Below are 143,311 nucleotides of genomic sequence, written 5' to 3'. Positions count from 1 at the left end.
TGTTTTTTTTAAAATATAAATATTTTTGTAATAACAATATACACTACTGGTCAGTAATTTGGGGTCAGTAATTTTTTTTTCTTTCTTTTTTTAAATAAAATCAATACTTTATTCAGCAAGGATGTGTTAAATTGATAAAAAGTGATAGTAAAGAAAATATATTATTAGAATATATATTATTAGAAATTTGTTTTATTTTGAATAAATGCAGTTCTTTTTAACCTTTTATTCATCAAATATATTAGACAGCAGAACTGTTTCCAACACTCATAATAAATCAGAATATTAGAATGATTTCTAAATGATCATGTGATAGACTGGATGTTACATGTGACACTGAAGGCTGGAGTAATGATGCTGAAAATTCAGCTTTGATCACAGAAATAAATTATATTTTAAAGCATATTAAAACAGAAAACTCTTATTTTAAGTTGCAATAATATGTCACAGTATTACTGTTTTTTTTCTGTATTTCTGATCAAGTAAATGCATACTTAATGAGCAGAAGAGACTTCTTTCAAAAACATTAAAAATAGTTAATGTTTCCAAACTTTTGGTCTGTACTATATATATATATATATATATATATATATATATATATATATATATATATATATATATATATATATATATATATATATATATATATATAAACAGTCTTTTGATTAACAGAGTAGAATAATCATGGCTGATAGTAAGACATGCAAACAAAAAAGAAAACAAAACTGGATGCAGAAACAGCTGTTTCTTGCCCAATTGGTAAATGAAAACAAGCAGATAATAAAAGGAAATTTTGCAGTTGGGATAAACTCTAAAACCAAGGCAATACCTTTTTAAAAGCACATTATCATCAAATGTTTCTAAAATGTTTACGTTCCGAGGCAGATTGCCAGTAACAGCCTGTCAAATTATATATTTCAGTTTTTATCTTTTGTCCTTGCATGGGCCCATGGAAAGAATTATGAACATGAAACCAATTGTCTGTTCACATACTTCTTCAAAGTATATTATTACATCCTAACATTATATAGTCACATCGTAAGCAGTGGTGCAGTGATTTATCCAGTGAGATATGGATAACATATGTGTGGTACATAAGCCAAGAAATATACGTTATATAAAATGGAAGTATGGCCAGGAAGTTCTGGACATATTAGGCGTACACTTGGCCAAGGGATACCTTTTCTCAACTGAACTGTACAGTTCGGTCAGTCTAAACTCAATAACCTTCAGGCCTATAGCCCCCGTCCTCCTCTGAACATCTGAACTCCAGAGGAAATATACATGTGCGCGCATGTGTAAAGACATTAAGATTGAGAGAGGTAAGACTACCGAGAGTAGAGAGAGAGAACACAGAAGGGAGGAGGGAGCTAGACAGAAGAAAAGGAGTGAGAAGAGAGAAGGGATTGCAGAGAGCATGAAACATAGAGAGCATGGTATAATAACACAGCCTTTTTAAGATAGTTTGTGGTTTGGTCTTAGTGACTTAGGAGTCCTCTTCACTACGTCTATCCTTTCACAGATTTAAGAGCTAGTTTTAGTGCTAAAACACTTTGTGAAATACTCTTAGAGCAAAAATGTAGGGGTCCTAAATTTAGGACTGAAACACTCATTATTTTAAAGATTTTATCCTAAATTGGTGAGTTATGAGCTGCTTTTAGCCTTTTAGATGTTTTGTGAATACGGGCCCTGATCTGTAAATAATGAAACTATTGTAATGTGCTTTAGATGAGATTTGTCAGTGGTAGAAGCAGTTACATCCACAGCACCAAACATACAGATCACGTTCACACAGCAGCTGTATTTCAATTGGATTCTTCTGCTGCTTCTGCTTTCAGCCCAAAGAGCCTGTGTTTATATCGCCGTCTACTGTGTTGTTGTGCAGTAATTTTTACAAGACCATTTTCATTCCCCCATTTCTTGCTGTGAACATACAAATCATGAATTAACAATTATAGAAAATTGACATAATGTGTCAGTATGAAACAATAACAGCATTATCAAAAAGTCAAGAATATTGTTTTTTTTTTTTTTTCAAATCAGTTTTCTCTCATAAAAGCCAATACAAGTATTCATTAGCTGACTGTTGTTTCTTTTATATAATTTTTATTTTTTCTTTCTTCCTTTGATTTGATTTGCTCTTTTGCAGAGTTGTTATAAGCATGTAAAGATGAATAGGAAGAGGTTTTCATGCACTTTGCAAATGCAAATAATGTGAAAAACAATAAAGGGTCAAACCATTTTATAGTTTTATTCAGATGACTGAATGATCACATTTGCGCAGCTCTGGCGCGGATCGATGCGCTCCAACACAATCTGAGCGCTCGCAATGATGAACGAGCAGCGCTCCGTTATGAGCAGCAGAGTCGCTCAAGAAAGAGAGGGAACTGCAGTATGTGGGGCTGCTCGGACAGTTATTATAGTCATATTGTGTGCGTCAATGCCAAATAGTAAGTTTTTCTATCTTCATTTGCTATTTAATGGTCGCGTTTGTGTGCTATTTTGTCTATCGCTAATGGTCTGCTAGATTCGTTTCACAACTTCCCCTCATTAATTGTCTGTGCACGCAGTGTATATTCATGTTTTGCTTATCTAGCGTAGATGTTGTGGATTGGATAGTTGGTTACTTTGGATTGTTTAATCAGTAATATTCTCTGTCTGTGATGTGCGTTATATTCAGTCACGTTTCTGTACACGTGTAAGCGATGGTTAACTGCATCTGTTACTGTTTGTTTATCTACTGTTCAGTAATTGGAATGAATGTGGTTACTCATTTCACACATAGCCTGTTTGTTTCGTTTAAGAACCACACACATATAAACATTTAGGCTACTCTTGTGCTGATCAAGCAACGAAAGACTGGATGCCCTTGCTTGCAAACTTTTGATTAAACAACCTCAATTCAGCTATTGGTCTGGATCCTGTGTCCTGAGAGAAACCTGGGAATGATTACCACACAACAGTAGATCCAGCAATAGACTTCATATACATGCCTTATAAAGTCTCCCCAACATTGCTTTATTGTTTCACTTTAAGCAAATGTGTGATTAAAAGTTCAACAAGTCGTACTTGAAGCAGAAGGTCTTCATAGTAAAAATCTACACAGAAAAGTTTAAGTTTGCTGCCACAGCAGTGAAGACACGATGGCACTGATGACAGATGATATAATATCACTCTTTTTTATGAATTGGTGTCTCCTAAAAGAGCTGTTTTTATGAAACAGAAGGAAAAAAAGTCTCTGTTTATTACTTTTTGGCTGCTGTCTTTTGCTTTAGTTTCTGCCTTTTTTTGGGGTTTGGCTGCTTTGGCCTTTTTGGGGCTCTTGGCTGCTTCTTACATTGTGAAACTTTGCTGTGAAAAAAAAGACAAACTCTAAAATTAACACATTGTTTTCCACTGAAACTTTAATTTACCATTCAAAATGCATTCTGGGTAATATTTGTTGTTTTCAAGAAAGTTACCTACTGCAATATATTGTAAATTATCAGTGTTCAGAGTCGATACTCTGCACTACTAATACTAGCCTTAATCGTGTTATCATCATGTTAACAACATGGTAATTGTGTCAACATTATGCTAGCAACATGTTAGCACAAGTAACATGTTGATAACATGAAATTAGCATGTTTAGCATGTTGCAAGCATGATACTAAAATGTTTTAAAAGTGAATTCAGACACAGATGAACACCTTCTGTTAACATGCAGAATTACTGAAGGAAAGAGAGAGAGAGAAAACCCCTGCTCTGCTGGCTGTTGAGAGATTTACTTGTCTACACGACTTTCTCTTTTACTTTCACTTTCACTTTCACTGGGGCTGTGGTTGGAGTCAATTGTAGCTGTAATTGTGTTTCTCTCTCTCTCTCTCTCTCTCTCTCTCTCTCTCTCTCTCTCTCTCTCTCTCTCTCTGTTTCTCTTCCCTTCAGTGATTCTGCTTGTTAACAGCAGCTGTTCATCACTAATGTTCAATCAGCACTTAATCAATTAATGTTGTAATTAACTGCAACACGTTTACTCTTTGTAGTGTGGATCCTTCAGGATTTTGCAGTATAGAGTTTAAAAATGCTGGGTTATTTCATCCCAACTTTGGGTCAAATTTGGACTAACCCAATTTTTGGTTTGCAAAACAAACAATAGAACAGTAATATACAGGCATTATACTGTAAAATTACTGTGACATCACAGTAGGTACACGTAATAGAATAAAAAAAAAATAAATAAATAAAAGTTTTGTTAACTGAATTAAAGGAGAGTAAATACTGAAATAAAATGATGTTTTATTAATAAGATTCGGGAGGAGCTCGTCAGATACTTAGCCTAATAATCAATACCGGTGGAGCACAATCAAGTTAATCAACACCATAGTATAAATACAGCTGACTTACCCCTATCCACTGACGATTTATCAGCATTCGGTTTGCACCTTCTGCCATTATATGTCAGACTCAGCTTCTCCCATTTAGACGACGAGGTCTATACTGGGAATTTTTCATTTCTCCTGCCAATCTGCCGGTCCCAGGATCGCTCCTTCTCTGCCAGACACCGTCGCCATGTGCCACTCTCCAGCACGGCTGCTGCTTTGCTCGACTAGCCACACACTCTCCCTGACTCCGAGGCTTAACCTTGCCTCTACCAGCGTCACTTCCAATTTTTCCCCAGCATCCTCTTATCCTACGGCTGTGCCTACAATTCCACCAATCAGAAAGTTGACCGTATTTAAGCCAGAGGCAAACTCTGATTAATTCCGACGCTCCGTCCTCGCGAAGGGTAAACAAAGCTTTTATTAGTTATTCGTCTCCCAGTAATCAGCCAAACCTCACTCCTAAATCCACAACAGCTGGGTGACCAATATTTCGAACAAAGTTCGCAAGGCCCCAAACTCGCCTCACTCGACACCACCATTGCCCCGCGGCGCACAAGACCCAGCTCTCCTTAAGCACTGGGTCACAGCGGCAGGCTTCCAACGAGCCTGGACCATGCCCCTGATCTCACCGCAGCAAAGCCTCACTCTCTTCCCGCTTCGACTCAACCTTTTACCGCGTCTCTTCCGGCCGCAGCGTCGTATGCAACCAGCCCTCAAGCTCTTGTTGCAAATGAATTTTTAGGTAAAGTCGCTAAAAAGTAGATCATTTGTTGCTGAAAGTTGTTAAATGACGTTGTGACACAAAGGATGTTGATGTACATTTTTAGCCACGCCGCAAATGGCGTAGAATACAAAGAAATTAATCAGATTTTCTTAATTTTTGCTGACATTTTTTCCCTGTATTTTAAATTACACTGCACTCAGACAAACGGATGAAAAAGATTGATTTGCGAGAAAATGATTTCTACTATGTACCTAAATGATTAACGATTATAGGCACAAACTAACTACTAAGGTTTATGATAAAGGAAACTATTATTGATCAAGTGCAACTAGCAACCTAATTCACATGTGACGTGAGTGTTTCTAGGCATCTCTCTCCAAGTCTCTAGCCAATGTGCGGCATTGGCTAGCTTTTCAATACTTTCTTGTTTGTGTGGTTAAGAGGAAAATGCATGTCTTTTTAACATCTAATAACAACTAAAAGTAATACACACACGCACACACACACACCACACACACACACACACACACACACACACACACACACACACACACACACACATATATATATATATATATATATATATATATATATATATATATATATATATATATATATATATAGGTACATTTGTTGCTATGTGCTTTGGGAAAACAAGTCGCTTGGGTAGTCTAAGAAATTGACTTGAACAACAAATGGCTAAATTGGCAACACTGCAGGCTCTCTCAGTTTCCCACCCCAAGCCACAGAGGTCGATATTAAGCACATGGCTGCCTCCCCTGACAATCGCGGCCCCTGCTCCTCTCCCTCACAGCTCTCTATTTCATTTAAAATCACAATATTCTCTTTTTATAGCAATATCACTGCACATTCCACCAAATGCTGTTGCCTCAGAGCCACCTCCAATGGTTCACAACATCCGGGCACAAATCCTGGCAAGTGCGGACCTCATCTAAGGCCATCACTAATAATTAATTGGGTAACAGAGTTTTCTGTGGATTATGCTGTTGATTAATCGGATAATTATAATTTATATCGATGGTAGGGGAACAAAAATAAAAATAGACCTAATCAAACAATAGCCTTTAAAATTACCTAAAATACATATATAATAGCAATGAGGCCGTGGTGATTGGTTTAATTGAAGTATGAAAAGCAATTAACGATGCTGTTCTATTGAACAAAACTTAACATAATGTGTTGTAAACAATATAATGTACATGCACACTATATCAAAAGCCTTCAAAGGGCACCAACGTCCCGACAATTGTTTCTACATGTCACTGTGCAATCTAATCCTCGTTTGGCTAAACATTTAATTCAAATGTACACAATCTTTAATATTTGGACAATTCTTTATGACAGAAATGCTACAGCAATCATAAATCCTCGAACGTGGACATCAAAAGTTGCCATTTTTCATTACGTTCAGCCATTTCACTGAAACAATCTGTTTAGCCCCCCCCCCCCCCCCATAGGTGGCATGAATTAAACAAGGGTTCATGATCATCCCTTTCGAAGCCCCGCCTTCTCAGTTTTGCATTAGTTCATTGGAGTGGCCGAACGCTGTCCAAGCCCTCTCAGCTATCCTCATGTCTTTTCCCCCCGCCTGGCGAGGCTTACCCGTCTGATGCGTGTGCTCCCGTCTGACGTCGGGTGAGAGTTCTCCCTGTTGGGCTTCTATACTCGCCGCCCGCAAGCGAGACTCATCCATCCGATGCCGTGAGTCTTGATCTCACGTCGGATGTCACAAGAGTCCTCCTTGTCGGTCAGCCCAAAGCCTTTTTATCTGCCAAACCGAGAGGACCCACACGTCCTTTGTCCTGAGTCTTGATCTCCAGTTGGAGGCTTCATGGGGCCCTCTCAGTCAGCCATTTGCTCTTTGCCCTCTGATTAGCAGGGGCCTGTCAGCCAGTAGGGCCCGTACACCGACACCGTGACCTATTCCAGTCGAGGCAACTCGGGCCCTCCCGGTCGGGCCATATAATCATCGGCTGGTAGGGCTCACCCGTTCCAATGCTGTGAGCTCCCGTTGAGCATCAGCTTGAGCCCTCCCGACCGGGCGCCCTAAACCACATAGTCCAGTACCAGCAGCTGGTGGGGCCTCTAGGTTCAGGCTACTCCCGAGCTTGGAACCCTTCCCCGGACAGCACGTCAAATACGCATTATCATACTTCTGCTAATTATATGTAAGCGTGAACTCGTGAAGTGTTATTTCATGTGTTTCTGCACATAATTATATAGGGGGTGATTCATGTTTTATTGTTCTGTTGGGATTTAAAGGGTTACTGTTTATTTGAGATTCGTGGGTTATGTTAAGTCAATTGGATGAACAGAGAAGCATTGATGCTCTGCTGCATGTTGCTTTATTTAAAGAAAGTAAAGGGTGAGTTATACTTCTGTGTCGAAACTACGCTGTAGTGACATGCACATCTCCAGAAGTGTAACATTACGTCAATTCTACACAGATCACAATCGCTGTAATTGGTCTGCTAGAACCCCTGCCTCTGTATGTATTGAGTTTTGTGTGTTTTTTGCACTTTAATATACTTTAATGTAACACCTTCTTATTTAAAATAAACAAAGCAAAGAACAAGTGTATTATCATTTATTATACAACATAGCATTATACATCACAACAAACAATGTTGTTTTGCCTAAAAGTCCTTGTGGAGATTGTAAAAGTGCCATCTTCTCCAGTTCCATTTGTGGTCTTCTTTTTTGTAGTTGTAAATAAATTATATATCCTTGGATATTTATTTGCCGCTGTCACGACTGCTTCTCCCAACAAGCTGCTTCTTCTTCAGCTTTTGCCTTTATGGTGGGTTACACCAGCAACATGCCCGTGGACACTGCGGACTAGTGGTCTGCATGTGTAATTGCACATCGACACAGAAGTATAAATGAAAACCGACGCATAGCCTACAGTGTAGGTGCACCGCAGAAGTATAAATCAGCCTTAACTGTGTAGTTTCTGATGCCAGTGATAATCTCTTCACTAATTCCAGTCACATGTGCATCTATGCTGTTATTAGCTAACTGTTCTCTGCAACAGATGAGTTAAAATTATGCTTCTAATTTTTAATGATTTTGCTTAATACAGTAAATTTTTAGAGATGGAGTTTTTTAGTTTTTTAGTACTAATATGTTCACATTATAAATATTAGTTTATAATTATAATTATATAGTTTATAAATAAATTGCAGTTGGCAAATTTAAGGCAGTCAGTTTCTACAAATTATACGAAAAAAAAATAAATATGGTTTTAAAATTGCGCTTGTAAGAATTACAGAACCTCAAACATTTTGATCTTCTGAGACATACAATAGACACACAGTGCATTAACATACAGACATCTGTTCCCACATCTCACTGAGAGAAAATGCACCAAACGCCTCTCTCACATATGCAACAGTTCCTTGATCTCCTGAGAAACAGACAATACAAACATACACGGGCATCTTTGAGACACCCCACAGAGCGGAGGTGCAGGAAATGCCTCTCTCACATATGCAACAGTTACTTCTCAACCCCTTCCTTCCCCTCACTCATCCTCCCTCCACTTGGTTCACTCAGAATGGTCAATTGTATTATGTTCTACGCTAATGCAAGTAATATTTACAGTCATGTTTGGTGTCATTTGAAATCTCTCAGGGTGACTGGTACAATGGTCTCAATCTTACAAAAGTAGACTAAAAGATAATACAGATCCTAAGAGTTAAGAGATATTTTGCTTACTGTAATGGGAGTGCCCTTTCCCAGGGTTCCATGTAAATTACCTTCTGTTTCTATTGAGCAACCCAGGTCTGGGACCTGGCTTAATGCAAATTCCAATTGTTTGTCTTGGTCTGAGGTACTTAAGGAAGTGTTGCAAGAGGATCAGGGCGATTCTGTAGCCAGAAAGACTACAAAAAATACTACCTCTTCACTCCATATTATGTATTTTCCCAAAGTCAAGTATGCATATTTTACTCTTAGATTCATCTTTGAGAATTTGATGTCTTGTATTGATTTGATATCTCTGAATTGGCTATGTAATTGGCATAATACTTACCTGACTGATAATAAATTGTTACATTTGATTTATTTTGATTTACTCTGAAATTATTTTCTCAAGTACATTAAGTGAAGGCATATGTTACCGCAAATCTGCGTCCAGGGTTAGTACATACTAGATCTCAGGTTAGATGAAGCATGGGGCAAATCAGGGGAGATTATAGATTTCTGACTAACTGCCTTCACTTTAGTTAAGTTGTTATGCAGTTGCATTAACTATGGGGGGCTAGACAAACTACTATTGGAGTACTAGCATGGATTGGGCATATTTTATAGTCCTAGCCATAACCTCTGGTTATTGTCTTACTTTATTTAAGTTGTTATTTAATTAGATTAATTATAGGGGGCTAGGTAAAACATGATTGGAATAGCATATTTCACAGTGCTAGCCATAACCTCTGATTATTGTTTTGAGCTTTAAAGTGACGTGACATTCAGCCAAGTATGGTGACCCATACTCAGAATTTGTGCTCTGCATTTAACCCATCCGAAGTGCACACACACAGAGCAGTGAACACACACACACACTGTGAACACACACACCAGGAGCAGTGGGCAGCCATTTAATGCTGCGGCGCCCGGGGAGCAGTTGGGGGTTCAGTGCCTTGCTCAAGGGCACCTCAGTCATGGTATTGAGGGTGGAGAGAGCGCTGTACATTACTCCCCCCACCCACAATTCCTGCCAGCCCGAGACTCGAACTCACAACCCTTCGATTGGGAGTCCGACTCTCTAACCATTAGGCCACGACTTCCCCTTTAACTAAGTTGTTACATAGGTGACTGTAGGGGGCTAAACAGAACCACTATTTAAAGAATGACAAGCATGAGGCGGTCTGTTAAATAGTTAGTCATAACCTTTGACTAATGATCAGACTGGAGAGTTTGTGATTGTGGGGTACATTGGCCGGCGTGATACACCCTGAGCGACATAGATTCCTAATGAACGAGTAAATATAAAGTAAAGACTCAACTAGAATAATCAAATGTTAGAATAATAACAGTAATAATTAGAGACAGACAATCAACCAATTTGCCTTTCAACCTAAATTCGAGGACATAATAAAATGGAGTCAGATTAGATAATAAAAAATATAAAAACTTGAGTTTAACCTAAACTGAATAACTGCACGCGCTGAAAAGACCGAAAACACAAGAAACCTTCAGCCAGCACTGGATACCTTCCTTGGGCTATGTGCGCGGACCTTATAAGCTTTACAGTACTGTACTGTAAAGCAGGTAAACTAAGAACTGTAAATTAACAGTAAACTACAGACAAATCTGCTGCCAGTATTTTACCATTAATTTTTGGTCAATAAATTTATAGACAATTTTTACTATAATGTAATTCTAAATACTGTAAAATAACTAAAAATGAACAGTACTTTGAAGGTGAAGCTGATGTCAGTCAGTTACTGCAAATTAACAGCGGGTTTCTTGGCCTTCTTCTGGGATTTCTTAGTGGTGGGCTTCCTTGCTGCTGCGGTTTTGGGCTTCTTAGCGGCAGCAGGTTTCTGGGCTGCAGGCTTCTTGGCTTTAGGGGTGGCTTTCTTGGCGGGTTTTGTCTTGGTCTTGGCTTTTTTCTTGAATGAGCTGAAGGCACTGGTTCCTTTGGTCTGGACCTTAGATGCGGACACAGTCTTGACGATGAGCTTGCTTGGGCCCATTGTCTTGTGTTTAGCTGCTGATATCTTGGCTGCTTTGGTCGCAGCAGCTGCTGGATCAGTTTTTGCCATGACCTCTATGAATGAATAACATGGTTTATTTTTTATACCTTTTTTTTTATTATTGAAAAGCCTCCCGGGGACTGGTGTTGAAAATTAGCATGTGTGCTTAAACACTTAAGTAAGTGAATATGGTTCATCCAGTGTAGCTGTGATGTCCATGTCAAAAAATTAAAAAATAAAATAAAAATAAATAAATAATACTAATCTGACCTCAAACTGACTGTGATCAACAAAGATCTGCTGCTGGGCAGCGCTGCACATTTAACCACAGCATGACAACCATGTAGACTCAATCAGCTTTGCTCAGTGCAGGGGTGTCCAGTTCTGCTCCTGGAGGGCAACTGAGAGAAAAACGAAATGAGGAAATTTTCAGACAACAGCTGAGATGTGAGACTTCCTTCCCCAAGCATCGCAGACTTGTAAGTGTCCTTTAACAAGCTTAAAGTTAACCCTATAGTGCTCTTTATGGTGTACTGTGGCACCGAACTTACTGCTAAAATGTTATGTCAGAATAAAAATACAAGTAAATCATGAACATTAATTAATAAAGACTTGATAGTTTTATTTTAAAATATTTAATAGTTTACATGAACTCTACTAATGTAATTGTAGATTATGTCACCTGGATTTCTCCTGCAATGTTCGCTGGTCCTGGACATGCAGCCGCACTTATTCCCCACTGAGCAATCCAAAGTGGCCTTCATCAAATCACAGCTGAAAGGTAAAGCACTTCAATGGGCCGATTCCATTTGGACCCAGAATAATCCTGTCATCCAGTCATATACCAGCTTTGTTGACCACTTCAGGGAAGTTTTCGGTAAACCTACCTGGGATTCATCCATTGGTGAAACTATACAATTTAAAACAAGGCAAGATGTCTGTGAATGATTATGCTCTCCAGTTTAGAACTCTCGCGGCCACAAGTGGGTGGAATGAACAAGCTCTGCTAACGACTTATCGGCAAGGATTGGATCCCCGAGTGCGGTTGCATCTCGCTGCATATGAGGATACCATCGGGCTAGAACGTTTCATCCAACTCTCCATACGCTTCGCCACTTGTATGCAGTCATGTCTCGAAGAGCACCAGGGCCAGCCTCAACACAACATCTCCCTCTGCCGACCAGAACCTGTCAGCCCTCCAGAACCAGCCCATGAACCCATGCAAATGGACTCTACCCGCCTGACCGGGGCTGAACGGCAGAGAAGGCTGACCCAGAATCTATGTTTATACTGCGGATCTCCCGGGCATATCCTCTCCAAATGCCCCATATGCCCTCCTCATTCTCTGGTGAGTGCCATCTTCCCTACCACAAATCAGATGAAACCACTCACCACTATTGTGACACTTACTGCTGCTGATATTTCTATTCCAGTCAATGCACTCCTCAATTCTGGGTCAGCCAGCAACTTCATCTCTGGCTCCCTCTGCTGTCAAGCTCCACCTCCCCGACCACGGCCACGCAATCCTCCTACCAGATCCACTCAATAACGGAAGGCCGCTGAGCAGGAGACGGGTTCGCCGTAGTTTCAGGCCACTTCAACTGCAAATTGGCATTCTTCACAAAGAAAAGATCCGTCTGCTGGTTCTGGAGGAATCCACCGCTGACGTGGTCCTAGGGCGCCTGTGGTTGGAGCAGCATAACCCAGTTCTATCCTGGAGGACTGGCGAAATCCTGAAGTGGGGCGAAACCTGTTTCATGGACTGGTTTTCCCGAGGTTCTGGTTCCATCCTCTCAGCTCCATAAACCACTCTCTGTCTGTGTGACCTCCATAGAGAGTCAGATGGAAAAACAATCTGTGGACATACCGTTGTGTTACGCCCCCTTCAGTGATGTTTTCTGCCCAAAAAGAGCCTCAAAGCTGCCCCCACATCGGCCATGGGACTGTGCCATTGATCTGCTTCTGGGTGAGTCAGTCCCAAGGGGAAGGATCTATCCCCTTTCCATCCCAGAAGAGAAGGCCATGGAGGACTGCATCGAAGAGGTGCTGGCGCAAGGTTACATCCGTCCATCTACCTCCCCTGCTGCTTCAAGCTTTTTCTTAGTGGAAAAGAAGGATGGAGGCTTGCGGCCCTGCATTGATTACCGTGCCCTCAACAATATCACAACCAAATTCCGCTATCCTCTTCCTCTCGTCCGAGCTGCCCTGGAACATCTCCGTGGTGCCACTGTCTTCACCAAGTTGGACCTCCGCAGTGCTTACAACCTCATCCGGATACGTGAGGGGGACGAGTGGAAGACAGCTTTTATCACCCCTACTGGCCACTATGAATACCTGGTGATGCCGTATGGACTAGTCAACGCCCTCTTCGTATTCCAGGATTTCATCCATGATGTGCTCCGGGAGTTCCTCCACAAGCTCGTTCTCGTCTACATTGATGACATCCTCATATACTCCCGGAGCTTAGCAGAACATCGTCGCCATGTTGTGGAGGTCCTGCAACACCTGAGGGCCTTCCACCTATACCTCAAGGCAGAGAAATGCTCCTTCCATCAGCCCTCAGTGCAGTTCCTTGGAAATAACATCAACAGCAGTGGAATCCGGATGGACGAGGGGAAGGTGGACGCTGTCAGGAACTGGCCCACTCCTACCACCATCAAAGAACTCCAACGATTCCTCGGCTTTGCTAATTTCTACCATCGATACATCCAAAACTACAGCTCCATCACCAACCCACTTACCAGTCTCCTCTGTAATAAGCCCAAGTCTCTGTCCTGGACCCCTGCCGCCACGCTTTTCAACTCTCTCAAAGAGGCTTTCACTATCTCTCTCAAAGAGGCTTTCACTATCGCTCCACTCCTGGTACATCCTGACCCAAATCGGCCCTTCATTGTCGAAGTCGACGCTTCCACCACCGGAGTAGGATCAGTCCTGTCCCAGCAGCAGGGGAATCCCAGCCGCCTCCATCCACCTTCTTTTCTCGTAAGCTCAACCTGGCGGAGGTCAACTACGACATCGGTAACTGAGAGCTACTGGCCATCAAATTGGCACTGGAGGAGTGGAGGCATTGGCTGGGGGGAGCCAAACACCCTTTCCTAGTTTCTCAAGGCCATAAAAAATCTTGAGTATCTATGCATGGCTAAGAGGCTAAATCCAAGACAGGCCTGCTGGGCGCTATTCTTCACCCGCTTCAACTTCTCCATCTCGTATCGACCAGGGGCCAAAAACATCAAGGCCGACACTCTGTCCTGTTGTCACACCCCTGAGGAAAGCCTTGAAGAAACCGAAACAATACTTCCCAATAAGGTAATCGTCAGTCCTATCACCTGGTCAACCGCGGCCCTGCCCTCCTTCAATGCCTCCACCAACACTCCGCCGGGTTGCCCCCTAGGACGGCAATACATCCCCAGGACACGGTGCACTCCACTCATCCACTCTGCACATACTTCTCTTGGCACTGGCCACCCGGGGGTAAATGAAACCCTCTCGCTGCTGAGGGAATGCTTCTGGTGGCCCAATATGTCATCGGACATCAGAAGGTACGTGCATGGATGTAAAGACTGCACCATCTCAAAGAGTCCACACCACCTACCATCAGACAAGCTCCTCCCTCTGCCCGTCCCGAACCGCCTGTGGTCACACCTAGGGGTGGACTTCATTATGGATCTGCCTCCCTCTGATAACAACACATGTATCCTTGTTATAGTTGACCGGTTCTCTAAATCATGTCGTCTTCTCCCCCTGAAAGGTCTACCCACGGCCATGGAAACGGCCAAGTTAATGTTCAACCACGTCTTCAGATACTTTGGCATTCCCGAAGACATTGTCTCCGATAGAGGCCCCCAGTTCATCTCCCGGGTCTGGAGGGCCTTCCACTCACTCCTAGGTGTGGCTGTCAGCCTGTCCTCTGGTTACCAACCCCAATCCAACGGGCAGACGGAGAGGAAGATACAGGAGATCGGCCGCTTCCTGCATACCTTCTGCCATGGCCACCAGGACTCTTGGAACCAGTTCCTAGGGTGGGCTGAGTACACACAGAACTCTCTACGACAGCCTTCCACAGGACTCACTCCATTCCAGTGCGTGCTCGGCTACCAACCACCACTCTTCCCATGGTCAGGAGAACCCTTGGACATTTCATCAGTCGACTACTGGTTCCGAGAGAGCGAGAGGGTCTGGGACGCGGCCCACCATCAACTGCAACGGGGCCCTACGTAGGCGCAGGATGACAGCCGACCTTCTCCGTTCAGATGCTCCGGCATACCAACCTGGACAGAAGGTCTGGCTGTCAACCCGTGACATCCGCCTGAGCCTACCATGCCGCAAGTTGAGTCCCAGGTTCATTGGTCCGTTCACCATCACCGAGCAGATCAATCCAGTCACCTTCAAACTCCACCTGCCACCTGAGTACCGGATCCACCCCACTTTCCATGTCTCACTCCTCAAACCTTACCATCCTTCTGTTTCTCCCTCCACAGAGCCTGGCGTAGCCGAAGCCCCCCTACCTCTCCTCCTTGACGATGGAGCTGCCTACAAGGTTCATGACATCCTGGACTCCCAGCGGCGTGGTGGACAACTTGAGTATCTAGTGGACTGGGAAGGATACTGTCCAGAGGAACACTCATGTGTCCCACGCAACAACATCCTGGATCCGAACCTATTAGTCACCTTCCATTCCAATCACCCCGAAAGACCGGCTCCACGAGGAAGAGGACGTCCACCACGTCGTCGGGGTCCTCGGCCCTCAGGAGCGGGCCGTGGGGAGGGGGATGCTGTAACAGACACGCCAGGTTCCATCACCAACCAATCACAGCGCACTCCCTCACCTGAGTACTAATCACTCCCACCTGCTCTTCATCCACCAGCAATCATCACTCCCCATAAAAACCACACACACGCATCTGGTCTCATTTGCAACAAGGTCTAACCTGCATGCTTACTCTAAGGACTAACCTATCTCTCTGCTTACCTTTCTCCAGCGTTCGCCAGTATCTCCAAGTCTCCATCGTGTGCGTGTGTGTGTCCACTACCTCCAGCGTCTTGTGTTCTCCACCAACGGATCCAATCATCACCACTACCTCCAGCACCATTACCTCACTGTGCACTACCTGCTCCTCTGCTTGTGCCTCAATAAACCGTGTTCTCCTGTTATTACAGCCTCCTGTCCTTGCTTACCGTAACAGTGTGATCACGGGAACCTAAAGAACCAAAAGGTCTTATGTTTTTACAACTGATTTGAAGATTTCTTTGTTGTCTGAGCATTTAAGGGAAGTGACAAAACACTACTGGGCGATTTTGTAGCCATAAAGCCCGTAGTGTGAAGTGTATTTCAAATGCTCCATACTATGTATCTTCCTGAAGTCAGGTATACTATTATTTATTCAAAAATGTAATTGTTAAACACATTTTGCCTACAGAGCACACTGTATAGTTGTTTGTGCTACTACATGTACACATTGGCTAGTTAAGTTTATTCTCTAAAACACCTGAGTGCTTTGCTATGCATTTTAGGCCATGTGTCTTAAATTAGGATGACTGTTAAATTTGTGTGCTTCCTGCGTGGATCACTTGGCCGTTCCCCATATGGCTACAGTGTCTTTGTGCAGAAGCAAAGTTGCAACACAACTACAATGTGATTTACAATTACAGTATCCTTTCTAAATTGGCTTCTAATTGTTTTATGTAACTGACGATACAATTTTACCTGACTGATAATAAATTGTTATATTCGATTTATTCTGCATTATTCTTAATTCATTAACTAGTAGATTAAAGCGAAGGTATTACCTCAAATCTGTGTTCAGGATTGTTCATACGAAAGGTTTAATAGATGGAGCATAGGGCACATCAATTCCATTTCGATTTCTGACTATCGCTGTCTTAAGTTGCAGTTTTCATAAATATATAAAAACTATGCTTTTTGTTACGAGTAAGCAGAACGCGACCGACTTAAAGGTAGATATTTACCCTGCATCCAATGTTTAAGATCAGAACTGACGAGTTTGTGTCCGGGAAGAGCATTCAATCGGCCGAAATGATTCATCTTAAGCGATACCAGGACTGCAGTGAACGAATAATTGAAAGTATGGGATTTCCATAATACTCAAATATCTAAATTAATAAACAATCAATATCTGTGATCAGCTTTTGATAGAAATATTGCCCAAATTTAATGATCAGGTGAAATTGTAGTCAGATTGAACATGGAGCTAGACTAAAATTCAAAATAAATCTTGATAAATTCAGAAGCGCAAATAAAAGACCGAATACGCATTAAACCTTTGACCAGGCCACTGGATTCCGCTTTTTGGGCCGGCGGGTGGATCCTTACACATCCTAGGAACTATTGGTTTTCCTTTCCACTTGCCACACTCCAGACACTTTCTTTGATATTTCTTCACAGCTTGTCTACCTTTTAAAATCCAGTAGTAGAGCCTAAGATGAGCATAAACTCTATCTATTCCAGGATGACCCAACTTGGCATCTACAGCTGCAATCAAAAGTTGAACTATATAATTTCTTGAAATAATAATTGGATGAATGGTGTCAAAAGCCAGTTCTTGACTGTGTCGACTTCAGCAATGGGATCGAACTTATGTGCAAGATTGTACAATCGACTACTAGATGGAACACTTGCAAAGTCCTTCCTTTCCTTTAAGCCTATTGCAACAGGAGAAGTTCAATCTGAGCCTTGTCCAGCAAAGAGAGTTATCAGGGTTAACTGCCACAGCTTCAACAAGCTCATTCCACGACTTGTATTGCTGAACATCAAGACTCAGAAGATTATCTTCAACATCAGTAAGGCCACAAAACAGAGTCTTCCTTAACTCTGTAGCATCAACAGAGTTCTCAGTCATACCAGGGAATTCTTGCCGCTGATCAGGGTCAGAACGAAGGAAAGCAGTGCCTCGAGTCTAATGATTAGGTTTGGCTAGATCAGTCAGATTCTTGCCTCTAGTGATATCATCGGCTGGATTGCTAGTGGTTGCGGTTTGCAAAAATAATACTTTATAGCGGCAAGTCTCTGGAAGAATCCAGTTGAGTACTGTCATCGAATCAGACCACAGTATTGTTTGTTGAATGAGCAGATCAAGTTCCCTCTGCAACAGATTTGCCAATTGAACCCCGGTGAGGGCAGCACACAATTCTAGATGAGGTATAGAAATTGACTTACGAGGTGCAACTCTGGATCAGGCCATCACAAACAAGACTAGAACTTCATCCTCCTGATTGACAATCCTTAAGTAGGCCACTGACCCATAAGCCAATTCTAAGGCATCACAAAATATGTGCAACTCCCTCCTAATGGAATTTCCATCAAGATCAACAGGACCATATATTCTTGGTAGTTCAATGGAAGTGATAGCAGGAAGTTCACTCTCCCATGCTACCCAGGCCTTCTTAATACCTTCAGGTAGAGCTGGATCATCCCATTGTCTTCCTTTACTCCACATTTGTTGCAGCAGGACTTTGGCTTTAGTGGTAAAAGGTAGAAGGAACCCTATAGGGGCATATTGACTTGCAAGGACCCTATAAACATTGCACAAGGTAAGAGAATCATAAGCAAAAGGACAATGTTTGTTACAGAGGGTATCTCTGGCACAGTGACAAATTAAACCCAGCATGCCTTCACTAGGATCTGAACAGATCCTCCACCACCTCTGAAACATTACATGCCCACTGTCGAATTTCAAAGCCTCCATCTCTCAAATGGGTCTGTAACTTCCCAACCAGCTCCTTTGATGTCGGGATGTCCATAACACCTTGTAGATAGTTATCAACATAAAAGGCCTTGGTGATAGACTCCTTAACATCTTCACAATCCACATACTTTTGCAAAACATAAATTGCACAGCAAGGGCTACAGGTACTTCCAAATGGCAAAACTTGCCATTCATAGACATCAGCTGGCTTATCCAGTCTCATGCTTCGCCACAGAAAACGCAGGAGGGGTTTATCAGAAGGCAGCAGACAAACTTGATGAAACATGGACTTAATATCACCACTAATGGCCACAGGACGTTTCCTAAAATGAAGGAGTACACCTAATAAGGATGACCCTATGGTTTGACCAGGCAGTAGGTGAGCATTCAGTGATTCTCCTTTGAACATATAGGAACAGTTAAACACTAATCGATTTGTTCCATTATGCTTTATGGAGATGGTGAGGTACAAACCAGGACTCACTACTTTGAAAGGCTTCTTCATGACTCAACTTTCTCACATAACCAGACTTAACCAGTTTCTGAATCTCTCCTTCATAGATAAGGGCCTGCTCAGTATTTCATGTCAGTTGGCGCTCGGTCCATCGGAGGGATGAGATAACTGCCACTTTAGGAGCATTGAACAGGGGTGCATGCTTCGAACAAAGTAGAGAAGTGGCATATCTAGAGACACCATTCATAGTCTCTCTTGTTTTCAACCGGTTAAGACAATCTAGGGCATACTGGTCTTGTTTGGACCATATAATGGTCTTTTCATTCTTATAGGGAAACACGTCCACTTGCCATAACCGCTGTACATCATGTTGGAGCTGAGAGGTAATGGAAACTCCAGAAAGAAACAGACATTGGGTTTCAGTCTCATTTGATTGAGCTGACGATACTGGACCTTGAAGAGCCCATCCCAAACTGGTATGAACTGCGGCTGGTCCCTCATGAGGGCTAAGACGAAACTTCTCTACTGAAGCTAGAAGATAGGGATGATCAGCAACAATCAAAAGCATAGGCTGGACTTTATTAATTAACCCTCTGGGTTCTAAGGGGTTTTGGGGGCCTGGAGAAGTTTTGACATTCCCTTGACTTTTGTGCTTTTTTCAGTTGTTTATAAACATATACATGGCTAAAGTCTAATAACACTGTCTAATAAAGTCTAATAACATCAGTACAAACTGGGCTACAATAATATGTAAATAGCATGTATGTACATGACAGTGTTTTTGAGAAAACGTTTATGCGTGGTTAGTGAAAAACAACAGTTTTGAAGTCACTGAAATAAGGTCATAAAACACCTAGAGAAAATTTGTTCAAAGACTGTCAAACTTGGAGCTTGTAGCCTAGAATTTTTGCTTCAAAATGATGTAAAAATCATCTTGTTTACTCGCTCAGAGAAAACAATAGATTGATTTAAATTTTCTAACACACTTTTTGTTTTGAAAGGGCATATGCGAGTAGGCGTGATTGACCATCAATATTAGTGTGATTCACACCTGAGAAGACAAAGGCCCGCATAATGAGCTGCATAATGAGCCTTTCAGCCAGGTGTGTGACCAAGAGGGAAGAGTTACAATAAAGAATGTAAGGAGAAAATAAATGTATATATTTTTAGGTTTGTAGTTTATTTAGAATATATTTAATTATCTCACAAAATAACTTGAGATTCACTTGCGAGTGCAGTTAAACAGTTTATTAGGAACAATCAAAGCTGACTTTTAAGCTGAATTTTTAGCATCATTACTCTAGTCACACAATCCTTCAGAAATCATTCTAATATTCTGATTTGCTACTCAAAAAAAAAAAAAACCTTTTGTTATCAATAATATAAAAAAAATATAACTAAACTAAACAAAAGAACAGCATCTAACAATAACAATATAATTTAACATCACCATCACTTGCGTGCTAAATAAAATTTTTAATTTCTATATATATTGACTCCCAGCTTTTGAATGTTATAGTGTATATTGTTACACTTGGAGTAAGACTGGAGTAATGATGCTGAATTTAGCTTTGATCACAGGAATAAATTAAATTTTAAAATATATTAAAATAGAAAGCAGTTATTTAAAATAGTAAAAATATTTCACAATATTACTGCTTTAGCAAATGCAACTTTCTGTATTTTGGATCAAATAAATGGAGGCTTGGTCAACAGAAGAGAATTCTTTACAAAAACATTAAAAATCTTACTGTTCAAAAGTTTTGACTGGTATTGTGTTATGATGAAATATATTCAATTCAATTCAATTCAATTCAAGTTTATTTGTATAGCGCTTTTTACGATACAAATCATTACAAAGCAACTTGTACAGAAAAATTAAGTTTCTACAATATATTAGTAGTAGCTTTATCAGTGATGACTGTCAGTTTATGTGCATACGGCAGAAATGTTCAGAAAAATCAATAAAAGACGTAAAAAACAGACGATTAACAATATTAACAGCAAATTATGCAATCAAACTTATAGCAAAAATGTGGTAGTTCTGTATGTTGTCTCTGGGTTAGCATCATCTGAGGTCCTCTGAGGGGTTGGCATCATCTCTTCTCAGGTGTTCTGGATCCAGACTGGAGCTTGTGTAAATCCTAGTTACCACGGGATGTAAATCCCGTGGCAAAGCAGAGAAACAAATAGAGACATAATTAGCGAAATATATAAATGAACATCACATACCTGGCACATACCTCATATTACTTTTATATAATATTGCTGTCTGTTGTATGTTAGAACAATAAAAACCATGGCATCGTGAAACATTGAGGTGATGTAAATGAAACTTCAAATTTTTCACTTGATTATACATTTAGTCAGGAATTATATTTTGGAAAAAGTCTAACTAGTAAAATGTGTACAAGTTACATGAAAACTAATACAAGTGGATTATTAATAAAAAAGACATTTACATTAAGTCATTTAGCAGACACTTTTATCCAAAGCGACTTACAAATGAGGACAATGGAAGCAATCAAAATCAGAAAAAGAGCAATGATATCCAAGTGCTATAACAAGTCTCAGTTAGCTTAAATGCAGTACATGTAGCAAGGGCTTTTAAATAATATAATAAATAAAGGAAAACAGAATAAAAAGAAGAGTAGAGTAAGCTAGTATTACTGCTTACTCTACTGCTGTGACTGTTGATGTACGACGCAGCAGTGTCGTACATCAGCGGCGTCACTGCAATGTTGTGAACGCGCTCACAACAGACCCGGAAGAGAAGAAAAAGCTTAATAAAGTCGTAATTTTTTATTATTTTTGGACCAAAATGTATTTTCGATGCTTCAATAAATTCCAACGGACCCTCTGATGTCACATGGACTACTTTGATGATGTTTTTATTACCTTTCTGGACATGGACAGTATACCATACATACATTTTCAATAGAGGGACTGAAAGCTCTCAGACTAAATCTAAAATATCTTAAACTGTGTTCCGAATGATGAACGGAGGTCTTACGGGTTTGGAACGACATGAAGGTGAGTCATTAATGACATAATTTTCATTTTTTGCTGAACTAACCCTTTAAGATGGTTGAATCATTTTAGAAGGCAAGGAATGGGATCCCTGTGCAGTGAAAGCCTCTTGGATCTGGTATTTCTGATGATAATTTGCTGGATAAATTGTAAAGTTCAAACTGGCTCCTCTCAGGACCTCTGTGTCTTGACGCACAGTTCTTAGGACAAGTTTCAGCTTTACCCTTCAATCCAAGTTGCTGTGCTGCTAGAGGTAAAAGCATCGCCCCCTCACAGACACAACATATAATATCACAAAACTCCACACACATACAACAATATCTCATCAGCACTACAACAACAACCTTTCAGTACAACTCTTGGGGAACAGCTTGGGCGACTAAGCAAGAAAACACCAGAGTCTGGCTTCTTCTGGTTCTCCTTATGTAAAATTCCCAGGAGCTTACCTTTACATTTAGGACAGCCTTTCTTTAAGTCACACCAAGAGGCCTGATGAGCCCTGCCACATCTCCAACAGCAGTGATGCTCTTTAATCCATTTTCTCATATTCTCCAGATCAAGCAGGCTAAAAGCTTGGCATCTACTGAGGTGATGATCATCACTTTTACAAAATGGACATGGGAACCTCAGCAACTCCTTACCCTCAAAACTGGAATTTTGGACAGGACTAAAAGAATCACTGATCTTTTCCACTGGAACACTACTTACTCCATGAAGAATAGTTGTAGTTGGTTGATACTGCCTTTGTTTCCTCTCCATCTGGTAATGGTCATTAGGTTTCCGGCAAACAACACCAACTTGTCCTAATATTGCTTGACAGTCTGCTTCCTCTGGCAGCCATGAAGAGAAATTTACCAAGTTATAGGGATCTCCTGGTCGAGTGGCTCTACTATGCCAGATGTAATTAGCAACTTGTTCAGTGGGGAGTTTACTCAATAGTTTCTGTACATAAGAAGCACAGGCCAACTCTGCTGCTCCTTCACCTTCATCCCAAGACTGTAACATTCCCACCAAGGCACGAATATGAACTGCTTAGTTACTGAAAGGTTGTGAATCACCAGTTTTAATGGTTGGGAGTCTCATAGTCTCAGCAATTTATCTCAAAACCAATTGATGTGGCTGACCATATTTCTGCTGGAGGGCTACTCATGCTGCACTGAATGTCAGAGGATGGTTAGAATAAGCCAAGAGTAAGTTGCGTGCTGAATCCAATTTTAAATGGTCTAGGAGAATATGGAATTTGTACTGCTCAGTCTCATCCGGGGGTAGTAAATTCTCCAGAGCCATCTTTAACATTATGAATTGTTTAGGATCCTCTTTATGAAGATATGGAAATTAAGGGACTTCAATTTGAGAAGATCTTGGAGGATAACTTACTTGGGCTCTTGGCTCATATCCTGTTTGAAAACTTTAAACAGGCTGTTGAACTGAAGACTGAGAAACACAAGGTATAGGATTATTCTGTTGTATCTGGTTACTTTGTTGTTGCAAAATAGGTCTCACAAGAGCTGTAATGGGTACAGATGATTGAATAATGGTGCCAGATGCCAAAGATATGGATGGAACAGGTAATTAACTAATAAGAGGTTCAGTTCTAACCACTGAATTATATAAAGCCTGCTGTGAGAATGGTAGATACTGAGACGATGCCATAAAATCCTGGTGATCTTGTGCTTATTGATAAACTGCATTCATAGGAACTGACAAATTGCTTAGATACCAAGGACCTGGTACTGCTGGCCAAAATCCAGGATATACTGGGCCAAACAATGATGGATTCATAGCCCAAGGAGGGATTGGTGGTTGCACTGCAGGTCTAGATGCATGAGACTGTCCTGATAACTGATGATGTGTATCAACCCAAAGGTTTAGAGCATACAAACTAGGGGCCATGAACTGACTTGCCGGATGCTGTGAACTTCCCATCAAAGTAGACAAATGAGGAGCATGAGGGCTTTGAACTACAGGTAGTTGCCTTGACACTGGATGGCTAACAACATTCACATCAGTAGGGACTTGATTTACTTGTGAAACATTCAGATCAGGAGCTAAATGGGATTGAGGAGTCAGTACCATTGAAGGAGGTGGAGGAAGAGAGGATGCTCTACTCACACATGGCGCTAACTTTATCTTGGGACTAGCTTTCCCATGATGTTGTTCCTGTAGATGAACTCGGAGCTCTTGAGCTAATGCTTCAGCTGAATCAGTTACCGTAGAAGGGACACGAGAATAGAAAATGATTATACATAAAATACAGTACAATCAGTTCAGACGTAGCACAGTGCTCATTCAATAAATGCACAGCTAAACTGATGAGTTTTGAGTCTGCATTTAAATGTGACCAATGTTTTAGCACATCTGATCTCTTCTGGAAGCTGATTCCAACTGCGGCATAATAACTAAAAGCAGACTCCCCTTGTTTTGTGTGAACCCTTGGTATTTCTAACTGACTCGATCCTAATGATCTGAGTAGACGTGCCGGTATTCGGCAATATGCATGATATTGTTATCGTGGCCACTTCAAAATACTGTGAATAATTATTCAGAATTTGGAATGCATTTTAAGAATACTTTTCCCATCAACTGGAAAAAAAAGGAACACGCCGCTGTTTGCTGCTTTAAAGACACGTGTGCGCTCTGATGTAAACAAGCACACATGAGAAGCACATGGGGGAACACGTGAGAGACACGCCGAATGAAAGCACATTCACTCTCTAACAGCAGATGGCGCTAAACTGCAGAAAATGCAGCCCTTACCCTGGGAACCCCATAAATAAAGCGGCTGTGCTACTTTCGAAAACATATTTAAATAATGTTTGCTATGGTGTTCATCACACATACTTAAATATTTAGACTTAATAGGCTATTTATTTCTAACTTTTTATTTTTATTTTATTTTAATCTGGACTAAAACATGCCCTAGATATTGTTTGAAAGTGTTTTGGTTCTTTATTGTTAATTCACACTTTACATTAGGGCTTCATTAGTTAATTCATTAGTTAACATAAACTGCCAATGAAAAATTCTTCTAAACATTCATTCATCTTAGGTATTCCAATATTTAATAACACGTTGTTAAAATCTAAATTTGCAACTGTGTTATTTAATGAGCTAGCATGAACTAAAACTTGTATTTTTTAACATAGATTAATAATTTCTGTAGCAAATGTAGCTATTGCTCATTGTGAATGTTAAGGGTTAACTAATGAGGTCTCATTGTAAAGTGATACCTATTGGTCTTTATAGTTATTTTGCACTTTAATCTGTGTAAAACTTTAACTTTATATATTTTTCTGTATTGCTTTATTGTATTTAAATGTTCAGTTATTTTTGTTACAAGAAAAAAGTTATTTAACCTGTAATACTGTATTACGATTTGAAATATCGAGAATAAAGTCGTTGTGTTTCGAGAAAAAAAAACTCGTTAAATTTCGAGAAAAAAAGTCGAAATACAATCTTGAGAATAAACTCATTAAATATTGAGAATAAAGTCGTTGTGTTTCGAGAAAAAAACTCGTTAAATTTCGAGAAAAAAAGTTGAAATACAAACTTGAGAATAAACTCATTACATTACACGCCATTAATGGCAATGCCGTACGGTTTTAATTGATCATAGCTGTCCAAGTGCCAGAGTGCATTTGGGTGAAACCAGCGATAACCTTGCATTTGTCCTCTGGTTGTCATTTCATGTTGGACAAAAGTAGCCTACATCGCGCAAATTGGACTGATTTTTTCTTCTAAAAAGACCTATCCGCTTGCAAATTCACTTTAAAGTTCGTGTGCTAATTATTATTGTGTCATAATTAGCTAAAGTTTATAGTATTTCTTTGTTACTGAAAAGCAATGAACACTGATCGAATGCGTTATTCTCTACATCTCATTTCGACTTTTTTTTCTCGAAACACAAACGACTTTATTCTCGAAATTAAATGAGTTTATTCTCACGATTAATTCGACTATTTTTCTCGAAATTTAACGAGTTTTTTTCTCGAAACACAACTACTTTATTCTCGAAATTTAATGAGTTTATTCTCAAGATTGTTTTAGTCCTATCACTCTTAAGAAAAATGGTTCTAACTTGTAACAATATCAAGAACCATTTTTAGTGCTAAATAGAAACTTTTTTTATAGGGTTCCAAATAGAACCATGCTTTGAAAATGCTATATAGGACCTTAATGGTGTTAATGATAGTTTTTCATTAATATTAGTATATATATATATATATATATATATATATATATATATATATATATATATATATATATATATATATATATTTACCTCTCTATCTGCCTTGTCTTATAATATCTTGAAGTGTCTATTAGAGTTTTACATAAAATCAACGACAACAACAACGTGTCAGTTAGGTACTTTTATTTTATTTAATGACGTGAAATTGTAGCAAAAATGACAGTGTTCTAACAACAGTTATTAGCAGAATACATTGATGAATGACAATGGACATAGAACATAAATAAATGCTTGAAGTAAAATATAACATAAAATAGTGTATTGAAGACCAAGGTCCACTGAAATATCTTCACAATCCTCTATGATGCCTTAAAGTTAATCATTATCTTTATTTTGTTGTGACTGAATGGCAGTTTCTCTCTGCAGATGATGAGGTTGTAGGATGTGATACATCTGTGGAGAAGAGGAGAGAACATCCCAAAACATAACAAAACACAACAAACAAAAACTAAAAAAAAAAAAAAAAAAAGAACGTTTTGATTGGAAACCAGTTACAATTTTAAAGTTAAATTTGTATTTAAATTTAAGAATGAAATCATTTACCTGTTGAGACTGTGTTGACAGTCTGTGTAGTTGGATCATTGAATTCCAGAAAATCAGTGATGAGGAGCCGTGACAGCTACAGATTTGAAAAACAAAAGGGCAGGAATAAAGAACCCTAAACTCTAACACAAAGAAATGTTTCAGCATAAAATGGTTCTTCAGAATGCTATGGTTCTAAATAAATCCATTACTGCATGTAAAGAACCTTTAAAGAACCATATTTTTTTAGAGTGTACACGACAAGCTTACATAATCAAAAGTTTACATTTTAGATACAAGTGGCTAAAATAATCAAGCCCACAGTAATTAGTTTGTTGACTGTAAATGTCAAAGATAAAAGTCACTCCTGGACATTTAATAAATAAATAAAAAAAACAAATCAACTTATTAAAAAAAAAAAAACAAAAAACAAATGTTTTATATGGAGAAGACATGACATAACAGGCAAAAGTAACTAGGGATTTCAGATAACAGACTTAAATTCAAAAGATGATGCATTTTTCAAGTAAGCCAGCCAACATGTATGTAACGTTATGCAACCCCTTTTGACCATTTGCTGACCTGGATGGGGGGAAACAAGTACAACTTTAACAATTTTCATAAAAAAAAAAAAAAAAAAAAAAAATGTAACATGATCATAAGATAAATGCCATTCATATTTGTATAATTAAAATTGTAAAGACAAACAGCAACAAAACATTAATAAAGAGTACACATATATAGCTTATACAAGTTATCAAATTAAACCGTTTTAAAGACACTGTAATGTAAAAACGAAGTAGGCTATATGACAAAAAGACGAGGGTTGTTGGCTTGATTAGGCTACTTGATGCATATTCTAACGATAAACGGGATTTTCGTCTGTAATAAATAAATGACTGTGCATAATAATACATATATATAAGTGGCAGTTCGATGCTGAAACGAAATTACGTTAGCGAAAACAGTTTTACTTTAATTTTTTTGATCCGAGGAGAACTAATGTTTTAGCGGCGCTTTAAGAGGAAACTCATGAACAGGAAACTAATAATTATTCATGTGTGCTCCGCCCACTGTCACAGAAAATCTCAGACACCGGATATTTGAGAACACCGGCCAGCCAGGGTTCATCTTTGGGAGAAAAATTAGCAGATTATTATTATTATTATTATTTTTATTATTATTGTTTTTATTTATTTTATTTAAATTTATGTGCGTACTTCTAACATGTTTGGTTGGTAAAATAAATGTAAATTCAAATCAGAGAGTCTTCTGTGTCTGGAATGGATGTATTCTTGAGTCTGTAAGGTAACAATAATATAATAAGATAACCGTGTTTGAAATGGGTTTTGGTTTCGTCTATACTTCTAGGTACTTGTACTATATTGACTGGGTTAAATAGAATTGCATTACTAAAAATAGACTAAAATACCATTTTCATTGACTAAAACTAGACTAAAATGTCATCATTTTTCGTCGATTATAACTAGACTAGACTAAAAAGAGTATGAACGTGACTAAAACTAATAAAAACTAAAATGACAGCTTCACACAAAGACTAGACTAAGACTAAAATTAAAACAGGCTGCCAAAAACAACACTACTTGGAAGTAACCCAAAATTCACTAGTTCATTCCAGTTCATTGGTGCTGTCCAGTGGAAAGTGCCATACTTGTCCAGTAGGGGGCACCTAAGACTCACACCCTATATTAAGACTACCAATATTGAAATAATCATTTAAACAATCATATATACATAATACATAATATTTTGAGTAAAATTCACAACACATTCCCCCCTTTGAGACTTTACCAAGTCTCACCTCTAAACCTTTACCCAACACCATGAGTGCAACACCATGAGTCCACCTCTTCCTTCCATCTATGAACCAATAAAGGTCCTTCAGTCCCTCTTAACAAATGGCTTCTTCATGATGCTGCACTCTGGAGGAGGTCAGAGCCAAACATCTCTCCCCACAGTTGACTAGAGGAGAGTAAAAGAGGAGAGTAAAAAACTCTGCCTCCCTACCCATACACTCTTGGGGGTCAAAACAATGAACCAAGAATAAATCATCAATGTGTATTAAAGCATGTCTTAGCCTTGCCCATGGTTGTCATGGTTATGTAGAGTACATGAATGATTTGCCAGATGATTTAACTGATTAAAATCAATATCACTAAAACAAAGAAATGTGATAAATGCACTGGTTCATCCCACGGTGCCAGAGGAACTTCAGACATTCCCGGTAGCCAGGAGCTCTATCTGGTGATGTTGTTCATCGCTGCCAGAGGAGCTTTCAGGCAGATCTCATCTGGTGTTGGAGTAGATAGCGGGTTTTTAAACCTCCAGTTGAATCTATTTATGTTGCTAAGCACTGAAGTGTTTGTCGATCCTTTCTCACAGTGTTAAAAGACACAAACTATTTACTGATAATGAAGGCTAAATGATATGACTACTTTGTCAAATAATAAGTAAACATTCAGTCTTTCTTAGTCTCCCCTGGTATTTTCCCGTTTGCATTATCTCGTAACACGGACAATGACCTGCTTAAACCTTCACCTCCCTTGTCTTCCCACAAAACAATCATTTACATTTGATTCATTTTAAAGGATAAATGATTTTCAAAACTAATGATTCTAGCATAAATGATTTCAGGAATATATGACTTAAAAAAAAGAACAAGACTACAGGAATAAATGACTCCAGGAAGGGACATATGCCAAAATAATAAACATACTGTAACAGCCTCTAACTTCCTGCCTACTCTACCCAATATTCAAATAACTCTAAATAATATAAAAAAGACTATACTAACTCTCTTTCTATCAAAATTAACAATAAATTAAAAAAATTAAAGAATGAAAATAAAAGACACCCCTTCCCTACCACTCCTTGATTTGTAGGGGGTTTTACGCAATTTTGTCCAATTCATCCAGTCTAGGGCCTGTGGGGTACATGTTGGTGATCTCAATATCAACTCCAGATGTTCTCACAGACATCATCTGCTTAGCTGCTGCTTTGGCCATCATTTATCTGAGGAAAGGCACAACACAATAGATCAACACAAACACCAAAAACAACAATTACTATGACAGTGTGGTTAATGAACTTCTAATGATTGTAACAAATGTAAGTCATTCTATATTCTATATATCACTAGTTGTCCATACAAATACACTCAACGATTTTAATTCATTGTTAACTTTAAATTTATTTGGTATCCCCCTTGGTTGACCAAATAAGTCTATGTACATACCTTTTCTGACATTATTTTGGATAAAAATGTCAACCTAAGTTTTATTTTTCCAATCACTTCCCCCCTTGTGCAATGGACAAAACCATGCACATCTGAAACTGAAGTAACAAGAAATGTTGCCTGTGCAATCATATGTTCTTTTTTATCTCAATTGTGCAACAGTGTGCAATTGAGGGTCTTTGCTTATGCCTTCTAATTTACTCTGGTCTTAGTTTTATGTGCAATTATCCATCCTAAATATCAAAGTGGGAATACCACCACTTCTAAATTAATGACATAACTCTGATCCAAAGCTACTGAGCATAGGCAATGTGCACTGTTAGACATTTCAAAGGGTTTTTACAGTAACTCACAACACTGTTGCCAATAAGTTACTGTAATTAAGATTTACAGTAGCAAACTATTTGATTTACAGTAGCAAACTACCATTTTACAGCAAAAATAAAAAATAAAAAATAAAATCCAATTCATCAGTAGGCTATACTACTGTAAAATATTGTAATATAGATTTCATAATATAGATTTCAATTTTTATATAGAATTCCTTTTATTTTTATCCTACATACTGTATGTACCACTGACATTCAATTAAATCAGACACAATAATTGCAAAATATCAAATTCTTTGTTTAAAACATTGAAATTATAACACTTAAAAATACAATCTTCCAATGCTGGAACAGTTCATCTTCACCATTTCCTAAAATGTCTTAGGACATTTTGCAGTGCATTATGTTTGCAGTGCATTATGTCTCTGGATTTATCCTCACAACGAATCTTTAGGCAACAAAAACATAATGGGAAAAGAAATGCATAGCCTTCTGCAAAACCCAGGTGCTGCTCCAAAACGTGGCCACCACCTTTACTTACCATCCACATTTTTAGTGACGGAAATGTGTTCCCTGAAAAAACAAGAAGTAGAAATGACACACTTTTAAAAGGCAAACCCTATACAGAATACACAAACCTCTCAAAACCATAACTTATTTGTTCTCTTAACAGTTACCTGAATTATCAGTCTCAGGGTGGCTGGCCTGCTCATGTTTCTTGATGCTTCATTGCAGTTGCCTTTAAAACACAAATACAAAAAATTCAGTTAATCTTAAATTCCATTAAAAACTATGACAAACTAATTCTAAAACTAAGGCAGATAACCAAAAAACTAGTCTAACCTTGCTAACATATGGTTTTATTTTCTCAGTAGGCTACTGGCCAACACTAACACCTGAACAAAATGTCACATTAGTTAACTTAATGTTAATATAAGATAAGCATTGTTGTTGTTAAAAATAATTTTAATTTGGTACATTAATTCAACATGCTGACAAAGTACCTCAGTGTCTCATAAAGTTACCTCAGTGTTAATGGGTAATTTGATTACTGGTGTGCAAAAATCTGACAAAACACAGACACACACAGACATACATACTTTTACCTTGCTTGCTGGTAAGTTGCATCAATACACAGCGTGGATGTTCTCCGGAACTCTTCCACTCTCGTGGGTTCATCCCCGGGCAAAACCTGAGGCGCTGCCCCGCTGGATCCGTGCCTTCCTTCACTGAAAAAAACGATTCGTTGTATGAACAACCATTACTTATAAAAGTAAATATATTAAACACAAAAAACTGAGTATTTATAACTTTTCAATGTCTACTTAACATATATAGTTCATTTAACGCAAAAATATAAGTTACAAAATGAACTTAATTGTATGCATAAACAAAATGAAAGAAAGTAAGTCATGACAACTACTAGTACAATTATGTTAAAATTAAGTAAATCTAGCATAAAATTTTAAGTATTTGACTGTGAGCCATGTGATGTGCTGTTTCCTGCAAAGGAGCCATTTTGTGAAGCACATGTGAAGACGATGAGAAGGGGTAAGCTAACTTTTTTTAAAAACCAAGTATGATATCAGATTTTGGCGATTTACCATCAGTGAACCCCTGTTGTGTGTGTGTGTGTGTGTGTGTGTGTGTGTGTGTGTGTGTGTGTGTGTGTGTGTTAGGGGGTGAAGAAACGCATTTTTGAAACGCAACGTGATGTAGATGCTGAAAAGAGGTAAGCTTACTTAATTTGTCTCTTAACGTATAACGTTACCCGTTTATTGCGTGATCGAACTTTTAAACTGAATTTCTGAATCGCTTAGAATAATGCTTCAGTATGAAAACATTGAGTTTGTACGTGTAAACCCATTCCAGGATAATAATAATAAGAAAGTTCGGTTCTCTATAAGTGGCAGTCCAGGTCAGGGCGCAGGTTAATTTTGAGGTTTGGTTTATATTATATTCTAAAATATATGCTACATGTCAATATGTATGCATGATAATTAAGTAATGGTGATCTCGATTCAGACACACGCAAACTTTTTTCTAAATGACAATGATTCCTCCATCTAGTAAACCTTCAAAATTATGATCACAACTGTAAATTTAAACCTGCGTTCCCTCTGCCGCTGATCCGAAGAGCGCACCGTTAACGGATAAGGTAGATAGAAAATGTGCATAGCGGTGGCTGTTCAGGACCAGGATTGAAAATCACTTTCTGTTTATCTGTTTATCTAAAGAAAGTCATTAATCAGGTACAGTGTGAGGGTGAGTAAATGATGAAAACATTTTGGGTGGATCAGCTGATTGACTTCTGACTGACGTTCTCCAATTAGCTTTAAAACACTCTTGTCACTGTATAAATTTCAGATCATTGTTGTGGTGTATAGATTTTTATTTTCTCTTTCAAAAAAAATTTTTTTTCAACTTCATTTTCCATCAGCAGTTTCACTGTCATTATAGATGAGTTGGTCAAATAATGCCTTCATTCACAAACTCTATGGAGTCACTATAGTTGTGATTTTGTGTGTATGCATCATAACAAGCTGCATTTTGTTTTACTTTTCAGACCAGCCCTGTGGAACAACGTAGAGAAGTTGTAATTCTTAATTGTCTGCCTCTCTGAAAATCCTGAGAATCTCATCAAGCACCATCAGGTGAGCATCTGAAATTGATCCAAGTTACTCTCCAAACCTAAATAAACAACTTTTATAAAGACAGTTAAATTCAACCAACTTGGATAGAAATAAAATGAATAGCTGTAAGTCACTTATTTTATTTTAAAATATAAATGTCTATTTCAAAATCTTATTTTTTTGTGTTATTTAATTGCAATGTATTTTTTGCACTAAGAAACAATCTGAAAAAAATATCAAGTGTTGTTATAAGTAAATGCGTATTTGCTTTGTTTTTTGTTTTATTTTTATAGGATACTCATGGGAATAAGGAGGAACTGGAACTGCTCACACTTAAAATCATCAAGAAAGGTGGCTCAACAGATGATCCATTACAGACTGGGATAGTGCTGGAAGGCATAGAGGTGATGACGAGATTGGCAGGTGTTGCGAAGGCGTTGTGTTTTTCTGCTTGGCCTAATTTAAGCAATTAATCTGAGTTACCCCAAAGAGCTCAATGAACAATGTTTGTCTGCAACTGTTTGATTACATTCTTGTTTTATTCTTAGGATGTTTTTTGGGTGTTCCAAAAGTAAATGTTAGAAAAATTGTTGCAAAGGGTGAAAAAAAAGTGACCTATTGTAGACCTATTGTGTCTTACAAACAAAACAAAAAGAAAAAGAAAATGCTTTTCTGTACAAAATTAAATGCTGGAATAATGTAAATCCTTTGAGAAGTGTTGCAAAGGGTTAAAAATCAAGGAATTAACTTGTTAGAAGTGAACTTCCATTTGTATATTTGTCACATTGTGTTGTACATTCATGATGTGTTGTTTTAGGCTTCACCGTTGCTTTGCAGCCTGTCAAAAAAAAAATAAACAGAAATGCTTTATTTTGTGTAATTTTCTTGTTTAATTTATTTAAGATATTAAATGTACTGTAAGCAGACCAACAGCTGAAGATCTAAAATCAGTTAAAATGTTAAGTTGGTTCAACTGAAAACAAAGATATAAATGAGCTGAAACGTTAAGTTAACACAACTTGAAATTACTTTGTAGATTATATAATGTTGAATATTTTAAGAAAAGAATGTTGAGTGAACTCAAATATTTAAGTTCATATAACAAAGATTATCTTGTTTATTTAAGTAAAATTGTTCCAAGTTGGGTTTACTTAAAAAGTGTGTTGCAAAAATGGTGCATATATATTTTAAGTAAATCCAACACATCATTTTTACCAGTGTTGGATGTGAGCGGCACAGCACGATGTGACAAAAGACAATATAGGGCCCATTATAATATAATTTACAGTTACTTACTGTAAATGGAATTTGCAGTATTATACTGGGGGATATACAGCAAATAACTGTAGAAATTACAGAAATGTCTAACAGTGTGGCATTCCCTGTGCAACAGGCCCAGAATGTTTACAGCTGGCTGATGTCAGTTGTCATGGGGTTGTATTAAACACTGTAGTCATAAAATATTTTTCCAATCTCTAATATACTGTATGAATTGAACCTTCAAAACCTACTAAGTCGTTCTCGTCATAATCTACTTATTGCTCAATAATTGCTCTATTAAATGACTGGAGATCTCCGCATAGTCTTGGATCTATGGCCAACAGTATTAGCATCACATAATCCCTGGTAATGACAGCATTTGCGATATCTAGGGTTTGCTTTATACTGTATCTAGCTTTAAAATTAACTATTGACCAAGATGGAGTGACCAGCATAGCTTTATCATTCACATTTTTGTTCTTGAACACATCTTGGCCCCTTTTAAAGAGCTCAGTAACATACAAGCTTATCTCTATCTTAAAAGAAGAGCCCAAAATCTCTCTCCTTATTGCGCAGCATCATCATCAGTTATCTAATTATGCATTTACCCCTAATCGGTCAATGCAATAGCCCTTCACTTATGCCAAGTCCAGTCCCAGTTTTAGTTAACTGATCAGTCGAACAAACGTTAAGCTTCCACTCCTTTTTTTTTAATTATGGCTGGACTGGATTCTATTGAAGGAAAGCAGATAAAGAACCATAGAAAAATCAAATATAAGATATGGCCAATCAAGAAAATTTATCAAAATGCAATTAATATGGCTAATCAAGAAAATTTGAGGCGGTCTCTAGTGATCATTGGAAATGTGCTGTGTGAAGTCCTTCTGCTTGCATCAGTGATCATTTGAACATGTTGGGCTGCAGTTTTGGATGTCTCTCTCCTTTCTGATCCATTTGTTCTGTCAGTCTGTGACTGCATTCAAGGTCCTGTTGTTGCAGTGTGACATAGAGGTTTGTCTCTGGATGCTGCTGTCTCTTTGCCCTTCTTCAGTCTGGCTTTTCATCAAGCCAGAGAGGAGGCAATTTTGCATGATTGCATCATGCTTCCTTTGTTGTTTCTGCATTAACCCAGTCTCTCTCCATGTCGGCCCCTTCAAAGTATCACTTCCTCTTTCAGGGGGCAAATGAAGGCCCATCAACCAATGTCTCAACTTCTCTCTGCAGCCATGTCCTTGCATCTCTTTTTCTCTCTTGTTGCACAGTCTTCGTTTATGTTGATGAAGCTGCCAAAGAAGTCATCAGGTCTCATCTGGAATTTGAACACTCAGAGAACTGCATGAATCAAATTAATCCTTCATGAAATCATCTTAATTTCAGAAGTCTCATTTGGTTTATAACAGCAGTTTCCATTTTTATAAAGCAAGTTCTTCTTTTCAGAATGCAGAAAACGGCAACCTTTCATTCTGAGTTGCCCCCTTTACTGTCCTAGTGGGCATAGATAGTATTTTATTACTTATTATATTTATCTCCACATTCTCAAACCTTTCAGGATCAAATCAACAATTCTTATTACTGTAAAATGTGTGTAATGTGTCTGTTCAAATCAAACTCCAGTGTTTTGGTGGCCATCAGTTCCCCATAAACTGGTAAAGAAACATGTATGCAATAACTGGTAAAGAAACATGTATGCAATAGACCGGTCAAGTAACGTTTATGCAATATTTATTATTTTCTTTTAAGTTTATTTCCTTTAAGTTCATATATTTTCAAACTTAAATTTCTTAATTACCTACTTTACAGATTGTTATGGATTCTTAAAAATTACATTAATAGAACTATCAAACTAGGCAGGACTAAGAAAGTCTTTATCTCTTGGGGTAGTAATCTAACTGTATTTTCCTTCAGACCATCCTGCCAAGCTACTGAGATAAGGTTCTGTGTTATCGACATTATTGTTTCTCATCCATTATTTTGGAATGGTCGGCTTATTATGATTCCTCAACAATGGTGTTTGATCAAACTGAATACTCTTTTGAAATCCTTGAGGCATTCCGACATATTTATACTGTTTACCTTGATAGGAGAAGGAAAAAAAGATGTCTGTTTTCCTATGCTAAAGGGACACTGAAAAAGCAGAACAAATGTCAATTACAGTAAAACAATCAACAACAGGAAAAAATATATATCAGGGCACATATCAACCAATCCCCTAATAATTCAAAAACTCCACCACAAAAAAAACAGCGCTTAAATCATACACTAAACACTGTTTTTATTTTATGTCTTTGTAACTGGAAATATATTACAATAACTGGCTGATTCAATCAATACTCCTGTTTCAGTAACCCCCTCAGCATGTTAATGTCTTTCACAGCCTAGTCTTAAAACATGGTCATTTTCTTGGTAACTGCGCTCCTGGTCTAATTTCAATTCTAACTAGAATAATAAAAAAAAAAATCACTAAACCTACACGAGTCCCATGTTAAGACCACAGTTGCTACCTGTTCTTCAATTTCTTGTAGCAATTAAACTGTTTTTGAATCCATTTTTTAAAAATATCACCACCCTTGGGATGCCTGTCATGGCAGCACACGTTATTTTTCTTCCTGTAGAAGAAAAATATTCCTCCTGTATTGTTTCACAGCATAAGTCACATGATCACAGAGTTCCTTGTGTGTCTTGGAGTTCAGATCGACCACATCTTCCAACTTCTCTTTTACTCTTGGTGGCATAGCATCCACTACAGTGGTTCAAAACAGTGCTGTCATCACAGGATCTCACTCTGGGTCTCTTTCCAGTTCTTGTTTCCATCGTCTCAGTTGTCTCTGTATGTAGGTGGTTGGATTCTTTATATCACCAATTGGCACTCATTTCAGTGACATTGGGTTCATCTGCGATGGGTATTTAGTTCTCAAAGCAGATCCATTCTTGGATTGTCAGTTACTTGATGCAGATGCAACCCTCCAAGGATTTCATTAATCTTGGATACTCTCTGGCGTTTAGCCAACAATATGTTTTGATGTTTCCTATCACTTGTAGCTGCCTGTTGTCTCTTCTTCAAGTACTTTGATCCATTTTTCTGCTCACTTATGAATTTTGGGAAGGCGAGCTATCAGTTCATCAAGGTCTTGATTGTCACAGGGCATATACTGTACTTTTCTCGCCTTTGCTTGACCAGGATTGGACACTGCATTGGGTTTTTGCTGGGTTCATTCATGCTTCTAGTACATTTCATCAGTCTATGTTTTTTTCCTCACACCCAGCATTGCTCTTCTTCCTTCTGCATATCCTCAAGGAGCAGTGTAAATGTGATGATTTTGTACTTTTGTCTGTTAGGACTGTTTTAGGGGACTCTTATCTTTGGTTGTATGTTTCTTTCTCTCAACTCCATCTTTGCCAGCTCTTTTCTCAAGGCTGGCTTCCTTTTTTTCCTCTGCTCTCTTTCTTTTTTGGTTAGAATCACTCATTGATTATGACTGCTTTCTTAGTCACCTTCCCCACTGAGTCTGTTCAGTTATATTGAAGATACACTCTTATTAGTAGATATTGTAACTAAACCCAAATTTTAATCAAGATCTGATTAAAATCTAAATATAATAGGTCATATATATTTTTTCCTCTATAGTGCTTACTTGCTTACTCTGTACTGCAATATATATCCTATTCAGAAATCTGCAATTATTGTAGGTTCTGGTGGAAATTATTGCAATTTAGGAATGTGATTCCTCTTCAGCTACTAACTTGTCAGATGTAAAATAAAAAGATTCTGCTCTGTTATTCCCAACGAAGGGTGGTTCACACAGAGGTTCCTCGCTTACACGCACACAGCTGCTCCTTCACTCCCACTCATTGCTTCCAGTCTCACTCTCTCCGTTACTTACACACAGATCAGATGAGAGAGAAACACCAATCAGCCTTGGTCTGTCTCTCTCTCTCTCTCTCTCTCTCTCTCTCTCTCTCTCTCTCTCTCTCTCTCTCTCTCTCTCTCTCTCTCACTCTAGGAAAAAAAAAACTAACTTAAAAGTAACTTTTTACTTTTTCTTTATCAATGATTCTGTTTCACAATTTGGATCACAACGTCGGCAACTTGAATGAGATCCAAACAGTCGACAAAGCCAGTTTTTTTTTTTTTTTCAGATCTTAGAATTCTCTTTATTCACTCTTTACTCTTCATACAATGTATATTATATTTATATTTATACTATTTATATTTTATTTAATATAAATAGTATATTATTTATATTTATGTCTATTTTTATATTTATTTATTTTTACTTTTATTGTTCTCACAATTACTTATACTGATTTTTCATTCCAATTTAACCAACAATAGTAAATAAATCACAAAGCACATTTATTTGCAGGCACAACACAAAGCATTATGTAGGGTTAATATCTAGGCCAAACATTTAATGATCCAAAACATTTAATGCTCTAACAGCACACACACAAATCTCTCTCTCAGCATTTAATGGAAAAACAAAGACTAACAGTTTCACTTCTTGTCTGCTGACACCCATCCAAGCAGCCCCCTTCCTGCGGGGTACCACCAAGGTCAGGCTTAACCAACCTACAAGCAGCTCCACGGCTCCCCCAAGTACCCTCCCCCCCCATTAAATGTTGCAACAATGGACTTTTTATGTCTCTCTTACGCACACTGTGCACCTCTTATGCACTCAAATCTCTTATCAATCTTCCACATGCACGACTTTTGAAATCTGGAACTCCTTAATTACTACTTACTTTACATTTACTTTATATTTATTCAATTTAAACTCAGTTTCTTAGATTTGATTTTGGTAAAGCCCTGTCTTCAATCACCATTACAGGCATGACCTTAGCAAACCATACGAACAATCCTACATCTAATATAAGCAAAAGAACTTGCTTACCTGTTTTAGGCACCTTTTTTTTGATTTGTTTGCATGTCAGCCAGGCCTTCACCTGTGAGGGCTCTCGTTAACGCCGAGCTTCAGGTCAATCCTATTCCCTGATGCCAATATGTTGTGGAACAAACAATGGTCTTCTCAAAGTCATTAGTAAAACTCAAGAAACAGAGTTCCAGATGACAAAATAAGACTTTATTGAACGCAGCAACAAAGCCGAGATGACAGCCGCTACATCTGAGTCTTTGTCTGTCCGGGCAGCCATACTTATACCTTGTTCTTATCAGTTTTTTAACCAAAAATTGACAACTCTGCCTCTGATTTGTTTTAGTCCATTAATTTTGCTACAATGAATTCATACTCCTCTTGTTTTTTTATCTAATTGTAGACTCCCGCTAGTTTGAACCATTTTCCATTTCAGCCTTAGTCTCCTCTCTAAGGCAGTCAGTTCCTGCAAATTACACAAAAAATATAAATGTGTTTTTATTATCGTGCATTACAGTACTGTACTGTAAAGCAGGTAAACTGAGAACTGTAAATTAACAGTAAACTAGTATTTTACCATTAATTTATAGGCAATTCATTTAGAGAAAATTTTTGCTACAATGTAATTCTAAATACTGTAAAATAACTAAAAATAAGCAAGTGTATATGGTTTGTCCAATGTAACTGTGATGTCCATGTCAAATAAAAAACAAATACTAATAATCTGAACTCTGACTGTGATCAACAATGAGCTTGCTGCTGGGCAACGCTGCACATTTAACCACAGCATGAGAACCATGTAGACTCAATCAGCTTTGCTCAGTGCAGGGGTGTCCAATCCTGCTCTTGGAGGGTCACTGTCCTGCAGAGTATTTCTCTCTGAAGGGTTGCTGCATCACTTGTATGTACAGAATAGTATCTTGAATTGTTCTTCAGATTATAGAACTGAGAGAAAAACTAAGTGATGAAATTTTCAGACAACTGAGACATAAGGCTTCATTCCCCAAGCATTGCAGACTTGTAAGTGTCCTTTAACAAGCTTAAAGTTAACCCTATAGCGCTCTCTACAGTCTACTGTGCCACTGAACTTACTAATAAAGTGTTATGTCAGAATAAAAATACAAGTTATTCATCAGCATTTAATTAAATAATAAAGACTTAATAGTTTTATTTTAAAATATTTAATGGCTGTGAATACATGAACTCTACTAATGTACCAAATGTGACCTGCTCCATCATTTTGAATCACTTTGGGTTATATACCCTTAAAAATCAAACTCTTCCATGATTTGAGGTAAAATTATGAATTTATATATATACTAATGAGATCTTATAACTTTGAGGTTTTTTTTTTGAGGTTGGGAAACAATTAACCCATCCAGTACTGCCGCATCAACCATCCCATCCCGGTCCTATCCATTTTCTTTGAGTTAGTGGTGTGAGACCAGACTACAGGCTTACAAAGCTGACATTGACAAATCTCTTCCCATTCATTTGTGACCATTATGATCATGGCTGTGGCCTTGAGCTTGAAGTGCTTGTTTTGTGTTCTGGTTGGCCAGCACAACTTCCTATTGGGTAGTATCCAGATCCTTTAACATAAACCTGCTCCACTGTCTGTAACACCTGTGTCGATTGACAGGCACTGACAATATACTAATATCAATAGGCCAATAGGTTCGGCTCGGAAGTCATAAATTAAACAGCTCAACTTTGCGTGGAAATAATTCTGTATTAAAAATTAAATTGGTTGTTTGAAGAGATTGAAGTGAAAGGAAAAAAAAAATTGTTTCACAGTATTCACAGTTTCAACTGAATGACAATTCTTAATGACAAAAGAAACTCAATCAAATTGCAATACATGAATTATACATGGACTAATCTGGGCACCCAATAACTATAGAGTTTAGTTAGACTGCACTCGTATAACAAGTTCACAATTATAACTTTTGACAAGATCAGTTAACTCAAACAGGAAAAGAAAACGTTTTGAAAATCAAAATGTTACAAGAGCAATTCAGGAAATGTTGATTCAATGGATTCTGTTCAATAACTCTGTAAAGTACATTCAATTTGGTAAATAAAATTCAAAAAGGTTTGGTTCAATAAATTCAATTCAAAAGATTTCATTGCAAAGATTCAATTTGGTTCGATTCAGTAATCTCAGTTCAAAAAGATTCAGTTCCAGTGACTCGTTCAAAATGGTTCAGTTCGATAGATTCAAAAGAAAAAAAAAAAAAATTGATTCTCCGGTTCTGTAAAGACTCAGTGTGGTACGAAAAAATAAGGAATAACAAAGAAAAATAAAATAGTGTCTTCACAAAAAAAACACTCCTATGACAATCCCCCCAAAGAAAAAAATGTGGCGCTGTTTGTGTGAACTAGCAGGTAACTGGAATTTCCCTACCCGGTTCCTGGGTTAGATTCAACTGTTCAGCGTTCGTCTCGTGTGGGTTGACTCGCCATCTCGCATCGTCCTCAAATTGAAATGATCGGAGTTCCAGCATAAAAAAAACTGACCAAAATTCAAAGAAATAAAAGCATAGATGTATTTTTATCTTCTTTGACTCCTCTTTTTAGCTCTTGCTCAAAGTTATGCTGCTGCTAATATCATTAGTCTCATAGTGAAAAGAAAATGGCTGGTGGGGCGGGACTTCGACATAAACCTCACTTAATTGGACAGTCATTAAAATGTCAATCATCACACTAACTTACTTTTCACTTTGATTTTATAATTTCTTACACTTTTATTATTAGTATTATTTCTGGTTAGTTTATTTTAACACTCTTTAATTTATTCCTTATTTTATAATAATTTTAAATTACACAGGGTTACATGTTCATGACATTGTTCACTGTGTGGCAAGTACGATTGTGAGCAAAAGTGCCAAAGTAATTCATTTCCCGGCTTTTGAGGAATTGCAAGATATTGGAGATGGAATTTCACATCTCTGAGGATCTGCAGCTTTCAATGATGGCTGCCATTTGAGAATCAAGCACCTAGTTCAGATGCTCAACTGTTGTACTCAATTCAAATTCAAGCACTATGTGACCATAAAGGAAAGCTTTTACAGATCTTTGTAAGCTACCCAAGGTCAGTCCATGACTCAAGAGTTTTCAAAACAGCCCACTGTTTTGCCACCAGCTTTAACCACCTGAGATTTTCTTGTTTTTGACCCTTGGGAGACAGTAGGTATCCCTGTACATATCAGCCTATCTCCCTAATAACTCCATACAGGGAGTCTGACACAAGTCCAACAGAAGCTCGATTCAACCGCCGCCATTCAAAGGCATGAAGCATCATCGAGAAGTCCTATGGGATCATGAAATCAAGGTGGTGGAGCATCTTTTTTTAGGTTTCGGTTTCAGCTGTCGCATTGTCAAGCCACTCTTGAACAACAGACAGTGTCAGAAGTGTCTCAACTGGACTGTTGCTAAGTGGTCCAAAGTTATGTTCTCTGATGAAAGTAAATTTTGCATTTCCTTTTAAAATCAGGGTCCCAGAGTCTGCAGGAAGAGAGGAGAGGCACACAATCCACATTTCTTGAGGTCCAGTGTAAAGTTTCCACAGTCAGTGATGGTTTTCAGTGCCATGTCATCTGCTGGTGTTGGTCCTCTGTGTTTTCTGAGGTCCAAGGTCAACACAGCCGTATACCAGGAAGTTTTAGAGCACTTAATGCTTCCTGCTGCAGACCAACTTTATGGAGATGCAGATTTCATTTTCCAACAGGACTTGGCACCTGAACACAGTGCCAAAGCTTCCAGTACCTGGTTTAAGGACCATGGTATCCCTGTTCTTAATTGGCCAGCAAACTCGCCTGACCTTAACCCCATAGAAAATCTATGGGGTATTGTGAAGAAGAAGATGCGATATGCCAGACCCAAGAATGCAGAAGAGCTGAAGGCCACTATCAGAGCAAACCTGGGCTCTCATAATACCTGAGCAGTGCCACAGACTGATCGACTCCATGCCACGCCGCATTGCTGCAGTAATTCAGGCAAAAGGAGCCCCAACTAAGTATTGAGTGCTGTACATGCTCATACTTTTTATTTTCATACTTTTCAGTTGGCCAAGATTTCTAAAAATCCTTTCTTTGTATTGGTCTTAAGTAATATTCGAATTTTCTGAGATACTAAATTTGGGATTTTCCTTAGTTGTCAGTTATCATCAAAATTAAAAGAAATAAACATTTGAAATATATCATTCTGTGTGTAATGAAAGAATGTAATATACAAGTTTCACTTTTTGAATGGAATTAGTGAAATAAATCAACTTTTTGATGATATTCTAATTATATGACCAGCACCTGTACTAATATTTATTAACTAATCAACCAGTCCCCTATAAAATCTTATTAACAAAACTATATTGTCATATTCAAAGAATAAGAATACAACCACCTGACACATTATACAATGTTCCATAACATTAACCTTAATATTAATCTTGATTTAACTACTGTATATTACACATTTGCTGATAGAACTGCCAATGTATCATATACAATATGACAAATAAATGAACTGATCCCCTGTAAACAATAACTACATAAATTGCTTGCAACAGTAAAAAAAAAAAAAAAAAAAAAACAAGCAGTTAAAGACGTTACTCATTTTTTGACATCTTATAAACAATTAGCTCCAACAGATTTAAGAAATATCCTCTCTTTCCTCCGATCTCTCCCTGGCCTTTAACCTCTCTGCCTCTTTTTCCAAGAACTCCAAAACTTGATCCCGTAGATGGTCTGAATATGGCCCACAGTGTTTAGTGCCTGTTGATGTCCAAAAAGGAAAAATGACTTTAACTGACACCAACACTGTTGCCCGAACCCATGTAACTTCTCGTAAAGAGTAGGGGTGTAGCCCCGGTGTCCTGGCCAAATTCCCTCCACTGGTCATTGTCAATCCTGGCCTCCTAATAATCCCCTTCCACTGTATTGTCTCTATCTCTCTCTTCTCCACCTGTAGCTGGTGTGTGGTGAGCGCACTGGTGTGGTTGTACTATGGCTCCTGGTGGATGCTGCACACTGGTGGTGGTTGAGGAGAGACCCCCTCATGATGACTGTAAAACAATTTCGGTGTACAGCAATACACAATGAAGCACAATATAAATGCCTCTTTCATTCATTTATTCATTATAAAATTATTCCATAACAATTGTGATGATATACTTTATAAATATGAACTATACTTTTGAAATTAAAGCTGCCATGACAAATCTTTACATATTAGCATGCACTAAAGGAGCTTTGGAGCTTGTGAGCCACTCGATGTAGTAAAAATTACATAATGCATGAATTATATTTTTGGGACTAATTCAAAACACACATTATGATTTTCTGCCTTCTCTTCAAGTAGGACAGCACTCACTTTTTGGATAAACTGTTGAAAAACAAAATTTTTACTTGCGTGTTGACAAATGGAAATTAAAAAAAAGAAGCCGCCACAAAACAACAACGGATAACATCCTAAAAAAAACCACAGACACACACACACACACACACAAACACACACACACACACACACACACACACATATATATATATATATATATATATATATATATATATATATATATATATGTCTTATATAAATATTTAATTTGTGTTATATAAAATAAAGTTGTCATAGAAATAAAATTGTTGTCATGATCCGGTCACTGCACATCCATTTATTCACCACACAGACTTTCACACGACACAGTACACCCTGGACTTCATTTCCCAAAAAACCCTGCCTAGGAACTCATTATTGAACCTCACCTGTTTCCCATCAGTGACACTATAAAGGTTGAACTCATCCACACTCACATGGCAAAGTCTTGCTCTAGCCTAGTCTGTCAGTTCTGAGTGTTTCTCCTTGTGTTTGGTCCTCCCGGGTCTGACTTTGGATTGTTTATACTGCCTGTGATTCTCTGCCGTCTGCCCCGATCTCTGCCTGGTATTGTTGCTGTTTCTGGATATTCCTTGACACACCTGATGCTGTTCCTGATTTCTGCCTATTTGACCATATTTTGTGACTGACTGATAAAAATGATAAAACAAATTATTTAATCATCACCGTTTGTCGTTGTTGTTATAAACTGATTTCACTGCCTAACATACTAAATAATATCAGATAACAGACCTACTCTTATCCACGCTGAGCAGCGTTTCTTTTACCAGTGAACAAGTGATTCTTCTCAGCCGGATGTGCTTTTCCACGTCTAGATTGGACCCTGTGGTAATTATTTAGGTAACTTACAAGCTCTGGTAGTAACAGAATTATTTATTTGTAATCTGTCATGAAAACTAATGTGTATTAATCTTAATTTAACAATTAAATAATACATTATAATGAATCTTACATCTGTAGGATTCTGCTTTGGATGCCATCTTGTGGTCAGACGCAGGAGTTAATTTGGTGTGCGACCCTCACAGTGCATTATGGGTATTTATCTAGCCGTTGAGTGTACACCGGTTGTACAGTCATTATTGCGGTGCATTGTGGGAGTGAAAGAGTGCACTTGATAACATTCACTATGGTTTTGGACACAAATGGCTGTCCCCTCAAACAGTACCTTATTTAAGGGTACAGGGGACAGTTTTGGACACAACCAAGGTGTGTTTAATTAGGGCTAGAGCTAAACTCTGCAGGACAGCGGCCCTTCAGGACAGAGTTTGGACACCCCTCAGTGTCTGTGCTCCTGCATGAGCTTGTGATTTTTATGCTCATATTTGGAATAAAACCAATGTGGTAAAATTGTTTGGCAGAATAAAAACACTGTACACACACACTAAAGTCACTCAAAACCATTAAGAGACCAAAACATTCAGAAGTTGTTTTGGAAAGCTTGAAGCATGCGACACACCTGTTTGTATAACTGCTCTACATCTCCGGTCACTGCAGCTTCTCATGTGTTTCCATGCTTTTTGGCAGCAGGATGAATTGCAAACATAGGTTTTTTTTTTTCGTTTTTTTTTCTTGCTGTGAGATGGCGAGTCTTGTGAACCCATCTGCTTGTTTGTGTCTTTCCTATTTTCTGCAGATTTCTAAGTATTGTGAAGCTGTTGCTGTCTCATCACATGTGACTTTACACATTCAAGGCGTTATCACAGTTCTGCTCTGTTTTGTTTTGTTTCCAGGGAGACTTTAACCCAACGCCTTTAACTTACAGTAGCAAGGTTCCACACACTCACAATATAAAACATTACATTAATTTATTACTAAAAAAACAAACAAACAAAAAATCAAATACATAAATTTCCCTATATAAATGGTTAAGCTTATATAGTTTACATATCTTTGTGTGTACAGTATATGTATCTTTATTTGTGTATATTCAAATAATAGACAAATAAACAAAGTTTTAATTTCGCAGGCTTGTGTCATGCTTATGTAAACATAAATACTGCTTATAGCATTGTGTTATGACCTAATAATTTATGGTAGATTAATCTGGGATAGATGCATTATGACATCAATGGTTATGAAATGCATTATTCTCTGTGCCTTGTCTTGGACTTTTATGTCACTTCCTGTCTCCCGTGGTATCTGTATTCAGTTTGTAGTCCATTTGTTCATTGGCTCCCCTTGATTAGTCTCCCCAGATGAGTCTTGTTAAGCTTGTTAGCCCCCTGTGTATATATAGCCCTAGTGTTTCTTTAATTCCTTGTGAGCTTCTCACACTCTATAATTGCGGGATGGGCTTCTCTTTTCTATGGGTTTCTGCCCATGTAGGGGTGAAAGGAAATGAGATTGTGGATAATCTGCAAAATATTCTATAAAACATGAAATGGTAGATATACAAATACCATTAAGTATGGCAGAGATCAAGACCATCATAAAGGAACATTCACTCAAAAGATGGCAAGAATATTGGAACATAGCTGACACAGGATGCCATTTATACAACATACAGAATCAAGTATCCACTAACACGAGGAAGGGAAGAAGTTTAGGGGAAGAGATGTTAGTCTCATGTATTAGAATAGGTCATGGTGGTTTAAATTTAACACTACAGAGAATAAGAACACATCCCACTGGACTATGCACCCACTGTAATGTACAAGAGACAGTGAAGCACGTACTGCTAGACTGCAAAAGGTATGAGGAGGATAGGGCAGAGTTAAAGCCACACATTGGTGAACAAAACATGACACTTGAGCATTTGTTTGGGTAAACATCTGGGAAAGTAGTTCACCCAAAAATGAAAATTACCCCATGATTTACTCACCCTCAAGCCATCCTATCTGAATATGACATTCTTCTTTCAGACGAATGCAATCAGAGTTATATTAAATAATGTCCAGGCTAATCCATGCTTTATAATGGAAGTGGATGGTAGCCAAAAAGTAAAAAAAAAAAATAAATAAATCGCACCCATCCATTATAAAAGAAGTCCACACAGCTCGGGGAGTTATAAAAAGGCCTTCTGAAGCAAAGTGATGCATTTGTGTAAGAAAAATATCTGTATTTACAACTTTATAAACCTTAATATCTAGCTTCTGCTAATTGTTATTCGCACATTCATGATAGATTAGTGGCCAAGTGGATCACGCAGGATGAAGGCAAATGCGGTGACGAATGTGAAAGCGCAGAAGAGAGAGCAAAACAAAACACCGGTCACGAAATAGAAATACAAATAGAAATACAAAATGTGTAAAAAATGTGTAAAGAAAAAATGACGGAGGATTTCACTATAATCCAAGAGGACACTGGATTTCCTCTGCTGTAAACAAAACTTGTTTCTTGCAAGACTAGCATATTCTCACCGGAGCTTATGCTACGTCTTACATCATCATTCACTCTCTCATGAATGTGTGAATGACAGTTAGCAGAAGCTAGAGATTAAGGTTTATAAAGTTGTAAATCTGGATATTTTTCTTACACAAACGCATCACTTCACTTCTGAAGGCCTTTATTAACCCCCCAGAGCCGCGTGGACTTGTTTTATAATGGATGGGTGCAATTTTTTGGACTTCATATTTGTAACAAAACCAACGTGGTAAAATTGTTTGGCAGAATGAAAACACTGCACACATTGAGTAGAGGTACTGAATTTTATTTAGAGACTAAAACATTCAGAAGTTGTTTTGGACAGCTTGAAGCATGTGACACACCTGTTGGTGTAACTGCTCTTCATCTCCGGTCACTGCAGCTTCTCATGTTTTCATGATTTATGGCTGCAGGATGAATTGCAAACATCATGTTTTTTTTGTTTTTGATTTGTTTTTTTTTCTTGCTGTGAGATGGTGAGTCTTGTGAACCCATCTGCTTGTTTGTGTCTTTCCTCTTTTCTGCAGATTTCTAAGTATTGTGAAGCTGTTGCTGTCTCATCACATGTGACTTTACACATTCAAGGCGTTCTCACAGTTCTGCTCTTTGTTTTGTTTTGTTTCCAGGAAGTCTTTAACCCAACACCTTTAACTTACAGTAGCAGGGTTTTACACTCTGATACTGGGTGACTTTACATTTTGGTCTACATTCCACTCCCATTATAAAGCATGGATTAGCCTGAACATTATTTAATGTAACTCCATTTTTATTCGTCATATCAAGAGCAGGAACATGTTTGTGTGTATTCTGCTTTGTGTCTACCAGTATGAACAGAGAGTCTCTGCAGTGGTGTTAACTTGAAAAATAGCCTTCTTTAGTTACACAACTGACTCTTTAATGTTCGAAGGAATTTATATTGTAACGTTGCATTTAAGAATCAGTTGTGACTCTTAATTGATATTAAGAAAACAGAATACATCACTTTATAAATTATATTTCCTTCTTGAAATTAATACAAAAATGAAAATTCACCCAAAAAACTCACCCTATGATAATTACTCACCCTATGAGCTACTAAAACACAACACATACTCTACAAAAAGCTGATACTCTCAAAAACACGAACGATCGATCACCAGAAGTAGATGAATTGTTGAATAAAGTCTTTTTTTTTCTTTTGCACGTGTAGCTTCATACGGTTGAACCCCTGATGTCACATGGATTATTTTACATATCTCCTTGCTACGTTTCTGGACTCATGAACATTTCAGTTGTATTGCTGTGTATGCAGGGTCAGACATCTCTCAGATTCCATCAGAAATATCTTAATTTGTGTTCTGAAGATGAATGAAGGTCTTGCGGGTCTGAAATGATATGAGGGTGAGTAATTAATGACAGAACTTTTTATTTTTTGGTGAATTAACCTTTTAAGAAAACAGTATAAAATATAGCTGCAAGCAGCACTTACGGGGCCAAGCACTCCAGCGGCAAGTTGAGGAGCTAAGCATGGCATGGAGCATCAGACCAAATGCAAAAATGAGCAATAAAATCAATTTTAGGATGATTGTAATTGTAATGGCGGAAAAATCATAAATACAACCTCTAGTAGCGTGATTTATTGGCTTATCAAGTGTGACCAATAGGTGGTGCTGTTATCAAATCGATGTGGTGTGTTCTGTGTGAGTTGACAATGACACACAAAGTTTAGTGTCAATATGCCAAAGCATTATAGAGATACAGGCTGAAGTGTCATTTTGGCATCATGCCTCAAATTCGTTGCTGTGGTATGCAAAAAAAAACGGTTTTGTCTATCGACACAAAATCCATAACTTTTTTTCAGCACAGTCTGAAGATCATCTGGTTCGATTTTGGTGAAAATCGAACCAACCGTTGATGAGGAGTTCGAAAAAGTAGGTTTTCAACATAAATCAAAATGGCGGACAGGAAGTTTAGCTTACTCTGGCATATTTGGTATCTATTATGTCGGCATAAACCAAGGAATATTTTGAGAACAGTTTCATTGCAATAGGCTAATGCAATAAAAAAGTTATTAGCATTTTTATAAATGTAATTATTAATGGTTAATGAATGGTTTATTACTCTTGACCAATAGGTGGCGCTGTTAGCAAATTGATGTGGCATGGTCAGTGTGAGGTGACAATGACACATACAAAGTTTGGTGCAAATATGACAAAGCTTTGCAGAGATATAGCCTCAGAATCATTCTGGCACCATGCCTAAAATTTGTAACAGTGCTGCACAAAAACGGTTTTGTCAATCGACACGAAATGCATAACTTTTTGTCAGCACAGTCTGAAGATGATCTGACTCGATGTTGGTGAAAATCGGACCAACAGTTGAGGAGGAGTTAGAAAAAGTAGGATTTTAACATAAATCAAAATGGCGGACAGGGAATTCAGATTTACTGCTAAAAAATTGATATGTCTGTTGTCGGCATGACCTAAGGAATATTTTGAGACCAGTTTCATTACAAAAGCCTAATGCAATCAAAAGTTATTAGCATTTTTAGAAATTTCATAATTAAAGGTTAATGAATGGTTTATTACTCTTTGCCAATAGGTGGCGCTGTTACCAAATTGATGTGCCGTGATCAGTGTGAGGTGACAATGGCACATACAAAGTTTGTTGTAAATATGTCAAACCTTTGCAGAGATACAGCCTTCAGATGCAGTTTGGCATCTTTCCAGCAAATTCGTTCATGCGCTAAACGAAAAACATTGCGTGTATCAACACGAAATCCATAACTTTTTGCCAGCTTTGTCTGAAGATGATCCGAGCCAAATTTGGTGAAAATCGGACCAATGATCTAAGAGGAGTTCGAAAAGGTAGGTTGTCAACATGAATCAAAATGATGGACAGGAAGTTTGGCCAATGTTGGTAAAATTGGTATCAGTGTTCTCGTCATTGTCCAAGGAATGTATCAACATCAGTCCGATTAAAATAGGTTAATGTAAGCAAAAGTTATTAGCATTTTTCTAAATTTTTGAGTATCATGAGGGTATGGAGCTGAAGATTTTTGTAATTATTTTCGTAAAGATATACGCTAATGCGTTCATAAAATACAGCATTTTAGAACATAATTCAAAATGGCAGACGCCCAAAATAGCTGACATTGGAATCATTCAAAATGGTATCATTCAATTTGGCATGATGCACCGAATCTAATGAGACCAGTTTTGTGATTTTTTTTTGCCGAAGCATTCAGAAGTTATGAGCAAAAATATGCATTTTTCATATCCCCTGACCACTAGGGGACACAGCTCCGAAACACTGCAGGTAGTCTCAGGTCATGCTTGTTATAACACACCAAATTTGGTCTCAATAGGCCAAACCGTTGCGGAGATATAGCCTCACGTCCACTTTTGCATACCTTTCATAGAATTCGTTCACGTGCTATTCGGAAACAATATGAATAATCAACTTGAATTCCATAACTTTTAGCCAGTGTGGTCTGAAGATGATCTGGTTCAATTTTCATGACAATCGGTTCAATGGCCTAGGACGAGTTCGAAAAAGTAGGTTTTTCGAACAATTGAAAATAGCGAAAACACTAAACCTTTCGATTTTCAAAAGTTATTAGCATAAAGAAATTGAAACTTTGGACAAGTGGTGGTGCTAGAGAGTTGGAGTTAGAGACTCCAAATTGGCTATGGTTAATGTTGACACTGTCCTCTATCAGTGTGCCAAATGTCACAACTTTCCCACAAGTGGTTCTATGGGCTGCCATAGACTTGCCGCGGAACAAAAAAATCACGCTAACGGATACAATAGCTGCCTAAGCAAACTCATCTCTTTGACCACAAATTACTTATAAACTCTGCCTGATGATCCAAAACACAGCATTTTGTAATTTTGACAATGGAAAACTCATCTTTTTGATGACACTAAACAAATAACATAACATTATCAAAAAAAACACCATTATTAATAATGGTTTTCATCACACTCTGATTATCAATCTTATTCTAACATCAAATTACTCCGAAAGATTTAAGAGCATTATGACATAAAACTACCTATAGATATCACAAAAAATAAATATCAAACACCCTATATATCTCCCAAGCGCACCAACATGTCAAACACCCACTGGTCTGCGCAATGCCACTTCAAGCCGAACACACCTCTGTAGTGTTAGTGGTGGGGCCATGCTCACTGGCTCCAGTGCGTCATCATTCAAAAAATCCTGACCACAAAAATGGTGAAAAATTATTTAACGGTCAAAGTCCACAATTCAGTACTACATAGTTCACAGTCTTTGTAACGTGTTTTCAGCAATACATTTATAATGTGTTTTGAATTGCCTTTAATATTTGGGGGCATGGTGGGTTTTCAGCGATCGGCCCACCAGGAAAAGTTTGGGTGCTCCCGATGGCCAATCATTCAAGGTCTACTTTTCCTTTCCATCACAACCAATCACAGACCCCCTCCATCTTCGGGCCCTGGGGCTTCAGCCCCGCCTAGCTAACTCATCAGCAACACAATCCTCCTGGATGTTTCTGTGTGTGCGCAGCGTGATTTACAATCTCTGTATGTGAGTGATACGTGTGTGTGTTTGCATGCATCAATAAAAGCAGTGCCATAATTTGTGATTAAACTGACTTAATGTATTAAATGGTTTTAATGCATACCTGCCAGCCAATCAGAATCGAGTATCTAGACAGACCAAAGCTGTGTAGACCTTTTCAATGCTATTGACCCACGAACATTTCCTGTTTATCGTAAACCTATTTCAAAACGGTAACAGAACACGATTTAATCATAACTAACATTAACACAGCTGTCATGTTTTTATCAAAATGTGTACCTTTTGGATTCTCAGAAGTTATAAAAATGATAAATCTAAAACTGAAAATACATTAGGACCGAGTTATAATGATATTGTTTAAATCCCACAATGAGTCTATACACTGTTTGTATTAAAAATCCTTTATTTTCTGAGGAATTGATAGATGTAACTTGAAGATGCAAAAGGTTTATAACTGACAACACTGAACGGGGCATGGTTGGGTTTTGTACCTTTATTGTGTTTTTTTTTTTTTTTCTTTTCTCTCCAGTGTTATATATCAAAGTGAGTTTTGCAGGCGCTTCTCTCAGTTGGTGTGGTTTAGTAGTACAGATACGTTGAAGAGAGTCACGTGGGTTGGTTCTAAAAGTAGCCATAGTGGGCCTAATGAAATCTAAAGAATTACAGCAATACACATCACTTATATATGCACGTGTTGCACAAGCCTATTCCAGCTCATCATTGAAGACACATTGTCGTTTGTGAATTATCAAACTTCAGAAGCTGCTTGTAGTGAGAAAATGACAGAAAACATCTTTAGTTTAAGAGGCCTGAGTTGAGTTGAGCTGATGGTTGTGGTTTGACTTCTGATCTGTTTCTGCTCTGTGGTTTTAAACAAAGTGGGGAAGAGAGTTATGCTTTTTCTGCATCTTTAGTTTCATAAACCTCAAAATACTATCAGAAGAGTAAAAGATTCACAGCAACATGCATGCAATTTTCATTGACTTCCTTTTATTATAATTCCATCTGTCTGTGTTCAGGAAGGCCTGAATGAAGCATCACTTCTCACTTCTAAAAGTAACCACTGTCATGTACTGCCCTTCTTTTAAAGAGGAAGAAAAAAAGCATTTTAAATCTTGTTTTGGTGAATAATTAGTTCATCTGAATCAAAATCACTTTATAAAACTAATGTCTCACCTATGTTTGAGTGTATATATGTGTCCACTTTAGAAAGTAATAGGAATTGTTAAAAAGAGAATAACCCAAAAAGAGCCTGTTTTATATGAACAGGAATACATTAGATGTCACATTATTATTTTTCCACTTTATTATGATCTGTCCATAATGTATGTGGCTGTGGCATTGTGAATGAAGAAAATAACGCAGTTCGAGAACAATTACTGGAAGAACTTTGAAACAGTCTTTTTCAAGTAGAGAAACAGAACTCTAACAACTTGCATGCACCAAAAAGTAGCTAATATCTTAAAATGGATCCCTTTTTTCTTTCTATTTCATGTATTTCTGTTTAGAGTTTTGTCTCCTCCTCCCTCGTCTCTTCTTGAAGTGTGAAACGACTGTTTAAACACAGGAAGTGTCTGTTTTAGTGCACACAGCACTGTTAATACAGACTATTAATGTGTCAGTATGGGGTCCAGCGCACTGCTTCTCAAACTCTGTGAGTATTTTACAGTATTTCCCCTTGCTTTAATACAATGTATTCAGCTCAAGATAAAAGAATGGTTGTGCTGTGTGTAGGAGGGTGCTTATTGTTTTCTTTCTCGTTCAGATTAATGTGATGATATGTTACGTGTGGATCAGATACAGAGTTTGAGAGAAAATGTTTTCATCTGTGCTGCTTGTGAAAGATGGAGGCCCTGTGGACGGGTTTTTGCTTGGTTTTGATGTGACACCCGTTCTTCTTATTTTATGCAGGAAAATTGAATCAGACTTATTTGTGTTATTATGAGTTTGGTATGATATTGCATCTTTTAATAGACTCTCCATCAGAGTTTCATATAGTATGAGAACAGTGACCAAACATGCAAGTTTCTCTATCACATTTAATTCTCTGTGCCCCAATTATTGAAAATTAATTGTCCATATAGTGGCCCAAAAAAGTTTTTTGGACACTTAAATCACAGTAATTACAGTAAAATGACTGAATGAAAAATAAATAAATAAATACAATATTTGTGTACTGTACGGACAGTAAGGGAGATATTGGAAGTATTGTCTAATGCGAGATATTGGCAAAATATATTGTCAGTTTGCAAAATAGGCATTTACTATAGTCCTGTAAACATTAGTTTGAATTAATTATTGGACTTCATTTTGTACTGTGAGGTAAATTTGCAGACGGTCCCTAAAGCAGCCTACAGGGGAATATGCAGTGAATATCAAACCTAAAACTAACTTTACCATGCTATCAGAGTTTTATTAACAAAATTTATGACAAATGCTTACAAGTGAAAGTCCTGTGCTATGGTACATAATGTTATTTTGTTGAGTTGAAATGTAGTTTTTAAAGCAAAAAGTATTACATTGAATTATGTAATTGGCCAGCGGCAGTCCCTGGCTGCTAGAGATGCCACTGGAAGTGCCGCTGCGAGATGCTGATGTCACCAACAACAGACGGGCTTAGCTTATGTTGTGTACCTAGATGGGAGAGCAAAAGAAGAGAGAATAATTAAGTTCACTTGTCCCTGTGTTTAAGATGTTAAATTAGTTATCTTAGCCAGTAAACAACCTGTTGCTCACCATTGCTACAACCTCGCGCGCCTCACTCTTTTGTCAGGCTGGCGGCGGCAGTGGCGGGAAAGTATAGTGGGTGTGGTCAACCAGTCCCTTCAGTCAAGAGTGACCAATAGAAAAATGCCTTTCATGCTGGTGGGTAGAGACTGCCCATTGAGATATAGCTTGACTTACAAGAAGAACTTTTCAACTCGCAAGCAAAAGATTTAGACCCGCAAAAAAAATAAAAATAATAAATGACAGCAGAAAAGAGAGCAATATTTGTTGTTTTGTGATGAAAAGTGTTTGAAATGCACAAAGAAAAATAAAGATTTTCAAAGATTTACATGCACTGCAAATCATTTTATCAATTTCTTTATTTTTGATCCTAAAGAAGACTTTTATTTTATCTTTTATTTTTTTAATTACGAAATAATTAGTTTTACTTTCAAACACAGTATGTTTGATTGAATACTTTGTAACGTTACTTAATGTCTTAATTGTAAAAATCTAGTAATCTGTACTATTCACTAGTAATCTGCAATATTCAGTTGATTAAATTTAAGATTCACTGATTGGTTTGAGTGCCATTTTGTCAAGGAAAAAAAAAAGTTTTGGTTGAACTTTGTTTTACAGTACTTGTACTTACAGTGTACTTCAGAATCAGATCAGAATTAGCTTTATTCGCCAGGTGTGCACAAACACACAAGTATTTTTTTTTTTTTTTAAGGTGCTCCTGGTACATACATACATGCATACATACACATCTGACATGAGAACAGAAAATTTTGAAAAATAAAAATAAAATAAAATAAAATTAGTAAGACTTAGCAATAAATAATGTGTATGAATCTGGAACAATGAATTGATTTATGTACAGATTTGTGCATTTTTACTCTGTATAGATCTGTATAAATTAAGAGATATGCATATGTATTGACATAATACTTGAGAAAGACAATAATTAAAGATGTAGAATGGTTTTCGGAAAAGAATTACAGAACACAGGTAATGATTCATATGTTAGCTGTTTAAGCTGGAGATGGCATGGGGGACAAAACTGTTTTTATGCCTAGATGTTCTGGTACACAGAGATCTGTAGCGTCTGCCCGAGGGGAGAAGTGCAAACAGGTTGTGTCCGGGGTGAGAGGGGTCTTTGATGATGTTACCTGCTCGTTTCTTCACTCTGGGGTTGTACAAGTCCAGAAGACTGGGCAGGTGCACACCAATGATCCTTTCTGCTGCCCTAACAGTCCCTTGCAGTCTTCTTAAATCTGATTTGCTGGCTGACCCAAACCAGACAGTTATAGAAGAGCACAGAACCAACTCAATAATAGCCGAGTAAAACTGTGTCATCTGCGCCTGTGGCAAGTTGATCTTTTTCAGCTGACGAAGGAAGTACAACCTCTGCTGGGCCTTTTTTACAATGGAGTCAATGTGAATGTCCCACTTCAGGTCCTGAGAGATGGTGGTTCCCAGGAACCTGAATGACTCCACTGCAGTCACAGTGCTGTTCATGATGTGTGGGGGAGAGCAGGGGGGTTTCTCCTGAAGTCCACGATCATCTCCACTGTTTTGAGTGTGTTCAGCTCCAGGTTGTTGTGACTGCACCAGACAGCCAGCTGCTCAACCGATTGTCTGTAAGCAGATTCCGTCCTGAATGAGACCGATGACTGTGGTGTCGTCTGCAAACTTCAGGAGCTTGACAGGGGGGTCTTTAGAGGTGCAGTCATTTGTGTACAAGTAGAAGAGCAGAGCTGACAGATGGAGGTGGGTACAGAGAGCTGTGTGAGTTTATTCTGAAGGGTGTCCGGGATGATGGTGTTGAAAGCAGAGCTGAAGTCCACAAACAAGACACTTCCAGTGTACCTACAGTACCTAAGAAAGTACTGGTAATATAAAGTAACTACATGGGGTAGGGTTAGGTTTAGGGGTAGGTTCAGGGTAGTTTTTACCTAGTAATTGTAATTAATAAAATATGAACATAGTATGTACATGAGTAACAGGACTGTAAAATAAAGTGCTACCAATAAAGTGCAACCAAAGTTTTTGAGGGGGGGCAATTCTAGGCTTTTCACTCATTTCCTCCAATTCTGCAGTTATCTTTCTATAGTTGCATTCTTGTTGGATTTTTATAATTGCATTAGCTTCTTGTCGATCCACCAGTTCACATCTACAGCTGCGTGTTTGTGGCGTAAAAACAACGTAATTTTTCGCATGGTTCTGAACAGAAACAGCAGACAGGCTTATTGAAAATGCACGTTCATTCTCTGCTAGGAACAGCAGAAATATTGTGGTTTTCCCCGTAAGAGCAGTAAACAAAGCAGCCAGCAGCTAGTTTGAAATGTGCAGCTCTCATTAGGGCTGTCAAAATGGCTGAAAAACTAAATTAGAAATTTGTACTTAAATATTATCAATATTCATATTATATTCAAATTTAAAAGGCATAATTTCAGTTGGGTGGGGGGGTCTTTTGGCTTTTGGCCACCACAGGAGGGTGCATTGAGCAAAATAGTACTAATGCACATTTCTAAGCAATGAAATAAAATGCCTATCTTTGAAAAAAGTGCATAATTTTTAACATGTTATAATGTTTGTAAGTCATATATAATTAATTAAGTTTGCTTAAACAATTAGAAATAAAGCAGAATCACTGTATGAATTTATAGTTTAATACAAAGGACTAAAAACCAGTCACAAAGTGTACTTTTTGTATTTCTATAGTACTTGACCGCATGCACAACTGCAAGTCTGTACGTAGCAACAGTTAACTGTAGTAGCAACCTGTGGTGCCGTAGGACCCAAACGGCTCTACTGAGCTGACCTAGATGTGCTTGATATACATTTGATTTTGTTAGAAAATAGAATCTAGCATTTATTTATTTCATAATGTCAAAAGGCTTCACGGTCCAGATTCAGACCAGAGTCCCCCAGTTGGTGACCCCTGATTTATATCATTGTAATATTCTTCCTGATGCAGCAAGTTGTTTGCTTTCAAGGGAAGGGAAGTAATAAATAGGTTGCTTTTAAAATGTGACCTAACTTTTATCTAAATTGTTAACTAGTCCTAATATATATATATATATATTAATTGTAAAAAAAAATAAAAATGTTATTATATTCTATATTTTTTATTTTACAATTTTTGTACTACTGACACAAGACAGCAAAAAAAAAAATGGCAAATGAAAAAAAAAAAGTAAAACAGCAATTTCATAATTTATTCATGCTGCAATGCACTCTGGGAGTCAGTGATCCTCAGTAGCTATACTATAGTCAAGAGTAAATCGAAATTATATAGTACTTGAACACTCGTGTAAGCGAATTTTACAGTCGTGGCCAAAAGTTTTGAGAATTACATAAATATTAGTTTTCAAAAAGTTTGCTGCTAAACTGCTTTTAGATCTTTGTTTCAGTTGTTTCTGTGATGTACTGAAATATAATTACAAGCACTTCATACGTTTCAAAGGCTTTTATCGACAATTACATGACATTTATGCAAAGAGTCAGTATTTGCAGTGTTGGCCCTTCCTTTTTCAGGACCTCTGCAGTTCGACTGGGCATGCTCTCAATCAACTTCTGGCCAAATCCTGACTGATAGCAACCCATTCTTTCATAATAACTTCTTGGAGTTTGTCAGAATTAGTGGGTTTTTGTTTGTCCACCCGCCTCTAGAGGATTGACCCAAGCTTCTCAATGGGATTAAGATCTGGGGAGTTTCCAGGCCATTGACCCCAAAATTTCAACATTCTGGTCCCCGAGCCACTTAGTTATCACTTTTGCCTTATGGCACGGTGCTCCATCGTGCTGGAAAATGCATTGTTCTTCACCAAACTGTTGTTGGGTTGTTGGAAGAAGTTGCTGTTGGAGGGTGTTTTGGTATCATTCTTTATTCATGGCTGTGTTTTTGGGCAGAATTGTGAGTGAGCCCACTTCCTTGGATGAGAAGCAACCCCACACATGAATGGTGTCAGGATGCTTTACTGTTGGCATGACACAGGACTGATGGTAGCGCTCACCTTTTCTTCTCCGGAAAAGCCATTTTCCAGATGCGCCAAACAATCGGAAAGGGGCTTCATCGGAGAATATGACTTTGCCCCAGTCCTCAGCAGTCCATTCACTATACTTTCTGCAGAAGATCAATCTGTCCCTGATGTTTTTTTTGGAGAGAAGTGGCTTCTTTGCTGCCCTTCTTGACACCAGGGCATCTTCCAAAAGTCTTCACCTCACTGTGCGTGCAGATGCGCTCACACCTGCCTGCTGCCATTCCTGAGCAAGCTCTGCACTGGTGGCACTCCGATCCCGCAGCTGAATCCTCTTTAGGAGACGATCCTGGCGCTTGCTGGACTTTCTTGGACGCCCTGAAGCCTTCTTTACAAGAATTGAACCTCTTTCCTTGAAGTTCTTGATGAACCTATAAATTGTTGATTTAGGTGCAATCTTAGTAGCCACAATATCCTTGCCTGTGAAGCCATTTTTATATGCAACGCAATGATGGCTGCACGCGTTTCTTTGCAGGTCACCATGGTTAACAATGGAAGAACAATGATTTGAAGCATCACCCTCCTTTTAACATGTCAAGTCTGCCATTCTAACCCGATCAGCCTGACATAATGATCTCCAGCCTTGTGCTCGTCAACATTGTCACCTGAGTTAACAAGATGATTACTGAAATGATCTCAGCAGGTCCTTTAATGACAGCAATGAAATGCAGTGGAAAGGTTTTTTTTGAGATTAAGTTAATTTTCATGGCAAAGAAGGACTGTGCAATTCATCTGATCACTCTTCATAACATTCTGGAGTATATGCAAATTGCTATTATAAAAACTTAAGCAGCAACTTATCCAATCTACAATAAAAATGTAATTATCAAAACACTTCACAACCACTTAACCAAGCATTTGTCAGTACAACATACTAATCCTATTTCTCTTTACACTTTAAGCCAACTAATAAGATTTTACAGTGTACATTAAAGGCACAATGTAAGATATTGTTATCATATCGTTGTCTGAATAACTGTGTAAGGTACTGGTAATAAAAAAGTGAATTACCTGAACATGATTTGTGAATTCCATACATTTCTGGATGGTGAAAACGACATCTATTGTTTCACTCTCCTTCAGAGCATCATCTAGCTTCGCCTTTGTTATTGTTTTGAAAATGTGACCTCTAGTGGCGAAAGCTTACATATTGTGCCTTTAAAGGTACATATTAGTACCTGGAGTCTACATATTAGTATCTAAAATGTACAAAAGCGTACCTTTTGAAAAGGTACCACCCAAGTAGAAGCTTTCTTACCTTTATTTATGAGAGTGCGCCTATACAAGAAAATCATATGAGAAATCAATGCGAATAAAATCATAACACAAAACATGAGGATCTATATAAATCTCAAAAGTGTGTGTATACTCTTTTCTCTGAGGTGAGACAGTCAGAGAGTCTTGTGAATGAATAATATATAGTAAGCTATACCTAACTCAGTTATTCTTGTCTTCGTGTTAATAATTTAAATGAGTTAATTTACAACTAAGTTGATAATTTAAAACTACATATTAATCATTTTGTTTTTTTTATAATAATTTTGTTATTCATAATACATTCTTTGGTAATTTATAGGCAAGGCCAGAATCAAAACACTGAGGGTACTTCTGAAATTAGTGAGGTGCTCTAGCCTTAATGCACATTTAGTTTGACATAACATGTTTTTGTCCCATCCATTTTAATTCAGTGAGTGGATCCAGCATTTATATGTGGATGTCATTCTTGAAACCTTGCAGTGTAGGCCCTATAGCATGAAAAACATGACTGTTCAATTCAATTTTGAATGTATGTAAAAGTCTATTAAGCACACAATAGCCTTCTTCAAACTGTCAGTCCAAATCCGATATTTGTGAATATCACCAATCATCATATCACCGATTGGAATCCGATCACATTTAGTATGTGTGAACAGCAGAAAATCACATGAAATCCAATTTTTACAAGCTACGCTCATATGTGGTTTGAAATCCTATTCAAATTGCACTTCTGGAAATCTGTTTCAATTTGGCCAATCATTTCGAACAGATTCCAATGGGATATCAGCTAAATTCAGATTTGGACTGACATTCTAAACAAGGCTAAAGTGCACTCCCTTTATCATTAAAAAGCTGTCACTCACTTAAAGGTGCACTAAGCAATATCTGAAAAACGCTTTTGACTACAGTGTCGGATTGAATCCCAAAACATACTTGCTGCCAATCAGCAGTAAGGGGCGTGTCTAGTGATGATGGAGAGAAGAGAGCACTCAGTGTGAGTGCACAGGACAGATATCAGCAGATCAGCTATAGATAGTGAGAGATAACAATGAAAAAAGATAATTTCAGATGAACAAAACATTAAAAATAAGGGTCACGATCAGGCAAGAGGTAGAACCTGTGTAAATATTGGAGCAGCTTTCCAGCGGTGGAGAAAGGAGCGGCGAAGGCCTGGGATCAGACACTGAGTTCGTCTTCCATGTGAAACGAAGCAAAATTATCAACATCATTTGGTCGAAATACACTTAGTGCACCTTCAAGTTGATCACAAGTTCCTTAAAAAAAAAGTGCAAAACAAGCCCCTTAAAAATGCATCAAAATAAGCAGACATGGCAAAACTGTACCCGGGCACAAATTAAAACAATATAAAGTATTAATAATATCCCACAAAATGAAAAAGGAAGTAAATGTAATTTATTGAGAATACAATATTTCAAAAGCATATTATAAATTGATTGAATTAAAATGATAACATGAGATTTAAAAATAATTCAGAAACACATTATTTAAAGTTTACTTGCACATACAATTTGCATTTAACATCAGACAGTTGGGGGCATGCAGTTAATCTAAAAGTTTAGTGTGTTTTTACTAAATAAATAATTTACCAAATAAAAAAAAATAAAAAAACAAACAAGGTGAAGTAGCCTACTTTTCATTTCAAAAGTATTTGAGTTTATTTATTATATAAATCCCTTTTGTCAATTTTCAGAATAACTACATGTATAAATAACTATATCGTGAAATATATAATTAGAAATTAAATTAGTCATACTGTGAAACTGAATTTTGGTCATACCTCCAACTACACAACTATATTGGACTTGACTGTAATGTTGCACCACACAAGTGTTTTTATTATGTGCTCACTATTGCTTTGTCTTTTATTACAGATCATTTGATATGAACTGAGTATTTATACATTTTAACTTAAATCTCAGCAGCGTCCATCTGTGAAGGCTGTAGCTGTCAAACTGTTAGCCAATCATAGCAGTGGGCGTTTATTTCTGAGTCGATAATCCACCATGTCTATTCAAACAGAGCGTTCCAATGACGGGGACAAAACAGGACAGACAATAGCCAATTAATGCTAAATTATGATGTTTTTTGATGTTAAAATCTTGATAACATTATAAGTGGACCTCCGAGAACAGTACCTAATAAAAATAATAATAATAATAATAATAATAATAAAAAACAAAGGTTATGACCCCTTTAAGTCTTATTCTTACTTGTAAATGAAACATCTGTATTTGTATTTTCAGTGACCCTTTTGATAACCATTTATTTTTATCTGTTAAGCCTACAGTTACTTTATGCAGCAAAAGTGGTAAATAAATTGGTGGGTTATTCTTAACACAAATCATTAGCTTGAATAGTGAATACAGTAATAGTTTCATATTTATGTTTTGTTGTATTACAATGTTATGTTTAATTATATATTGAATTATGACTTAGACATTTTTACATATATTAACAAAATCATCATTTTTATTAATTATAATACTGCAATACTGTCGTGACCCACTTGGGGGCCGCGGCCCACGTCAAAAACCACTGCTTTAACTGGGTTTGATTTCATTTAAAATATACTTTCTGTGAAAACACCTTAAGTGTCTAAATTCTTTTTGCAGCCTCTGTAAAGTCACAATTAAATCAATGTTGTCAAAGTCAAACAGGAAGTGAGGCTGAGTGTTTTGTTCCAGTGAAGAATCAGTGGTGTGAAATGTTAGTCATATTAATGTTAATATTTGCTTGTAACTTGTGTATGTGAGTGCCTTAATACAAGAAGTGGATTTTTATTATAAAAAATAATAGTGGTATAATAGTAGCATGAAAAGTGCAAGATTCTATAGATTTTATATATTCTACTAAGTTTATATGGAACATGAATAGTTATGCTAATAGAAAAGCAAATATAAGAAAATGCAAATAGAGGAGCAAAACTACATAATACAGATCTTAAGAAACAAACACTTCTGAACTGTAATGTTTCAAACAGTTTATTTATTGTCTGGGCAGCAGTGAATCCATCACTGAATTGATTCTTGAAATGCTTTATATCTGTGTTTCTTCTGCTTGTAGTGCTGATGTCCCTCGTCTACTCTGGACTCACTGAAGGTGAAACAAATCATTCTGAAACATCTGAAAGTACTGTGCAGCCCTGCAACTAATCTGATTTACTTCATTGAACCATTAAGAACTGTGTTGTAATATTTGTCTGCATGGATACATCAGGATACAACATTGTGTGTCTTTACTGATGTGTTATGTTCATATTTTGCTGTTATACATCTTCACACAGAATGATAGGTCCTCAAGCTACTAAAACACCACTGCTTCTGTAGTTCAACATTCCTTCATTCACTTTCTACTACATCCTGAAAGAGTTACAGTCAGATGTATTCGAAAATTTATTCATTCATTCATTCAGGTGTAAGTTCAGTCAGACATTCATCTCAAAATATCATAGTTCATGAAATTACTTTTTTTGTTTCTTGTGATGTAAAAAAGAAAAAAAAAAAAACTGCAGTCCCATGAAAACAGTTCCATCTACCGGTCAGAACAGGAACTGTTTAACAGCTGTAAATACAGAACAAACAAAAAGCTTTAAACCTGCAGTGAGCTGCTTATCAGTCTGAGAAAAGTCTGAATGGCAGTAGATCTCTTTTAAAATAGTGTTTTCTTTTTTGTTTGTTTTTTTTTTTGTAAAACATTGTGAAATACTAACTGGTGAGTCTTCACTAGCGCTGATCAGCAGGTCAACAGCTGAATATTCAAAAACTAAAGCAAAAACCTTCATGCAGGTTGAAATCACACAGCTTCAGAAACATAGAGTGACCAGATGATCAATCAATCAATCAATCGATCAATGATAATAAATTTGACTGTAACACTTTCTGGATGTAGTAGAAAATTTTAAATTACCATAAGACAACTTAACTATAATAATACTGAAAGTTTACTTAGGTTATATTATAAATATTAGACGAACTGCAACTGTTTAATAGGTGATTATTATTATTATTTAAATATTTATTTCTGTGTTTATCAGTGACATCTGTAGTGAATGCAAATCCAGTCACTCTTACATGTGACATACAGGGAGGAGAAAATATTCAGTGGACATACCGCTCGTTTAAAGACCCTCACGATACATACAGAACAACAGAAGCAGAGTTTAGTTTCACAGCTAATGTTTCTGATAGTGGTGTATACAGCTGTAGAGGAGAGAGATCAGACATCAGTGCTGCTGTTACACTGACTGTATCAGGTGAGTCTTCAGATTCACATCTGTTTAATGATCATTAAATCAATATCTGTAGTTCAACATTTTTTTATACTCTTCTGTGTCAGCAATGTCTGTTAAGAAGACTAAAGCAATTCACTTTGTCTATTTAAAGCCATGAAGGCTGATATTAAGCAACATGCAAACTTTGAGTTATGCAGGTCAACGTCTTAACCTCAGTCAGTTATACAAAGTGAAAGTATTAATGCTGCATTAATGGCACATATTCTCTCAGAGACGACAAGAGACGATTCTACTTCAACATACGCTGATAATAGCATATAACTTTAATTATTCTCCCTCAATATTTCTCTTCTGGCCCGTACATAGTGAAAAAAGATTTTTTTTTTTGAAAAAACAGAAATGTATTTTGCGTCAAACAGGTTGTTTTTGAAAGTCGGTGCTAGAAATAAAGCTGCTCTTAATTTTCATTGATAACTGCAGTGTTAATAATTTTAATTATAGGTCTATAATTCAGTGTATAAATCAATAAACCTATTTTAAAAGACATTTTTAAAAACATTTTCAATGAGGAGTAAGCTAATAGCCTAATATTTTATTATCCTCACAGTGCGTCAGTTATGCGGTGATGGGCTATGAAATTATTGCGGGGCAAATAAATTATTTAATAATAAAAATAACCTAATAATAATGATAATAGGCCTAATAATAAGAAGAACAGGCCTACATTAATTGGAAATGCCAAATCCTCTTAATATTGCCAATACTTGATGCTTTTGACAATATCTCGACACATCAACACAGCACGGGGAGGTTATCGTGCGCCCTGCGTGCTCGGCCACTGCGCCACTGATTGTAGCATGATAGAGGACTGGTTAAGTACACAGGAGCTAAACAATTAAGGGCCTAATAAGTACGTACCAATAGTTTGTAACTGATACAGAGCTTAACAGGTAGCCCATGTACAGAATGTAAAATGGGGGTAATATGATCATAATTTCATGACCTGGTAAGACTTCTAGCCGCTGCATTTCGAACTAATTGTAGCTTGTTTACTGAAGATGCAGGACAGTCACAGACATCTAGCAGAGCATTACAATAGTCCAGTCTAGACATCATGAATGCATGATGCAAGTTGCTATTGTTTGATATGTGAATACAAAATAGCATATATATAGACTAATTATAAATGTCTTTACCAATAATTGCATTTTACATTTCTGATGTAGTCAACACAAACTACAAGTAAACCAGATATGAAATGTAATGCAGTGTTTTTCACCTAACGATGTTGTGAGTTCATAACAGTGGTCATGATACTATGATGCTTTTTCAGTCAGTATTTTCTTCTATGTTTATCAGTAAAAGCTGTAGTGGAGGTGACTCCAGATCAGCGTGTGTTCAGAGGAGAGACAGTCACTCTCACATGTGACATACAGGGAGGAGGAGACATTCAGTGGACATACAGCTGGTTTAAAGATGGTTCAGTCATCCCAGACATCACTGAGAGAGACTACAACATCACATCTGTGTCTGATAGTGCTGTATACAGCTGTAGAGGAGAGAGATCAGATATCAATTCTGTTGTTACACTGACTGTATCAGGTGAGTGTTCATTGGGAGATGTACACATTCTTTCCAGGATATAAATCACATATACGTGCTGCAACCCCTGATCTATAATAGAGAACCCCATAGCTCATGACATTATAAAAAGTAAAGCCATCACATCGCCAAAGTGCTATTCCCAACTGTTTCCAAAGATTAAAGTTTAATTAATTGGAAATTGTATGATTTTAAGGAGAAAACATTACCTAATGACAGTTTTTATTTGTGAAATATTACATAGAAAACAACACAAATGTCCTACGTATGTAGATGGTTATTTGTTTAGTTATGAATTCACCCTGCTTATTAAAACCCTCATCCTCTCCTTCTTCAAGAATAATAAATACTCTCCTTGAGGGCCAAAATGACCTGAAGCCTAAAAATTACACATTAACTCCAGTTTGAAACTTGAATTTGCTTTTTATGTATTTAGATATGTGTGTGTGTGTGTGTGTGTGTGTGTGTGTGTGTGTGTGTGTGTGTGCGTGTATGTGCACGTGTATGTGTCCATCCTGGTATTCCCTATGTTATAAGGACCAAATGTCCCACAAGTATAGTAATACGAGTAAAGTTTCACCTTGTGGGGCCATTTTTTGGTCTCCATAAGGAAAAGAGCTTATAAATCATGCAGAATCTTTTATGAAAATCTAAAATAGCAGAAGGTTTTGTGTGAGGTGTAGGTTTAGGGGTAGAGAAAGGGGATAGAAATTTCAGATTGTAATATATAAAAAACATTACACCTAAAACATGGAAACCCAACGTGTGTGTGTGTGTGTGTGTGTGTGTGTGTGTGTGTGTGTGTGTTTTCTGAGTTTTGTGTAAAAAAAAAAAAAATTAATAATAATAATAATAATATCTTTCACTTCCTATGATGAGTCAAACTGACCTGAAGGGAAGTATTAAATACTTTTTTATTTATGTATTTTTTCTTTTATTTCTATTTTTATTTTACACATCACAAAATCCACTGTTTTTACAAGCTTTTTTTAAACCAACATTTTGGGACGCAAGGGACACAAACTTTAGATTGTCCAAATAATTATTAATATATATATATTACAAACCTCAAATGTGCATTCTGAAATCTGAATAAAGGTTTATGATTTGTAACGCACATGCATACACCTTTGCATTGTACAGTTATTCACTGTGTTTATGCGATTGTTGTGTTATAATATTGTTTTTATTTGTTTGAGCAGTAAATGATTTATACATTGGTTAAATTAATAATTAATTCAACAAAATGTACATTCTACACTTTACTCCTATGGAAACTGTATTTATAGATGTTTGTAAAATGGCACAGCTTTTTAAATATCTAAAAGTACACTCTTTATAATCAATCAGTCAAGCAGTCAAGCATTATAATATGATAATCAAGTATTATTTAATAATAGAAGTTTAGTAATTAGAATTAAAACTTGGTTACATGTATGAATGCAAATTAGTAATTTTAACTGAATTTAGGACTGGTGCTGGTGCTTTTTGGTCATTCAGTGTTCCTGTTAAAAAAAAAAAAAAAAAACTAATTATTATTATTATTATTATTATTATTATACAAATTCTACTACTAATAAGATCGATATAAAACGCACCAAGGATTAACGTGCTGGATTCATGAATATTAATCAGGTTGTGTGCGTTTGCTCAAATCGTTTTGCTGAAATCAAAACAGGGATGATGATGATAAGTGAGCACCAGCCAATGAGATTGTCGTTTGTGCATTAGTTCCACCCACTACTGGAAAACTCAGCAGTTCTTAAAAGCTGAAGAATTCCAAAACTTTGCTCGTGTGAGAGAAAGCGACGGTGAGTCGTGTGCCTTCACACTAGAGTTTACGGTATGCCAAATACACAAACACAGGTGCGCTGCGCATCCATTGAGATGAACTGAAAATAGCACAGATCACTAGACGGAGAGTGAAACTCTGAAGCCCTCAGTCAGAGTTCAGCGAGTGAAAATGTATCCGTCCTAAACTTATATTTAGCCTCCAACTCACACACTGCACTGACTAAAATGTAAGAATTTTTGCACCCTCACTAATTTCAGAAGAAGCCTCAGTGATTATTTCTGGAACCTGGTTGATGCTTTTATTACAAAACTACAGTATGTACAAAAACAACAAAATACAAATGCACTCAATAAAATAATTGAATAAATGCATATTTGTAATTTAAGCACTCAACTAAAATAAGTAGGCTAAAGTAAATAACTAGAGAAGGCTGACTATAATCAGCTTGCTTCCATTTAGTGAGATAAGCCTTCTCCTCATCTGAATTAGAAAAAAAAAAAACATGTAGACACGCCCCTGATATGTGAGTGATTTGCTCGCAGTGTAGAGGGATGAGTAAAATAATAAAAATGAATAATTGTTTAAAATGTAATAATTAAATGATAAATGATTTTGATTATACATGAATTAAAAAAAAGAAAGAAAATAATAGCACAGACAGATGGTCGCTCTCTTGAAGCAACACACACAGAGACTGTTATTGAGAATCCTGAGATGCTTCATGACGGAGACACAGCCTCCTCAAATAAACTGAGATCAGAAAACTTATCACTATACATAAATAAAACCAGCATTATGAAATTACATTAATTCATGTATAAACTATATAGTTTTATAACACATTTAGAAAGTAATTTTTCCACCGAAAGAGTTGTTTGAATCACTTCATATTTTTGTCTTTCTTCACAGATTTACCAACATCTACACTGACTGTGACTCCAAACAGTACAGTATTCACTGGAGAGACAGTCTATCTGAAGTGTGAGATAATCTCTGATCACAGTGACTGGAGATATGAGTGGTATAAAGACAGCGCTGAAGTGTCTGAGCGTCACACTGTAAACAGAAACACTCTCACTATCAGAGGAGCTACTGAGTCTGATCAGGATCAGTTCTGGTGTAGAGGACAGAGAGATGAAAGACCAAACTCATCACAATCAAGCTCTGTTTCTCTCACTGTGAAGGGTGAGTTAAATATCATTGTCCTCCTCAATAAACCTATTTGACGTTATTGAAAGTTGTAAACACATTTAAAATTTTTTTTTGTTATTTTAATCTTTTTCTTTTTTTTTACTGTTTTCTTTTGGTTGTTTTTATCTTTCTTTTTTTATTTATTTGAATGTTATTATTATTATTATTATTATTATTATTTCGCCAGAAACTATTAGCTTTTCATTAACTCACAAACCCCAGTTTGGAAACCCTTCTTTATAAGACAGATACTGTGCAGTAATCAATGATTTTAAAACTTGTTTTAGAAAAATGAAAAAGTTACATTCATGCACAGTTCAGTTATTAATAAGAGTGATAAGTGTATATTATAACTGAAGTGAATCTATAACTCAGGACATACATCCACATCGACAGTGAAGCTGTTAGTGAACAGAAACACACTGGACAGATAAATGTGATGTGATGCAGTTATTCTGCAGTGCACACTCAAATCTTGCGTCTCAGTTTTAATGTCATGTAAAGTGTGACACTAAAGGAATAGTTCAACCAAAAATGAAAATTAAGTCATCATTTATTCATCTTTGTGTTGTTCTAATGCTGTATATCCTTTTGTTCCCGGACCACAACGAGGGATTAAAAACAGGAAAATGGCAGTAGATAGTGTTCAGTCTTTTTTTTAAGACACAAAATGTGGGTTATTGCACAAATAAGGATTAAATTAAGCAAAGTTTAGAGCTAATCGAGGATTTGATGGTTTGGGGTTTATTTTAAGTTGAGTTGTGTTTCACTGCTTAATTTTAAACACAGATGAACAAATCTAGGATTAGAATTGAATTCTAACCTGTGATTAAAACCTCCATATATGATTAATTTTCTCTGTCAATATGGATTCATCAATCTAATTAATCAGAAACAATATTAAATGTTCCATTTCTTCTTTATTGACTACCAGAAACTCTCTCTGACACAAACAGCTCTTGTTGATAAAGAAATAAACTTGTAAAATGTCAGGCATCTTTATAAACAGCTGCACAGAAACTGTTAGATTACAGCTGATCAGGCAGGCAAAGAAAACATAAGGCAGCTCGTATGGATTTCATGAGCCTGGAAATATATTTATATAATCAGTTAATGGAGTAATGTGGCAGCATATTATGACAAAACTGAGAAAAGGGAAAACGGTAACACTTTACAATAAGGTTGTATTAGTTAACATTTGTTAATGCATTAGTTAACATTAACTAACAATGAACAACGCATCTTCACATAATTAATAAATCCATATACATATTAACTTATACATATACTAATGTATTAGTTAATACATTAGTTAACATGAACTAACAATGAACAACTCCACTCTTCAGGATTACTTAATGTTTTTTTTTTTAATGTTAACTTACACATTTACTAATGCATTTCTTCACATTAACAGATTAATTAGTTAATGATGTGGTTAATGCATTAGTTAAAATTAACTAAAAATGAACAACGCATCTGTTCAGTATTACTTAATCTTTGCTCATGTTTAATTATTCGTATACTAATGCATTAGTTCATGTATTAGTTAACATGAACTAACAATGAACTAGCTTTTTGATAGCTTTATTTAATAAGCTTTATTTAATTATAATACAGTATGTACACATACATTTATTTAGCACACAATGGATAAACAATACTAACTCCCCACTTGGACATTGATTTGGGCTATTGGTAAACTTGGAAACTATCTAAACATCAACTGATAATGCTTCTCATGTTTGTAGACTGTTTATTAACATGACTTACTACTATCAAAGGGTTATTTAAGGGAATTAATTTGTGAAACTTATTGTAAAGTTTACACTAGTCCAACATTAACTGATGTGTTACTAATATTTGTAGACTGTTTATTAACACGATTAAGGCATACCACTAAAAAAAAAAAAAAAAAAAAAAAAAACAACAACAAAAATAAAAACATCGATTTAACAGTTTTGGTCCTATAGTGGGTATTTTTTTTTTTTTTACTGTCTATGGTGACAGCACACCACACACTTAAATCACAAATCACAACTGTAAATGCGGGAAATCTCGCGCGGACAAATGTGACTTTAGAGTAAACAAATGGCGGACGACTTGCAAGAAGAAATGGCGATTATAATATCTGGATATCTTTTTACGAAAAAAGGTCTGGATGAAGTCGTGGAGACGGTGTAAACATGAACTTTATATATTACAGCGCGAGCTGGAGGAGAGTAATGCTTCCGGTTTCCTTTGGAAATCGCTTCGTTCCACGTGACGATGAGCGCGCGCACATTGGTTCTCTTCTCGGGGTTCGGCCAAGTAGGGCTCGCTGCAGCCTGCGGTGGACATCCAACCCCGCCCACATCCAAGTGTGACGTCAGAAGTCACGCCCATCCCCGACACAACCCCGCCCACATCCAAGTGTGACGTCAGAAGTCACGCCCATCCCCGACACAACCCCGCCCACATCCAAGTGTGACGTCAGAACTTTCTACGTAAAAATCAGTCAAATAATGTAATGTGAATGTTTAACAGTCTTGCTCGAGACTAAAAAACGAGTTGAAAGTGTAACGAGCCACAGAAGAGACAATGTTTCTCAAGCGCTTTCCACGAGCGAGATTCGAGACGGAGTGAAACACGGACATATGCATTTCATTCATTCGTTCATAACCACTCATAACCCACTCCATAGAATATATATATATATATATATATATATATACACACACACACACACACACACACACACACACATTGCTGCCCATGTTAATGAATCATTCATGCTGCCGCTGATCCAGAAAGAGCAACAAAAAGTCTTAAAAAAGTAAAGTAACGTGACTTCCCCTTTTCAGCCAGACCCCTTTCTGTGTTACAGACAGTGGCGGACTGGGACAGTAAATCAGGCCGGGAATTTGACTCCACCCCAGGCCACCTCTGTTGGTGCAGTCACCACCACCAATGTTCCCTCTAAGCTGCGCGCGCGCGCGGCCGCGCACTTCTTCCACCGCAGCCGCGCAGAAGAAATAATGTGCCGCGCACACGCATAAATGAGTTGGGAAAGCCATTTGCGAAAGCGAATGAATTGCAATGCTCGGATAAACCGCTACAGAGTTGATATCACGATAGAGTTAGAACCGGTGAATGTGGTTAGTTTCATAGAAAAGGAATGTGCGGCAAATGAATCGCTGTAGAAACCGAATATTTTAATGGTTGCGTACGAAATAGCTCAAATCGTGCGCCGACGCAAACGCAATGACGTGAAATAAAACGTCATCAGGTATTAAAGAAGAGCGGCTTGATTAAGTGCTGGAAATAGCGGATGATGGGCATAGAACGGTAACGAAACTCAGAGACATTTACAGTCACACACAGGTGTAGTTTTTTACATAGCTATAGAGGAATTGACGTTCACGTTTTTTTTTTTTTTTTTTAATATTTTAACTTACAGATCTCATTTTAAATGCTTCAGTTTCTATTCTATTCTATCAGTTTAAATGCTTCAGTTTCTATTCTATTCTATTCGTTTTAATGCTCAGTTAAATGCTTCAGTTTCTATTTCTATTCTATCAGTTTAAATGCTTCAGTTTCTATTCTATTCTATTCTATTCTATTCTATTCTATTCTATTCTATTCTATTCTATTCTATCAGTTTAAATGCTTCAGTTTGTTTTGATATTATATTATGTTAGGCCTATATTATAAACCTAATAAATAATTGACCTTGTTTTTAATGGAGTCTCTGCTCATCAAGGATGTATTTATTTTATCCAATAATATTTCGCAGTATTATTTTGTGAAATAATATTCAGTAAGTTTTATTAGGTAATCTAAAATGTACATCATTTAGTCACGGGTCAAATCAAATACAAATAGCACATTAAAGTTAAAAGTTTACACACTTTTTTTGTGTGTGCGCTGTACAGGTCTGGTAGGTCTGGTATAAACGATGTTTTTGCACAGGTGGCCGAAATGTCCGCCCAATAGAGAAAAGTTTTGCTCAGCAAGAAAAAAAATTAGAGGGAACATTGACCACCACCCAATTCATGTGTCCACCAGACTGCTAAACTTGTAGGTTAACCCTGTTAGTTGATGTAACAGGTAGACTACCATACATAATATGAATGGATAAATAAATAAACCCTCAAAAACTCACTAGGAATCCACCATCTATATCATCTTTCCCCTGAATCCCCCTCTCTCTCACTCTGCACATCTAGTTTCTCTGCTATATGAAATAATCACTTTCGATAATCTATATTAATTGTGCAGCCATCAATTGTATGTCCCCATGATCACAGTCCTACTACTGATGATCTTATAAATCATAAAAGCACATATTGTTCTAAGAGTATAGCCAGCATGTTTAGTTTTGCTTATAGGTTAAACTCCAATGGAAGGTTCCTGCTCTGACTCAAAAGCTGAACTGTCCACCCCCTCTTGTTCCACAGCAGGAGCACTGTTGCTTCCTTCGACATCTTCAAAATAAATAAATAAACACTGTAGACTAGGCTACATATACATATACATATACAAATTTGGCACTAAAAAAATACTGTATCCCCATATGTAAAACAGTGTGCTAGTTTGTCATTAAGATGCTCTTTTAAAACTTCTATCATTATATATATGTCATTTTTTGTAGAATAGTTTGTATCTATTGTAAGTCTCTTTGGATGAAACCGTCCGTCTGCCAAATGATTACGTAAACATAAGGGGTGGAACAGTTCAACTTTTTCACGGTTAGGTTTGTTTCACAGTTTTAGAGTCACTGTTTCGGTACCGTTGTATGTGCTATGTTTATGGAAAAACGATACTTTCAAAAAATATATATTTTATCATATTGTAAGAATATTCTAACTACAAGCAACACCACAAATAAATACAATAGAGTAAAGCTACAAATAAAATAAACTGACTTTCAGGGTTTTTTTTAAGTAGTTATAGCATAGTTTTTAGGTACAGAAATTGAATAAAGTAATCAAATGTAAAACAGCATTGCATTTTGGACTATAAATTAAAGATAAATCTTTATTAAAGTTACAAAAGCTGTTCAATCAAGAGCAGTGAGTGATTTCTTTGTTGTTGCTGTTCGATTAATATAAAGACTGTCACTTGAAAAGAATGCACTGATCCAGTGTTCGTATTCGTATTGAACACGAGTGAATGGTTTGGCCACGGGTTTTTTTTTTTTTTTTTTTTTTATCGCTGTTGTTGTAATGTCTGGGAAGCCAGAATGTTCATCCATCAACAGAAACATATATTAACTGAACCCTGTTTGTTTTACATGTTATTTATAATAAACCATATTACAGATGCTTTGTCAGATTTAAGTTGAACAGCGTTTCCAGCGCGTGCCGAACCGTGTGTGGAGAACCGAACAGTTCGATTTTTTTCAGTGAACCGTCCGACCCCTAGTAAATATAATGTAAATGTAATGCTGACCGACCTGTTCCTTACTGGCGAACATGGCTGGGATTTTGCATCAACTTGCTGCGTCTGTGGCCAGGGCTTTTCTCTTTTTATACGTTCCCGCTCTGCTCCTCCTTTGCTTTTACGTTCCATTTTTTGCAAGGTTTTCTAAGATGAAGCCTGCCTCTGGATATAGCAAATTAGGAAGTGCTTCGCTGATGTTGGGTCATGTGGTGGTGTCATTTTCACTCCGCGATCGCCTGATTCGTAGATTCATAAATCCGTCAATTAATTCGCAGTTGCATCCCAGCCTATTGTACGTCAGCCTGATCGACTGCACAGCGGCAGCCGGCAGGCCAGAATGACCATCAGGCCACCGGGAAATGTCCCAGTGCTCCCATTGGCCAGTCCGCCCCTGGTTACAGACATTTAATTAACATAAGTACTGGGATAAATGTTTATAGTTTGTGTACACTGACTCCATTTGTTTATTTATTTTTAAAATTTTGTTCAAATTAATATATTTTTTTAAGACTTAAGCAATTAACATTTTGTCAAAACCACTAGTAAATTGTTATTTTGTTTAGTTTTCTAATCTTTTTTTTTTTTTCAGAATTGTGAGATAATCATGATCTCCAATTTATATATATAAAAAACATGGTTCTCAATTTATCCAGAATCATGCAGCTCTAGTTTATATGTTGTTTATTGCTGTATATAATAAATATATTATATAGATATAATAGAAGTTTAATTTCATAAAGCACTAGTTGATTTCAAAATGCACCTACATTTTTTGCATTTTGTGTTTTTCAGTTGAATAAAAGACTATTTTCCCTATATATTTCATCATTGAGGATTTCTTTAAAAAAAAGTCCAAAAATCTCGTCTCGTCTCATTCTCATGAACCCAGTCTCATGTCTCTTCTCGTGGGATAAGTGTCTCGCCACACTCCTAGTATTTACACAATTTATGTTCACCAAATGTGCACAAGAAAGAGACACATTTTTTGTTTCTTTATCTGTCTTAACTCTGGCACATCTGATCAGAGAATGAGACGGCCTTGAATCTCTTCACGAAGTGTCTGAAGTATCACCGTCTGAACTATCAGTGTCCACACCTAAACAGACCGATGCTCTTCATCTTCGTCCAGATCGACAGGTTATCAGTCTATCCACGACCCAACTAATAGTTTCTGTGTCTATGGAGTCAAAATAACACCGTATATATACGCAAAAAAATAAAGTTTTGCAAACGAAAAATAAAGTATTGAGGAAAATAAATTTGCTTTTTGCAAACAAAAATAAAGAATTGCAAAACAAATGAAACCGCGCGAAAGCAATGACTTTGCGATACATATTTTCCATGGTCATGTCTATTATTTTATTTGCAACACTGATTTTATTTTGCGTGTCAGTCTAGTTTGAGCTTGCGCTGACGTTTTTCCTTTGCGCTTCATTTTTCTGCGCGTCTCGCTTTGTGGCACTGTTTTGACGTGGGGGTGGAGTCAAGGGGCAGGGGCGTGTACAACAGGCCTCCCTGGAAGTGACGTCATCGGCCCGAGACGCAGCTCACTGATCCAGGTACTGTCATGATGAGCAGATGCATGCGAGTGGATCGCTTCCTTTTATTCACTAGCATTAAAAACATGCATGGTTTTCGTTTTATTAACTTTATTAACAAATGTATATGTGTATTAGCAGCGTTTGCTCAAGTTAAAGAAGTTCTTAACATGAACATCTGCTGTTTATTTCTCTCGATGTGCACACTTTTATAGCATTTAAATGTGTATTGTTTCATTTGGTTAACTGCATAACCTGCTCTTAACTTGTGGGAGGACACCAATTGGTTAGTTCACCCAAAAATCAAAATTATGTCATTAATGACTAACCTTCATTCGATGCTTTTTGGAAAACGCAGCCCTGAAGAGTTTTGTAAATAATAGCATATACTGTAAAAGCCCCACATGCCAATAAAGAATTTTTACTGGAAGTGCACTTTAGAGGATGAATTTAACAATAACTCTATAAATACCCTAACCCTATAATTATAAATACTAGAATTATAAATGAATAATTCGCTAGTTTCATTTGTAAATGAAAACACATTTATCACAGAACGTTAATTAGGTAAGCAATACACGAATTAAAAGGGGAAATAAGCATAACAATAAATATAAAAACATGGCCCTATTTAATACAATATTATTATCAATTATTATATACGCCTATACTAAAAAAATAAATAAACAATTAAATAACACATCACTTTATATTTTATTACACCAAACCCGCTGTACGATGTGGGGGGTCTCTCCTCAACCACCAGCAGTGTGCAGATAAGTGTGATAAGTGTGATAAATGTGTTTTCATTTACAAATGAAACTAGCGAATTATTCATTTATAATTCTAGTATTTATTATTATAGGGTTAGGGTATTTATAGAGTTATTGTTAAATTCATCCTCTAAAGTGCACTTCCAGTAAAAAATCTTTATTGGCATGTGGGGCTTTTACAGTATATGCTATTGTTTACAAAACTCTTCAGGGCTGCGTTTTCCAAAAGCATCGTTAAAACTAGCAGTAACTCTGAACTAATGTGAACAAAGAACGCTTCTGTGCGCTGGTGTCCTCCCACAAGTTAAGAGCAGGTTATGCAGTTAACCAAATGAAACAATACACATTTTAATGCTATAAAAGTGTGCACATCGAGAGAAATAAACAGCAGATGTTCATGGTAACAACTTCTTTAACTTGAGCAAACACTACTAATACACGTATACATTTGTTAATAAAGTTAATAAAACGAAACCATGCATGTTTTAATGCTAGTGTCATGGCAGGATAATAATCCCATACAGTTCAACCAACAGATTTAATTTAGCATGAAATATGGCAATGGCAGATCAAATGTGGTGAATCCAGAAGGTCACACATTCAAGCTTCTTTGTTTATGAATTGTAATTAAAGGGGTCAATTGATCCAATTAAAAAATTTCCTTTCTCTTTGGAGTGATACAATCTCTTGGTGAATAAAGAAGTTCAGTAAAGTTGCAAAGACTAAAGTCTCAAATCCAAAGAGATATTCTTTATAAAAGTTAAGACTCGTCCACACGCCCCTGAAACGGCTCGTTCTAACACCCCCCCACATCTCTACGTCAGTATGTGGGAAGATTTGCATAATGCCGCCCAGACGTTCACGCAAAGAAAGAAGGCGTACCTTTTATTTTCATTGTAGTATTGCTGTCATATTGTGTAAACGCTGTATGTAGCGAAACTACTTTACACAGCTAACAAATTTATGTTCTGAGAACATTTTCCTAACGTTCCGTTTTGGTTGTGGGAATGTTATTTGGAATGTTCCATAAACATGGAAATTTCCAGTTTGCTTAACGTTCCCAGAACGTTATTTTATGATTAGCATAACGTTCCTACAACGTTCTTGAAAACAAAATTTCCTTAAAAACACAATGTTCTATGAATGTTTATTTGGAACATTCCAAGAATGTTAAAATGTCCAGTTTGGTAAACGTTGCTAGAATGTTATTTTACAGTATGGTTAGCATAACGTTCCTGCAACCTAATTTTCATTTAAAAACATACTATTCTATGAACATTTCTTTGGAACAGTCCAAGAACATTAAAATGTCCAGTTTGCCTAACGTTGCTGGAACGTCATTTTATGGTTAGCATAATGCTCCTACAATGTTTTTTTCCCCTACATTTTATTAAAAATACATTTTAAAATCATTCATTTGAACATTATAAAGTTTAGTTTAATAAAATAAAATGTTATTTTCAGGTTAGCACTGTTGCAATATTCTCTTTCAGCATCATTTTTATTAAAAGGATAGTTCACCCAAAAATGAAAATTTGATGTTTATCTGCTTACCCCCAGGGCATCCAAGATGTAGGTGACTTTGTTTTTTTTCAGTAGAACACAAATTATGATTTTTTTTTTTTTTTTTTAACATCAGCCGTTGCAGTCTCTCAGTCTACAATGCTTGGCAATGGTAACAGAATCTATGAGAGTTAAAAAAAACAAAACATGGACAGACAAACCCAAATTAAACCTTGCGGCACGTGATGATACATTGATGTGTAAAGACACAAAACGATCGGTCTGTGCAAGAAACTGAAACGTATTTATAGCCTTTTTTTTGTTGTTGTTTTGTTTTGTTTTTTTACCTCTGATTCACAAAATGTCCGAACTATTAGAACTCTTGTGAACGCGCTTCACAGCAGCCTGCACATGAGGTATCTTCTTCTTGCTTGCTTTATGGCGGATCGAAGACTTATAAGTGCATTACCGCCACCTATCTCTCAAGTGGACCATTGACACTCCTGATTGAGATTGTAGATAGAGTGTTAATGGTCCATTTGAGAGATAGGTGGCAGTAATGCACTTATAAGTCTGCTACTATAAAGCGTAATGCACTTTAAGTCAACTACTATAACTTGCCTATTTAAGGGATATTCCATCCCAAAATGAAAATTTTCATTTTGGGATGGAATATCCCTTAAATAGGCAAGTTATAGTAGTTGTTTCTGGGTAGGGATGCTTACATTGACCCATTAACTGACAGTAAGAATTTTCACAATTTACACATCATTTAACAAATTGTTAAAGAATAATTTATAATGTTTTTATTTTATTTTTATTTTTTTTATTTGCTGCATGGGTAAAACAAACAAACAATAAAAAAAAAAACATTGTCAAAATGGCACTGAGAGGGGAAAAAAGCTACACATAAGTTGTTAGTTAGTCTTTTAAATTTTATCGGTATTCAGAAACAAGATAAATAACAGAAAATAAAAGTAGATATAAAACTACAATACAAAGCTATTTACACAATTACAAAATCAAAACAAATTATAATGGCATTTATTATAAATTACAAATAAATGTCTAGCTAAAATGAATTAAATTAAAACGAACATAAAATGAAACATACATCTCTCATTGAGCACAAATACAAATGTTTTCATATTTGCAATGAAACATTAGTTTGCTAAACTATAATTTATTATGTAAGGAAGGTTTAATAGTAGGGCTGGGTGATTTTTCAGATTTTATCAATTAATTCTAATTTAATGATTTGCCACAATTTTATTGACATAAAATTAATGGAGAAGCTTGAGCTGAGGGTTTTTTATTATGTTTCAAAGCCTAAACTAAAAACATTTTGAAGCTTGAAAATAAAGACCACCTAGACTTCCAATGGAAAGACAAAAATGATGAAAGAATATCAAAAATAATGATAAAAAAATTGTCTGAAGATTAATAATAATAAAATTAATTCAAAATGGGTTTGGAACAACATGAGGGTGAGTAAACCATGACAGAATTTTATTTTTTTTAGTATTTCAGCTATTCAGTCATTTCTGCTGATCTCAGCTAAAATGTTGCCAAGTAAATACAAAGTTTAAACCTGTGTCTTACCTTGTGTGTCTTGAAAAATCTTGTTTTTTTTAAATAGTAGTAAATCTGACAGGATCATAGCTTGAATGACTGATGCCATTATTGTTCCTGAAGACAAAACACAAAATTAGAGAAATTTAATTCACAATTAAGCAACATTTATAGACAGCTTATTTTTATGAATCATAATAAGACAACTTTCAACCACTACAAACTTAGCATCAGCAATTACCTGACATCTTTATAAAAAAAAAACTAAGCAACTTTAAGATAAGTGCAAGAAGAAATATAAAGATAATTTTTTCCCATCTATATTAGTTAAGTATATACAAAACTACACAACAATAAACATAAACAAAAAGATAGACAAACTGAAATTTAAAATATATACAAAATACAAAAAGACTTTGACAGAATGATAGACAAACTGAAATTTAAAATGTTACTCACTCTGCCAATTCAGTCTAAATCAAAATGGTGACACGCTACATCTAATATTCACAAAACAAAAGTATAGTATTGCTTGAGAAGACTAAACATTTGTGCTGCTGGTCATTTCTGGTCATCATTACATCTGCATTAACAGCAATTCATCAAAAAATAAAAGCTGGAGAAAGGTGTATTAAATAACTGTTTATAACATGACAATTGACGTCTGGTACAACACTAAAGCCCATCAATTTGTTTAATGTGAATTCTGCTTACTTCATTTCAGGCCCATTAGTATAGCAGCTTTCTTGATGCCAATGACATCACACCACCCCTCACTGCCTTTGCACTGAAAATTCAATTCAATTTAATTCAAGTTTAATTGTATAGCGCTTTTTACGATACAAATCATTGCAAAGCAACTTTACAGAAAATTAAGTTTCTACAATATTTAGTAGTAGCTTATCAGTGATGACTGTCAGTTTATGTGCATACAGCAGAAATGTTCAGAAAAATCAATAAAAGATGTAAACAAACAGACGATTAACACTATTAACAGCAATTATGCAATCAAACTTATAGCAAAATGTGGTAGTTCTGTATGTTTTCTCTGGGTTAGCATCATCTGAGGTCCTCTGAGGGGTTGGCATCATCTCTTTCTCAGGTGTTCTGGATCCAGACTGGAGCTTGTGTAAATCCTAGTTACCACGGGATGTAAATCCCAGCAGAAACAGAGAAACAAATAGAGACATTATTGATGTAGCTGCTGTTGCAACCAAGCAAAAATAATTTGTTTAACCCAAGCCAAAGAATAATAATGCGCATTTGATCAGATATAACTGCAGTCCAAAATTATGAGATGCATTATTTGAATGCTTGGCCAAAGAGATGTGTTTTTAATCTAGATTTAAACAGAGAGAGTGTGTCTGAACCCCGAACATTATCTGGAAGGCCATTCCAGAGTTTGGGAGCCAAATGCGAAAAAGCTCTACCTCCTTTAGTGGACTTTGCTATCCTAGGTACTATCAAAAGTCCAGCGTTTTGTGACCTTAGGGAGCGTGATGGGTTGTAGCGTGGTAGAAGACTAGTTAGGTACGCAGGAGCTAAGCCATTAAGGGCCTTATAAGTAGGTAATAATATTTTGTAATTGATACGGAACTTAATAGGTAGCCAGTGCAGAGACTGTAAAATTGGAGTAATATGATCATATTTTCTTGACCTGGTAAGGACTCTAGCCGCAGCATTTTGGACTACCTGTAGCTTGTTTATTGAGGATGCAGGACAACCAGCTAGCAGTGCATTAAAATAGTCCAGTCTAGAGGTCATGAACGCATGAACTAGCTTTTCTGCTTCAGAAACAGGTAACATGTTTCGTAGCTTGGCGATGTTTCTAAGATGGAAGAATGATGTTTTTGTAATATGGGAAATATTTTTCGAAAGACAAGTTACTGTCTAATATAACACCAAGATTATTGACAGTAGAGGAAGTAACAGTACATCCGTCTAGTTGCAAATTGTAATCTACAAGATTCTGTGTAATGTTTTTTATTCCAATAAGTAATATCTCTTATCTGTCTTATCTGAATTTAATAGGAGAAAATTATTGGTCATCCAATCTTTTACATTTTTAACACACTCTGTTAGCTTAGATAATTTAGAAGTTTCACCTGGTCTTGTTGAGATATATAGTTGAGTATCATCAGCATAACAGTGGAAACTAATCCCATACTTTCTAATGATATTACCAAGGGGCAACTTGTATATTGAAAATAGCAGAGGACCTAGGACAGATCCTTGTGGCACTCAATATTTTACTGGTGATAGATGAGATGACTCCGCATTTAGATAAACAAAGTGGTAGCGATCGGACAGGTAGGATCTAAACCATCTTAAAGCCTGCCCTTGGATACCTGTATAGTTTTGTAATCTATCTATGAGTATGTCGTGATCTATGGTGTCGAACGCAGCACTAAGATCAAGTAAAACTAGCAATGAGATGCAGCCTTGGTCTGATGCAAGAAGCAAGTCATTTGTAATTTTAAAAAGTGCAGTTTCTGTGCTATGATGGGGCCTGAAACCCGACTGAAATTCTTCATAGAGATCATTTTTTTGCAGGTAGGAGCACAATTGAGTAGACACAACTTTTTCTAAAATTTTAGACATAAATAGAAGATTTGAAATGGGTATGTAATTTGCCAGTCCACTAGGATCTAGTTGTGGTTTCTTAATAAGAGGCTTAATAACCGCCAGCTTGAATGGTTTTGGGACGTGACCTAAAGATAACGACGAGTTAATAATATTGAGAAGTGGTTTTTCTGCTACAGGTAACAACTCTTTCAGTAATTTAGTGGGTACAGGATCTAATAAACATGTTGTTGGTTTAGATGCAGTGATAAGTTTATTTAGCTCTTCCTGTCCTATAGTTGTAAAGCACTTCAGTTTATCTTTGGGTGCGATGGATAAAACTAAAGTATTAGACGCTGTAGAATCTACATTTGTTATTGTATTTCTGATGTTATCTATTTTATCAGTGAAGAAATTCATAAAGTCATTACTACACTGTAAAACCTGACAAGTAACAGTAACTCAAACCGTTTGAGTAAACAGATTGCCTTTACTTAAACCATGTAAGTTTTAAAACTTTGCAATTATGTAATCAAGTGATTAATTAAGTGCTGATTGAGCTTTAGTGATGAACAGCTGCTGTTAACAAACAGCATCACCAGCTCCACTTATTAATAACCAGACTGACTTTATTTCTTTCAGACGTCTACAGAAGATATGATTGAGAATTAACTAAGGTTTAGATGTTGATTTATTGTTTCATTTGAAGTAACCATGTTAGAGATCAGTGTTTGCTTTAGTTGGGTTCTTGACCCTTGATTTCTGTCTTAGTTTATTTTATTTTTTGGGCGTTGTAACCATGTGTTTTTGAAACATGTTTGTTATAACTCAAAAAACCCAAAGAAAATATGATCAGGTATTGGTTGTTGTACAGCATATTGGTGATGATAATCATCAATTATGGAGCTGTTCAAAATCTTACTAAATAGGTGTTCTATAGTTACTTCAGTTGATTACAATGAAAGCCATTCAAAAAGTCAGTGGTTCTTTCATAATCAGTTAATATAAAAGACTTTCCAAACAGTTTTGTTTTCTATGGTGTTAATTAGTCACACACAGACATCAATAATCAGAATATGAACCTCAACAATGGTTACGAAAAAAAAAAAAACATGCTGCAATGCACGCTGGGTACTATTGTAGTACAAAACCCATCCATGGCTCCCAGCATGCTCTGCTGCATTGTTTTTTTTTTTTTTTATGGTCACCATTGTTGAGGTTCATATGCTGATTATTGATGTCTGTGTGTGACTAAGTGATATCACAGAAAACCAAACTGTTTAGAAAGTTCTTTATATTAACTGATTAACACAGAACCACTGGCTCTTAGAATCACTTTTACTGTAATCAATCCAGCTAATTACACAACACCTATTTCATCAAAGATTAAACTCCAAACAGTTCAATAATCAATGATTATCATCACTAATATACAGTATAACAACCAACATCTAGGTAAAAGTTAGGTAAAAAAAAAAAAAATGCTAACCTGAATGCACTGTAAGTTGCTTTGGATAAAAAGCAGCTTCTAAGAGTGTGAGTGTGTGTGTATAACACCTGATGATATTTTCTCTGGGCTTTTGAGTTACAACAAATGGTTACAACAGCCAGAGAAAAAACTAAGACAGAAATCAAGGGTCAAGAGCCCAACTAAAACAAACACTGATCTCTAACATGGTTACTTCAAATGAAACAATAAATCAACATCTAAACCTTAGTTAATTTTCAATCAGATCTTCTGTAGACGTCTGACAGAAATAAAGTCAGTCTGGTTATTAATAAGTGGAGCTGGTGATGCTGTTTGTGGGGTTGTTTAATCAGATCTTGAGAGATTTAATGTATTTTATTTCAGTTTATTTTATCTAAGGCTGTGTCTGAAGTCAGTTGGAGTTCTTGTGTTTCTCTTTTCTTCAGTAATTCTGTTTGTTAACAGCAGCTGTTCATCACTAATGCTCAATTATCACTCAATTAATCACTTAATTATTTAATTGCAATGTATATCTTCTTTCAGTGAACTCAACTGAATTAACTTCAGAGTACTCATAACAATTAGTTTTAAAACTTAAATGGTTTAAGGCAATCGGTTTCCTCAAACGGTTTGAGTTAACATAAACTTGTCAGGTTTTAGTGAGGCTGTGTCTGAAGTCAGTTGTAGTTCCTTTCTCTCTTTTCTTCAGTAATTCTGTTTGTTAACAGCAGGTGTTCATCACTAATGCTCAATTATCACTCAGTTAATCACTTAATTACTTAATTGCAATGTATATCTTCTTTCAGTGAACTCAACTGAATTAAGTTCAGAGTACTCATAACTGTTTAGTTTTAAAACTTAAATGGTTTAAGGCAATCGGTTTCCTCAAACGATTTGAGTAAACCCAACTTGTCATGTTTTTAAGGATATTTGTTTACACAAAAGGTTTGGGTTAAGTTACTTGTCGGGTTTTACAGTGTGTTAGTTTTAAAACTTAAATGGTTTAAGGCAATCAATTTGCCTCAAACGGTTTGAGTAAACCTAACTTGTCAGGTTTTTAAGGATAGCTGTTTACTCAAACGGTTTGAGTTACTGTGACTTGTCAGGTTTTACAGTGTATTTAACTGTGAGGGAATATTTAGATCGGGTGGCGTCTGGTTATTTGTTAATCTAGCCACTGTGCTAAATAAAAACCTTGGATTGTTTTTGGTTGTTTTCTATGAGTTTGTGGATATGCTCGGCCCTGGCAGTTTTTAGAGCCTGTCTATAGCTGGACATACTGTTTTTCCACGCAATTCTAAAAACTTCCAAGTTAGTTTTTCTCCATTTGTGCTCAAGACTACGAGTTTCTTTCATGAGAGCGTGGGTATTACTGTTGTACCATGGCACAGTACGTTTTTTCTCTAACCTTTTTCAATTTGATTGGTGCAACAGCTTCTAATGAATTAGAGAAGATAGTGCCCATGTTGCCAGTCATTTTGTCTAGTTCATGTGTATTTACAGAGCAGTTAAGATAAATCAGGCGGTTAAGATAAATCAGGCGGGTTATTTGTGAATCTGTCTTTGGTGGCTGGAACAATAGTTCTGCCCGGACGATAACGCGAAGCTATATAGTTATTATCATCAATACGCAGAATGCACGATAGAAGGAAATGGTCAGTAACATCATCACTTTGACGTACGATATCTATGTCAGTAAGATCGATTCCATGCGATATAATTAAGTCTAGCGTATGATTAAAACGATGAGTGGGCCCGGTGACATTTTGCTTTACTCCAAAACAGTTTAATAAGTCAGTAAACGCAAGTCCTGATGTATCATTTGTATTATCAACGTGAATGTTAAAATCTCAGAAAATTAGCGCTTTATCAGCGGTAACCAACAGGTCTGAGAGGAAATCTCCAAATTCTTTTAGGAATTCTGTATATGGCCCTGGTGGTCTATACACAGTAGCCGGAGAAAGAGATACAATAGATTTCTTTTGCATATCTGACAATGTAACATTAAGCATAAGTATTTCAAATGATTTAAACCTGTATCCTGTTTTCTGGGTAACATTGAGAATATCACTATATATTGTTGCAACACCTCCCCCACGACCAGTCTGACGGGGGGCTCATGTTTATAACAGTAGTTTGGTGGAGTAGACTCATTTAGACCAATATAATCATTTGGTTTTAGCCAGGTTTCAGTCAAGCAGAGTACATCAAAACCATTATCTGTGATCATTTAATTTATTTACAGTAGCTGCTTTGGGTGTGAGTTATCTAATGTTTAGGAGCCCACACTTTAAAATGTTTTTTGTTCATTTATTTTATGTTTTTCTGGTTTAATCACGATAAGATTGATTTCAAAAGTATGACAACAATTTGTTAGTATGAATTTTAAATAAGACAACGTGAGGAGCAAATAACAGTGTAAAATGTTAACTAAGGTTAAACAGCCATTATAAACACTCTTCAGCCCCTGTGTTCACAGTTCGTTGGATTTAGTAAACTTGATCAGCATCACATTGACATTCTAGATGAAACTTACGGATAATCAATAATGATCAAAAACAAAAAGTTTAAACGTATTTTAATACAGAGAATGTGTGTTTGCTTTACCTTGCTTCAGATCTGTGGCGCGAGTGACGGTTAGAGATGAGGAAGATGGTCTGTCAGCCGTTAGTTTAAAAATACAGTGAATGCAGGACTCGTTTGTCTGTGTCCGGTTGTGATAAACCGCAAAAATATGTCTTGATTGACCACTGACAAACTGTTGTGTATAACACTGCATATTTAACACTTGCCATTGATAACTTTGATGTAATGGCGCATTAGCTCCTTGCTTCTTTGCTAGCTAAAGTTACATGCGTCATGATAACTGCGCTGGTTAATTTTCAGATAAAGTTGACAATAAAACAAAAAACATTCAAAAGTGCTTTAAAGAGCAGGTCATATGTTTTTTTTTTAAATATCTCTTTTGCAATTTATAATGTAGCTATCCTTAAATGAAAACAATCTGCAAAGTTGTTAATCAAAAACGTGCATGATAAATAATGATATTGTCTCTCAAAAGAGAGAGTCGGTTCTGAATCGCCTTAACGAGTCGTTATATTTTCGAATCTTTTGCCTGTTACCGGTGTACGTCACTGGGTAAAATATTTGCATAACCCTGCCTGCCCGCGAAATACGAACAGTCTGACCTGCCCACAAACACTTCGCTATTAGTGTGTTCCCAGCTAACAAAAGTACGTAACTGTTACGTAACTGCAACGTAATCTGGTGACCAAAGTTTCGTCGTGGCGACGTAACTAGTTACGTCGTGGCAACCGGAAAAGTGAAAGGTGCGTATACGTCGCCACAACGTAACTTTGTGATGTTGCCAGTAAGTAACTGCGACGTCATGGCAACGTCGCGAATCGGTAGTTGTGTGCTGGTAATCAGTTGGTAATTTTTTATAATTATTTATTTTTTTATGGGCGGACATGCAGTAGTTTAAACTAATTTATGTCCTCATATGCCCAAACTAATTTAAAGGCTGTTTCAGCAGCTGTGAATGATGAATACAGACTCGAAATGAATTCAGTTAATTTATTAACAAACAAATATGAACAGTAATACACCCAAATTATTAATAAAAACATAGGATATACAGCAAAATATGAATGAAAGCATTCACCCCATACAGAAGCACATAGATTAAAATATATTAATAATAAATAAATGTCCATATATTTAAATATCTATATCCTTCTGTAAGCATCCAGGATCAAAACATTATGCACAAATATTCAAGTCTTAGTAGGCACTCAGCCCATTGCATTTAAATATTTAAGAGAGCCATCATTAACCATGCACACATCAACTAATCACATGCTCCCACAATAATACATCAGCTAATCACACCCTTAACCAAACCACTACAAATAATTAACTGAAAATCATATGCAATATCTTATGAACAGATGTATTATAGCAAATCAGGTTTAATGAATCTCACACCTAACATACAGCATTATGGCCAGTTCACACTGCCAAAAAAACTATTTAAAAAACATGCTTATTTTGTTTGAACTGCTGGAGTATGGCGATGTGCAGGGGCGGATTTAGTGAATTGGGGGCCCCAGGCAAATATAGGAATGGGGCCCTATACATTTGCACACATTTACCTAGATCAACCCTCGAGGTCCTTTTTTGTCGTGATGCTTGCTGCTGCACAATGGTGCCAGATTGTTGTGTCCAATGTTTCTACATTTTTTATGTACATGTTCTAATGGGATTCTTTAATTTACATTTATTCATTTAGCAGATACTTTTATTATTTCATGTTGTAGACCACGAAATAGCAATTGATTTACCGTTTTTTTTTTTTAGGTAGTTTTAACATAAAACAAAATAAATTATAAAATGATAAACATCACAACTGAAACTTTATATTTCTGGGATGAGTCAGAAGTATAAATTAATTATATTATTTAAAACAGATTTATGTGAGTGAATATTCGCATTGGTCTGAACAAAAACTGCAGACTGGATTATTGAAAATGCACATTCATTCTCTGCCAGTAGGAGGTGCTTTTGGAGTCAGAAATATAGTGGTTTCCCCGGTAACAGCTCTAAACAAAACAGCTCAGCTCATAAATGGTACTTTATCAGGTAAAATGAAAATGTGAGTTACCAGCGTAAGCCTACATTTTATTTTAGTCATTTTAACTTAGGACTGTCAATCAATTAAAATATATAATCACAATTAATGGCATGATTGTCATGAGTTAACTTGTGAATAATCGCAACTTAATTGCACATTTTTATCTGTTCTAAATGTACCTTAAATGAATATTTTCCCCATGGTTTCACAGACAAGGCTTAAGCTAGTCCCAGACTAAAATGCATGTTTGAGCTGTCTCAACTGAAAATATCTTGCTCTGACATATCTTAAAACTCATTGTTCTGTGTCAATATGCACACCTGTAACACTTTCTTTTAAGGCATTTTTGTAATGCAAAAATTAATTTATGCAATAAATGTTTATTATTAGTGAAACCAGTTAACAGAGCATGAAGAGTAGACATGTTTTTCATAGGTCATAGATGTTTTTCAAAGAACTTGTTCATGTCTATTAGACACATGAAAAAAAAAAAAAAAAAAAATACTAGCTTCCTATTACTTCTCTTTCTTTGCACTGAGCACTTTACACAAACCTGTTTGCATTTTCGCATGACAGGGCAGCTCACTTCTGAACATGCAAAATGTACATTTATTATTTATTATTACATTTGTTTGCCTCTCTCTCTGCCACATACTGTATTTTGATGCAGCTAAATTCTCAAAACTGTTTTCATTGATACATTCGACTGTTTGTTGTCAGACAACGGGATGAATATGAAATAGTGACTGAAACGCGACCCATTAAGACTAACCATGCTCTCCCTTCCGAGAAGTTAATCTGCACAAAAAATATATAATCGTGCCGTCGTCTGATAAAAAATCAAATAGGCTACAGAATAGCTTGAAGACAATAGCTGTGCTGTGATTTCAGCTATACTTATATGTAAAATTAGAGAAGCAAACATATCAGTGTTTTAACTGAAAGCGCAGCTCCTTTCAGCCGCGCGCTGAACGCAGAGAGAGAAGTGTGCGCGCGCTGGGAAAGAGGGACCTCGCGCTCGTGCGGCAGTCAGCTTTAGATGCATAAAAATTTTATTTTGGTACAAGCTGGATACACAAGAAGCACGTTCAACTCGGACGCGCAGACGATTGTCGTGCATAAACACCGTAAACAGCAACCGTTCGCGTGTCCGCGCTTAATGCGCATCTCCTATATGAAAAGCATTAGGGGGCCCTTGGCTTTCGGGGGCCCAAGGCAGTCGCCTACCTTTGCCTAATGGGTAAGTCCGCCCCTGGCGATGTGAATTGGCTTTTAGGTGCTTTGGACACCAAAAAAAACAAACAAAAAAAAAAACTATTAATGTTAATTGCTAAAACAGTATATATAATGTTTAAGCAATTAACATTAAATTCTTAAATCTTCAGTAATTCTTACTTTCTCTATGCTTACAATATTCAAGTGTTCATGTCCCTGAGTAATATCTGCATCAACCGAAGTATGCTAGTAGACAGCAGTCCATATGAGAGAGAGGTCTGGTGTGGAGGGTGGATCTGGAACTGACTTCTGTACAGTTTGTCACATCTCTTGATTATCTGTCTTCACAAACTGCCCTGAAATACAATTCAAACATTAACAATGATTGTTATAAATGTAACGTAAGGCTCTTACATTCATAATGCTCATTTTGGCCTCTACAGCTCATTTTGGAAATATAGTTAATATCAGTAATATGCAGCAAGCTCAATACAAGGAAGTGGTCAGTAACATCGTCACTTCGAGGTATGATATCAGTGATATATATATATATATATATATATATATATATATATATATATATATATATATATATATATATATATATATATATATATATATATATGTATATATATATATATATATATATATATACAGGTCCTTCTCAAAAAATTAGCATATTGTGAAAAAGTTCATTATTTTCCATAATGTAATGATAAAAATTAAACTTTCATATATTTTAGATTCATTGCACACCAACTGAAATATTTCAGGTCTTTAATTGTTTTAAAACTGATGATTTTGGCATGCAGCTCATGAAAACCCAAAATTCCTATCTCAAAAAATTAGCATATCATGAAAAGGTTCTCTAAACGAGCTATTAACCTAATCATCTGAATCAACTAATTAACTCCAAACACCTGCAAAAGATTCCTGAGGCTTTTAAAAACTCCCAGCCTGGTTCATTACTCAAAACCGCAATCATGGGTAAGACTGCCGACCTGACTGCTGTCCAGAAGGCCATCATTGACACCCTCAAGCGAAGAGGGTAAGACACAGAAAGAAATTTCTGAACGAATAGGCTGTTCCCAGAGTGCTGTATCAAGGCACCTCAGTGGGAAGTCTGTGGGAAGGAAAAAGTGTGGCAAAAAAACGCTGCACAACGAGAAGAGGTGACCGGACCCTGAGGAAGATTGTGGAGAAGGACCGATTCCAGACCTTGGGGGACCTGCGGAAGCAGTGGACTGAGTCTGGAGTAGAAACATCCAGAGCCACCGTGCACAGGCGTGTGCTTTTGAACCAGAAACAGCGGCAGAAGCGCCTGACCTGGGCTACAGAGAAGCAGCACTGGGCTGTTGCTCAGTGGTCCAAAGTACTTTTTTCGGATGAAAGCAAATTTTGCATGTCATTCGGAAATCAAGGTGCCAGAGTCTGGAGGAAGACTGGGGAGAAGGAAATGCCAAAATGCCTGAAGTCCAGTGTCAAGTACCCACAGTCAGTGATGGTCTGGGGTGCCATGTCAGCTGCTGGTGTTGGTCCACTGTGTTTTATCAAGGGCAGGGTCTATGCAGCTAGCTATCAGGAGATTTTGGAGCACTTCATGCTTCCATCTGCTGAAAAGCTTTATGGAGATGAAGATTTCGTTTTTCAGCATGACCTGGCACCTGCTCACAATGCCAAAACCACTGGTAAATGGTTTACTGACCATGGTATTACTGTGCTCAATTGGCCTGCCAACTCTCCTGACCTGAACCCCATAGAGAATCTGTGGGATATTGTGAAGAGAAAGTTGAGAGACGCAAGACCCAACACTCTGGATGAGCTTAAGGCCGCTATCGAAGCATCCTGGGCCTCCATAACACCTCAGCAGTGCCACAGGCTGATTGCCTCCATGCCACGCCGCATTGAAGAAGTAACTTCTGCAAAAGGATTCCCGACCAAGTATTGAGTGCATAACTGAACATTATTATTTGAAGGTTGACTTTTTTGTATTAAAAACACTTTTCTTTTATTGGTCGGATGAAATATGCTAATTTTTGTAGGTAGGAATTTTGGGTTTTCATGAGCTGTATGCCAAAATCATCAGTATTAAAACAATAAAAGACCTGAAATATTTTAGTTGGTGTGCAATAAATCTAAAATATAGGAAAGTTTAATTTTTATCATTACATTATGGAAAATAATGAACTTTTTCACAATATGCTAATTTTTTGAGAAGGACCTGTACATAAAAATATATACATATTAAACATGATATATCAGTAAGGCTACTTTAAGAAAAAATAAAATGAATAAATTAAGTTGTGTTATGCATTCAAATAGTTAAACATGCTAAAACAGAATTTGGTAACAATAATAATAATAATAAAAAAAAAATGGTGAGAAAAAATAAAACATTGCATAGGGCCCTAGACGTTTTTTTTTTTTTTTTTTTTTTTTTAAACTTTTAATAAATTAATGTGAAAATGTATATACTATTAAAAAGGAGTTGAGAAAAATTAAATGGGAAAAAAAACTTTTTTTTTATTAAAGTGGAAATTAAATAAAATATTACTAAATAAAAAACTTGACTGACTGCTACTTTAAAGGGATATTATTTGTGTTGTTTATTATTTATTTTTATGTATACTATATTATTTTGTGCAATTACTTGCCTGTCAGTTGAGTTTGTGGCAAAACCTTTTGCAGTGTTTACATATTGTTTATACCTGCATAAAATGTATTAAAATAGAGGTTTAATTACATAAAGTACAATTTTATTTCAAAACCTTACTACATTTTTTTTTTGCATTTTGTGTTTTTTTCAGTTGAATAAAAAGACAAATTTTCCCTTTATATTTCATCATTGAGGATTTCTTTAAAAAAAAAAAGTTTAAAAAATCTCGTCTCCTCTCGTTCTCATGAACCCAGTCTCGCGTCTCGTCTCCTGGGATAAGGGTCTCGTCACACCCCTAGTAGCCAGACCAAGAGATACAATAGATTTCTTTTGCATATCTGACAGTGTAACATTAAGCATAAGTATTTCAAATGATTTAAACCTGTATCCTGTTTTCTGGGTAACATTGAGAATATCACTATATATTGTTGCAACACCTCCACCAGTCTGACGGGGCTCATGTTTATAACAGTAGTTTGATGGAGTAGACTCATTTAGACCAATATAATCATTTGGTTTTAGCCAGGTTTCAGTCAAGCAGAGTACATCAAAACTATTATCTGTGATCATTTCATTTACAATAACTGCTTTGGGTGTGAGTGATCTAATGATTATGAGCCCAAACTTATTATTTTTTTGTTTGTTTATTAATTTTTCTGGTTTAATCACAATTAGATTTTTTTTCTAGAACATGCATTAAATTTATATTTTGACCTCACTATTTGGGGAACAGACCAGTGTGATTTAAAAAAAAAAAACTGAAAATATTCGTTAATGAACATTTTTTCTGTAACTAAGATGAGACGTTGACGAGCTAAAACTAATATCTCATGATAAAAACTATGACGAAATTTACGCTGCGTCTTCGTTAATAAGACGAGATGGGACTATAATGTTATTTGAGGTCTACCGGATATTCAAAATACAGTCGGACTCGTAACACAAAAAGGTTGCAGGTTCAAGTCTCATACCGGCAGGGATTGTAGTTGGGGGGGTGAGTGTAATGTCAGCGCTTTCTCCAAACTTCAATACCACGACTGAGGTTCTCTTGAGCAAGGCACCGAACCCCCAACTGCAAAAAATGGCTGCCCACTGCTCCGGGTGTGTGTTCACGGTGTGTGTGTGCACTTTGGATGGGATAAATGCAGAGCACGAATTCTTAGTATGGGTCACCATACTTTTTATCACTTTCTTAATAAAGTACCCACCCGAGTCATTAATGTAAACAACAAAAGATGTTAAATAAATATGAAAAGTGAACCTACTGTATCTGAAAAATGAGTTTAATTTGTATTAGAGTTTAATATCTCTTTCATATTTGTCTTATTTGTCTTATTCTGCATCTTTCAAAAATGATAAATTATATATATTATATATGAACAACTATAATTTTTTATAAGTTGCTCCCTTTTCACTACTGTTAAAGGTATAGTTCACCCAAAAAATGAAAATTGTCATCATTTTTTCAAGTTTTTCCAAATTCAATCCTTGATTCAAATTTCTTATAAGCTTAATTGATTAGGTCTAAAGAGAGAAGAATTAATTACTATTTTTGTTTGAAGACTTCATATAATGACTAAAAGTTGAAGAAAATGCAATGACTTTTCATAGACTAAAACTATGAAAGACTCAAAAGACTAAAATGTGACTAAGTCTATTAAGCATTTTCGTCTCAAGATAAAGACTAATGCTAAATCAAAAATGCCTGTCAAAATTAACACTGGAACAGACACATTCTTAATAGATTGGACAGCGCAAGTACTTCTATTTAAGCAGGTAGAACAAAAGCCATCATAGTAGTTATTTGAGAATTGGCTTACTAGTCAAATGGATCGTAGAGTCCTGGAGATGTTGTCCGACAGGAGTTCTGCTCCGACTCTGCTGGGGTGCAGGCCATCAGAGCGAAAAAGCCTAGGACGCTCCCAGAAAAGATTCCAATTATTAACAAAGAGCAGTTTTTGTTCTTTACACCATGACAATAACCATTCATTTAGAGCAAAAAGTCTACTGAACCTTTCGTGTCCTCATCTATACATGAGAAGAGGTGCTGAGATGATGATCATCGTGCAGGCGATATGCTGCACACCGTCTCGATCAGGCTCCTGAAGTCCCTCATTAGTGTCTGTGTCTGCTGCAGCTTGGTGTTGTTAACCCCGGCGTGAAGCACGACCGCTCCGATGCTCTCTTCACCCTTCAGGATCACGGGTATCTGCGCAGAAATATCAAGAACACGAGCCCCAGGGAAACAGTGAGTGTGCACTTTACCTTCAGCTAACATAGCACGAATGTGCCGGATGATGGAGTCTCCGACGAACACAGTGTCGTGTTCTGTCTCGTGAAGTGGAGCAAATCGGTTTCCAGTGGAGTTCCAGAAGACCGGAGGCGGCGGGGGGAGAGAGGTTGTCGCCCAGGGCCTGGCTCATGTCTTCCGCTGTGGCACGGGATGAAGGACATCTGGGAAGATTGCGTCCTGGGTACACCGAGCCTGTGCAGAGAACCACACAGAGTAGAGGGGGTGGGAGAGTTAGCAGCGTGCTGTATACTTACCCCAGACTTATGAGCGTCAACCCCTGAATGTTTCCATCACGGCTCTCCGCTCTCTCAGCTGAGCCTGCTTCTCCACGAGGTCACGGATCTGCTTCTCCACGGCCTCCAGCTCCTTATTAGAAATAAACAAACTAGAGAAATGCAGAAAAGAACAATAGTAATATGGAAAAAATACAAAAAAATGTTAAGATACCTGAATTTGTTTACAATGAAAAATCAAAACTTGTTTGAAATAGTTTCAGCCCATTTTAGACTGCGTGCAAGTGACGTCACTGACAGACTCTACAGTGCAGAATTTCAGGTTAAATTAATTAGCTTACTTCCATTTATCTATTGACAAATTATCAGCAAAAACATTTACAAAGCTATCAAAACCGCCCCTTTACACATAAGATGTGATTAAAAGCCCAAACTCATCATTAATAAGAGCTCAAATCTAGTACGTTATGCTATAATTATGTTTCTACGCTAGCGTAATATTTGCTAGCAGACATTTCAGATAATTAAGGAAATATACCATAATCACAGAGGTATAAATACTAACAAAAGTACATAGAGTAGACTGTGGATGATATTAACATGTGTTACTTAACCAATCTGTCGCAGTTGTTGAACTTTTCTTTGGTATAACTGACGAGAAACACATACACACCAAGACGCGACCTCTCCTCTCCAGCAGCTGATGACGTGTCCGCGGTTGCCATGGTAACTCTCAACGGATAATAGGCTAATAAAAACAATATTATTAAAAAAGGGTTTTAGCGTCTTTACAGAGTTCAAGACGTTTGTTTTTACTTTGTTTTATACATTTTATCAACCTATTTATTTATTATAAATTGTAAGACTCACCTCAGAAAAGCTAATTCTCCGGTCAGACACAGTTGAAGTGAAAAGTGCCTCAAACAAACGCGCTGTCCTCCTGATACAGTATCTGCGGCAGATGAGATGGTGTAGCCAGTCTGTGTCATTATTTCATGTTCATAACTCCTTACGAAATAGAAAGTTTCACAACTCAGAAAAAATGTATTTCCTTTCTTGTCAGTACACTGTGCGCGCGGTGTGTCAGCTGTGGAAGCGCGCGCGCTGTATGTCACGTCATTATATATTAAAAGCATGTCAATATTCTGACTTGGTGAAAAGAGACACATTTTATCTTTAAGGAACGTTTAATCTTGTGTCTGAAGTTTAATTACAGTTTTTAAATATCACTATACTCAGAAAGCATATAAAGAACGTACAAAAGTTATGGTAATGAAATTACGTGCAAACGACGTCGTAGTTACGTTGCCAGTAAGTCATGAAGTTACCAATATATTACGAATAGAGAACCTTTCTGGGACGTTCTTGGTTATCTGGTCACGTTGGAAGGACGTACTGACGACGTTGCGAGTTGGTAATGTGATGGTAATAAAATTACGGGCATGCGACGTCGTAGTTACGTTGTCAATTGGTAAGTCACGGAATTACCAAAAATTACCAATACGTTACGTAACTGTTACGTCGTGTGTTAGCAGGGTTTACATCATATTTAAGACGACGCTGTGTTCAGGGATACCACAGAAATACAATTCGAACCTTTTGTTTTGTGCATGTCATTTTACCAAGGACTTCTTCTCTAATCTTAGCTTTTATCTTCGTTGGCTTCTAATCTTCTTAATTTGGACTAACAAGCTCTCAGAACCACAACCTGTAAGTATGATTGATACGTTGTCTATTTTTTAATTGAGTGCTCAAAAAAGTTTTTGTGCTAATATGTGATGTATACCTATAGTGCAGCTTTAGGTTTCCAGGTAAAGCACAATACTGTCTTACTGAAGTAGTTCTGATAATTCGCTGTGAACCCACTATTTTCTAAGAATGTATTGATTATTGTATACTGATGTTGTTCTAATTACTTAGTTTAATAATTTAAGAATGTAGTGTAGCACACAGACTTTATAATCATAGTGAAACTGCTGTTTATTTTGCTGCACCGGCAGTTACAGGGTTAATGCGGGAGAGACGAGCGAAGGCTGATGCTCCTGTGATACAGCAGTTCTGAGTTCTGATTAAAAGATAAGACAGAGCATCTTTTGTTTGTCGTTCTTCAAACATTACAGTAGACATATTTTGGTTTACAAACTGTATTGTTTCATCAGTTAGTCACGTTAGCACTCGGCTAGTAACGTATCCACCAAATGTTCACAGTTTAGCAGCTAAACTTTATCTGTGGGCACAATTCGCTTGCATAAGTGTTTTTGTATTTAATGTCATTATTATAAGAACAGATTGGAGCACTATATTGTTTTATGTAAAGGTGATTTGTCAATGGTAGCACTCGCTAACTGGCTCAAGGACTCCTCTCTGTGCCAATCACAACAGGTTTGGCCAGCTGACCAATCAGAGCAAAGTAGGCTTGAGAAAGGGAGGGGCTTGCTCCGAACTTGCTTGGAACGAATCGTTTCGAAATCATTGGCAAATTACTCTAATATTAAATGCATATTTTGACAAAATGACAATGTTTTCTGACCTTAGAGGCATTTAAACCTGTTGTAGGGGACTCCAACACAATATTAGGACACTTTAAAATACCATATGACCTGCTCTTTAAAAGAGCCATAACTACTGTTGTTGTGCTTCACGTGTCTGACCTCTGCCTTGTTGCTGTGTTCTACCTGTAAATAATTATATGAATAATTGAAATTGCATTCAATACCCATCTCTTCCTGAGGCATTAAGAGATGGAATAACACAATATTGGTATAAAAAGGGAATACAAGTGTTTGGAGATTTATGAGGAGGACACACAACAATTGAGAATAAAGTTTTCTCGTCCTGTTAAACACTTTTTCAAATATTTTCAGGTGAGAAATTATATCAATACAATACAAGGTCATTTAAGGTCTCTCTGTTTACTCCCAATAGATAGCATTATAAGAGAGAAAAAAGGATCTAAAGGTTTTGTGTCTTATATGTACACCGATTTCATTGACTTGTATGGGGAGGATGTATCATCTTCAAGACTTAAATAGGAAAAAGATCTGGAATGTACTTTTGAACAAGATACTTGGGAACTCATCTGTGAAAGTGCTCTAACGTTTTCATTTATTAGTAGACAGATTAATGCAGTTCAATATTATCAAAGAGTATATTATACACCTGAAAGATTACACAAGATCAGTGATTCATATTCAGAATGTTGCCCTAAGATGTAAAACAGAAGTGGGTACATTATTGCATATGTTTTGGACTTGTTCTGAACTTAAAATTTATTGGGGAAATATAATGCAAACTATTGACAAAATTACTAATGTTAAGCTTCCATATGACCCGAGATTTATATTATTAGAGGGTTGAATCAATTCTTCAACCTGATCAAAGGAAGAATTTATGTTTAGTTAAGATGGCTCTGATAGCAGCAAAGAAATGTATAACTATGGAAATCAGAAGTACCACCAAGGCCTATTGTATGGCTTAGAGTACTTTCGTCCTATGTGCCTGTTGAAAAAATAATGTTTAATCTGAAAAAAAAAAAGTCATCAGTGTTTGTAAAGATTTGGGTCAAATTTATTGCATACGTGAATAATTTGGATGTTACCTACATCTTAGGAAAATTAAAAAATCAGTATCTCAAATAATATGAATATTTTCTCAAAGATCAATCAAAAAAAAAAAAAAAGATTTACAAAACAGAAATGTTCAAGATCTCCAAAGCAGGTTTAATTATGTACACAATAGTTGGTTGGGGCTCCTTTTGCAGGATTCAGTGCAGCGTGGCATGAAGGTGATCAGCCTGTGGCACTGCTGAGGTGTTATTGAAGCCCAGGTTGCTTTGATAGCAGCCTTCAGCTCCTCTGTATTGTTTGTCAGATGTTACTTATCTTCCTCTTCACAATACCCCATAGATTCTCTGTGAGGTTCAGGTCAGGTGAATTGGCTGGCCAATCAAGCCCAATAATATCATGGTCATCAAAACTATTTGGAAGTGGTTTTGGCACTGTGGTTAAGTGCTAAAGTTCTGCTGCAAAATGAAATCAGCATCTCCATAAAGCTTGTCAGCAGATGGAAGCATAAAGTGCTCCAAAATCTCCTGATAGATGAATGCTTTGACTTTGGACTTGATAAAACACAATGAATCAACACCAGCAGACATCACAGCACCCCTGAATCATCACTGACTTCAGGAACTTCACACTGGACTTCAAGCTGCTTGGATTCTGTGCCTCTCCAGTCTTCATCCTGACTCCAAAATTTACTTTCATCTGAAAAGAGGACTGTGCAGCATTGAGCAACAGTCCAGTTCTTTTTCTCCTTACCCCAGCTGAGATGCTTTTTTTTCCTGGTTCAGGGGTGGCTTGGTTCTAGGAGTGTGACAGCTGTAGCCCATTTCCTGAAGACATCTGAGCGTGGTGACTCTTGTTGCACTGACTCCGGCTTCAGTCCACTCCTTGTGAAGCTCTCCCAAGTTCTTAAATCGTCTTTTCCTGACAATCTTCCCAAGACTGTGGTCATCCCTGCTGCTTGTGAACCTTTTCCTACCACACTTTTTCCTTCCAGTTAACTTTCTATGAATATATTTGGATACAGCACTCTGTGAACAGCCAGCCCTTTCAGCAATGACCTTCTGTGACTTACCCTCCTTGTGGAGGGTGTCGATGATCGTCTTCTGGACAACTGTCAAGTCAGTAATCTTTCCCATAATTGTGGTTGCATGTTCTGAACTAGCCCAGGAGGTACCCAGTATTTATACTCAAAATTAATCAAACTAATCAAGCTCAAAATAGAATATTCAGATAATTTGAGATACTGAATGTTTAATTTCCCTAGGCTGTAAGTTGTAAATTATAACAAAAAACTCTTGAAATATTTCATGATATTCAAATTTTGAGATGCACCTGTATAACATTTAAAATTCACTTCTTTGTCAAAGTTCAGCATTGTTTTATATGAAGTATGAAGTAGCAAGAGTTTTCAAAAAAAAAAAAAAAAAAAAAAAAAAACCGCTCTAACGGATCTAACTGTCTCTACTTTGTTAGTCATTATTATTTCTACATGCAGTGATTTGTTTCTATAATGCAGTGATTCACACACCTATTTTATTTTATTTTAATTTTAGCTGGATGCTTTTGACCTAAACTATTTACTTTAGTATTTATAATAATTTAGCAACACATTTGCATGTTCTCTGTTCTCTAAAATCAGTTAATGGTCACATGACATGCATATAAACAAATTAAATAGTTCATCTTTTTATTGTGTTTTATTTTAATTGTTTTTATTTTTTAAAATATTTATTTTATTTTTGTATTTTTATGATTTAATTATTAGCTTTTCATCAACTCACAATATAGATAGATTTACTGTAGTACCTCTAACTGCACCATGGTATTGTGTCAGAAATCTGAATATTTTATTATATTATTAATGTATGTATTAAATGTATTGAAGGAGGAGTAATGGAATATAATTACAGTAATTTTGTGATCAAGCTAGTATTTAGCCTATACTAAATGTATTTAGACATTCGTGTAGTTTTTATACTAATACCTAGAAGCCATATTTCATTTTTTTATGGTACTGAGGCGCTATAACTGTGGTTTTAATTGATTATCATGATCTAAATGTATGCTACTATGGAAGACCAATGGTTAAAAGCACCTCAAACAGTCAGAATTAAATTTCACCATATGAGATTGCTACAGTTTTTACAGATATTACTGATTTTGATAATGAACATAAATCTGCATCTGCATCCTAACTCAAGCTACTATCAAATGTGTTTCTAGGAGAAAAATAAAGAAAAACAAATTATAAATATTATCAGGGAACACAAACCTGTTTCTTGATTTCATTAGAACATGCAGAACTAAGATTTATTTATTTTTTCTATTAAGATATTTATTTTGTTAAGTAAAAAACTGTAAAAGTGTAAAGAATTCAAAAACGAAGTGTTTGTCATGTTCTGATCATAAAGAATAGTTTAAAACCACAATAAGACGTCTGGTTTTTACAACTTTCAAATTGGAGCAAAAATCTGCCTTTAAACTTGAAAGAAATTAAATTTGACATCCATCGTGATAATATCGATATCGACTGATATGAAAAAAAAACACATAATTAAACATTTTATACCATATTACCCATACCTAGTTAATATACACATTACATTGTTTGTTTGTTTGTTTGTTTGTTTGTTTATTTTTTTATTTTTTTAATTATATTATTTTTTTTTTTATTATTTATTTTATTTTTATATTTATATGATTTAATTTCAACCCACAAAACCCCCTGCAGTTCTCTCACAAACCTCAGTTTGGTTAAGCCTGCTTTATAGGATAGATATTGTGCAGTTATTAGTGATTTTAAAACTTTTTATAGAAAGCTGAATAGAGTTAGATTCACACACAGTTCAGTTATTAGTGCTTCTTAATCCTGCTGCTGGAGACCCGATCTGAACATTTATGTCTCCTTTATCTGACTCACTCAGTTCAGTTCATCTAGCTCTCTGTTAATCACACAATCAGGTGTTAAATAAGAGAGACGTGCAAAACCACATCCAGACATCCCCAAAACCAGGATTAAGAACCACTGAATTAGAGTCACAACTGTATATTATAACTGAAGGAGAACAACCTGTTGTGTCATAACAGATCACAATACAACAATGTGACAGTATATCATCTGTAGTTCAACCAAAATAAAAGTTTACAGGTTTAATTTAGCATGAAATATTGTAATGGGAGATCAAATGTGGTGAAACCAGAAGATCACACATTCAAGCTTCTTTGTTTATTACTTGTAATTAATAATAATAATAATAAAATAAATAAATAAAAAAACATTACTTTATAAAATTCCTAAGTACACTAAGTACCAACTCTACCATTTCAATGGGAGTTGCCCCCGGGACGTTTAGACGGCTGTCTGTGACAATACCCCTTACGGCCAAAGGCCTAAGCTACATACCCAACTTAATTGTTAGGGCCTCGGCCCGGTGGTAGAGCTAAAGGCTTGGAATCAGGAAAAATTCCTTTAAAGGGATACAGCTAGGAACCTAGCATTTTATACTAAGTCTAGCCTGTCACACAGGGGCTACAGCTTGCTTCCGCAAAAGCTTGCTGAAGGAGCTGTCTCAACAGATCTCCAGTAGCAACACCCTGTTTAGATAGGTATCCGAGGATACATGGGTGGAGTGGCGCCCAAGATGAACGGGGCTTTCACCAGCTCAAGAAAGGGCACGAAGCAACCGCGCGAAGCCCTCACCATATAGGATTTTAAAAAGAACGCAGAGTACTAGCGTGCGAACTTACCACAGTGTGGATTTCAGAAAGTGTGCAAAGACTTCACGTGCACACTTACCATATCATGGATTTTTAAATACTGTTCTAAGGAAGGGCTCTCGTGGCACTCTGATAGAGCAGCTCATAGATGGAATGGTGCATCTCAAAAAAGTATGTTTGAGAGTCATCAACTCGATCTGTGGAAATAATGCTGGAGCGCTCTGGGAAAAACAGTGAACTCAGTCTCATATGAGAGGAGAACTCCTGAATACAGAGAAGCACGCTCATAGGCGACCCTTCTTGGAAAAGGGGAGCACTGCTAAACTACCACGAGAATCGCCCGAATAGCCCCTCATGTTGAGGGAAGCGATGCTTGAAGTGTATAAACGAATACACACTGGCTGAATGGAGCCCAAGGAACCCTTGGTCTAATCATCTCAAGAAAGGGAACGAGGCGGAGCGCGTAACCCTTACCATACAGGATTTCAGAAAGTGCGCAGAGTCTTGCGTGCACACTTACCAATACGTGGATTTTTAGAAAGTGCGCAAAGTGTTCACGTGCACACTGACCACCATGTGGCTTTCAGAAAGTACACAGAGCTTAGCGTGTGTACCTAAAGGTTCCTAAGCATCGCAGAGGCGCTGAACCGCACGGGAGAGGCAAGCTTCGAATTTATAAACCTCTAGCGAGGGGAGCATCACCTGAGGCAGCATATACAAGAAGACTTCTGTAACTGCCACCTTCACTTCCCGCTGGATGCGACAGCACCTAAGCGGCCAGGAGACCCCTCAGGGTGACCTGGCCGGACATCCATGAAATTCCCTGCAGTGCTGTGCCAGGCCTGATGATCAAGGAGGCTCCCGCAGAAACCTGTGATCTCAGCTGCCTAATACCGGAACATGAAGCCAGATGGCTGGGGCTGACGTGTGTTTGAGTAAACACTGTAACTTAGCACTGCAAAGGAAACTCACAGAGTTTATTAGTAGACACATAACCACCAGCAATTTACACATAAGTATATACAGAAAGGGTTATTTTTATACTCCCACCCTCCTGCGCTGGAGCCCCGCTCAAGGGGCGCCTCCTTTTAGTCCGGACCATCAGTAGGTGGTTGCTATGAACATAGAACCAGCCAAAAACATTATAGGTCCAGCATAGGAGACTGTTATGCGTTAGAGGTTTCCACCTAACCTCGATCAGGTGGAGAGCTGGTGGTTACAGGGGAATTAGGAAGGGGAGGATAAAAGCAGAAGTTAAAAATCCCTAAAGGGAACGAGTACCTCAGTATCACTCTGACTCAGACGAGAACGCTGCCTCGTCTGGATTACATCCCTTAGGTTCTGCTTACCCCCTTGTGACCCACAATTCCTCTTAACCCTGCCCGTAGGTGGGGGAGGAGCGCGAGTCGCGACACTAGCCTTCTGTGCCCGTCTTTGATCCTCAGATCGAGACAGGCCAGGACCCCATGTTGTTCGGGCTCAGACCTGGACCTTCGTGGAACGAAGGATCTGAAAGCAGCGGAGTGCGCCTTCGTCTCCCCGAACTTCTCGATCACCGTCTCAACGGAAATACCTGAGCATCGAGAAGAAAGCCTTTTCTTTCTTCCCGATGTCTGCCAGGTTCATCCACAGATGTCTCTCCGCCACCACCATGGCCGCCATAGTCCTGCGCTTGGCAGAGGCGGCCTGCTTGGTAGCCCGGAGAGAGGCCTGTGGTGCGGCGCAGCTCGGCTACCTGATCAGGAAAAAGGCCTTAGCCTCTATCCAGGTCTCTCAGCAGATCAGTCTGATATGCTTGAAGCATTTATTTTGTAATAAAGCCACAGCCTGACCTGCTGCTGCTGCGTATGCCTTGCCATTTAAGCAAGATGCATTGCTTGAAGGGGCTTAGATGGCAAGGAGGGAGATTAAGAGAGGATGTCTCCCCCGCAGAATGAAAGCTCTTTCTGCAGGGGGCATCCTCTCATAGCCGTTTTCGCGCATCGCCTCGATGTCGGCAAAACTCTTATGCTGAAACCGATGGATGCGAGAAGAAAACGGCCTCTTTCATTTCCTTTCGATCTCTGTATAGAGATCAGGCAGAAATGGAAGGCTCACCTGAGCTGGAGGGCTATGGTCGGAAAGATAACGCTCATCGAGGTGCGATCCATAAACTCCAACAGCTCTACATACGCAGGGCAGGAGAATTGAGAAGGCTCAGCCTCAGCTTCTTCACCATCCTCAAATATCTCCTGCTTTTCCTGGGTAAAAACCCAGCAGAGCACTGACCTCAGTATCAGAAAGTGTTAAAGATATAACATCATCCTCCTGAGGCTCTCTCTCGTCCGCCGCCATTTTGTATTTTAGCGCGAAAGGGAAAGTCCCTCTTTAAACCATTCTCACGAGCTCATTCTCCTCCGTGCCTCAGCAACGGCGGGTCCTGAACCGCGGGAAGCAGATGGCTGCCTTTTTTTTTTTTTTTTCGGAAAGAGAGACGAACGAGAGCGGAGCTTTTTTCCTTTTGAAAAAATGCTCGCAATGCACGCAGATTGCCTCCTCAAAGACATCGCGTGCGTGCTCTTTACCCAAACAAATCACGTAAAGATCGTGTGTGTCATCAGGTGTCAAATAACGCCGACACGGATGCATACATTGTCTAAACGCTTGCTAGTAGTCGCCATGATAGACAGAGAAAGAGCGCTCTTACCGGTTCTCTCAGATGCACACTTCAAACAAAACAGTCAGTGAAGACGAAGAAGAGAATGACGTATTTTCCCGGTGCCTGTTTTATAGTCGCACCGGTAGTGACGTCAGAGGCTGTCGCCGGCCAACTCGTTGGTGTTTTTTCATTTGTATGCTTCAGACACGGGTCACGACGAGGTGTTCCCCATAGCGACCCCTAGAGGACGCAGTTCGAAGTTCCCTTGAAAGGGAACTTATCACTATACATAAATAAAACACCAGCATTATGAAATTACATTCATTAATGTATAAACTACATAGTTTTATAACACATTTGCAAAGTAATTTTTCCACTGAAGAGCTGTTTGAGTCACTTTATGTTTTTGTCTTTCTTCACAGCTTTACCAACATCTACACTGACTGTGACTCCAGACAGTACAGTATTCACTGGAGAGACAGTCTATCTGACGTGTGTGATAAACTCTGATCACAGTGACTGGAGATATGAGTGGTATAAAGGCAGTGTAATGTTACAGACGTCTGAGCGTTACACTGAAAACAGAAACACTCTCACTATTAAACGATCTGAAACATCTGATGCGGGTCTGTACACGTGTAGAGGAGACATAGATGGAAGATCAGTCTCATCACAATCAAGCTCTGCTGTTTCTCTCTTAGTGAAGGGTGAGTTAAATATCATTGTCCTCATAAATAAGCATATTTAACTAATCATATTGACAGTTGTAAACACATATACAGTTTTTTTTTCTTGAGTCACTTTTTATTTGAATCTTTTTATCATTTTATTTCCACTGCAGAAAGAAACTGAAGCAGCTGATGTACATAGATTCATTTACACAGACAGATTAATGATGCTGAAATGTATCCATTTCTTCTGTCTTATGACTTTTTACAGTGAATTATGGTGTATTCTCTGGATTTATCCTCACAAAAGAATATTAAGGCAACAGAAAAATAATAGGAAAAAAATATAAGCAGCCAAAGAACACATAATAAGACATCTTTAAAACCCAGGCACTGCTCTAAAACATAGACCACCTTTCATCAGCTGCTTCATTACAGAGAGACTTTCTAGAAGTACAACATGTTGTCACAATATATCACAATACAAAAATACAACAATAATTATTGTATGAATGAATGAATGAATGATGCATTTATATAGCGCTTTATTGTGTATTGTTGTACACCCAAAGCACTTTACAATCATGTGGGGGTCTCTCCTCAAACCACCACCAGAGAGAGAAATTGTAGAAAGTTACTGTATCGTCTGTAGATCAATGAAAGTGAAAGTTTAGACAGATTTAATTTAACATGAAACATGGTTATGGCACATCAAATATGCTGAATCCAGAAGATCACACATTAAAACTTATTTGTTTATTAATTGTAATTAATTGAAATAAAATTCATCACATCATAAAATTCAGTAATTAAAACATTTTAAATGTATGTAGTGAGGGACAGAGTGAAATCATAAGGGTCTAATATAACTGTGTTTTTATCTAAGCAGAATCATGAATATTTGTGTTCTGGTGTCTCTATTGCTCTCTGCATGAGGGTCTTATTCAAGTCCATTCCTGATGTAACACTACATTTAGCTTTTTGTCTGAGCATGTGACTGTTAGAACAGATCTCCATCCAGTCACTTTATCAGATCCTGAGACATCCATCTTGTTCTGTCTGATACCCAAAACCAGTTCACAAAGCCGTATTCAGCCGTGTAGCTAGAACTGTATTAAAGAAAATCAACATGTGATGTTAAAAACCTTGAAATGGAGACATTCTCTTACTTGAAACCAAACAATCATGTTAAACAACAATTGAAAGCACCGCAAGAGCAAGTAAAATAAGTGAAATACTAAATAATACAAATGAATAAATGATTATTTGATTAAATAGAACAATGAAATTATCAATGATTATGATTACTCATTAATAAAAATCAAAGAAAATAATAACACAGATGTATAATGGACACTCTCTTGAAGAAACACACACAGAGGCTGTTATCAACCTTTTTTTTTCAACGCAGAAGTAAACCATTTTCTGTGAATGTGTGAGACGTCAGGTTCATTAGACACTGTAGAGAAATAACCAGAAGAATAACAAAGTGCAGTAAACGGAAAAACTGTGTGCACTACAAACCAGTGTGTTCATAATTAAGATAATATATTAAAATAATATGGTAGGACACACCAGTTTGCAATATCAAGCTGTTTTGTAGCAAAAAAAAGACAGAAGTGAATGACACTGTAAGCCCAGACACATTAAACTGCGGCGCTCTTACAAGAAAAATAAGATAGATTGAGATTCCTGAGATCCTTCATGACTTAACCAGAGCCTCCTCAAAAAACTGAAATGAGAAAACTAATGACAGTACACAAATAAAACAGAACCAGTATTATGAAATAGGACATAAATAATTATTTTGTAGATTTATAATATATTTGCAAAATATTTGTTCCCTGATAGAGCTGTTTGAGTCCCTTCATATTTTTGTCTTTCTTCACAGATTCACCCAGATCTACACTGACTGTGACTCCAAACAGTCCTGTATTCACTGGAGAGAGAGTGAGTCTGACGTGTGAGATTGAGTCTGACAGTAACTGGAGACAGAGAAATGGCCTGAAATATGACCAGAGATATGACTGGACATATTACCAGACAGCTGAGTGGAGATATGAGTGGTATAAAGGCAGAAAGGACAACAATGTGATTTTAAAGGACTCTCAACATTACACTGTAAACACAGACACACTCACTATCAGAGGAGCTACTGAGTCTGATCAGGGTCAGTTCTGGTGTAGAGGACAGAGAGATGAAAGACCAAAATCATCACAGTTAAGGTCTGTTTCTCTCACTGTGAAGGGTGAGTTAAATATCATTGTCCTCATAAACTCACTCTGTTATGATCACATGTCCATCTGAGAGACTGTGGTTTTGATCAAAATGGAAAACTCTTACTGTTCACCAAATTCAGCTCAGTATAAACTCTATTCTGCATTTTTCTTCATGTGAAACAAATCACATCATACAACAACAGTGACTCAAACGGTCACATGACTTCAATACATTGCACTTTTTACACTCTTAAATTATGTAAATGTGGTACAGTCTGTAATTGTATGATCTGTGAATACAACAGAATAGACAAACCTCTTAAAATCATAGTAAAGTTCTTCTCTTGTCATGAATTATCAGTCTCAGTGTGGGTGGCAGAAGCTCATGTGTTTCTTGATGCCTCAGTGCAGTTGCCTTTAAAACAAACACACACACACACACACACACACACACACACACACACACACACACACACACACACACACACACACACACACAATGCAGTAAATCTTAAATTCTATTAACAAAACTATTTAAAAAAACTAATGCTAATTGCTTCTAAGTGTTAAGAGCTTTTGAGAGCTTTTTCATGATGCAAAAGTAATTAAGGTTATTTACTGTAAAGGGAATTTACAGTAATAACTGTAGAAATTACAGAAAATGTCTTGACATTGCAGTAATCTTCTTATATGTTAATAACAGTGATTATGATACAGTGATGTTTTTCTTCAATATTTACTCATATGTGTATTAATACAGCGAGACCAAAAGCTGTAGTGAAGGTGACTCCAGATCAGCGGTGTTCAGAGGAGAGACAGTCACTCTCACATGTGACATACAGGGAGCAGGAGACATTCAGTGGACATACAGCTGGTTTAAAGATGGAAACACTTTCTATCCATACAGAACAACAACAGCAGAGATCAGTTTCAGAGCTGATTATGTGTCTTACAGTGTTAAATACAGCTGTAGAGGAGAGAGATCAGACTCACAGAGATCAGACACCAGTGCTGCTGTTACACTGACTGTATCAGGTGTATAAATATCAAATAATAACATTTTTGATAATTTTAGAGATTTAGATCAAATTTGTGGGCTTTCCCTGATACTTGCATGAAATACTTGCATTCATTTAGGTGCCTTTACTCTACAGCAAATGGAATGTATAGTGTTGCAGTTTATTTATTTATTTTCAGTACATACTTGTGTTCGGTTCACAGACATACATTTACAGTTTCATACATTTATCTTGTCCATCAAAGAAGACTTTAATAAAATAGCTAAGAAAGATGACAAGTGACACTGCATTGACTCCCCTTTTAAACTGCTCATTTAACACTTTACACTTTTTTATATGGCTATATAATGCATTATGTTGTATTCTCTGGATTTATCCTCACAAAAGAATATTAAGGCAACAGAAAAATATTCAGGAAAAAATATAAGCAGCCATAGAATACATAAGGCATCTTTAAAACCCAGGCGCTGCTCTAAAACATAGACCACCTTTCATCAGCTGCTTCATTACAGAGAGACTTTCTAGAAGTACAACAATATGTTGTCACAATATATCACAATACAAAAATACAACAATAATTATTGTATGAATGAATGAATGAATGATGCATTTAAATAGCGCTTTATTGTGTATTGTTGTACACCCAAAGCACTTTACAATCATGTGGGGGTCTCTCCTCAAACCACCACCAGAGAGAGAAATTGTAGAAAGTTGCTTTATCGTCTGTAGATCAATGAAAGTGAAAGTTTAGACGGATTTAATTTAACATGAAACATGGTTATGGCACATCAAAATATGCTGAATCCAGAAGATCACACATTCAAGCTTCTTTGTTTATTAATTGAAATAAATACAAATAAAAATCATAACATCATAAAATTCAGTAATTAAAATATTTTAAATGCATGTAGTGAGGGACAGAGTGAAATCATATGGGTCTAATATAACTGTGTTTTTATCAAAGCAGAATCATGAATATTTGTGTTCTGGTGTCTCTATTGCTCTCTGCATGAGGGTCTTATTCAAGTCCATTCCTGATGTAACACTACATTTTAGCTGTTTGTCTGAGCATGTGACTGTTAGAACAGATCTCCATCCAGTCACTTTATCAGATCCTGAGACATCCATCTTGTCCTGTCTGATACCCAAAACCAGTTCACAAAGCCGTATTCAGCCGTGTAGATAGAACTGTATTAAAGAAAATCAACATGTGATGTTAAAAACCTTGAAATGGAGACATTCTCTTACTTGAAACCAAACAATCATGTTAAACAACAATTGAAAGCACCGCAAGAGCAAGTAAAATAAGTGAAACACTAAATAATAAAAATGAATAAATGATTATTTGATTAAATAGAACAATGAAATTATCAATGATTATGATTACTCATTAATAAAAACAAAGAAAATAATAACACAGGTGTATAATGGATGCTCTCTTGAAGAAACACACACAGAGGCTGTTATCAATCTTTTTTTTCAGCGCAGAAGTAAACCATTTTCTTTGAATGTGTGAGACGTCAGGTTCATTAGACACTGTAGAGAAATAATGAATAGAATAACAAAGTGCAGTAAACGGAAAAACTGTGTGCACTACAAACCAGTGTGTTCATAATTAAGATAATATATTAAAATAATATGGTAGGACACACCAGTTTGCAATATCAAGCTGTTTTGTAGCAAAAAAAAGACAGAAGTGAATGACACTGTAAGCCAGACACATTAAACTGCGGCGCTCTTACAAGAAAAATAAGATAGATTGAGATTCCTGAGATCCTTCATGACTTAAACAGAGCCTCCTCAAAAAACTGAAATGAGATTCATCAGAAAACTAAGACAGTACACAAATAAAACAGAACCAGTATTATGAAATAGGACATAAATAATTATTTTGTAGATTTATAATATATTTGCAAAATATTTGTTCCCTGATAGAGCTGTTTGAGTCCCTTCATATTTTTGTCTTTCTTCACAGATTTACCCAGATCTACTCTGACTGTGACTCCAGACAGTCCTGTATTCACTGGAGAGACAGTCAATCTGACGTGTGTGATTGAGTCTTACAGTGACTGGAGACAGAGAAATGGCCTGAAATATGACCGGAGCTATGACTGGACATATTACCAGACAGCTGAGTGGAGATATGAGTGGTTTAAAGGCAGAAAGGACAACAATCTGATTTTAAAGGACTCCCAACGTTACACTGAAAACGGAGACACTCTCACTATCAGAGGAGCTACTGAGTCGATCAGGGTCATTTCTGGTGTAGAGGACAGAGAGATGAAAGACCAAAATCATCACAGTTAAGGTCTGTTTCTCTCACTGTGAAGGGTGAGTTAAATATCATTTGTCCTCATAAACTCACTCTGTTATGATCACATGTCCATCTGAGAGACTGTGGTTTTGATCAAAATGAAAAACTCTTACTGTTTACCAAATTCAGCTCAGTATAAACTGTATTCTGCCTTTTTCTTCATGTGAAACAAATCACATCATACAACAATAGTGACTCAAACGGTCACATGACCTCATTACATTGCACTTTTTACACTCTTAAATTATGCAAATGTTGTACAGTCTGCAATTGTATGATCTGTGAATACAACAGAATAGACAAACCTCTTAAAATCATAGTAAAGTTCTTCTCTTGTCATGAATTATCAGTCTCAGTGTGGGTGGCAGAAGCTCATGTGTTTCTTGATGCCTCAGTGCAGTTGCCTTTAAAACACACACACACACACACACACACACACACACACACACACACACACACACACACACACACCACACACACACACACACACACACACACACACACACACAATGCAGTAAATCTTAAATTCTATTAACAAAACTATTAAAAAAAACTAATGCTAATTGCTTCTAAGTGTTAAGAGCTTTTGAGAGCTTTTTCATGATGCAAAAGGAATTAAGGTTATTTACTGTAAAGGGAATTTGCAGTAATAACTGTAGAAATTACAGAAAATGTCTTGACGTTGCAGTCATTTTCTTATATGTTAATAACAGTGATTATGATACAGTGATGTTTTTCTTCAATATTTACTCATATGTGTATTAATACAGCGAGACCATAAGCTGAAGTGAAGGTGACTCCAGATCAGCGTGTGTTCAGAGGAGAGACAGTCACTCTCACATGTGACATACAGGGAGCAGGAGACATTCAGTGGACATACAGCTGGTTTAAAGATGAAGACACTCTCTATCCATACAGAACAACAACAACAGCAGAGTTCAGTTTCAGAGCTGATTATGTGTCTTACGGTGTTAAATACAGCTGTAGAGGAGAGAGATCAGACTCACAGAGATCAGACTCACAGAGATCAGACACCAGTGCTGCTGTTACACTGACTGTATCAGGTGAATAAATATCAAATAATAACATTTTTGATAATTTTAGAGATTTTAGATCAAATTTGTGGGCTTTCCCTGATACTTGCATGAAATACTTGCATTCATTTAGGTGCCTTTACTCTACAGCAAATGGAATGTATAGTGTTGCAGTTTATTTATTTATTTTCAGTACATACTTGTGTTCGGTTCACAGACATACATTTACAGTTTCATACATTTATCTTGTCCATCAAAGAAGACTTTAATAAAATAGCTAAGAAAGATGACAAGTGACACTGCATTGACTCCCCTTTTAAACTGCTCATTTAACACTTTACGCTTTTTTATATAAGCAGGTTTCACTTAGAAAACTACTAATCCGGTCAACAATAAGTTTAAGCATTCCCTATAGCACAAGTTCACAGCACATTTCCTACAGGGCCACTATCCTGCAGAGTTTCAATCCAACCAGCTCCAACACACTTGATCCAGCTAATCAACTCTTTCAGGACAGTGGCCCTCCAGGAACTAAATTTGACACCCCTGCCCTATAGAGTCACAAGAACAATAGACTGCACATATTGCAATCATTCACAGCTCTAAAACAACATGAGGCTGGTTTTGTGAATAGAAAATCTATTGTACTGTAGGTCTATTGTACATTTGAGCTTTCAATGACATTAGTTCTGATTTAAAATAGTAATGAATATGTTAACACATTGACCTACACTCTTAAAAATAAAGGTGCTTCACAATGCCATAGAAGAACCTTTTTGTCTAAATGGTTACATAAAGTAGCTTTAACATCTGAAGAACCTTTCTGTTTCACAAAAGGTTCTTTGTGGTGAAAGAAGGTTCTTCAGATTACAAAAATGTAAGAAAGAGATGGTTCTTTAAAGAACCTTTGACTGAATGGTTCTTTGTGGAACCAAAAATCGTTCTTCTATGGCATCGCTTCAAGAAACTTCTGAAGCACCTTTATTTTTAAGAGTGTACTGTACATTTCATAATGCAGATGATTTGATATCAACTGGTCTGGCTCCGTCAGAGTCTGTGTTCTGTCAGTGCTTGAGGAAGGTAAAGTAAGTGGGGAACTGAAAAAATGAGCTTTAATAGCACAGTCTCATTTGAGAAAACTGCTGGTTAGGTTTTGAAACCCCGCCACAGGGTGTGCGGTAAGAGACTTGGTGAAAAGATGTTGGAAATTTGGGATTAAACCTGTTTATCTGTCACCACAACAACTCAGTTATTAGTTATTAACACAGATTAAATATAGTCCTTAGTTGTGGGTGTATTTAGTGTGTAGTTTTCTAAAGAAACCGAAAATGCAGAGTAAATATAAACACACAATAATAACAACATGAAATTCTAAACAGATATACACGTGATGAATATAAAATATAAAACTGAACAGATAAACAGAAGAAAACAAATTTGCTATGTCATATACATTAAGTTAAACAGTAAACAGCTTAATTTATTCTATATGGTGGCCTATCAAGTATATCTGAACACCAGCACTTAGCCTATGAACAATGCCCTTAGCAGGGTCACTGTATACAGTAGTGTAACATGCTGGTGACTTCCCCCCTAATGAATCAAAAAATGCTATGACTTATACTTACAACTTTGAATCATAATGTATCTCGGTCTGCTGCCAATAACACAGAGTTATTGCAAGGGTTTGGTTCATTTTAGCTTTAAAGATCAAAGTTGACAGAGAAAGTTCATGATCTGCTTCACGGCATCAACAAAGCCTAATTTGCATTGGTTTGGTAAGTGTACATTAGGCATCTCATTAACAATCCAGATTACTTGCAGATACAATCTATGTGTTTGTGGTTCTAAAAAAAAAAAAAAAAAACAATAAAAAAAAAAGAGCTACTTAGTATATTCAGGGTGGCCTAGGACTTTAGTATAGTAGAATATTTCTGCTCTCAGGAAAGCCAAATCAAGTTCTTATACCTGACCTGAAAGTCTTAAATACTTATACATTCTAAATTACCATATTGAAATACTCTACGTCTTTAAATTAATTTTAATTGATAATATCACCTGCATGTTTGTCTGAATGCATAATAAGCACCGCCTGCTGGTGACAGCTGTAAATGTAAGCACAAGAAAAGCTCACGTTGTTTTCCAAAGACATATATTGATTACAATGGTTTGTCTTAAACCCGCATTGATTGCTTCCCTTCACTGTAACTGATTTACCCACATAAATGTAAAAGCTTTGATGCTAACTTAAGTTTGATCACTGTTAAAACTATAATGTCCACTAATAAGTTTATTTACTAAAAAAAGTGTACGTGGAGAAAAACAAGGCAATTTTATTTCTAATATAATATCAAAATTTTCATACAACTGCAATTTAAATATATTATTTCTATAGGCTATACACAAAAAAAGGACAAAATAAATAGGCTGAATAAGCTGATCTATTGCATTTTAAATGGTGGTAGCCTAGTCTATGAATGGTAAACCCACCTAAGCTCACAGAAGTAGTTTGACCCAAGTCCTCAGCAGCCAATAGCCGCTTTTCCACTGTCGGGCCAGTGCGAGCCAGGGCTTAAAACGGGCCGGGCGGGGCTAATTGTCATGATTCTGCCCTCTTGTCCTTGATTTTTCTCTAGTCTTGAGGCAGGATCATGACAGACATGTGTTTTGTGTGCAAGCACATGGCCTTGTCTTTGGGTCATGTGCTTGTGTTGTCTCGTTCCCTTGTTATCCTCGTTTTGTCATTATTGCTTTACCTGTGTCACCTGTTATGTTATCATTAGTCTCCCTATTTCAATCCCCTTGTGTTCGCTGTCTGGTGTGGTTCATTGTTGCACATTGTCAAACCTGTGGATTGTATTGCTGTTGTATGATAACCAGAGTGAAGAGTCTTTTTGTTTTACTGTGGGTATTCAGTCTAGTCAGAGTCTTGTTAAGTGTTTGTCTTTTCCCTAGTCGTTGTTTTCCCCCTCGTGGGTTTTGTTTTCCCTTTTTGTCAGTAATAAACCTTGTGTGTGGTGCATCCTTTCTGCGCTTGAGTTCATCCCCGCATCCTCGTGACAGAATGAACCACCAAAGAATGAACCCAGCAGACAGGGTGTCCTCCCAACTCCAGAGACAATCAGAGTTCCGGGAACAATGCTGGTTGTCGTCCCCCACCGACAAGAGGAGGGTCGACCTTCCATTCTCGTCCCAGAGTGAGTGGATCCTGAGGGAGTATGCCCGACTCTGGGAGAGTTTCTCCCAGGAGGAGCTGCAGGTTTCCTCCTCGAGGTCCCCACCTTCTGCGAAGCTGCCTGTGATCTGAGAGGGTCGTGTCTTGGCCGTGGCAACACTGGGTGATCAGGCTCATCCCTCTTCGAATCCCGAGGCATCTTCCTCACCTATCAGTCTCTGCAGGAAACGTGGGAGACGGATCTCGTGGGAGTCTGCCTCGGAGTCCTCAGCAACGGAGTCAACCCTGCCTGAGACTGTCCTTCCACTACTAGTCACGGCTCCTGCTGAACCTCCCCAACCAATCACAGATCCGGCTATTGCCTCTGCTCCGCAGCCAAGGAGAAAGAGGAGGAAGAGGGGTGCTCTCTGTCCTCCGTCCCCATCTCCCCCTGAGTCCGCGATGGCCCCCCAACCTGCCACTGTAACCGAGAGCGTTGTTCCTGAGCCTGCCGCTGTAAGCACGGTTCCAGAGGTTGCTGAAGGGAAGGCTTTTCCGAAGACTGCAGGAGAGACTGTTGTTCCTGAAACTACTGCAGTGAGGGAGGTTTCCGAACCAGTAACCGAGAGAGCAGTATCTGAGTCTGCAGTTGTGAGAGCTGAGGAGAGAGCCGCGGCCGATTCTGCTGCTAAAGCAGTCTTACAGTCTGTTTCAGCTCGTCAGGAGATGCCTGTCGTCATTTCTGCCAAGACCCTGTCGGAATATTTGTCACGCCTTGTCAAAATCCTAGAGGTTCCTGTCAGACCTGTCTTGTCCCCAGACCCTGTCCCTAAAGCCGCAGAGAGCGCTGACCCCAAGCCGGCCACAGAGAGTGCTGCAGAGAGCGCTGACCCCAAGCCGGCCGCCGAGAGTGCTGCAGAGAGCGTTGACCCCAAGCCGGTTGCAGAGAGCGCTGACCCAGAGTCAGCTTCTATCGACGCCGCTACAGAGGCCGAGATGCCGAGTGTTGATTCGGTGTGGGGAAGCATCGACTCTGGGTCTGCTTCTGTGAGCCCAGCACCTTTTTCCCCTCCACAGTTGCCTGCTGTACCCCCTGTCACAGTACAACCCCGGACTGTTTCTCCCAAGCTCCCTTCCCACTCTACGCCATCCAGACCTGCCCGGACCCCACGTCATCAGCCATCATCCCGTCAACCTAAGACCTCCGCTCCACCCATCCACCATGGACTTCTCCCCACGAACTTTGTTATCCCGCCTCCTCCCCTTCCTTGTTTGTTATTTCTGATATGTCACCCGAACCCTGTTGTTTTGTATTCTTGTTTACCTTTATTGTTATTTGTCATGTTTCGTTGGTTTGTGTCTGTGTCACAGTCAGTCATGTCCCGCATTTGATGTCCCCTTGAGGAGCGTCTGGAAGCCGCTCCTTAAGGGAGGGGTTCTGTCATGATTCTGCCCTCTTGTCCTTGATTTTTCTCTAGTCTTGAGGCAGGATCATGACAGACACGTGTTTTGTGTGCAAGCACATGGCCTTGTCTTTGGGTCATGTGCTTGTGTTGTCTCGTTCCCTTGTTATCCTCGTTTTGTCATTATTGCTTTACCTGTGTCACCTGTTATGTTATCATTAGTCTCCCTATTTCAATCCCCTTGTGTTCGCTGTCTGGTGTGGTTCATTGTTGCACATTGTCAAACCTGTGGATTGTATTGCTGTCGTGTGATAACCAGAGTGAAGAGTCTTTTTGTTTTACTGTGGGTATTCAGTCTAGTCAGAGTCTTGTTAAGTGTTTGTCTTTTCCCTAGTCGTTGTTTTCCCCCTCGTGGGTTTTGTTTTCCCTTTTTGTCAGTAATAAACCTTGTGTGTAGTGCATCCTGTCTGCGCTTGAGTTCATCCCCGCATCCTCGTGACACTAATAGGCTTGGGCCAGTAGCACGAGGCCAGAATAGCGCAGCGTTTCCACAGTCGGGCCAGAAGCTCCGCTGCGCTTCACTGAAACCCGCCCATTACATGCCTCTCAGGAACAACGTCATGCAACCCTATCATTTCACCAACAAAGAGAAGTTATCAGAAAACTAAGAAATAAGTCACTGGAACTAGCGCGATCACAAACCGAACATGATAACAGCGGCAGCTTGTTTGCATGCTTTGTTAAATATTCAAAAGCATCGATGTTTTACTATAAGTGATACATTGATCATAATGAATCAATTTATCAGGACTCAAAATTAATCACACAGAAATAAATGAATTTCTATTTTATTTATTTATTTTAAACGCTTGAAAATATCTGCTTATTCAGTCGAGACTGTTACTGTTTATTTGTAGCCACAGTAGCCTATATACGTCACATTTAGAATGAATGATAATGACTCTATTTTTATAAAAGCTCCCGAACAAAAATCATTATTATATTTTGATGACATGCTACGCGGAGCTAAACTCTCGAGACGAGACTCATGACAGATAAAATATGTTAGGCTAATAAATAAATACACAATTGTGATAGACAATAAGAAGCTGACGTCTGATTTCTTCAAGTGGTTGCATTTACCATGTTTATTATGGTAACGTTAATGTTTAGCGTGCATAGTCTTTTACATCGCTTATAAATATTTCTGCCTTTTATGATTATAATCCACATCGGATCGCGTTATTTCAAACACTCGCTGCTGACTGAAAGTGAGTTTTGAGCTCATCTTATTCTTTAAAAGTTTTTAATGCTGGTGTTATAGCTGTTATCTTTCTGAAATGAACGGCGCTGACACACGGAGAAACTCCACCTTTGTTCATAACCACTCCTCTAGCCCCAGCTGGCCCGCTTTGGCCCAAGGTTTTTGTCGGGCCAGAAAACCCTGGCTGTTGGCCCCGAGGAAGCCCCGACGAGGCACGATCAAGCCCCGGAAGTGACAGTGGAAACGCGACTGGCCCTGCCACGCACAAGCACGCCCGCTTTAAGCCCGACAGTGGAAACGCGGCTAATGACACTGACCCGTTCAAACTTTTTTAACATGTACAATACACAAAACATACACCACACGCATATAAAACGTTAAATAAAATAAACTAACTCAACGATCTTATTTCTCACACGTAAACGACACGTATTTAACACGTTAAATGCATGTTGTTTATGCGTGAAACACACGTATTTAACGTGTTGTTTACGCATTAAAATTTGCGTGTTTTTGACCCTTTTGGCCTTCCATACGCGAGCTTCACGAGAGCAGATGCATTACTCGCTGATGAATCTCGATCAAAAACATTGCTGCTGTGAGATCCAGAGTGAAGTTCTTGAATTCAGCGAGGAGCACAAATAACTCTGTTTCCAAGCCAGATGATACAGCGCTGACGAACAGCAGAAATACTGTGCGCAACCACAGTGAGAAGACTTTTAATCTACAAATCACCATCATTTACCATAGATTTACTGTAGTACCACTAACTGCACCATGGTATTATGTCAGAAATCTGAATATTTTATTATATTATTAATGTATTAAATTTATTGAAAGAGGAGTAATGGAATATAATTACAGTAATTTTGTGATTAAGCTAGCGTTTAGCCTATAGTATTTAGACATTCGTGTAGTTTTTATACAAATACCTAGAAGCCATATTTAATTTTTCCATGGTATTGAGGCGCTATAATTGTGGTTTTAATTGATTATCATGATCTAAATGTATGCTACTATGGAAGACCAATGGTTAAAAGCACCTCAAACAGTCAGAATTAAATTTCACCATATGAGATAGCTACAGTTTTTACAGATATTACTGTTTTTGATAATGAACATAAATCTACATCTGCATCCTAACTCAAGCTACTATCAAATGTGTTTCTAGGAGAAAAATAAAGAAAAACAAATTATAAATATTATCAGGGAACACAAACCTGTTTCTTGATTTGAAACAGTTACTCATTAGAACATGCAGAACTAAGATTTTATTTCTTTTTTCTATTAAGATATTTATTTTGTTAAGTAAAAAGCTGTAAAAATGTAAAGAATTCAAAAACGAAGTGTTTGTCATGTTCTGATCATAAAGAATAGTTTAAAACCACAATAAGACATTTGGTTTTTACAACTTTCAAATTGGAGCAAAAATCTGCCTTTAAACTTGAAAGAAATTAAATTTGACATCTATCGTGATAATATCGATATCGACTGATATGAAAAAAAAAAACACATTGTGATAATTTTTTGGCCATATTACCCAGCCCTAGTTAATAGTCACATGACATGCAGATAAACAAATTAAACATTTAATACTTTTGTGTTTTTATTTTTATTTTTTTATTTTTTATTATTTATTTTATTTTTATATTTTTATGATTTAATTATTAGCTTTTCAACCCCCTGCAGTTCTCTCACAAACCTCAGTTTGGTTAAGCCTGCTTTATAGGACAGATATTGTGCAGTTATTAGTGATTTAAACTTGTTATAGAAAGCTGAATAGAGTTAGATTCACACACAATTCAGTTATTAGTGCTTCTTAATCCTGCTGCTGGAGACCCGATCTGAACATTTATGTCTCCTTTATCTGACTCACTCAGTTCAGTTCATCTAGCTCTCTGTTAATCACACAATCAGGTGTTAAATAAGAGAGACGTGCAAAACCACATCCAGACATCCCCAAAACCAGGATTAAGAACCACTGAATTAGAGTCACAACTGTATATTATAACTGAAGGAGAACAACCTGTTGTGTCATAACAGATCACAATACAACAATGTGACAGTATATCATCTGTAGTTCGGGAAGTCGTGGCCTAACGGTTAGAGAGTCGGACTCACAATCGAAGGGTTGTGAGTTCGAGTCTCGGGCCGGCAGGAATTGTGGGTGGGGGGAGTGCATGTACAGTTCTCTCTCCACCTTCAATACCATGACTTAGGTGCCCTTGAGCAAGGCATCGAACCCCCAACTGCTCCCCGGGCGCCGCAGCATAAAATGGCTGCCCATTGCTCCGGGTGTGTGCTCACAGTGTGTGTGTGTGTGTGTGTGTTCACTGCTCTGTGTGTGTGCACTTCGGATGGGTTAAATGCAGAGCACGAATTCTGAGTATGGGTCACCATACTTGGCTGAATGTCACGTCACTTCACTTCACTTCACTTCAACCAAAATAAAAGTTTACAGGTTTAATTTAGCATGAAATATTGTAATGGGAGATCAAATGTGGTGAATCCAGAAGGTCACACATTCAAGCTTCTTTGTTTATTAATTGTAATTAATAATAATAATAATAAAATAAATAAATAAAAAACATTACTTTATAAAATTCAGTAATTAAAACATTTTAAATGTATGTAGTGAGAGACAGAGTGAAATCATATGGGTCTAATATAACTGTGTTTTTATCTAAGCAGAATCATGAATATTTCATGAATGTTTTAAACAACATCAATCTGTGACGTTAAAAACATTTAAATGGAGACGTTCTTGTTCTCACAGAGGCAAATATGTTTTGAAACCAAACAATCATAAGATTAAACAACAATAAAAGCAGATAAAGTAAAATAATAAAAATGAATAATTGTTTAAATTGAATAATTCAGTGATAAATGATTTTGATTATACATGAATAATAATAAAAAGAAAGAAAGAAAGAAAGACAGAAAGAAAGAAAATAACACAGATGGTCGCTCTCTTGCAGCAACACACACAGAGACTGTTATTGAGAATCCTGAGATGCTTCATGACGGAGACACAGCCTCCTCAAATAAACTGAGATCAGGAAACTTATCACTATACATAAATAAAACCAGCATTATGAAATTACATTAATTAATGTATAAACTACATAGTTTTATAACACATTAACAAAGTAATTTTTCCACTGAAAGAGCTGTTTGAGTCACTTCATGTTTTGTCTTTCTTCACAGCTTTACCAACATCTACACTGACTGTGACACCAGACAGTACAGTATTCACTGGAGAGAGAGTCGATCTGACGTGTGTGTGATAAACTCTGATCACAGTGACTGGAAATATGAGTGGTATAAAGACACAGACAGTGTAATGTTACAGACGTCTAAGCGTTACACTGTAAACGGAAACACTCTCACTATTGAACGATCTGAAACATCTGATGCGGGTCAGTACACGTGTGGTGGACTCATAGATGGAGGATCATTCTCATCACAATCAAGCTCTGTTTCTGTCTCAGTGAAGGGTGAGTTAAATATCATTGTCCTCATAAATAAGCATATTTAACTAATCATATTGACAGTTGTAAACACATATACAGTTACACATACATATAAACAATTCTTAAATGTAACCATTTCTTCTGTCTTCTTCCACTGCAGAAAGAAACTGAAGCAGCTGATGTACATAGATTCATTTACACAGACAGATTAATAATGCTGAAATGTATCCATTTCTTCTGTCTTCTGACTTTTTACAGTGCATTATGTTGTATTCTCTGGATTCATCCTCACAAAGAATATTAAGGCAACAGAAAAATATTAAGGAAAAAATATAAGCAGCCATAGAATACATAAGGCATCTTTAAAACCCAGGCGCTGCTCTAAAACATAGACCACCTTTCATCAGCTGCTTCATTACAGAGAGACTTTCTAGAAGTACAACAATATGTTGTCACAATATATCACAATACAAAAATACAACAATAATTATTGTATGAATGAATGAATGAATGATGCATTTAAATAGCGCTTTATTGTGTATTGTTGTACACCCAGGGCATTTTACAATCATGTGGGTGGTCTCTCCTCAAACCACCACCAGAGAGAGAAATTGTAGAAAGTTGCTTTATCGTCTGTAGATCAATGAAAGTGAAAGTTTAGACGGATTTAATTTAGCATGAAATATGGTTATGGCACATCAAATATGGTGAATCCAGAAGATCACACATTCAAGCTTCTTTGTTTATTAATTGTAATTAATTGAAATAAAATTCATTACATCATAAAATTCAGTAATTAAAACATTTTAAATGTATGTAGTGTGGTGGCTTCTGCCACGTTTAGAAGAATCACTCTCGAAGTCTTGGGGTTTTGATGCCAGAATTTAGATTTTATTATCAAGAGAAAATAAAACCGAGAAAGCTCTGCAGAACAGTCTGTCGAGTCTGTCTCGGTTCTCTATTTTATACAGTGCTTCTGAAGGCGTGCCCATGTTCAATCCATTTCATACATATGGTTCTCATACATATATCAACTCTTTTACCTTTTATGGCTGTGTCTCCAGCTTGCTTTTAGGATGTAGAATTTATTTTAAGTGAAACGAGGAGGCCTAATCATATATTTTGTCCTATGTCAAAACAGGACAAGCAACTTTACCATATACTGTATTTTTATAATGTCTGCACCAAGGAGGTCTCATCATATATTTTGTCTAATGTCCAAATAGAGTGTGCAGCTACACCATATACTGTACCCCTGCACTGTCTGCACATTCCATTCTCACGCAGGCCTCTACACACAGGCAAATGCATGATTATAACAGTAGAATAATTTGAAACACAAATGGCTAGATTCACATTGATTATACTTGATTAGTTCACATATTGACCAATAAAAATTCAGTCTCATCAGTTATCACTACCTAGTGACTAAATTAAGTCTCATATTTTTATCACCAATGACTAGATTCTGTAACTGCACTCTGGAGTGGAGCACCAGGACCAAACATCTCCCCCCACACTTGACTAGGAGGGAGTAAAAGATCCAGTCTCCCTAGCCCCTCATTAAAGATAAAACAATGTTATAAGCATGAGTGTGCAATTGGTTCAGCACTTGCCTGTGGTTGTCACAGTTATGTAGAATCCAAGAGGAATAAACATCAAAACATAAAAAATGTAACATCACAAAAATAGCATAGTTGATCTTCAGAACAGATCTTTTGTGCACTGTAGAGGCCATTTTAGTTACCCTCAAAAATAAATTACCCATCATCTTGACATCTTTGAATTTCAATTTGCTTAGCTGTGGCTTTGATAACTAGTGACCCCAATATAGAAAGTACACAGTAAAATAGTAATCCTCCTGTCAATAATGCAATTACTAAAAACTTTCCCAATTTAGTTATCAACTATGCTCCCCATGCTCCTAACTTTAGATCAAACCAATCTTACATTTTATTATCTTTTCCAGCATTTGCTTTATCTTCCATTCTTAGCTTTTTCAATTTGATCATTACTTCACTAAATGCTCCGTCTGGAGCAGTATTATTTGGTATGTAAATACATCATTGTTCCCCAAACAACACATACTTTTCCTTCTTCAGTTTACAAATAATCTAGCGCTTTTCTATTTTGCTCTTGTCATTCTGCTTGTTGCATCCAATTGCTCTCCTTTAAATGTTAAGGCCTTATCTGTGTAATTAATAAATCTTTGCTGATTGTACTGTATGTAATTAGTCCATTCTGTAATTTATTTTTTTCTTTTTGTAATTCAAATTAATATTAATTCAAACCTTAATGTAACTTCATCTCTTGTATTAAATTTGTTAGGTATGCCTTTTGGTTGTTAGGTATGCCTCTTTTTCATCAGCTTTTTTGATTCTAGTTTTTTCTTAATTTGTTGTTTCCTCTTCTAAAGAGATATGAAATTTTAATGTGTCAGCATAACCCTGGTAGATAATCCTGATTAATTTTCTGGTAATGTTGACAAGAGGCCTTATTCTAATCCTTATTCTAATGCATTATATGTCTGCCAATACAATATCAATTTCATCAATTATAGCTGGTGAGCCTTTTTCAATAACAAATAAGCTTTACATTAGGGTATTTTCCATATTTTGATGCATTTCCCTTCAAATCTTCCTACGTCAATATTTCCCTTCTCATAACCTTCGAATTCTTGATCTGCCATTACTTGTATTTTTCCTTCTTTTTCCATTTTTTTTTTTTTTTCCATTTATTGGCCCACATCTGCTCCCAAGTATTTATATCTCATTAGCAGTCCCATCACTTTCTCATTCCATCTTCACCAGGGAGACTCTTTGCGAGTCGTTGCAATGGTCTTTCCCTCGTTGGCAAGGGTGGGTCATTACTAGCACGCCCTTCATCCCTCACTTCATGCTGTGTGAAGTTGTTGAAGCTGGTTGCCGTATTTTAAGGTTAGAGATGTGAACTCAGGTGTCACTCTGTAACTGTTTTGCTGATTAATGCAAGGCTCTCCCTTGAGTTCATAACTGCACACTCACTGGTTCTCTTTGATGGAGCAAAGCATTCCTTGGCCTTAGTAGAACTGCCGTCACCTGTAAATGTAAACCTTTAGAGTTTTCTGTTAGTGATATTAAGCATGTTAATTTGCTCATCTTGCTAGTCCTCCTTCTTGGTGTGACCTGTGGAAATTTCATGTGGGTTGAGGGCTGTCCTGGCCCCTTTTTGAGATCTCACAAATCCAGTGCTGTCATTTCAATGAGTAAAGGGCTAATACCCATTTTCTATAATATAATAAAGAATTTGGTTGTACTCAGTTATCGGCATCCTTACTATTTTTCAATTAATTTCAATTTTATTCTCAACAATATGCTACTTCAGTTATCTCTTTGTTTCATAAACTGAGTTCCACTATATCACTGGATAATTTCCTAGGCCTATCTTGCTCAGTAGCATAGGCCTTTTGACCTGGAAAACACTCAACCCACTTTATTTGTTCAGAAAGACATTATTTTATTATTTTGACACATAGTCAGCACCATCATGATATACTGAAAAGAAAGATGTGGGGTGGACAGACCAAGCTTACTTTGCTCTGCCTTCCCATGTTATACGCTGCGCAAGTGTAGCACTGTTTTTCTTTCTGCCACGACAATGACCTAGAGTCTGACCAGGAAACTTAACCAAATTCATCCATGGTCATTATTTTACTGGGCATAATTTGCCCTGTGGGCCCACATTCAATTTTGTATACAGCTGTTTTTGCAAATTGATTGAATTGCCTCAGTGTCTCGTCAGACACTCGCTGTCACTCCATACAACACCATCATTCATACTTTTTCACACCCTTTCACACCCCCTTTTGGCCAAAAACATCTTTTTTTTTTTTCAAAATGTCAGCTGATTGTAAACTAAATTATTTTATCTGTGGAATAGCACATTCTGAGTAGGATAACATGAACCTTTTTCGTTAAACTCTACTTAGCGTAGACCTGGTATCATTCCACATAGTTTCTAGATGCCATGCATCTTGGCAACATCAGTCACCATAAAGTTTAGCTTAACACCACTGTATAAACCTCTTTTTCTTTCTTTCCTTCTTTCTTTTTTCAAAATCTAATAGATTAATTTGTTTAGAATAATAGGCCTAGGCATTTTGCACTTGAGAGACCCAATTATCATTTCTCAAATGTCACTTGTTTGTCTAATTTAAAGTTTATTCAAATACTTTTTTGTTATTGCTCATGAGCTACTTTGAGAAGAGGATTGGAGATCTCTGCATAATCTAGGATCCATGGCCATCAACATTTCCATCTTGTTATCCCCAGTGATGACAGCATATGTGATTTGGAGTATTTTTTATTATTATAATTTTATTCAATCTAGGCCTAGAAAATTACCATTAAACAAACCAGAGTGACCCACAATATTTCTATTTTCTCAACCATATATATATATATATTTTTTTTTCCTATTGTACATCTAGATACCTTTTTTCTTTTACTTTTTACTTTTTCCCCAAAAAGGGTTCAGCATTGTTGTCAAGTATTCAGTTGCACATTTTCCCCTAGTCGGTTAATGAAATAGCCCTTAATATGCCAAATCCAGCTCCATTTTTATCTGATTGGTGAGACAAGCACTCACTTCTGTCCTTTGTATTTTTTTTTTTCTTTACGACATAAGGCTGGACTAGTACCTATTGAAAAGCAGATTGAGAATGTTAGTTAAAACACAGAATTTAAAGAAGTGCTGTGAGACCAGTGAATAATCAAGATTAATATAGTTAACAAAATAATAAAATAAAATAATTAAAATTTGAAGCAGTCTCTATAGTGTTCATTTTATATGCAGCACCTGTGCATCGAAGGGATGGAAGTCCTTCTGGTTAGATCATCAGCCTGGGCTGTTGTACTGGGTCGTCAGTCTGTGATGGCATCAAAAAACACGATGTTTCTCTGCATCGTCTCTGTTGTTTCTCTGCCTCTTCTCAGTCTGGCTTTTGATTGCTTCTGCCAGAGTTTTGCATTTCATGATCTCTTCACCCTCAGGAAAAGTCTCAAGTGAAAGATTCACCTTTTTCTGCTTTAATTCAGTCTTTCTCCAAGTGTTGTCTCCTTTTTCAGTAGGGGAGGTGAGCGTCTATCAGCCCCTCCCTCTTCTTCTCTCTACAGCTGTGTTTGCCTCTTCACCACTTATAGACAGACTCCAGTTCATTGCTCCCTTGAACAAGGCACTGTTCAAAAAGTCATCTGAAATTTTAACACTCAGAGACTGCATTAATCAAATGAACCTTTGTAACTTCTGACCAAATTGTGTCTGAGCAATCAGCTCTTTATTTAATTTTCACTTTTCAACCTTATCTTTCTGTGGTCCCTTAATAAAAACAATATCATCTGGTTGAAAACAGCAGTTCTCTTATTCTATGTTAGTAAAGCAAGTTCTTCATTGCAGAAAAATAGCAAGCATTTTTCTTTGCAATATGCAGAAAGCAGCTACCTTTATTATCTAAGTATACTGCAATAAAACAAAATAATAATTAATTTTACATAACCAACATAAAATAATTCTAATAAAAAGACTTCAATCATAATTTTTCTTCTAAATTTGCATACATGATTCAGAATAATCTAGTATTTGTGAATTAATGTTTCCAACCAACATAAAATAATTCCTATTATTTTAAATATAATAATTTAATTTAAAATATTTAAGAAACACTAGTTCCATTCCTATTGTAAAATGCCTATGGCTTTTGAATCAAAATGTCTATTAACTTGGTCACCCAATCTTGCTCTCATTCAACATTGCACTACACAAGTTATTTTTTTAGTTAATTCAAGCCCAAACCTCTGAAACTCTGTAATTGATTAACTTTCATACTGTGTCTCAGGGATAACAAGATACAAATTTTAGATGTCTTCACATATTAGATATAAAGTTTTAAGCACATGCAATCTTCTAATTCATCTATTAATACAAGTTATTAAATAATAAATGCATATCTTATTTTAATTAATCTATTAATATTTCTATATTCTGCACAGTCCATTTCTTGGAACATTTTCTCTAAAACAACATTCATACAATTCACTTTATTGTTTTTAGGGCTCATGCACTCATCCTTTCTTTTCCAGTGTAACACCAGCCATGCTGGTCTCCGCAACCTAATCACACTCAAGTGACCAGGAGGGGAGAGCACCTCTTGCTCCACCAGATATAGAGTTTATTTTCTCATACAACCACAGCCAGTCACACAAACACTTCTTCTTCTTCTTCTTCCTTCCGTTTTATGGCCGTTCACTCCTTAGGAGTATTACCGCCACCTACTGTATACCTTGCCCACATGAATAATGGATCTGAATTCCAAAAAAAAAAAAAAAAAAAAAAAAAAAAAAAAATAATTTTTAAATCCCTTTAACATCCCAGAGGATCAGATACCAAGCTTCAGCTGACGCTGCGTGTTCAGCTCCTCCAGCTTCCACACTGATCTCCTCAACCTCCAGGATGATCAGAGCTACTTGCTCCTTCTCCTCAGGCTCTAGATCCGGTGATCTAGTCCTGTAAGCTCTAAAAATGTTATCACGTCCTTAAACCTCTGTCTATCACTCAAACCCTTTCCCAATAAATCCATTATACTCACTGACCTGTTCTTTTATATTTTTAAAAAGATCACTACGCTGTTCTTCATATTTACTACACTTAAAAAACACATGTTCTACTGTTTCAACCACACCACATTCATCACACATACCATTTCCATGTTTTCCCATTAATGCCAGCACACAAACACTTACATTAAAACATTCATTAAAACAGAGTACTCTACACTCCTCCAGAAAAAAGCAGTACTCTGCAGGATTTCTGGATGCACTTCCTCCATACAGTAAAAAAGCAGTACTCTGCAGGATTTCTGGCTTCTCGTTCAGACCTCTGTATCTTACGACTTCTACAGAGCAGTATCCAAAGGACTTTTCCATGCTTTTCTACAGTAGGTGGCCATCCAAAACGTTGATTCTACCGCCGCTCGTACCGCCGCCGCGGCGTTTGCAAAGTGCATTTGCAGCTTTTGACCGCTGAGTGGCGCTTTAATCACAAGTTTTCAAACAACCGCATCAAAGCACATTTCCGCAAATAGACGTCAGCTTTGCCTCACTGAAGTAATTATATTTGACTGCAGTCGGGGGAAATGAAAGAAAAAATATTTAATATTCACAGATGAAAGTTTAGTCCTTATGAAGATATGTGCATAGAACGAATTCAAGCAGGATAAAATGTCAAGCCTATGAGCCTGTGCTTATATTTTCTCTACACCATATTTTAGATTAGACACATTTAAATAGTGTGCAGTATTATTTATATAATATGAATTATGTGTTATATATTATTAAAAAGAAAATCTGGTTCACTTTGCATCGGAGCATTAAAAGTGGTAGCCTACTGTGAGCTAGGCTTGCTTGTTTTATAAATTATTTTCTTTATTTTAGTAAAACGTGAGGCACTGTATAATTTCGCTCCCATTATGTAGGCCTAATTAAAACAAGAAACGAATAAATTAAACCTGCACGATTTAACTAAATCATTGAAAACTCTAAAGAATGGATGGATTATAAACAACGTCCTCACTTATCAACAAAGTACACACGATGTAAAAAAAAAAAAAAAAGAGCTTCAGTTAATTGACAACTTCAGTGATTTTAAATGGAGCCTTCTTTACTTGCTTTCATATAATTTAAGTAAAGTAAAAATAAATAAATAAAATAAAATAAATAAATTGCAGCCGCATTTTAAATGCAGGTTTGTATAATATTCTGTAAAATATCAGTGCAAGATTTGCTCTGCGCATGATGCTGAGTGCAAGTGCAGCATTTATTCTTATATTTTATCTTCATTACAAATCTTGTTTGGTTTTATTTTGGATAATTGCATGTAAAAAAAAAATATTTACTTTGTAATGCATATGCAAAATGTGAATTATTATTCATATTCAAGTGTTTGTGCAAAAATTATTAAAGCATGACAAGGAGGCGCCCTCTCGATCACGTGATTTTTTTCCTAATAATGAAATAAATGAAAATTGGGGTGCCTCACATACATGAGAAATATATTTACAGAAAGCTTGAAATGTCTTTTAAACGAATCAATTCAGAACGAAAGCATTATGTAATCTGTGAAGGTTGTATTTCTCTTTAAAGGCGCGTCCATGTGGAGAGAGTCAGCACTGTGAATTTCATCTTGCAGCCGACAAGAAAACATTTGTTTATTAATAAATAATTAAAATGTCTCCTTTTTCAGTATTATTAGGCTACTTCTGCCTGTGCTTTGTGACAAACTTAATGCATGTTCTTGAGCGCGGAATATATTAAGGCTGGATTATAGTTGTAAATTTTATATAAATTTGCGATTAGTTGAATAATGACAAATGAACGACTATAATTAGAAAAATCTTACATGGGAAGCAGACCTATTATTTAATGTTTTATTTTATTTAATTTTATTTAATTTTAATGTCCCTCTAGACATCTCTGTTAAAGTTATTAAAGCATTTTAAACGCGTTTGCATAAATTCTTCTTTCAGAATGGTCTGTAATGGAGAGATGCCTTAACACTGATTTTTCCTCTGAAACACAAAAACGAAAATTGGAATAAAATAAATATTTTATGTTTTGAGAATGATGGGGCTCAAGCCTCCCCCGCGCGTTTGAGACATGCTGCCGAGCAGAGTATGAGCGGAGCGGAGTGATTCTGACTGAAGAGGAGCGGATTTTTTAAAAGTCAGGAGCGTCGTGGTTTTCACTCGCTCCAGGACCGCTCAATCACGAATACAATTCATGCCAACAGCCCGTACTATAACTGCATATTTAGCAATAATTCACATGATAAACATATTTAGCTATATCTTGATACACATAATCTCTCCGATCAGAAGATTATAATGACGGGCAATAGTCGAGCGTTACAGGCTACACTGTAACCCTAATAAAATTGAGACTACTCAAATGATTTGAGGAAAGTGGTTGCGTAAGTAAAAATTGAGTAATGGCAAAATTGACAACTCAGTTATATTGAGTGACCTAATGTTGGTCTCTTCATTGAATTAACTTAAATGTTCAAGTACAGATAACTTAAAAAAGGCAAATAGACTTAACTTAAATTTTCAAGTTTTATATGGTTGTTTACTTGTTTTAATGATTTATAAATGATTTAATACAAATATTGTTTTTCCATAAACTGCTTTATTTGGTTTATACATTTACATTAAGAAACATTTCTCACATCAAGCTCATATTTTTAAGTCACATTAAGACACTTGAACAGCACTTTAAGCTCATATTTTTAACAGTAAGCTGCATTTTTAAGTCTATGTTTTAGGCTGCAGGTCTTTCTGCCCCAAGTAAAGTAGAATGTGCTGAACGAAGTCAAACGTGTATATCCAGCGACTTTGGGTAAACTCAGGTGCAATACATAAATTTAGTACGAACATAAGGCACATTGCTTCAGGATGGTCCATGTAGATTGTCCATCACTAATTTTTCCCTCGATTACTATTCCAATCGAAGAGGGAGACGAATGCAGAGAGAGTTGAGGGGCTTAAGAGTCGTCCCATCTTCAACTATCACAATCCCCACTGGCACACTCAAGAATTGAGCGGTTGATCATCGGACATCTAGTGAATAAATATTAACAAATTAAAATTAATTCACATACATGCAAGCTCATTTAGGCACAATACAACAGACACATCCTCCCTTTCCTCATGACAGTCAGGAAGATTAACTTTTCCCCAAAGCTTGATACATCTTTACGCTTGCGCTCCAGACTGTAGTAAAAACGTGTTTAAACGTGAGGCTGTGAATTAAAGGTAATACATTAATAATGTTTAGTTTCTTGCACAGACCTATCATTTTGTAAGGCACCAATGTATCATCAGGAACCACGAATATTAATTTTGTGTTGGTTTTTATATGTTTTTTGATCCTCAAAAAGATGGTTACCGTCGACTTGCATTAAATGAATCACCAAAGACTATGGTTTTAGCTAACAATCTTCTTTATGGTTCTATATGAACTAAAAAAAAAAAAAAAAATAATAAAATAAAAAGTCACCTACAGTATGGTCAAAAGTTTGGACACCTTACCATTTTTTTTATATTTTTGAAAGTAGTACTCATCAAGGTTGCATTTTTTTTTTTTTAACAAATAAAAAAAAAACGTAATATGTGAAGATTACTACAATTTAAAATAATGGTTTTTCTATTTTAATATAATTTAAAATATAATTTAATTTCAGTATAATTACTCCAGTCTTCAGCATCACAATCCTTCAAAAATCATTCTAATATGATGATTTATTATCTATCTATGATTTATAACCTGTGATACTTTTTTCAGGATAAAGAAATCTTTTGTAACAATATAAAATACCATTCAAAAGTTTGGGTGTCAGTAATTTCTTTCTTTTTTTTAAAGAAATTAACACTTTTATTCAGCAAGGATGTGATCAATTGATCAAAAGGCAATAATTAAGACATATGTTGTTAGAAAAAGATTTCTATTTTGAATAGAAGCTGTTCTTTTTCATTTTTTTCATCAATGAATTCTGAAAAAAGTATCACAAGTTTCCAAAAAAAAATATTAAGCAGCACAACGGTTTCCAAAAATTGATTATAAAATCAGCCATATTAGAATGATTTCTGAAGGATCGACACTGAAGACTGGAGTAATGATGCTGAAAATTCAGCTTTAAATCGCACAAATAATTTATTTTAAAAGTATATTAAAATAGAAAAAAAAACATTATTTCACAATATTACTGTTTTTTTTTCTGTATTCTTGATCAAATAAATGCAGCCTTGATGAGCAGAAGAGACTTCTTTTAAAAAAAATATTTTTAAAAGTAATGCATCCAAACTTGACCAGTACTGTATATCTTGAATGGCCTGAGGTTGAGTAAATTAAGAGCAAATTAAAATTGTTTTCATTATGAGGGTTATAATAGGTAATCTAAACTTTATTTTTGTTATAGTCACTATTAGCCACTAGAGTTTTAATAAATCTTAATAATTTAAAAATATATATTTTAACAATTATATATTATATATAAATTTTAAAAATACATATTTTAACAAATTCACAAAAAGTTTACTTTTAGTGGTAACACAGCTTGTCACTGGGGCATTTACTCTCAAATGAACACTTTTATACTTGTTACTTGACAGTGAAAATTATAAATAAAGTCTACAAATCACTCATGGGGACATGGCAAATAGACACAGCTCTACTAATGGTAACTTGTTAAAGAAGAAAAAAAAATCCACAGATGCATTTAAAAAACTACTGTAAAAAGAATAATTAATATTATGCACCAGGGACACGTTACATCCACATAACTATTAATAATAATATTATCTCTGTAAATGTGTCGCAGGCGGGAAAAGGTCTGCGGTTTTTAGTGAATATGACCGACCAAACAAATTCTTAAAACGATTAACGTTAGGCCTAAGTCAGTATTCACCAGCAGCCCAATTTTACACCAAAAAAAAGAGAAACGTCATTTCACAAATTACACACAGAGACATTTCAGTGTGTCTGGAAATAGATTTTTCTCGAAGCCGCAATATCATGCTTAGGCCTATTCAGGGTATATACAGGAATCATGGAGTTAAATTTTATACCTTTTAAGACCTTTACGACTCTTTTCATACATTTTAAGACCTCATCGCCACTCCAAGTTTTAAACCGATTACATCGGCGACACTTTAACTTACATTTACTATAAAAGATGTATTTGTAACATCAGCTCTTATTACTCTCTGCAAACCATAGATATTTTGTGGGGAACACTTCTGACAAACATCTGACTGATCAGACAGTTTACCCGTGATTATGGAGTGCTTGATTTGATAGTGTCAGTACTGCACCTGATCAAGTCTTGAATGATCATGGAAGGTAAAATAATAATCAACAACTATTACATCCTTTTAATTGTGCATCCCAAGCCCATGTCAGTATAATAAAAAAAAAAAATAAAAAAAAAAACACACACCCCCAAAGTAGCGCATTTACCATGTCCCAAATATAAAAAATGTCATTTCCATCCCCCCTAAAATACCTACTTTACAGTCACTGTTATGCACATTTATCAACACACAGCTCAAATGCTTCTCCTAGTGTGGCCCAAAAACATTTAGCACAGTTTTATTACAGGTAGAATGCAAAATGTTTCAGTGCAAGCATTTTCAACCAAATGTAATTAATGCAATCTTTTTTTGATAAAGGGGAAGTAAAAAAAACAGTTTAATGTAGTGTTGAAAGAAGAGATTTACTATTACTTTTTGATAAAGGGGAAGTAAAAAACATCAAAAAAAATTGGAAAAAAAAAAACCCATCATCCAACACGAGTTGCAGAAGTCAGATTGGCTGATCACGGGTCAAAAGTAAGGAGAAATGACTGACAAGATTTTGGAGGATTTTGCTCCTCAACAGATAGCGAGTTCACTGACAAATATAGATGTACTCACTTTACACAGTGCGGCGCGCGATCACGAAATCAAAAGTGAACTTGCAGCGCTCATTTCAAAGGGATATAAATACCCCACAGATTGATAGCGGCGCCCTGATCCTCGAAAATTAAATACAATGTTAGAATGTTTGCGGGAGCAGATTCAAAAATCGCGGGAGCGGATGGGCAGCATGCGGTAATGATAGCGCGGGGCTTGTTGATCCCGCTCTCGCTGAATTTCTGACCACGCAGCAGCGCAGTCCACTCAGTGATGACGTCAAATCTTGCGGGAGTCCATAAATAAAACTGTTAGGGTTGCTGGGAGGGAAAAGGGACCCAAGAGCAGATTCGCAGTTTGTGAAAGTTATTGAACAAAAGAAAAGGCAATTGTCCAAACACAAATGCGACAATCAGCAACCAGGTAAGGAATCAAAACTGAACTGCGTATGGGGAACTGGGTATATCAAAAAGAAAAAACAAGATTTAATCAAGCAAACAGGGCAAGAAAAACTGGGCACGACTAGAGCAAAAGAGTCTTAAGGGCAGTAGTGAACACGGATGGTAGCGAAGACACACTGACAGAGCAGCACAGAAAGAGAGAAGCATAAGTAGTGAAGAAAATCAATGCGAAATTGGGAGACAGGTGTGTGAGGAGAGCTGGAGCACTAATTAGAATAAGGTGCAGCTGTGATGGCAGAGTGAGTGGAACTAACAACTTAAGACATACATTGGGTAAAAACTACTAGCCATATTTATAACCTTAGCTTAAACTACACAGAACCCCACTATTTCGGACAAAATATACATAATGAAAAGATGATACAAAATGTAATACTTTGGTAAATGGCATTTAAGACTTTTTAATACTTTTTTTTTTTCTCTAAATTGATTTATCAACTTTTAATACTTTTTAAGACCCGCGGACACCCTGCCGCGAATTTGTACGACCTCACTCGTACGATTTCGTACGATTTGGCTAGAACAACGCTATCTCACGACCAATTCGTACGTATTTTACGAGGTGGCTAATTCGTACGAATTTGTACGACCTCACTCGTACGATTTCGTATGATTTGGCTAGACCCCCACTGACGGGTAGGTTTAGGGGTAGGTGGCGGGTTTGGTGTAGGTCATTCGTACAAATTCATACGAATGTGCAACTCGTAAAATACGTACGATTTGGCAAAAATCGTATGAATTTGTACGAGTGTGGTCATACGAATTCGTACGAATTAGCCACCTCGTAAAATATGTACGAATTGCCGTGAGATATCGGGGGTGGTTTGGAAGTTTGGGTGATTTTAACTTAAACGCATTTATACCTTGTCCATACCGTATAAAAAAATATAAACATTTAACAGACAATAAAGCTAATTTTACAGGCGCGTTATAGATGAAACTTACCAGCGTACTCCTGTGGCCTTACCACTCTACTTCCACCTCTACCCCTCCTCATCTGCGCCTGCGCTACTGTCCCTTGCGGGAGGAAAACGGGAAATTCACATGTTCTACAGAAAGTTAGTAAAACACAAACGTGTTTATAACTCGAAAATACTCGAAAGGCAGCTAAGCACAATTTAAATATATATTTTACCATTATTCTACGTACCTGTGTACTCTGAGTCTTTCACGACGACTCTCCTTCCCCGCCTGCTTCACCGCCTGTCAGGCTGCTTGTGCTGCTGGCCCGCTGACAGAGTAAAACGGTAAAGTGTTTTCACCATGCAAACAATAACATTACAATAACAAAACGTCTAGGAAAAAAAAAAAAAAAAAAAAAAAAGTGTGTATATTTATGCATGCATTTAAATCTTTAACTTACCTATTTAAACTTTAAACTTTAATTTTTATTTATTCTTTCGGGGTGGTTCTGCAAATGACCTCTGTTCTTTTCGGGGTTAAAGCATGATTAAACAGATACAGCACATTCCCACGTAATCGCTGTCGCAATAATGCATTCAAACAAATGTAATCTTACCGTAGGCTACTTCATCTGTTATCTGATTTTGAATGAGCAGAAATCTGTAACAAATGCATCGATCTGTAGATAAAATAACTGACGAAAAACTGTAAACTGTTATTTTCATCACAAACAAAAGTTGCACAGCAGAATGCAGCATAATACCTTTAAATGCTGACAATTTTATAAATTTGGCATTTGGTTTAGGACAAAAGTTTGCACACAATAGTCTAATCCCTTTGAAACTCTCCGCTCCGTTAATTTGACTTTATTAGTTCTATTTATTTATATTTATTTATTGTTATTTATTTATTTATTTATTTATTTATTTTTCATAAGCTATTATGAACATAACATTGTTCAACTTTAGCCACGGAGTGAAGGCGGAGCAGTGTTTTGGTATCAAAGAACGCCGGGGAGAGTGAATAAATTGATATAAGAATAAAATATAATTACATAACCTAAACCAGCGGCAAGATAACTGGATGAAAATATAGACTAGAAAATTGATTTAGGGCCTACACTTGGTCTGTCCTCCTCGTCCAGGACACTGACTCCCTGCCTGCGGATTGCCAGTTTTTTAATCTGAACCAGCTCTTAATTGAACGCGAATTGGATGGTATAGATGCATGATGGGCTAGTATTAAAAATACCTATTTTGTTATATTCTAAAACGTTGTTTTGAACAATTTCTTTGTCATTTTGAATATTTTATTTTAAGTCGTAGGGAGGCAAAAAAAATCGATTTAAATTGTAACTCGGATTTTTTTGTGAAAAAACTCGGGGATATTTTTGTTAAGGCCCTAGGCCTACGTCCTCGCCCAGCCCTAATGCACTCAGTTTTTTTTTTTTTTTTTTTTTTTTTTTTTTTTTTTTAAGTTAAGGCAACTTCCTCTGAAATTAAGTTATAATAACTAATAAACTTTATTGCGCTATACAGTAGTCAATCATTTGAAGTGGATCAAACATTTCTTTAAAGTTGTCCTTAAACCTGTTCTGCAAAGTTTGAAACCCATCATAAGACTGTCCCTATGAAACAGCAAGAGAATTCACACCTTTATCTCGACCCCAACAAGCTATACAGAACTAACCCCAGCCCCGCTCCAGCTGAACATGAGCTCGGTTCGTGTTTATGGCTGTGAGGAACGGTGTGTGTTGTCATAGTTCCTGGGTTGCAAACATGCCCTGCACTCACAGCAGCCTTACTCTTTTTTATTTACATTATTTTCCCTGCAGCCCATATTTTTATTTTCACTAGACCAAAATAATAACCAATTTCATCAATTGATAAGTTAATCATTATTTTTGCCAAAATCCATTGTTATTTGTGAACGTAGGCGTTTGCGGAAGGGCTTTAAGACCAGCGGAATCCTCCGTTGCTGCTCCCCGCTTCACAGCGCGCGGACTCGCCCTCGCCGCAAACTGACCCAACATTTATGCAAGACAGGAAACAGTCAGTCTTGCCTGAAGGAAGACGTATTAGTAACTGCTTTTTAAATAGAGTAGTAAAAAAAAAAAGAAAAAAAAAACCTAGTGTAGGCTATTTCTTAAACTTGGAGCTCATTATATTGAAGTACAAATCCAAACAACCAGAAGCACCCTACACATCATCAGTGTTCTTTCACACTGAAAAGGCATTTTCTTTATTTATTCACAGGCATATATGGCTTGAAATAGTAATATTTTACGTTGAAAACTTAAGTGCCATTTGTTTAAAACAATTGCATCAAATGTGTTCATAGACCTTCATTGTCATGCTTTAAAATCCCGCATGTCATTTGTAATTTCACACTGTATTTTCACCTCCTAAATTACTACCCCATTTCTATAATGGTAAAATTATCCAGACCAATGGCATTTTTTTTTATGACCTTTATTTATTTTTATTTTTATTTTTATTTTAGAATAGGCTATATGTAGCCTATATAAATGGATGAATCAAAACAAATATAACTTTTTAACTGCAGGCAGATATAGGCCTATATTAGTGTACATTAAAACATATTTGGATCGTCCCTTATTTTAGTAAAGAATAAATACTTTATTTTCTTCAAGAATAAAACATTATAAAATAATAATTAATAAAGAACCTATATTAGCCCTTATTTTGTAGGTTGTAGGAGATATGGCGAGCGAATTCATTAGATTTAAAAAAAAGAACAACAGTCATGCTAACTTATTAATTCATAGAATATTTAAGCAATTAAAACCTTTTTATACTGAGATTCACTTGAATTCAATACTATTAAAACTGAGCTTTAAAATCTCAAGGAGTTTATAAATTGAAACGGCTAAAAACGTCACAGTGCATGTTTAAATAGGTCTAAACTGAACTTGTATAGTATCCGAAGACTTGACTGCATGGTTAGCATAAAACTACCAATATAATTTGTTTTTGTTTTTTTAAATGAACAGTTCCTGTATAAAATGTGACAGCAAAACCTTCAATATCAAACCTCATTTGAAATCATCCATTTTTAGATGCAATGGAAAAATAAAGCTGGATAAAAAAAATCCACGAAAACCACGCTAAAAAATAAATTACATTGTGAGATATTGCTTTTTATTACATACAGAAATAATAACGGCAGGCCTAATATGCGATAGGCTAATGTAACAACAGGATATATTTTAGTTCCCGTCACTTTACAACCAATCCTTTAATGTCAAAAATTAGCAGAACGAATACGACATTACATATAATTACTAATGGATAACATATAAGTTGCAGCAGGCTATAATAATAATATAGGCTTCTAAACCAACAACAAAAATAAAATAATTAAAATAAATATTAAAGCGAAGACCCTAAAGTTGGGCTTCATCTCTCTCCATTCGGGACAAATCCAAACATGTTGCCCATTTGAAGCTAAACTCTTGATTCTTAGGTAAAATAGGCTTCTGGATTTTCACACGTGTTTCAGGTATTGACCGGAAAAAAATCATAATTAGCAAAATTATGTGCCAAAGTGGGCCCGCTGGCTCGCGCCGCATGGGCTTCGGTGAACGACTGCTGTTGTCCAATGAATATGTGCGCGTGAGGCACCAGAGCGATCAAAGTCGACCCATTCCACAATTATTGGGTCACACAGTCAAGGCATAATTCAAAAATGCAAAGTGTTTAGGAGTTGGTGAGAAAATCAAGATAATAACAGAGTTAATAAGAATTATTTGTAAAGGCTGGACCGTTTCTCATTTCCGCTCTGTCAATGGAAACCTGAAGATTAATTATTAGTTTTTCCTTTTTAACCAACCGAATGAAACCGAAATGAAAACATTTGTAATCCGCCTATATATATATATCATACTATACATACATATATATAATATATACATATACATATATATATATATATACATATATATATATATATATATATATATACATACATATATATATATAGATATTTATATATAAGTATATATAATACTCACATCTATATATATATATAGCATATATATATATTCTATAATTATATATATAAATATAGATATCAGAGATATATATAGTAGGGCGTGGTCAAAGAATTAATCACGATTAATCACATCCAAAATAAAAGCTCTTTGGTTTACCATAATATATGTATGGTGTACAGGGTATATTTATTATGGCTGATAAATCCACACACATAACTTAGTATATTTACGAAATATATTTACATGTAATAATACATTTATATATTTCTATTCATTTATATTTTATATTATATATAAATATATTTACTATATAAACATAACCTATTCTTCTTATGAAATATACATGCATGTGTGTGTAAATTTATATACTACATACATAAATATACACAGTATCACACACATATATTTATGTAAACAAAACTTTTATTTTGGATGTGATTAATTTCGTGATTACTCATGTGACAGCCTAATATAAGGCTATATATATATATAATGTCTGTTTTCAAACCCACACACTGCCCATGCATAAAGCCTTTGTGTGTATAGGCCGTTCTTTAATTTTTTGATGAGTAGAACTGTAGCCTAAGACTCGCCTCATGTTTTTAATGGCTTTTTAAGGATGGTCGTCCTGTTAATTTAATGTTATTGTTGTTTTAACGTCTTCTTTTGTTTTTTTTTTCTTCATTTTTACAATTACAGTCCGTTCGCATCCGTCCCTTTGCGCCACCTGGCGGTAGTTTCGCGAATGAGTTTGGGCGGCGGCGGGTATCGCGTCGGTATTACCCATTTTGGATTCTACCTACTGTATCTGTTTCCCCTTTAGGTTGCTGGCCTTCTTAGGCTCGGGGGGGGGAGTCTTCAATAAACACAGACCCTTACATGCAATGAATTGCTGCCTACACCATTTTAGTCTTAATTTAGGTAAAAATCAAGGCCTTCCTAACATTATACCCAAATATGTGTAGTGCAGCAGTTTTCTTCTGGAATCAAAACCCTTTTTCTTATCCTGTTCTTTAAATTTGGAGGAGGCATTTTCGAGTGTCGGGTATACCCACCACCACGGATGACTCTGGCAAAACATCATCAATTATATAAGCAAAAAACTGCCTACCGTATAAGTTAAGTGGCCACTATTGATGTTGTTCGTCAATTCAGCTTAAAGTGGTCCTCCACTCTCTGCTCCTTTCCAGCCCCACCGTTGGGTGCCAAATGTGGTGGCTTCCCCTGCCATGTCTAGAAGAATCACTCTCGAAGTCTTGGGGTTTTGATGCCAGATTTTAGATTTTATTATCAAGAGACAATAAAAACGACGATAGAAAGAAAAGATCTGACAGAACAGTCTGTCTGTTGGAGCTCTGTGGTTGGTTTCTCTGTTTTTCTACAGTGCTATCCGAAGGTGTGGCCCATGTTCAATACATTTTCATACATATGGTTCTGTTTATCACTCGACTTGTACTCCTATTTTGGGCTTGTCTTCCCAGCTATGCTTTGTATAGGATGTAGAATTTATTTTTAAGAAATGAACACAGAGGAGGCCTAATCATATATTTGGTCCTATACTCAAAACAGTGGGACAAAGGCAAGCTTTTACCATCAATTCTGTGGATTTTTATACTTGTCTGGCACGCAAGGATCCAGTGTGGCTCGATCAGTATAACTTTTTGATTCTAATGGGTCCAAATAGAGTGTGCAGCTATACCATATACTGTCCCTTTTTTGTTGTGCTTTTTCTGCCTGTCTGCAACATTCCATTCTCACGCAGGCCTCTACACCACAAGACCAATGCATGAATTATACCAGTATACTAATCGATGAAAACGCAAATGGCTAGAGTTTCCACATTGATTATACTTGGAGAGTATGAGGCCTGAACCAGAACAAAATTACAGATTCGATCGGGATCTTGGTTGAAAACATGGACCGAATTCCACAGAATAGGCAGGGATGTTGTAAATCACTCCTAGCACCAGCCCAACAAGTCTGACTAACCAACCAACTCTTTCAGAGAACAGCTTTCAACAAGTAACACCATTAGAACAATTATTGACAATTTCAAATTCGGAGAAGAAGAAGAGATGTCAACATTTGGGGCAAGTAATCCAGACTGATGGTCAACAATAGATGCCACAGCGTGACTATTCACATGTAAAACCCATGATAGTACTCATGATCACAATGCTCTTTGGATTGAGCCTTCCCCCACGTCTCGAAGAAACCAGATTGAATTCCTAAGGAGACCTGTTAACCTCTCTGGTCTTCACAGGACATATCCTTACTCCACAGAATGGCACAGAGAATGCCTTCCAATGCATATAGGCACCAAAATGAGTTCAAAAAAGACGTACAAATGGATATCAGTCCATTGCTTAACTCCATATCATACATGTAACCCACACATTTGATTATAATGTATTTCTAATCACTTATTGTGTATGTCTTTTTAAATAACTCTTGAATAGCTTAAGGGATCATATTCATGTTTTAGTATGTGTGTGTTCAAATCTTCTTGCTTGAAACGTTTCTGACCATCAGTTATTTGTTAAATGTATCATATTCTTTTGTTATAGGAATCATGTCCAAATGTATACCCGCAATAAGCGGCGAAAATTCGGACCACGTTAAGCTGATAAGATAACATATGATTTATGAATGGGCCGTGGGGACAACAATGCAACACACCCGAGAAAACGACAATTTCTAATTGGTCAAGACAACATTTGAGGTGGGGGCCAAAATTGCCAGTTTAAATACTCATGAGGAAAACCCTCACCATCAAGATTTGGGCTTTTAGCACTGGCTTTTTAGCTGCGTGCTTTTAGTCATGCTTTGTCCTCACTTTTAGCGTTCTTCGGAGCGCCATTCCAGCGTGTCTCACATCTGTACTGGTGTTATCTAAATATAATTTTTAACCTAATTGATGAACTCCATGCGCGGGTTAATTAAGTGACTGATGGTTGTTCATGTCTATGCAAATTTCACTTATTGCTGTAAACTTGGGACTGTTTCACATTTTTCATTAAATTGATCCTCTTAAAACTCATTCTATTTTCCTAACTTTATTAATTTCCTGCGACCTTGTGTGGACTGTTGTAAGTGCGTGGTGCTGCTTTAGGGTTGATTAGTTTTATATGTCGTAGATCGTTATAGGTTTTTCCGTATTCATAGTTGAAGAGAGAAGTTTCCGGTGTTTGAATGCTTACAAGTTAATGTCTAAACTGCGATTCTTGTTCCGGTGCCTAATTAAAGTGTGTCACTATACTTGGATTATTTAATATCCAGACGCGATTGAGTGTTAAATGGATCGTTCAGTGAATCGCTCGGCCGTTTCAGTGATCAAGCCGGGGAAACAGTGATTCTGTTCAAATTCCCTTTAAAATCTTAAATGATTCCCTTTGAGCTAATTGACCTGTTTCCCTTACATATTGATTAGTTCCCATATGACCAAAAAAAATCTTCTCAGTAGTAAGGGACGAGTGAAATCATAAAGGTCAATATAAATTCTGTATTTTGAAACTAAGCTCGAATCTGACTATGGTGTTTGTGGTTGTCTCATTGTCTCTGCATGAGGGTCAGGATCTTTCAAGTCGTGTCCTGATGTAACACTACCTTTGGTTTGTAGTTGGGGCATGTGACGTGTGTAGAACAGATCTCCCATCCGTCACTTTATCAGATCTGAGACCGATCCATCTTGTTGTTGATCCCAAAACAGTGCACAAAGGCCGTAATGAGCCGTTGTGCTTTGTGTACCTAGGAACTGTATAAAGAAAGCAACAGTGTGTTAAAAACCTTGAAATGGAGGACATTCTCTTACTGGAAACGAACAATTTGTAAACAACAATTGAAAGCAC

At 36.8% G+C, this 143,311-nt stretch overlaps 1 protein-coding gene and 1 long non-coding RNA gene across 2 annotated transcripts; one reads left to right on the top strand and one right to left on the bottom strand.

Moving 5' to 3' along the window:
- Nucleotides 1–52,999: 52,999 nt before the first annotated feature.
- On the top strand, nucleotides 53,000–111,271 carry LOC109059261 (sialoadhesin-like). Its single transcript, XM_042761414.1, has 6 exons — nucleotides 53,000–54,075; nucleotides 63,515–63,550; nucleotides 64,485–64,703; nucleotides 66,042–66,284; nucleotides 105,481–105,765; nucleotides 110,940–111,271. The coding sequence occupies exons 1-6, from the start codon at nucleotides 54,045–54,047 to the stop codon at nucleotides 111,269–111,271; spliced, it is 1,146 nt and encodes a 381-aa protein (XP_042617348.1). The 5' UTR covers nucleotides 53,000–54,044.
- Nucleotides 90,153–94,494, bottom strand: LOC122145725. Its single transcript, XR_006160533.1, has 2 exons — nucleotides 94,435–94,494; nucleotides 90,153–90,314 (listed from the first exon to the last, which is right to left on the bottom strand). It is a non-coding gene; the product is annotated as an uncharacterized LOC122145725 (long non-coding RNA).
- Nucleotides 111,272–143,311: the final 32,040 nt, after the last annotated feature.

This window comes from Cyprinus carpio, chromosome A7 (genome assembly GCF_018340385.1).
Source record: "Cyprinus carpio isolate SPL01 chromosome A7, ASM1834038v1, whole genome shotgun sequence".
Lineage (NCBI taxonomy): Eukaryota > Metazoa > Chordata > Actinopteri > Cypriniformes > Cyprinidae > Cyprinus > Cyprinus carpio.
This window is presented reverse-complemented; position numbering and strand designations above follow the sequence as displayed.

What these genes read in the sequence shown, in the direction of transcription:
- LOC109059261 (XM_042761414.1), top strand. Translation starts at nt 54,045, where the DNA reads ATGGGGTCCAGCGCACTGCTTCTCAAACTCT. An exon ending in CGCACTGCTTCTCAAACTCT is followed by an intron (nt 54,076 to 63,514) that starts GTGAGTATTTTA and finishes TTCTGCTTGTAG; the next exon opens with TGCTGATGTCCCTCGTCTAC. An exon ending in CTACTCTGGACTCACTGAAG is followed by an intron (nt 63,551 to 64,484) that starts GTGAAACAAATC and finishes TGTGTTTATCAG; the next exon opens with TGACATCTGTAGTGAATGCA.